Raw genomic sequence first — 131,354 nt, forward strand, 5'->3', positions numbered from 1 at the left:
CCGCCCCCCTACAGTGGTCTTGTCTGAGTTTCCCCTGTATTTAAAGGCAATTTCAAAAGCAGAAAAAACGTTTTTCAAACTACAGATACAATGGATTTTCACTCCAACCTTATCAGGGGTATATGGTTTCTGTTTGCTACTAAATACTACAGGTTCTTTACAAAGACTATGGTTTTCAAAAGATAATAGTAAGCAAAATTTTGCTGTTATTACTACTGATCCACAAAGAAAAAAAGGTATTATCAGAAGGCACAACTTATACAAAATTCCCTTAGAAATCACTGCATTTCTCTTCGTTCAGAATTTTCAATCATAAAACATCTGTGACAAAAACACAAGTTATAAATCCCAAAATTTACATGTAATCTTATTTTAGATATACAACAAAATGCTTTAACAGCCCACAATTTGGGCGTCGGCATTCTAAGAGGTACTGCTTCCTAGTATCACGGCTTCAGGTAAACCACTTAAGAAACTTACACAGCAGGGAAGAATCTTAATTTCCTGCCATTTTAGGTTTCTGACCCCATCTTTCCAGAGTGACTAATATTCAGGTTTTCAGTTACACCTTTTCGGAGTCTTCCCATTTGCAGCAAAGCAAAACAATTTTGCTTTTTGTTTTTAACTGCCTCTTAGCAAAGTTATAAGCACTTTAGAAACTAGTTTCCAAGCAACTTGTTGCTTACAAAGCAACAATTTTACGAGTATTAATTTACCAGAATTAACTAGTATTTTCAATGCCCACAAGCTGTACTGAATCTCCCGAGCTGTGTCTACTAATTTTTTTTCTCCAGACAATTTCCTTCAACCCACATTCTCTACCACCCCCAAACTTTGCATTATAAACTTAACTCAACCTCTCCCCTTTTCCGCCCCCAACCCCCTCCATACCATACCAAGCTGAGCCCTGCCCTCCTCACAACCCCCACCTCTGGGCTCTCACATCTGAATGCCAAGAGTACTTTGAAATCTAACGAAGTAAAATTCAAGCTTAAAATACAGAAAGCAAGATGAATCACAGATTACTGCCCACCCACCATTCCCTTCCGCTGATAACCTGCAGTGCTGGGCCAAAGGCCCCAACTAGACCTGCCCTAATACACAGAATGTGGGCACAACCAATTTGTACCCTCAAGCTTTGAGCACAATGCAATGACCCCCTTAATTTACCAATCTGTCTCAACTAACTGGTCCCTCTGCTTAACCATTAAGAACTTGAACAGCTTTCCCCAAAGCACAGGTTAAATCATCACAAAAATTCCTTGGACCAATGCACAGGCACGTAGGCAGGCAGGAAGGCAGCAGGTGAGTCACTGGGGTTCCATCTACAATGCATCATGCGTTGTGGCATCAACGTTACAATGTCCTACAGCTTTGAATCTTCTTGAACCTTTGTAGCACAGAACAACTAAGTATATGAAGGATGGCTCAATTTAGAAGCAGCGGCATCTGACAACCTCCACCCCCCAGAAAAGAAGGGGTGCCTGCTGACATTGATCCAGGGGTGCCTGGAGGTTGGTCCCCGGGTGAGACATTAAATGCAAACCAACACATCTGCTGAAGGTCGGGGGGGCAAGATGCATCTGCTCTGGATTCTTTTAACAGATTGCCCTTCATAGCTCATCTGAAATTCTTAAATGGCAGCCTCCCGAATACAGGGCTTCCTGAGCCAGGCCTGGAAACACGACACTGGAGAGCTTCCTTCTCCTAAGTTCTGGAAATGGGATCTGCAGGCATCAATTTAGGCGGGCTCTCTCTCCTTCAGGGTCTCCCCTCCTGCTCTGCCAGGACTCAGTAGATACTGGCCAGGGGGGCTCCATTTCTCCTGCTGCCATCTGATCGTCACGGCGGACGCTACAGCAACAAACCATGGTCCATGAGGCATTTTCATAATTTTCATAGCTCTCAGGCCTACCATGGCCACCTTCAATCCCAACCCTCTCCACAGGCAAGCCACATGGGCCTGGAGGGAGGGCCCCCACCCCAGCCCACCCAGAGCCGGGATACCTTTCCTCTTCCATCATTACCAGCACTTCTGATTCCACAAGGGGCTGCAGCTACTTCCCCCGGGCTTACCGGATGACCAGAGGCAAGTTTTTAAAAGAATGGATACCCTCAAGAGAGTTAAAGGGAAGAGGAAGGGCAGGGTGAGCTCACAGAAGAGGACAGCTTCAAACCTAGAGGAAAAAGTCCAAAGGAGAGCACTGCCACCTGGAAAATAAAGCTTCAGTCAATTTTGTCCACACATGCGCACACACCCTGCCTCAGCAGTCCCCGGCTGACCCACGCCTTAAGCGCCATGCCAGTCACCACGGAGGGTGGCACCTCACCTCCTGGATCGCTTTCCACCACCCCTCACCTCCGACCAGGGGCCTCACCTCGCACTCAGACCTAGGTGCCACCGTTCTGTAACCGGAGGCCTATGCAACGTTACATACCACCCTGGGCCAGTGCTGTCGGCCCGCAAGGCTAAGTGCGGTTTCCACCAAGACCAGGCCTCATCCCCACGCGGGGTCAGAACCCCCAGTCTGGAAAGAAAAGGGGCCGCTGGTATCGACCAATTCCAGGACTACCTCCCTGCAGCCCCGCGCCCCACTGCCTGCCTTCCCGCTCCTCTCCAGGGCAGCAACTGCCCAGTTCTACTTGTCCCTTTCCCCTTCATGGGGTGGGGACCCCATGGACCTCCTCCACCTGTCGCTCTGCCTTCCTTCTAGCACTCCAAGCCGGGAACCCCAGGGCCCTCCCAGAGGTCAGGAGCGCCCTCTCCAGTGGCCGGCAGTGCCAGCCTGGCCTGGAGCCCTGTTGTCCTCTCCCCAGGTCCAGTCCCCTCTCCAACCTTCCTTCTCCTTGCATCCCCCAAGCCTCCCCTAACTCTGCTCTCTCCCCCATCGTCAGCTAAGGCCCTCAACTGGCCACTTCCTCCCCACCACTAGACCCAGCGCGGCCCTCCCTGGCGCTAACTCCTGCTGGCCCAGGGCACAACTTTTGCTTTTATAGCCCTGGGCCGCGTCACCCGGGGCATTGCTCCACAGGATGATTCCTCCACAGCCAGAAGAAAAAAAAGTTCCTTACTCCACCCCCACCCACACCCTGACCCCACCCCTGGCAAGGGAGACGACCCGGGGGGGTGGGGGTCCACGGCGACCACCCGTTCAGGTCCCCAAAATTCTCTCCTCTTCCCCTTAGCAGTGTCTCCTGGGATCGAAGACAAATCTCAAGGTCACCTTGGGGGAGGGTGGGGCGCGTTCCAACTGGTGACGGTGGTGATGGCGGCGGGGAGGGTAAGACTGCTCCGTGACAGAGGGGGGTAGTGGGGGAGGCAAGCTGGAGGCCGCGCTCCTGAGGGGGCGAAGGGAGCTGCCGGGTCGCCTCGGGTCACCGCGCCCCACAGGAGCCCGAAAGAAGGGCCGGCGGAGGTCTGGAAAATTCCAGGCGGCAGCGGCGGAGGGATCTCTGCAGAGGGCGCATCACTCCCGGAGGCGGCGGGCGGTGGGGGGGGGGGCGCGGCGCGTGATCGTCGGGCGTCGGCTCGGCCTCGTGAGCGGCCGGTGACGTCAGCGCCAGGGCGCGCGGGGGCGGGGTGGCGCCTGCCGGGCGGGGGAGCCGCGGCGCGCGGCCGGGTCGGGAGTGGGAGTGGGAGTGGGGGTGGGGCGAGGGGTGGAATCCGCGAGGGTCCCGCGCGACCGCACCCACGCAGCCCCTCCAGCGTCGCGCGCCCCCTTGTGCCCTCCGTTTCTCCCATTAAGAAGCCCTGCTGTGATTGTTAAAAAAAAAATCTTTTTAAAAACTATTGGGAGCAAATTGGTGAAACCATTGAACGCCCTGGAGCTGCGTGGTGGCTTCAGGGGCGTTGTCTTGGTTTTGTTATTCTCTGTTACTAGGAGCCTGGAGATTTGAAGTGTCTCATTAGGAAAAAATACCCCTCCTGGGAGATACATGATGAAATGGGTTTATGATGTATTAAGGCGGGGTGGGGGGGTAATTGCAAAATAACTTAAACCAAGGTTATGTCCACAAAACTGTAACTGCGTGGCAACGAGACCGAGAGGCAAGCCTCAGCGGTCACAGCCATCAGTTCTGGTTTTTAGATTTTTTAATCCATTCTAGTTTGGCGTGAGGAGGAGAAAAGGTGACTTTAAAAAAACAACTGCGTTCGTGGAGAGCAGTGTCAGCCGTGGGGTGGAACCCACGGGGCGTTTTAATGGCTTCTGGGGGTGCTTCCCACTGCTTTGCCCCAACCTGGATCTTCCAAAAGCAGAGGCAAACTCGAAACACTCTTGTCCCAGTCACCAGGATCGGGCGGGGCTGCAGCACTTGGTGGAAAACTGGGGATTTTGAAAATCCAAGGGGCCATCTCCCCTACCAGAAGCCCATAGGGGCTGTGACATGGCCTGAGTAAGCAGACTTGGCTAAACTCCCTGCCAGGAAGTTTCCTTCCCAGGGTAACCACCTACACTCAAAACAAAAACACGCGAAGACAACAGGCTCCCCTGACAACTGGGAGGATGCAAGTGAAGCTATTTTTCCTCTGCCCCCATAAATTGGCATCTGCAGGCGGGGCCTGCCCAGCTGCTGCGCCCCACCCTGTGGTTCTCGGAAAGCTGATGACTCCTTCTCATCTGACCCTGGGCAGGCCAGGCTGAGCAGGCAGCAAGCCCAGGCTTGTTTGGGTTGGGGTTGGGGGTGGGGGCTGCTTAGCCCATTTTTCCTGCCAGGGAGAGTCCAGTGGCTCACCCGTACTCCAGGCGTCCAGCCGTGGCCAAGTTTTCCAGGGGAGTGTTGGGGTGGGGAAAGAACCCCGAAAGAACAGTGTGGAAACAAGAAAATGGGCTGGCAGAAAGTTCTAGAAAGCTGGGAGGGGTGTTGCGTCCAGGCAGTGGAGTCAGCTCTCCACCCCCACCCTTTTTTTAAGCATTGGCATCTGATAGGTGAGCACTCAGGACCTCACCCCTGCTTCCTGGGCGCACCTCTTGCTTTTGTGTAAAAATCTCCTTCATTCCCATACATCATTCCCTAGTTCCCCAAACATACCGTCTTACATGTTGTTTTTCAGAAATAAGCGGCATTAGCCACATGCAAAGCACAGGGCCCTTCTTTGTGACCCTGTGTCTGCAGTTGCCCCTGCCCCCTGACTTTTCAAGGGCGAAACTGCTGTTTCACAGGGTCCTTGTTTAGAACCTCTGTTGGCCTCTGCTAGTTTCCCTCCAGAAAGGAGAGGAGAGGAGGTGAGTGTAGAAAACCACACAGAAGCACCTTTGTCCTGCCTTAGGGGGCACAGGCCCCTGCTCACCAATGTTGTGCTAAAAATACTTCCCCCCCTGGCGGGGTGGGGGGGTGGGGGGGGTGGGGGGGTGAGGAGGGCAGGATTGCCCATGTGTCAGCAGATTTCTCTGGATCAAAACAAGCTGTTCCAGAAAACAGCCGATAAAAGAAGCCTTGGATCCCTGGGTGGGGCTGCGTCGTGAGGGGCCCCACCCTGCCCGGCTGGTGACTGTGGCCTGCTCCTTTCTGGGCAGCCAGAGTAGGGGCTGGAGGGGAAGGGAGGACAGGAAGGGGCCCACATCCGATTCTAGGGTCAGAGCCAAGTCTCAAAAACCCTTTCTCACGGAACAGCCAGACAACATATCTTCACTGCTTCCTGCCTGCCGGTCTCTGAAGCCAGCTCAGCTCTGTTGGTTACACACACACACACACACACACACACACACACACACACACACACACACACACACACACACACGCGCCCCCCCCCCACACACACACACCCCTTACAGGTTCAGTTCCAGAGCTGTGGTCTCCAGGGGCACCTTGAGCTCCCCACTCACAGCTCTTTCCTCGGAGCCCGCCAGCCCTCTGCTTGGTCACTGTGCATGGGCCGCCCCCCCACCTCCGTGCAACAAGAGTCCCCTGCACCCCTGCCCCAGCCAGCCCTGAAGGTGGGCTCCAGGCTGACCTGCCTCCACGCCTTGATGGGACACTGGGCAAGTCCTTAACCTCTCCCAGCCCCACTCTCCTCCTTCCTGAAGCCCCAAATGCTTCCTGGTTCTGGGGCGAGCTGCTCTGCCTGGCTGCCTGGCCGCAGCCGCCCTTGCACGCTTCTCCCTCCGCCCTGGGCCCTGGCCCAAGGGTCACCTTCTCCCTGGGGCCCCCCTCGCGGGGGTGGAGGGGGGGACAAGACAGAGGATGTATTGGCCCCTGGGGAGCTCGGGTTATGGGGAAGGGGGAGGTAAACCCCCCACTTCCCTGCCTTTATGTATGTGAGTGTTTGTGTTGTCTGCCTCCCCCACTGGAATATTTTTTTTTAACTATTTTTATTGTAATAATATATATACCAAGTAAAATTTTCCATTTGAACCACTTTCAAATGTGCCAGTTCCGCAGTAGTAATTGCTTAACCCCCCCCTCTTCCCCGGAACCCGAGCTCCCCAGGGGCTGACATGTCCTCTGTCTTGTCCCCCCCTCCATCCCCTGTGCACGTGGCTGACACCGGTAAATGTGTGGTGACTAAATGGTTTGTTTTGTAAAGGTCACTGAGAAGGCGAGGCTCTGGGTAAATGTTTGCGAGCTGACTGCAGGTGGGGAGGGGCCAGTGGCAGTCCCCCCACCCCCTGCAGGAGGACAGCCCGGATCTGCCAGCCGGAGCCCTGGGCACCCAGGTCAGGAGACGGGAAGAAAGGGTGGGGCTAGGGGGCTGCTCCCTGGGTAATGGGACCCAGTGGTTTCCACAGCTTCACCTTCTCGATGAAGCGCTTGGGGTTGCGGCAGAGGGAACCAGGAAAGGTGAAATGTTCACAGAAGACATTCCAGCAAGAGGGCTTCAGAAACTGGAGAGACCCCAGACCAAGTGACAAACCCTTCCTCCCCCACCCCAGCTGTAAAAAAAGCAAAGAAGTAGAGGGACCGGCCTGTTTGTCTTTTTGGTCCAAGTAGGCCAAAAAGCAGGAAGGTGCCCGAGGGAGGAGGGGTTGGGGGTTCTAAGATGGGAGAGGGTCCCTCACATTTGACCCTTATCTCCCCTGGGTGTGTCAAGGGCCGGTGGGGGTCTCAGACCCTGATGCCCTTCCCTACCTGCTCCCAGGGGCAGATGCAGCTGGGGCCACCCTGCTTCTAGGGCCAACAGGTCTGCCCATGCCTCTGGCCTAAGGCCATGTCTCCCAAAAACAACTTTGCAGGAGTCCCCTGTGCTCAGATCTCAGGGCTCCTTGTCACCTTCACCCCCTGCTCTGGAGTATCTGGCCCCTGCCCCTTATCCACTCCCTGGCCCCTCTCTCTCCCCAGCCTCACCCAAGCTGCCCTTCTGCCAATTCCTCCATTGGCTCATGGTCACCTCCCTGGCTCTTGATGGCCTCTGCTCGGGTCACAGCGCTCACCAGCTCTTTGTGTCCCCTCCCCCCTCGCACCCTGCTGAGGGGCTGGACCCTCTCTCCCCAGCCCCTCAGCCGACTGAGTGAGTCTCAGCTTTTGTAGAGCTCACACTGTGGCCTGAGTCCCCCTTTCCAGCCCCGCCCCCAAGCACTTTCCCCACAAGGAATGTTGGCACCAGCTCTTCTGGGCAGGGAGTCTGGCAGGGAGCTCACATCCAGCCCCTAGTTTACACAAGCCCCCCAAGAAACCCTCTCCAGGGCCTGCCAGCGCCCCCCCTCCAAAGGAGGCACCCACTTCCACGCAGGTCCTTGCTGATGGAAATGGCCTCAGCCTGGGTGGGGCTTGCCTTGTCTCACTCTGACCCTTCGGAGCACTAGGGCTGTAAATGCTTGTTGTTCTGTCTTGGGGGGGGGGGGGGGCGGTGGCAAGACAGCCTGTCTTTGAAAAGCCCCTTTTCTGCTCCCCACCCCGAGGGCACCGGAGAGCGAGGCTGTACGTGGTGCCAGGCCTCGGGGGCAGAGCGTGTTCCCCCACCCCCAGTGGATTTATGGGCTCCCGGAGATGTTGACCTTGACGCTGCATGGGGAGTCTGTGCTTTCAGTGGGCCCAGGCTGTCCACGACCTCAGTCATCCCCATCACCAAATGCCAAGGTTAGACGGGCAGAAAGCACAGAAATCCTCATGAAGAGCTGGGACCATGGGTAACTCTCCCTGTTGCAAACTGTACTCATGTCGAATAGTTTAAAAATAACTGGAGGGCTCAGTGCGCGTGAGCAGGGAGGGTGGGCGCAGGGAGGGGGCGGGGACAGCCGGGAAAGGGGAGGGGCCGTTTGGGCAGGGGCCGGGGTCGGTCAGTAAGGGTGGGCTTGGGTGGGGCCGGAGGGCGGGAGCTGCGGCAACCCCACCTCCTGGGTTATTCCAAATGGCCCTAGCTCAGGACATTTGACTCCGCCATCATTATTTGTAAAAATAAATATACCGGCGCAGAGTCTGTTTTCAGGACATGAACCCCATATCTAGTGCTCTGACAGGTCTGGACGCCCCCGTCACGGACCCGGCATCATGAACCAGGGCGCCCGTCTGGCTGGGGGTTGGGGGAGGCATGCAGTGGCAGGCCCCCAGGTCCAGCCCTGGGCACACCCGCAGTCCCGGGCCTGGATTCCTGCGGGGCGGTGCCCGCTCGGCGTCTTGGCCGCGGAGCCGCAGAAGGAAAGGGCGGGCTCAGCTGCCCCCTGCCGGCTGGAGCCGGACCAGCAGCCTGCGGGCCTTCACCTTGACGGTGCTGCTCACCGCAGCCCGCAGGGCCGCGTCAGCCCGGTAGGGGGCAAGAAGAGCGGGGCCCACCGCCCTCTGCTTAAAACTGAAGTCCTGGGTCACAGGCCCAGCCCGCCACCCCTGTTCTGGGTGACATTCAGCAAGCCACTGCCTTTTCCAAATCGTGGGACTGATTCACACAGAAAAGGCACCCCGGCAGCGTCTTCTGGGGCCTGGGAGAAGTCCGTGCAGGGCCAGTGAGGGTCTGTCCTGAGGTCTGTGCTTCTCTTAGCTCAGGGATGTCAGAGTCCATCAGGGTCAAGGTCACAGCCAGAGCAAAGCCTGTGTCCTTTCATCTTGCTCCATTTCTCGCTCTCCTCCTGAGCCTGTCAGGCCCCCTCCTCCAGGAAGCCTTCCTTGATCGCTGTCACCCTTCCCACCTTCCTCTTTTGTTTCAGATTTGTCATGGCCAACCTTTTATCACACATGAGCTTATCTGTCAGGGGGCCTGTGTGTATGCAAGCTGGCTCATTTTCCAGGACATTAGAGCCCATCTCCAGTGTCCCCTGGAAAGGTGATTGGACTCTGAGCTGGCATTCTCCTGGGTAACACATTCACTAATTTTGCAGCCCCTTCAACACATGCTCGCTGACACACACCAGCCCAGGTGCATGCACATGCCCTCCTCTTTCCGAGTTTATCTGATGGTATCCCTTGAGCCTATGTTTTTTCAGACTAAGTGTGATAGTTTCTTCAGGTGTCCTGCTGTGGTTTTCCCAAATCCTTCCTCACATGAGTCTGGGCTGTGGTTGTGGGGGGAGCGGCCTGTGCCCCCTGGCTCAGGCGGGCCAGATGCTGAGGTGGAGGGGTGGGGGGGTGGAGAATGATCCAGAAATGCCCTAGCCCCAGAAGAAACGAAGGGGTCACCTGTGCTGATTGTTCCAGCCACATCTGTTACCCTGAGTTAGGGAGTGTCGGGAACCCTGAACATCACCTTGTCCCTCTGCACTGACCCTGCTGGGTGGTCCTGGGGTGGGGGGTGGCTCTTCTGAGCCAGGCAGTGGGTGCTGGACCGGCAGGGGGGAAGCTGCACCTGCTTCTCCAGGCAACCCAAAGGCAGCTGGTCTCTTAAAACAACAGCTTTTACTGCATTAAAAAGCCCTGAAGTAGACCAAGGCAATACACTGTGAGGCTACATGAGCTTGGCTTCCCGAGGACAGTGGGTAACAAGGAAGAGAGTGAACGAATGAACCCAACATAACCACATCTGTCACCGAGCATCACCCACAACCTGATGAACCAACTTGATGGATGAAGAAAGCGGGGCCCAGGATGCTGACCTCTGACTCCACGGTGGAGGGGGCCTCTCGTCCTCCCCACCACCTCCCCTGCCTCTGGGAGTCCAGGTGCCCACCCCTCCTTTGCAGCCTTGGGGGTGGGAAGAAATCATGACTCTTGAGCCCCACTACGAGCCAGGTTCAGGGGAATTCTCTCTCTCCGAACAACTTGGAAAATTAGGTATTCCTGCTACCACTGCCGTTTTGGAGATGAGGAACAGGAGGCCCAGAGAGGGGATGGAACTTGCACATCAAGGAGGGAGGAGGTTAAACTCACCCCTCCCAGGGATGGTCCAGGAGAGGCGGTGGGGTGTGGGGGAGGGATAAGAACTGCGCCACCAGGTGTGTTGGGAAGCTGAGGGGGCAGCTGAAGAATGGACTGAGTTCCAACAGGCAAAGAAGGGCAGGCCGGGAGAGGAACCTGCTTGAGCAAAGGCCCTGAGACAGGATGTGAGGCAGGGTTTGTTCTAGAAACAAGCTGAGCCAGTACATCTGGTGGGTAGGGGCTCATCCAGGACTTCAGGGGCCTGCAGCTCATATAAATCCTTTTGCTAATTTTATAAAACCCCAGTGACAATGGGAACACATAGTGAGGCCTTCCCAGGGCCTTGGAAGGTGCTGGGCCCTGAGGCTTGAACATCATTACCTTACTGGGTAGGAAAGTGTCTGTGTGAGGAGGGGATGTTAGGGAATGGTGAGGTGGGGTGAGGGGGGCGGGGAGATCTTGGAAGGTCCTGCTGTGGCTGGTTTGGGAGGCCCAGGGAGCTGGGCTGTGTGTGGGGGCCCTTGTCTGCTGAGACTTTGCCAGCTGCTGGGCCTGGAGTTGGGCTTGTGCTGCCTGGCAGGGGTGCTGACCTCAGGGGGCCATGGGAGAGGCAGGAGGAATGCTGGCAGCAGGGTCTGCGAGTGAAGGGTGGGAGATTGTGTGTCATACGTCAGGAAGCCAACTCCAAGAGGCCCTTTCAGCTGCCCCATGGGATCTGGTTCCCAGCCAGGCTCCTCCCCCAGCCCCTTCTTTGGCCATTTCAAGGGTGTCTAGGATTGGGACCATGGGCTCTGGCCCCCTGAGAGGCCCGAGGCCTTTCCAAGGACCCAATCTCGTCCCCTCCACCAGCTGGGTTCCCCCACAGGCCACCATTGTGCATGGGGTCCATTTCCAGGGGTCAGCGGGCCCCCTGCCCAGCTGCACCTGAGCACACAGCAGGCATGTGGCTGAGCAGTGAAGACTGCACCGGCCGCATGGGAACCGGGCAGGGGCATAGCGAGGTGGACTGGGTGGGTGCAGAGTGAGCACAGGGGCCCTTGATGGAAGAGCTGGTGCTGACATGTGGTTGGGGCAGGGGCGAGGACACATTCTCAGGTTATGCTCACGCGACAGCCAGAGAACCTGAGGTGGAGACCCGGCAGCAGTCCCAGTGGGGAGGCTGGGCCCAGGGAGCTGTGAAAGGTTTGGCCTCCAGCAGATCTGGGGGTGTTGGGGTGGGGTCCACCCAAGCTGCTCCTGCTCACCTGGCCGCTGGACCATAGCACCAGGTGCTTAGCCCAGCCACGAGGTGAGTGTGGCCATGTGAGCAGAGATACCATAGGCAGATTAGCTGCCCTCCCGAAGACGTCCACACCCTAATCCCAGAGCCCATGTCTGTGTGGGGTGACATGGCAAAGGAGAGTGAAGTGGCAGATGGAGTTAAGGTTGCTAAGCAGAAAGATTATTCTGGATCATCGGGTGGACCCAACGGGACCACTAGGAGCTTTAAAAATGGAAGAGGGGTAGCAGGAGAGAGTCAGAGAGAGGTGTGACGCATGAGGGTGGAGGATGTGACTTGATGCCACACTCCTTGGCTGGTACTGAAGGTGAAGGGAAGGGCCAGTGGCCAAGGAATGCGGGTGGCCTCTGGAAGATGGAAGAGGCAGGGAACAGAGCAGTTCTCAGGGCCCAGAGAGGAGCGCAGCCCTTAAGTTCAGCCAGTGAGACCTGAGTCAGGCATCTGACCTACGGAAATGTAAGATGATGCATTTGTTGTTTTAAGCTGTGAAATTTGTAGCAGGACACCAGAATGCAAGGCTTGGTGGGACTGGGGCTGGGCGGAGGCAAGGGTTGCAGGCCTGTGAATCCAGACCCCTGGGGCTCCCTCATGCCAGGGGCAGGTGTCTGCGCCATCAGCAGGGCCCAGGCCTCTCAGCTGGACCTGTTCTCCCTCCCATTTCCAGACAGTAATTTTACAGATGGTGAAATAGTTGACATCTATTAAGTGCTTACTGTATGCCAGATATCAAACCACCTCACCAACCCTATGAGGTGGATACTGTAATTATTCCCATTTTACAGGGCCAGCCAAGAAACTGAGGCCCAAGATCCAGGTCAGGAGGTCAGTTAAGTGTCCACAATCACGGCACAGGGCTGCCCCTCCCCAGGCAGTGGGCCCATGCAGGGACAAGGCACGGCTCATCGCCATGGAAGCCCAAGGAGACAGACCCTAGGCCCAGATGACACAGCCACGGGCATGTGGGGCCTGCTCTGGAAGCCGTGGCACTGTGCCTCTCGGCCCCCAAACAGGACTTATCCTTCAGGGCCAGTGCCCTGGGATTAAGTTATCATAGCTGCCTGCCGCTTCCTGCGGGGACTATGGCACTTGGGAATCCGGGTCTGATGTTCCATCCTCCAAACACATTAACAGGATCTGTGGGGAAACCAATTGCCCTCTGCCAGGCCCAAGGCACAAGGAGTCCCTCCTGGGCCTCCTGCCTCAGCCCACGGGGACTGGGCATTGGCCTAGGGGCTGTTGAGGGACCTCAACTGTGACTCCCAGGTGTGAGGAGCCACTAAGCTGCACCCAGCCACTGGCTGCACCCCACTAACAGGCTGGAGTGGGCCTGCATGGGGGTGGCCACAGGCCAGGCACAGGCTCTGGCCTGTGCAGGGCCTGCCATCAGCTCCTGCCTGCCTGGGGAGCTCCCCCTGTGGTCCCCATCAGACCACTCCAAACCCCTCTTGGATCCTTTCATCTTGGGAGTCGACAAAATGCCCAGAACTTCACTCTGGGTTCCCCATTCCAGCTAGGAGAGCCCTGGGGTCTGCCCTCCCCCATGCACACTAAATAAACACCAAATGTGCAGCTGTCATCACACACCCTCGTACCTCTCATGTCATAAACCACCTCCAAGTCTGCTAGAAACAGATTTTATCATTAGTGAATCATGATACAAAAGGATGAGAATATTCAACAGTCGCTTAGTAAAATACTGCTTTGTTTCAAAGGGTAGGCAGAAAATTGAGGCACAGTGGATGATTAGAAAACATAAGAGGCTGAGAAGTGAAAACACAGCATTTGTGTCCACACATACACACAGACACACACAAACACACATACCAGGCCCCTGAATCAAAACAGACAGTGGGGTCGAGATAGCCAGGAGCCACGGGGTGACTGAGCTGGGCAGGGGCACAGACAGGGCGGGGCAGCTCCCAGGGAGGCTGTGACTCCAGGATAGAGCAGACAAGATGTGGCAACTGACACCCACCCCATGGCCAGAACATTCCAGAAGGCTATGGACACTTCCCACACCTCTTTCTCACATGTGTTATGACAAAGGCCCTGCTGCCAGAAGGTGAGCCCACCTCACACCCCGATGTCCCCAAGGGGAAGGTGACACAACTGTCGCCCTGGGGCCTGAGGGCATGCTGGCTCCCACTTCCTCTCCCACGGTTCCTGCCGGGGAGGGAAGACAAAGCAAAGCCCTGTGCTAAGCGGGCCTGGCCTCTCTCCGGAGGGAAGGCCAGGAAGCGGCTGTGAGAGCAGCCATGCCTGTGGTGTGGAATTCCCAAGGTGGGAAAACCCCGCTCGTTCTCCTCTTGCTCATCTGTGGTTAGGAGGGCCAAGCTGAGCACAAGAAAAGCCAAGCACCCATCTTGGAATCTCCTCTCCAGTGTTCCTGCCTGGCTGGGACTTCCCTTCCCGGCTGCCCAGGCCAGCTGGAGAGGTGGGGCGAAGGCCACAGCCATCTCCGAGGAGGAGCCCGAGGCTCCAGGCTCACAGGCTTCAATGACTCAAAGCAGATGAAAAAACAAAACAAAACAAAACAAAACAAAGCCTGTCTTTCCCCCAGAACAAGGCTGGGAGAAGCGGCAGTCTGGGTGGGTTTGCTGAGGGGGCTGCTGGGCCGAGGGGGTTTTCTGGGAGCTTTTTGCTAAGCATGGAGTGTGGGTCGGCAGCCCCCCTCAGCGCAGCGATGTCACCAAAGGCTAAATAAAAAAAGCTGCCTTTCTTTTGGTTGGAGTATCTTGTACCTGCAAGGGGATCTCAGTGAGGAGCCTGGTCTCTGTCCCAGGGCAGAGTGCCTGCTGCTCAGAACAGGACACAGGGACCCTAGTGTGCCTGGGGACACAGTGGCAAGGCCCAGTTCAGCCAGGGAGGATATGGGGTGGGGTCTTGTCCTTCTCTGCTGCTGCTGGGGTTCAATGGAGACCCGCAGCTGCGTCCGGGGAGTGAGAGTCCAGAGTGCTGGCGTGGGGGTGGAATGCCAGCAGGAGGAAAGTGGGGTGTGGCCACCTACACCCACGGGGAAAGCTGAAAGGCTTAAACCAGACCCACAAGCTCTGAGTCCCATTCCTTGGCCCCCTGCCATCGGGGCCGCCCCCAGGTTAGATGAGAGCGAGCAGGGGACACTACCATCTGCCTTGAGAAGGGCACAAGGCCTGTCTCAGGGACCGGAAGGCAGCCTGTCCTGAGTCAGCAGCTGGGCCCAGAGCTCTGGGGAAGGCAGGAGAGGCCACACGAGGGGGTCTGAAGGATGGCCAGCTCTCCACAGCCTGGCGTCATCCCTCCTCCTGGGGCTGGAACACCTGCAGGCCCTGAGCACCTGTGGTGGCCCCTCCAGACTAACTTGGCCCTGGCCCCTCGGGGAGGACATCCCAGGACCCAGGTTGGGGGCGTCCTGTGGGCTCCCCTCCGGCCTGCGGCTGCCGCCCTCAGCCCTGCTCCAAGCTGTCTGTGGGCTGCACGACGCTGTAGCTCCCCTGGCTCACAGACAGCTGCCGGCTGAAGAAGGATGTGGAACGCTTTGGCTTCACCCGCTTGATCTCCTTGCCTGTGAGGAAGATGAGAGGACACGATGAGGGGGGGTGGCTTCCCTCGAGGTGAGCCCAGCCCCTCTGCACCTACTGTGCACGGCCACCACCGTTCAGGGTCCCCGGGCTGCACACGCTGGGCTGACTGCGGGGTCTGACCTGTGCAGGAGTAGACAGACCAAGGAAGCGAGACACCTACCACATATATAACCAAATACAGGCGAGTCCTATACAGGTACAAAGGATTCTTACACGCTAAAAATATCAGGCTGGGCAGTCAAGATCAACGACAACGGTGATGTCCTGTTGAGAGTGTTTGTTTAGCTTGGATAGAGGGTGATGGAAAATGCAAGGTACCTCTGGGGTCTCTTCCCCAAAGCCCAAAAGGCATTTTTTTTTTTACTTTGTGTTTTTTTCCACCTAGCATAATTTAAAAAATTATTAACATTAATAATCAATATTAATTAGAGATGTCATAGGTTTATAGGAAAGTCAGGTAAAAAACACAGCGCAGTGTCCATTGCTGACACTGTGCCTTAAGTGTGGCACCTTTGTTACAACTGATGAAAGAATATCAAAACAGAACTATTAACTATAGTCTGCAATTTACATTAGGTGCATTTTTTTTCCCCAGTCAGCCCCTTCTTACCATGAAAAAAAACATCAGACAAATCCCAATAGAGAAGCATCCTACAGTATACCTGTTTGGTACTCCCCAAAACTGCCAAGGTCATCTAATACTACGGAAGTCTGAGAAACTGCCACAGCCAAGAGACAGCCTAAGGGGACAGACGGCTAAATGTGACCCGGTGTCCTGGATGGGGTCCCGGAACGGAAAAGGGGCGTGTGGTGAAAACCATGGAAATCTGTATAAAGTATGGACTTTAGTTAATAACATATCAATATTGGTTCATTAATTTTAACACATGTGCTCTATTAATACAAGATGTTAATAAAAAAGAATCAAGCTTGGTCTCGATAGCTAAGAGGACAGAGAAGATCTTAAAGAGTGAGCAGTGGAAGAGGAGGCATGAACCCAAATGCAAGGGAAAATTATCCCCCAGATAAAGGCAAAGATGAAAGAAAAGTCCATTGGGAGACCTGGGTTCGGTTCCTGGCCCATGCGTGCGCACGCACGCACACACTCACACATACACTCACACACACAGTCACACACACACAATGAAGGAAAGGGAAGATCAAGAGCTGGGGAGGTGGGGGGGGTCACTAAAAGTCAACTATCTCCTTAGTTATTTTGTACTTTTTTTTATTATTAATTTTTTTTGTACTGCTTTTGAAATAATTTCACTTATGTAATCCTGGGAGATATTACATGCCTCAATGAATAGTTTGACTTATTTATGAAGATGTTTTACTGGTATGTTCTGGCATGATAAGGTTTCCCATAAATAAATATAAATGCTGTTCCTTGTAAAGAAAACAAAAACAAAGATTCAAGCAAAAATAAGCAACAACAAAAATAGGCAAAAGTTAAGAACAGCAATCCATGGAGGAAATACAAATGATCAAGCACAAAAAATGTTACAACTTCACTTGTATTCAAACGCCAACCCAAACAAATTAATTCTCTCTTTGATTCTGTCACACCCTCTGTGCCAGTTTGAAAGGATTCTGCACCCTAGAAAAGCCATGGTTTAATACTGATCTATCATGTGAACACAGTCATTTTCTTTTCGTCTCTGTTCTGCTCTGTAGGTTGGAAAATTGATTAGATTATCTCCACGGAGACATGGTGCATCCAATTGCGGGTATTAACCTTTGATTAGAGGGAGATGTGACTCCATCCATTCCAGGTGACTCTTGATTAGTTTACTGGAATCCTTTAAAGGGGGAAACTTTTTGGAGAAAGCTAGAGAGCCACAAACCATGAGAGCCCATGGAGATAAAGAAGGAAAACACCCCCGGGGGAGCTTCATGAAACAAAAAGCCTGGAGAGAAAGCTAGCAGATGTCGCCATGTTCGCCATGTGCTTTGCCTATTGAGAGAGAAACCCTAAACATCAGCAACCTTTCTTGAGTGATGGTAACCTCTTGTTGATGCCTGAATTTGCACATTTTTATAGACTTGCTTTAACTGGGACATTTCCATGGCCTTAGAACTGTAAGCTTACAACTTAAAGTCCCTCTTTTAAAAGCTGTTCTGCTTCTGATATATCGTATTCTGGCACCTAGCAATCTAGAACACCATCTCTCTGTCTCTCTCTCAGAATGTTATCATTCTGTTATCTTGTGGGGAGTGAGGAAGGCAGGTGCTGCCTCTTCTGTGGGAAGCAGTTTCAAGTTAGGCCTAGCTTCTCTGGAGAGTGGCATGTATCCCAAACCATAAAACCTGCCTGGCCTTTGAGCCGGCAACTCCATTTCCAGGAATTTATCCTGAAGAAACAGTTCCAATCTGAAGCAAGCCTTTAGCTAGAGGTACACTGTTTTGTTTTTAAGGGCTGGAAGTTGGAAATAACCTGTGATGTCCAGTCTCAGGGGTCTGGGTGGAAAAGACTGTGCCACAAGCATGTCATGGAACAAACACTACAGTGATGGTTAAAAATTATGTGGTAGGAAAATTATTTTGTCTCTTTCTGATTCTAAAAATGGCATGCTCACTGTAAAAAAGTGGAATGCTACAAAGTGAAAATGTAAACGTTACCCCAAATGATTGCCACAGTTGGGGTTGCTGTGGATGATTTTTACTGTCGTTACCTGAGTTTTTCCTAATGAGCATTATTTTTGTAGCCATCATGCCATGTAAATGTGGGTCTCTGTTACCACACTTTAAAAAATAGCCTTTGCATTTTGGAATAATTTTAGATTTAAAGAACATTTGCAAAGATATTATAGTACCCCTTGCTCAGCATTCCCTAAGGTTAACATTTTATATTGACTGGTACATTTGTCAAAACTAAGGAATTAACATTGGTACGATTTTAACTGGACCACCGACTTTGGATTTCACAGTTTTTTCCACTAACGTCCTTGTAGAGACCCAGACACCACACTGCCCTGCAGGGATCAGCTTTCACCACTGCACTGAATCCCACAGACTGTGGTTCTGGGAGTTGTTTCCCTGCCTCTATAAACAGATGTTAGCAGTTTCTAGCTTTGCACCATTCTGAGGATGCACAGCAGTGAGAGGGGACAGGAAAGGGCTGTTTACAGCTCCAGGGCCTCCGATCCCATTTCCCAGAGCCCCGAAGAGGCCAGGGCTGGGCTGGGCTGGGCTGGGCTGGGTCCTCTCTCTCTCTCAGCGCATTCTGCAGGTGGAGCTCACTTGCCCTGTGCCTGGGACAGTCTGGCCCTGCCCTTAGGAGCTCGCCCCACGTGCGTGTGAGCATGTATCTGCGTGGGAGGACAAGGGGTCACTCACCGTCGTCCACGTAGTCGATGGTGGAGAGCCGCTGGATGCGGCTGCAGACCACGCTGCCCTGCCTCCGCAGCCGGGGTCGCACAGTGGGAGGGGCAGGGTTGCCAGGCGCCGGCTCCTGGGGGACGGCGGGCTCTGCAGCCTGGCTCAGCTCAATGCAGTACTCTATGAGACTGCTCATCAGTTCGGCCTGGGGAGGGGAGAGGCGGCGTGAGGCCCGCAGCCCGGGGGTCCAGACCCAGTGCTGCTTGGGATGAGCCAAACGCAGCGTCCCTCCCTCGGGTGGGACAGCAGATGTGGACTGGAGGGTGGGAAGGGTGAGCAGGGGTCCCCGGAATTGGGAGAAGGTGTAGGAAAGAAAGAATAATGCCAGTCAGAAAGCAGAGCCTGGGAAGGCTGAGTGCAGAGGACCAGGAGAGGTCAGGTGGGGTGGGGGGCGAGGCCAGCTGGGCAGCTAGGGAGAGAAGGAGGAGGACAGCGGGAAGCAGGGCCCAGGGAGGATGTTCCAGGCTGGTTAAATCCATAGGTGTGCTGGCCGAGGGAAGAGCCAGTGATGTCGGGGGTGGGGAGGGGGTGGCTCCCTTCAGAAGCCATGCCTTCTCAGCAGAGGACTGGATAAATACGGCACAGTGCACAGACACGGTGGAATAGTACTTGGCCATGAAAAGGATGAGGTGCTGATCCACCACACTACATGGATGAGCCGGACGGCATCAAGGTGAGTGAAATAAGTCAGATACAAAAGGACAGATACTGTGTGATTTCATGTGTAAGAAATAACTAGAATACGCAAATGCACACAGACAGAAAGGAGAGTGCAGGTTGCCAGGGTGGGGAGTTAATGCTTAATTGACGCAGAGCTTCTGTTTGGGGCAATGGGAAAGTTTTGGTGATGGCAGGTGGTGATGGCAACGCAAACACTGTGGGTGTAATCAACACCACCGACTGGTACAGCTGAAAGTGGTTAAACTGGGAAGCTTTATGTTGTCTTTTGGCCGGCACAATGACATTAAACAATAATTAATTTTGCTTTACTATATTCATGTCCAAATATAATTTAAGGTACTTGCTGATTTACTTGAACCAATTATTAGGCCACCAACAATGGTTAAATTTATTAACTATGCTGTTAAAACAGCATTATGGGGCAGGTGATGGCGGCACAGTAGTAGAGTACTTGCCTGCCATGCCACAGACCCAGGTTTGATTCCCAGTGCCTGCCCATGCAAAAGAAATAATAAATTAAGAAAAAACACAAAACAGCATTATGTTCAAGGCTTGTCCATTTTACAATTTCATGACATAGAATTTGGTCATTAAAAAATCTGTCCAGGGGCCATGGTGGCTCAGCAGGCAAGAATGCTTGCCTGCTATGCCAGAGGACCCGGGTTCGATTCCCGGTGCCTGCTCATGTTAAAAAAAAAAGCAAGCAAAAAAAAAAATCTGTCCATTGTACATATGCCAAAAAACTGAAAACAGGGACTCAAACAGATACTTTCTAACACCAATGTTCACAGCAGCATTATTCACATTAGCCAAAAGGTGGAAACAACCCAAGTGTCCATCAACAGATAGATGGATAAACAAAATCTTGTATATACTTTAGGCCATAAAAAGGAGTGAAGGTCTGTTATATATAACAACATGGATGAACCGTGAAAACATCACGTTGAATGAAATAAGCCAGACACAGAAGGACAAATTTTGTGTGATCCCACTTAGAAGAAAATGTGTAGAATACATAAATTCATTGGACAGTAGACTAACAGGTTACCAGGGGCTGGGAGGAAGGGGGAGCAGGGTGCAGAGTTTCTGTTTGGGGTGATGACAAGAGTTTTGGTGGTGGATGGCAGTAATGGTAGCACATCGTGAATGTGATTTAATGCCAATGAATTGTACATTTAAAGGTGGTTAAAATGGATTTGGGGTGAAAGTCTCCCTGACAACGTGGGGCATGACTCCTGGGGTTGAGGATGGCCCTGGCACTGTGGGATCGACAACACCCTCCTGACCAAAAGGGAGAAAAGAAGTATAATAAAATAAGGTATCAGTGGCTGAGAGATCAAATTGAGCCAAGAGGCTGTTCTAGAAGCTGGTCTTATGCAAGCTTCAGTTATATAGTGCCAATTGCCAGGGTCTGCCAGCCCTGACCAACATCACTCCTGCTGACTCTTAAGAATACCCAGGGCTTGAATTGAGACTCTTTAAAGGTTTCACGCACTAGGTTTGCTTTCCTGGAACCTATAATTTCCAGAGGATTCCTAGGTCAGATAAATCCTGAAACCCAGAGGGACCAGCCTCTCCAAGATTATCAACAAATTGCATCCCCCTATCCTTTAGTGTCAACACCCCTTCTCAACATGAAAACGTCTGAATGGGCATTGCCTAAAGATCGCTATAGACTGGGAGAAGGATCAAAGGAGAAGGAGGAGGTATAACAGAGAAAAGGGGATTTAACAAATGCTGAATCACTATACTGATATTTCTTCTAGCCTCCAGTGTTTTGGAACAGCTAGAAGGAAATAACTGAAATAGTGGAATGGTAACCCAGAACAAACTCTGAAATCTGTTCTGTAACCAACGTGAAGTACACGTTGAAAGTTATTGCTTTTTTCTTTCTTTTCTTTGTATATGTTATATTTCAAAAAAAAATAATTTAAAAGATAAAATAAAATAAAAATGGTTAAAATGGGAAATTTTGTGCTTACATATGTTACCATAATAAAAATCCCAAATGTTTTTCAAAGAAAAAAAAAAGCTGAGTGAGAAGAAGACAAGTTACTTAAAAGAAAGTACTGCCTTCTCAACAAATTTTCAACCCAAGACATGTTGACATAAGAGGTGAAATGATGATGTCAGTGGGTATGGCTGAGTACCATACAGCTGGCTCGTTGGGCCCTATGGACAGAAAGTTGTTTGGTAGGGGGCAGGGTGTCGCCACTTATTCAGGCAACAAATATTTACTGCTACAGGCACTGGGAGACAGTTTCCAAGAAGGGAACCAACTGGTGGCTGGGTCAGAGGCCAAGGGGGTGGCTGCAGACAGGGCCTGCACAGCCCACGCCTGCCCAGCCACAGGGCAACCCGAGGTCTCTCTGCAGCAACACAACTCACCCTGGGAAGGTGGGAAGGAAGGCAGGAAACCCCACAAGGCACCGAGAGAAGAACCAATGTCTATAGCTGTGTTCTCCACACCTCCTGGCCCGCATGGGGCAATCTACACTCTCCCTCCTTTTCTCACGGAGGGAGTTCTGCCAGGCTGAGAGTGGGCAGTGGACTGGTGGGCAGGAGGGCAGTCAGTGGGGAGCAGTGGATCCCAAGTTCCTAGCTCCCTGGAACAAAACCTCAAATGCATCATTGAGCTTCAAACTTAGATACACTTGACAAAAGTAAACATGAATTCAAGATAAAACTCAACAGACCAGCGATGGAAGGGGACTTCTGCAACCTGAAGGGCAGCTACGAAAAATCCATAGCTAACACACTTATCTACTGAAGAACTAAATGCTTTCCCTCTAAGATCAGGAGCAAGCTAAGGCTGTCTGCTCTCCCGCAACTACCCAACACTGTGCTGGAGGGTCTGAGCCGGTGCTATCAGGCGAGGCAAGTAAAAGGCATATAGATTGGGAAGTTAAGAATACAACTGCCCCTCTTCACAGACAAGATGACTGTCTAGATAGGAAATCCCAAAGAATCTGCAACACTACTAGAATGAGTAAGTGAGTTTAACAAGGTCACAGGACATAAGGTCAATATACAAAACCAACTGTATTTCTATATACCAGCCATAAGCAACTGAAAATTGAACTTAAAAATAGTGCCATTTACAGTAGTACCAAAAAATATGAAATACTTAGGGACAAATCAAATAAAATGTGTACAAGATTTATATGCTGAAAATTATAAATTAGTTTGAGAGAAATCAAAGAAGACAAATTAGAGATATACCACGTTCATGGATTGGAAAACTTGAGATTGTTAAGATGTCAATTCTTTCCAAATTAATCTATAGATTCAATGAGATCTTAAGATTCAGAAGGCTCTTTTGGGTAGGCAGAAATCCAGAAGCTGATTTGGAAATTTTGCAGAAAGCAAAGGAACTGGAATAGCCAAAACAATTAAAAAACAAACAAACAAACAAAATTCTTGGGTAAGGGGTATGGTATGTATAATCTTTTTTTCTCTGTTATCATTTTATTTCTTTTTCTGTTTTCTTTTTATTTCTTTTTCTAAATCGATGCAAATGTTCTAAGAAATGATGAATATGCAACTATGCAATGATATTAAGAATTACTGATTGTATATGTAGAATGGAATATCTTAATGTTTTGTTTGTTAATTTTTTTTAATTAATAAAAAAAAAATTCTTGAAATCATACTACCTGATTTCAAGGCTTACTGTAAAGCTTCAGTACCTATGACAGTGAGGTATCCTAGTGTAAGACAGACATACAGATCAACGACTCAGGACAGAGAACTCAGACATGGTCAACTGATTTTGACAGGGTTGCAAAACGCAATTCAATGGACAGTCTTTGCAGCTAACGATGCTGGGGCAACCGCAATAAATGAGTAAAATATGCTCCCTGACCTACATATTACACTCTGTATAAACATTAACTTGAAATGGATCATTGACCTAAATCTACAAAACTTTTAGGAAAAAAAAACAGAAGAAAATCTGCGTGACCTTAGGTTAGGCAATGATTTCTTAGCTAAGAAACAAAAAGCATAAACCATAGAAGAAAATACTGATAAAATGAATTTCATTAAAATGAAAAACATCTGCTCTTCAAAAGACATTAAGAAAATGAAAAAGAAGTCACAGACTGAAAGGAACATTTGCAAAATACATATCTGATAAAGGACTGGTATTCAAAATATACAATGAACTCTTACAACACAGTAAAAAATAAAATAAAAAATAAACAAAAGATTTGAACAGATTTTCATCAAAGAAAATATATGGATAACAAATAAGCACATCTAAAAGAAGATCAATGCCATTTATCATTAGGGAAACGCAAATTGAAACCTCAGTGACATATCGCTACTATATACCTATTAGTATGAGGGGAAAAATAAAAAGGAAAAAAACTGACAATGTCAAGTGCTGACAAGGGCAGAACAACTGGAATTCTTTACACATTGCCAGTGGGCATGCAAAATAGCTCAGTCACTGTGGAAAATAGTTGGCAGTTTCTAATAAAATTAATCACATGTGAATTATACAAGCCAGCAATCTCACCCTTAGGTATTTACCCAGAGAAATAATGACATATATATCCACACAAAGACTTGTACACAAATGTTTGAGCAGTTTTATTCATAAAAATGAAAAAAACTGGAAATAACCCACATAGTCTTCAATGGGTGAATAAACAGTACTTGGCAATAAAATGAATGAACTGATGAATCTCAAAAATATGATCAATGAAGGAAGCCCGTCTCAGGTTACCTACATTGTATATACTGTAAGGCTGTACCACCAGTTGTTTATTTATCCCCCACTTAAGGGACACTTGAGTGGACTCTAGCTTTTGGGTATTACACGTGAAGATGTTGTGAACATCTGAGTACAAGCCTTTGTGTGAACATGTCTTCATTTATCTTGGGTGAATACCTAGAAGTTGTGAGAGAAATGTATTTATGTGACATTCTAGAAAAGCTAGGGACAGCTAAGAGGAAATGTCAAATAGCAGGTGAACATATGAATGGGAAATCAGAAGAGAAATCTACAAGACAATTTTAGAGACGCAAACCCAGTAGAAATATTGGCAAAAGCCTTAAACAGACCCTTCACCAAAGAGGACATCCAAATGGCAAATAAAACACTAAAAGATGCTCAGCCTCATTAGTGGGGAGGAAAATGCAAAGTCAAACCATAAGGCAATTTCTGAAGTGATGGAACATTCCATAGCGTGACTGTGGTGGTTGGGGGGGGTGTCAAGTTCTCAGCATTCACGGGGGGCCCCTCAGAACTGCTCGGGCTGGCCGCACAGCAGTCCCAAGCCCTGGGCAGGCCCACGGCCAACAGCTGCTCCGCTGCCGCCCCCACCCCCTGGCATGGAATCGCCAGGCCAGGTCTCTCCCTTCCCTCCCAGCTGCCAAGGCCCAGCCGGCCTGGACACTCTTACGGTCGGGGCCCTCGGGTGCCTGAGCCCCCACCCCAGGGCGGGGATGACCTGTGACTCCCACTACCTGCTTGGAGTAGACCTTGAGCAGCTTGTTGACGGGCGTCCCCTCGCTCTCCCCGTCGAACTCCAGCCACAGGATGGGCTCCTCCTCCTCAGGGGAGGTGTGGTCCCATGACAGCTCCTGGAAGCCCAGACCCAGCAGGACGTGCTGCCAGTGGGAGACGAGAGCCAGGCTGGCACAGTCTGGGCAGGGCCTGCTCCCCAGCCCCAGGCCTTCAGGGCACACCGGGCCAGGGTGTTTCCCTCTCAGATTGGTTCTAGATTCACTCATGCATTTCTCTAAGGATGGAGATCCTGGGGTTTCTGAGAACCCCCATCCCATATCATTTCTCACCAGCGGGTCAAGCCTCTTACAGCGTGATGGACAACCAAGTCCCTTCATGCTCATTTGGCCCATTCTCCCTCCCCCAGGTCCTGGGAAAGTCACATGGGGGGAGTGGCAGGTGGGGAGGGGAGGTCTTTTCTATGAGATCAGTGGGGCAGCATCTCAGCAAGGGCTGTAAGCCCTCCCTGGGGACAACCAGGAGTCAGCCAAAACCCTCCTCCTGATTTTAGAGGGGACTGCCTGGCACAGAGAAGCTGCCCCACAGAGCAGGTTGTTAGCACTACCTTCTATGTAGGTGGCCAACACTGAGCTGGCCACCAAATGCTGGGGGAGAAGCAGGACTTGGATGGGCCAAGGGGCTGTGTAGGCCCAGGAGGGTCCCAGAAGAGGGACCTTTCTGGAAAATCACTGGCCGGTCTCTAGCCATTAGCCAGGCCCTACCAGACCCCTCCACTCAGAGTGGGCAGCCCCAGCTGCAGCCTCCCCCTGGGCCTGGCCACCCCCTGCCTGGCATGCTGGGCAGGAAAACAGATCCCAGGGCAGACCTAGGGAGCACTTTCAGGATGACGGCAGGAGCCCCGGGACCTCTATCATGGGGAGCCCCAGAGAAAGACCCCCCCTCAATCCCTTCCTTTCCCGGAAGAGCTGGAGCCAGTACCTTCTCCCTGCTGTCGATGACGTGCACGCCCTCCAGACAGATGGCCACGACCACTGGCCTGCGCCCGCCCCGGTTCAAGAAGCCCTGGGCCGGCTTGTCGATCTCACCGTGGAAGAAGGCACACCTGGGCAGGGAGGCGGGCGTCAGCCGAACCCTCCACGTAGAGGAGAGATGGCCCAGAAAGGTCTGAATTCAGCCCTCCACCACAAATGCCCAGCGGGGAGGCCTGCTCTGGGCCCACCCCAGGGAAGGGGACAACCGAGAAGCAGGGCAGAGAGGGGGAGGCTGTACGGCAGTGGTGGCCTCTGAGCTGGTCATGCAGGACAAGGAAGGGGGACACGCAGCGGGAGGAACTGGATGGAAAAGGGAAGGAAAGGCACTGTGGGGAGAGGGAAGAGTGACACAAAGCCCAGGTGTGGGACAGAGCAAGAGCAAAGGCTGTGCAGAGAGCTGCGAGGAGACCCAGGGCCCGGGGACTCAGATGCTGGGGGTCAGGGGTGAGGCCACGGGAGGTGCCAGGCTCACAGTCCGCAGGGCAAAGGCCCCTCAGCAGGGGCAGTCCAAGGCCAGGCCAGCTTGGGAAACACAAGGAGGAGCGGGGCTGCTCAGGGCAGCGGCTTCAGGGCTTGGAATTGAGAAGGCAAATAGGGGCAGGGGCCCCGGGCACCCCTCCCTGGATCCCACCACCTTTCCTCTGTCCCTTTGTCCTTGCCATGCCCTCTCCCCTCCACAAAACCTGCACTCCAGTCACTGTAGTCATCCCCCCCCCACCACCACTCCCCACTATTTCATTGCACTTGGCTAAGCAGGACCAGAGTCAAATCCAATTCTCGGACCCTGCCTGCACCCTGCAGCTGGCCAGGACTGGAGAAGGGCACACACTACCTTAAACTCATCCTAACCAGCCCCCCACCCTCCGATGGGTCAACAATGACACACGGCATACGTCAATTCTTCATCGCTATTGGATCACCCTCATCAGCATACCCATATGCTGTTATTCTGCCCCTTGTAAAAATATTTCAAAACCTCTCAACCACCTCCCTGCCCCAGGCCCCACCTCTCCACTGAAACTACTCTGTGCTGCTGGAGCCAAGGCCAATCACCAGCCACGAGGAACACAGGTTGAACTTGACCTTGTAGCAGTGGTAGCACGCAACAGCTGGCCACTCCCTGCCCTTGGACACTTTCCCTTGCTGGCTTGTAGGGCGCCTGTCTTCCACCTTGCTGGAGGCCCAGGGCTTGGCCCTCTTCTTTCGTGTCTCCACTCCCCTACCTGGTGGCCTCCTCCGGGGCTGAGGTTTCAAACACCATCCACTGAGGAAGCTGATGGTAATGTACTCTCCAGCCTGGACCTCTCTCCCCAACTCTAGGCTCATAAATCCCAATGCTTACCCGCCATTGCCAGGTGGCCACCTAACCAGCTTCTCAAAATCAGCACATCCAAATCCAAGCTGCTAACCTCCCCACAGGCTAGCTCCACCACGGTCGCCCCCATCCCTGTTGATGGCCTCATGGCCTCCTCTCCTGCACATCCATCCAGCAAATTCTGTTGGCTCCACCCTGAGACACATCCTGAATCTTCCCATGTCTACCACGTGGCCTGGCCTCCGCCAGTGGCTGCACAGCCTCTTCGCTGGGCTCCTGGCTCTGCCCTGGCCTCCTGGGGTCTGCTCTCAACACGGTGGCAAATGGATCCCGGAGAGCCCAGTCCGGTCACGCGCTCCATGCAAATTTCACAAATGGCACCGACCCGGCTCAGAGCCAAGTCCACCCACACGGCCCTCCCCAGGGCTCCCCTGCCTCAGATGCTCTCCCTACTACGTCCTTATCTCTCACTCCCTTCAGCCTTTGCTCAAATATCATCCTCCAGGGATGCCTACCCTGACCACACTATTGAAAAGTATAACCTGAGTCTCCCCCATTGGGCCCAATTTTTTTCCCAAGTGGTCCCCTCTGTTGCCTCCTCTCTCCATTAGACTGTCCTCTGCAAGCACAAGCACAAGCACTTTTGCTCATTAAAGATCTCACATGCCTACAGAGTCCCTGGCATGTGCCCAAGAGTGACTTATGAAGTGTTAATGGCTGATGGTCAGCTACAGGAGGGGCAGCAGGCCCCGTGACCACCGGGTAGAAGGACAGGAGCCGTCCAAGCTGTCAGGGACCATGACAGGTCGAGGGGAGGAGGTGGGGCATCCGGCTTGGGGCCCACAGGTCCTGAGGGGCTGGTGTGAAGGCCGGCCCTGTGCGGTGGTAGAGCTGGGGCACGGGGGCCAAGGACACACGGCTGGGCTGTCAAGGACAGGTCAGAGGTGACCCCAGGGCTGCGGCCACCCAGGATGATGATGGTAGCCAGGGAGCCCCTTCTGTGGAGTTGCTCACCCGTAGAAGGGCAGCTCGTGGCACTTGAGGAGGTAGGTGCGGTAGTGAGCGCTCAGGGAGGCCTCGTGCTCACTGTCGCCCCCACCTGCTTCCTTCACCTGGCGGTAGGCATCCAGCAGGCCCTGCTCTCCTGGGCCGGCCTTGGTCCCTCGGCCCCAGAGGGCAGCAAAGAGGCCATGGCCACGCTTACAGAGGTGGGCGGGGAGGAAGGAGTCCAGCTTCTCCCTGAGGGGGAAGGAAGATGCGTGTTCAGCACGTGGTTGGTGGCCAGAGGGGCCCACGTCCTGGGTTCACAGGACAGGGCAGAGAAACAGGGCAGGTGACGGGGAAGAGGGGCAGAAGAGCTCACTGGGGCCGCCCCCCTGCCCAGGGGGTTCCGGAAGGCCTTCCCCGGCACAGACCGCTGCGCTGTGGTGCCAGCAGCGTGCCTGCTGCGCCTGCTCATGGGCCCACCGCAGCTAGACGCTTAGGGAGCGATGTGGAGTGGGGCCTTGGGGAGCATTTCCCCTAATAAGAGTAGAGGGGCATCGGTGGGGAGCAAGGCTGCCAGGGGAAGGGGAGACGCGAGCTACTTTAAGGCCAGAGCTCAGATGAGGGGCCCAGGAAGGACAGGGGCACCAGACACCTGCAGATCAGATCCCAGCCCGCAGCCAGGGCAGGCTCTGGGGACAGAGTGCCCATCTCTGCCACAACTAGCATACAAGGGGGCAAGGGACTGGGCCTTCCCTTCTCTGTGACAAAGTGGGGATGGCCATGTCCCTACGGCCTGTCCGGGCTGACAGTTAGCATGTGCCTCTACCACAGTATGTTCTTCCAGGATGCTGGAGGCCCAACGAGGACGGCCCCTGCTCACGGCCTGCACACGTACTCCCGCCAGCCTTGCCCTGCAGCCCATGCAGCTTGGGGTCACTGGCCAAATCCGCATCTGCTGCTCCAGACTCCTTATCCTGCACCAGCACCAACCCGTCCCTCAGTCCTCAGCAGACGCGGATCAGAGCCAGAACCAGGCCCCGCTTTGGATTTGCCCACCCTCAGTCAGCCTATGCCAATGGGTCTAACCTCCACCAGCCTGTGGACGTCAAGCAGGCAGCCTCCCTTGGTTGGTCCAGCCTGGGTCCAGCCTACCCTCGGCCAGGCAGCCTAACTTCAACCAGCCCGATCTCGGGCGGCCTAACCTCCGAGCCATCAGACCACGTGGCAGGAGGGCCTCAGAGCAGCGACTTATGTCACTGTGCCAGAAAGGTCTGCATTTCTGATCTAGGGCCATTCTGACAACCAAGAAATGGGGTTAGTGACTTGTAGCCATCGATGTTTTCTTTTGCCGATAAAAGATAAACACACACACACGATCTATCAGCTTAGGTTTCATTATAAAAGGATGATTTAACACTTAAAAACAAAAAAAGTAGAGCAGAATCTCAGAATAATGGGACCATTTTTCCCATTTTAAGAAGCCCAGGGGCAGTGTGGACTGGTCATTCCACGTGACCTGCCTTAGCGCTCTGTCTTTGGGCAGGAGCCAGCCTGCTCTGGGCCTCAGTCTCCCCATGTATAAAATTAGGACACTGATCCCTGCTCACAGGGTGCTAGCACGGCCTGGGTGCGTAGTCAGCGCCCAGATCTCGTGATAGTTGTTGTTGTTGCCAAAGAGGGGAGGGGTCCCTGCCATGGCGTCCCAAGGACCTAACACCTGGGCCCAAGGGAGGGGAGAGGGGAGCCTGTGCTAGCCTGGACGCGCCTGGACATGGGGCATGGGTGGGGGCGGAGGGGTCTCAGCAGCTGCCCCTTCTCAGGACTGCTGGAGTGTCATTTGTCTCCCAGCGTGCATCCTCCCTCTACGACAGCGCTCTACTCACCTGGAAGTCGGGCTGCCCCCTCCTTGTACAGAAAGACGCCCATGGGACCAAGGACCCCCAAGGGGGCCAAGCAGGGCCCTGGCCAGTGTCGCGTGGGTGACCTGAGACCAGGCCATCTGGCCATCAGGCAGAGGCTGATGATGCTGGCCGTGTGAGGGAGAAAGGACTCTCCTCCCACGTGCAGCTGAGGTGGCCCCCTTGAGAGCACAGCACGAGCAAGCCTGGGGGCGCACGGCTGGGTGAGGATGGCAAACGGGGCTCCGGGACCCAGGTGGAACCCTGCCCTGAGCTGAGCCTCAGGCTCCTTGGCTACCCACAGACGTGTCTGTGACGTGAGCTGACAGTCCTCCTGCCTTCAGGCAGCCTCAGCTGGAAAAGCCACATCCATCTGGAGGGCCAGCTCGACAGGGCACTCAGGCTCAACCTCGCACAGCTGTTAGGAGCCCCACTCAGTGTGTCTGTATCTGCACCAGCACCAGCTCTCCCCTGACAACCCCACACTGCAGGGGGCGGCCCCGGTCTGGGGACAGGCTGTGCTGCAAGTTCACCTTCATGGGAATGATTTGCAGACCTCAGGCTCAGCCTTCGTGGAGGACAGACACCAGCCTGATCTGCTTCTGGGGTGTGGACTCAATCTTTGCCATCCCTGAGACTCTGCTTGTTCCCTCCAAGAAGGGTATGGCTTTTCAGGAGAGGGGTGGGAAGTGGAGAGTCGCACGCTGGAGGGTGGCTGGGGCCATGGTCCCTGGAGCTCTTTACTCTGCTGCTCCCGATATTTGGCTGTCACTGGCTATGACAATCCCAGGTCCCTCCTGACCCCAGACCACAGCCTGGGCTCCACCCCCAGCACCTGGGCTACTCGGACTGCAGACAACTCTTGCAGACATCCCTTCACCTAAGTCTCCCCACTGCCTGGGCCCCCCAGCCCAGAGCCGACGAGGTAGAGGGGTCTCAGAGAGGGGGAGGGGCCCGTCGAGGGGCACAGCGAGGGTCAGGGCAGATGGGACCGAGGCCTCCAGACTCCAGGGCTGGGACCTGTCATGCAGCCCGGGGATCCTGGGAGTGCCTTCCACCCCTTACCTCAAGATGCAGGCAGCAGGCTGGCCGGACTGGTAGGGCCCAAGCTTCACGCGACATACCAGGGCACCCAGGGCTTGGCAGTCCTCTGCGTCACATGGGTATCGCACGGCCAGCACGTTGCCCCTGGCCTCCTCGTATAACAGCCGCAGGATCTGCTCGTCCTGGATCTGCGGGCCAGGGGGCAGAGCGGGGGGTGTCTCAGCTGAGTCGGGGAAAGGAGCATGCGTCCAGGGATCTAGGGGTCAGGACTAGCTGGGCATGGGGTGCTGGACCTGGGTGGATGGCACGGGGCACGCGACCTCACCTGTAGCTCCCGCCGCTTGGGGAAGAACACGTTCCGGCGGAACTGCAGGGAGGGCTCATCTGGGGAGAGAGTGGGGTCACTGCTGGTGCCAACCCAGGCTCAGCCAGGCCCTGCCTCCTTCCCGACTGGCCACCCCATTCCCAACCCTCAGTGACATCTGAGAAAACCAAAGGCCATCTAGAAAGTGGGGTGCACCGCCCCTTCCTGGTTCCCCCAGGGACTCCTTCCCCCCAACCCTGGCCAGGAGTGGACGATGGAGCCTGCGGGAGATGCTGGTCCTGCGCCGTCCCCCACCCCGACCCTGGCCAGGGCAGCTCTACCCTGGCTGCAGGGTGCTGGCTGAGGCCTGGCTAGGATGGGGGTCAGTGCACCAGAGCCAGGTATGGGCAGTCTGTTGAGCCTGCCTGATCACTCAGGGCAGCCGCCAGGTGGTAGAGGGGAGGGGATGTTCTAGGTGGGGTGGGGGAGGCGGGGGCAGCAGCACTGACCCATGGCCACGTCATCGTCTGGGGCATCAGTGAAGCGCAGCAACAGTTCTGGCCACTGGCGGCCCAGCTTATAGGGCTGGTGCTTAGGCTTCAGCTGCAACTCTGCAGGATGAGATGGGGAATAGCCCGGGCAGCCTTGGAGTAGGCCCCTTGCAACCAACCACAGCAACAATAACTGTCACGCCAGTGTTAGCTGAGAGGTATTAAGTATCCAGAACCATTTCAGGAGGTTTATATGCATTTACCCTGCAATGATCCATCCCCCTTCCACCCAAAGAGAAACAGAGGCTCAGAGAGGTATGCTGCTCATTCAAAGTCACACAGCAAATAAGGGGCTTTGGCTCACTACAGCCCACTGTGGGCAGGGCTGGAGCTGAGAGGCCGTGGCTGATGAAAAACGAGATGTGGGGGTATAGGGCGTTGGGCATGGCACTGCTACTAGGAAGCAGAAGATAAAGCTGGTAATTGAGGCCCACAGGCCCTCCCCAATCCCTGGTGGAACCCAAGCTTTTCCTTGCAAGGTCCCACTCCCATCTCCTGAGGAACTCCAGCTGGCCCAGACTTTCCATCCTACAGGCTCTTTCAATCCACAATCTACCTAGTACCCTCTGACTGGCTCCCACCTTCTCTCTTCTTCTGCTCTGCTCCTGCCCTCTTCCCAAGGCCTGCACACTCCCAACCTGCTTGTACCTCAGGGCCTTTGCACTTGCTGTTGCTCCTTCCTCAGCCCCTCTTCCCCCAGATTCTCACATGACTGGCTGGGGTCTCAGTTCAAGTGTCACTTTCCCCATTCCCTAACGCAGCCCCTCCTGTCACCTTCTATCACACACCAACCACACCATGTTTTGCTGCCTTTGCAGCATTAACCGCTACCGGACATTATCTCACCATCTTGGGGTTTAGCATCTATACCCTCAGAGACTACAAGTGCCACCCGGGCAGGCGCCCATGCGCACTTGTTCACTGCGGTGCCCCTGGCACCGAGAAGAGCTTCCCCATGCAATGGCCCTCACCACTGACTGGCAGAAGGGCTGAAGGCACCACTCCCGCTCCCTCACACTCTGGGTTGCCCTGGCTGGACACCTGCACTGCCACGACCCAGGACACAAAGCCTCAGGCCAGGAGGGATGAACCATCTCAGCAGCCACCCCTCAACTGGTACAGGCTGCCTGGGCTGTGCCTCTGAGGAGCTGAAGGCCATTTCCAAGCTCTCGTTCTCAGTGATGAATGTGGTTCTCTGCCTTTTTGTCTGCAGTAGGGTGCGGGGGGCAGGAGGGAGGAATGTCACCTGCATTTGTCTTTCTGACCTCATCTCCCCCCCTATATTCCCTCCAGCCCTCCCCATCAGGTGGCTTGAGGACCTCCTCCTGCCAGCCAGATCCCAAGGGTCCTCATGTCTGTTCTCCAGGCTGTCACCTTCCACTTGGACCCTGGACTTAAACCAAAACAGGAGCCACTGCCTCCAGACTGGCACCTGCCTGCAGCCCCTTCCATTCCATCCAGCCTCTTCAGTCAGCTTCTCCAGAACCTGCCCTCGGCCCATCGCTTCTCTGACCCAGGTTTTCCAGCGGCTCTACAGACCCCCCCAGCTGACCCGCGACCTTGGTCACCTCAACCTTAGCGTCCCCAGCAAGAATCCTCAAATATGCTACCTCCCTCAACAGCTGCCTTCCTGCCCCTGCAGCAAGTGTCCCCTCATCACCCCTCCCCCCAATGGATGTGTGCTCTCCATCTGGGGACTCCCAGGACCTGGAGGACATTGAGTGACAGTCCAAAGACCACACGGCTGGTGGCTAGACCAGGAGCCAGATTCGCCCCATACATCTTAGATGCTAAAGTCCCAACCACGCGGTCCTCGGGAATAGGGACAACCCCAGTCTTGCTCCCTGCTGCATCCCCAGCACCTGGAACGCAGTCCAGGAGCAGGGGGGGAGGGTGCTATGGACACACATGGAAAGACACAGATGCCTTACCAGTTGGCCCTCGCTGGACACGTTTGGAGAAAGGGGCGCCCTCCTTCTGCCACAGTCCCAACCCGACCACCTTAACCCCCACCTCCCAGCAGCTCAGGACAGGATGATGCTGACCCCAAGGGCCCGCAGACTTCCGGCCTGGAGGCAGTCACCCACGTGAGACTGGCCATCCCTAGAGCCCTGTTCCATGCAGTGATAGAGTGACAGTGACAGTGGAGAAGCTAAACCCTCCCCAAACAGCCAGCTTAAAGGCAGATGGCACCCCCTGCCCTGCCTCACCCTATGCTCAGAGCCAGGGAGCATCTGTCACTGACTCATCCGGTCAGGGTGGGAGGGCCGAGGGCTCTGCAAGCTAAAGGGGCCTTTCAGCCCCGGCCCTGCATCCAGCCTGGGGACAGAGTGGGTGTTGGCGTCATGCTGAGGCCTCTGGTCACCCTCCTCCTCATGGACAGGGTCCCGGAGTGGCCAGGCTGGGCACACAGGCGCCCCATTCACGCTCTGGTGGTGGGTACAGGAATGTGATGGGGAGGGAGCAGGGGCAGGAAACAGGCTGGGTGGCCAACAGCCCCGGGGTGGGGGTGGGGGTTGGCCACAGGAGGCAGGTCAGTAGGGAGAGGGTGGGCAAGGGCTGCTGGGCGGCAGCTGAGCAGGAATCGCTGACTGCTGGGGACAGGGTGTTCCTTCCCCTACAGCAGGAGACCATCCCTCGGGGGCAGAGGCAGGAACCCCAGTGGCTTTGGAGAGAAGGGGTAACCACTGGTGGCCTCCTGGGGTGGACTGCTGACTCTCCTGCTCACTCTCTCAATGGGACCGGTCACCCCCTCTGGCCCCAGAACTTCTGCCACCGAGAGTTAAGCTCAGAAAACAATCCTGGCACTGGCCCAGTTCACTTCCTGAAATGACGGCGTGGGGTGTGTGCTCCCCGGCCCGCTTCCCACCCACGCCAGCAGGCTCTAGAGGCCTATACACCCAGGGGCCTGTCGGATGAGGGTCTGCAGGGCCTTTGTACCCACGCCTGCTTCTTCCCCACTCGGGATCTCAGCCTCAACCTCTTTCCTGGGCCTGTAAGTTCAGGATATGGGTGGTCACGGAGCTAGAAACCAGGCAGGGCAGGAGGGCCCCTCCGGAAGAGTCAGACCCCCATTCTTCCTGTCCTCCCCTCCCGGGCAAGAGCCATGTTCCCTAGGTGGCTGCTCCCTGGGCCGTGTCTCACCTTCTCCCTGCCCCCAGGAGCAGGGTGCGGTACGGGGAGACCTGCTGCGGGGCCACACAGGCTTGGATCAGACGCCTCACCTCCAAACCTCAATTTTCTCCCCTTCACAAGGTCAGGAGGATGTGGTGAAATTAAGTATGCAGGATGCCAACTCAGGTTATGGCAGGGATCACAGGCTGAGGAGACGTGGGTCCCTTTGCCCCCTACTCTCTCTCAGTCCTGCTCCTCCTGCTGCCCCTGGCTCTCCTGATGGCCCTGACTTCAGCCCCCCTGAAGCTGAGGGACAGGCTCAGCTCCTCCTCTGCCTCCAGCACAAAGAAGAGGGGCCTGAGTTGAAATGAGGAGTCTTTTCCGGGTATCTGGGTCCTCAAAGGTTAGGGTGACTCCAGGACACAGACGAGCCCAGCCATCCCCAGGATCTTGGATCCAGAGGCCCCCAGGGCCCTCCCCACCCCGCAGGCCCCCCCACCTGGGCTCCCGTGGCCAAGCCTTACCCAGCAGAGGGGAGACGAGCCAGAGAGCGAAGGCTTCCAGGGCGACGTCCGGAAGCTGCAGGACCTCACGGACCGCGCGGTGCAGCTCATGGGCACTGAGCGAGGGGAGGTTCTCCACAGCCAGGGGCACCACGGTGTCGTCCGCCAGATACACCAGCACATCGGCTGCTGCAGTAGAGGCCGGACAGAGTCACTGGGGTCCCCCGCCTAGGCTCAGCCAGCCCAACCCACACACCCTCCATCACTCACTTGGGCTGCAAACCCCACTCTATAACCAAGGTCACCACTCCTGAGACAGAATCCACTCTAGACCTTATGCAGAAGGCTGACTGGCGGGACTTAAGCTCCACAGACCACCCTGAAACCCCACAACTCAAGTCCAGGGACCAGACCATACTCCAGGTTCGAATCAAGGCTCCCCACAACTCCCCTGGCAGCCTAAAGGACTCTGCTTGCTCTCTGTCCTGAAGGAAAGCACTCTAAGGTATGGAAACTGAGGCAGAAACAGACTCGAGGTGCTTGATACGTCCATTAGGCTGGGAGGTAGGAAATGTGGTGACTCGCTGGTACCTTAAGGAAGTCGTTGTCTTTCTCTCTCCAGCCCAGGCTAAGATGGGAACAGAGAATTACTAAATTCCTGTTCCCGTCCAAAAGGTAAAGTGAATTCCAGGTCTTGGCTTTCTTTGGACCCTTCAAGACTCAGGACTCAATACTGGAGCCAATCAGGACAGTCTTGAGCAGGCAGGGGAAGCATAAACAAAAGGCGCTGCTGTGTGCAAACCTGCGGGATTCCCATCTGGAGCCCAGAGCCAAAGGGAGACCCTTAGAAGGGCAGCCAGATGCAGATTCCCATCCCTGGAACTATGAAAGAGCAGTGGACTTGAAGGCTCACATATTCGGGTTGAAATCCTGGCCTGGGCAATTCAGTAAGTTGGTTTGAGTGTCAGTGGCTTCATCTGCAATATAGGGGTAGCTAATGCCGTTCCCTCAAAGAATGGCTGTGAACCAAATGAGGTGAGCCTGGGAAAGGCAAGGGCAAGTTATCAATTATAGTTTATCAAATGTCAAGTTTATTGTAAGTTATCATTAATATAAGGGAAGGAGCTTTGTCAACCCCTAGTCAACTCTGCTCCAATAGCTACTTTCTTGAGAGATCACAAAATAATCTCCAGGAGACTGAGACTCAGATCCACTTTGCAGGTGGAGAAAACCGAGGCACTGAAAGGCTCAAATATGTCACCACTCGATAGCCAACCTATAAAACGAAGATGATAACCCCTTCTCTCAAAAGGCTGTTAGGAAGAAAGAAATGAAACAAAGAAAGCAAAAGCATCACTTTTCACTCATTTCATTTGAATTCTACAACTACAAGAGAGGAGCTCATCTTATAAGCAAGAAACAGAGATGCCAGAAGGGTAAGTGGTCAGAGTCAGGGTTCTCTGCCAGAGTTTCGAGTTTTCCACACTGCGACGTACTCATTTGTAAACTGACACAGTGAAAAGGCTGCCAAGCCAGGGCCATTTTCCCAGGGCCAGGGCCCTAGGAGGTGATGGATGCGGGGGTAGGGGGCGTACATGGGGACAGGGACCCACCTCGGGCTCCCACGGAGGACACGCTGCTTCGATGGGACCGCTCAGCGGGGCCGGGCAGCCCGGCGCTGCCTTCTGGCCCGTCCATCTGCCGAGGAAAAGAGGAACAGAAGTTAGTAGGGGTCCAGGCAGGCTGGGATGGGAAGGGGCCTACTGAAGCTCTCAATAACGTAGGGACGGGGGTCCTTGGGCTGCGTCTTCGAGGCTGAACAATGCAGCGCCGGCTGGGGGGATCCCCGGCCGCCCCCGGGTCGGGGCCTGCGGGAGGGGTGAGGGACGGTCAGGGGCTGGGGTGGGAGCTCCGCTCGCCGGGATGCCCGGCAGGGCACGGCGCACCGCCATCCGGGGCGGGTTTCCGGGCCGGCCGTCGCCGCGCTCCTCACCTCGCAGGGACACAGCGCCCGGCGCCTCAGTCCCGGGCCCCCGCCCTGACTCGGGTCCCGCCACCAGCCTGGTCTACGGTTCGCTCGCGGGGCAGCGACGCGGAAACCGCGGCGGGAGGAAACGCAGCTCGCACGGCCCCGCCCCCAGACCGCGGGAGCCAATCGGAGCCCGGGGCCGCCGCGCACGCGCTCTGCCCACCGCCCCGCGCGCTCACTCTCCCCTCCACTCCGCGCGGGTCCGCGCATGCTCGGGTGACACCCCCTCCGCCCCGCCCCTTGCTGTTCTGGTCACGCCCCTGGGATGGTCGCCTAAATGAGCCCCGCACCCACCCGAGTGACCGAGGGCCAGTCGCCCACCCCCCCCACGTCCGGCCGTTGACCTCAACAGGCTGTGGCGAAGACTCAAGGAAATCGGGGTAAGGGGCGCGAGCTCTGCCACTCCCTCGCCGAGTGACTGGGCCGGTCCCGACACCTGGAAAATGGAGATGCTGCCTCGGCCGGGTCAGGGACCCACCCTGTCCGTGGCGCTGGGTGAAGCGGGGACGCAGGCCGCGGCCTGGGGACTGCAGCGCCCCGGGTCATGAGGGATGAGGAGGCCAGGAGACCGGATGTTGGTCCCGACCCATCCAGGACGATCCCTTCCCCTCCGGGCCTCAGCTTCCCCCTCTGTGACATGAGGAGGTTGGGCTAGTGACCTCCAAGGACCTTCCCTGTCGCACATGATACCCACTTGGTTGGAAAGCTGGCCCAGGTGGGGTTTTCCAGGGAGCTGTCACGAGAAGTGTGGCTGTCTTAGTTACACAGCCTGGGAGGCCTTGAGGCGTGGGGCTCTAAAGAGGCAGGGGCGAAACCACCTCTCCCCGGGGTCATGTCACCAACATGTCCTGGCAGCCCCAGAGTGGGTGCGCCTGAGGTGTGGGTCTCAGGGAGAAAAACAGGTTCATGTGCGCCTTCCTGAGCCAGAGGAACCAGAAAATATTCCAAGTGATGACAATGGGCTTGGCCATCACATCCTGGGGTAGTGGGTTTCGTCTGCTCTGATTCCCTGGGACTGGAAGACAGTTCCAGCTCCAGATGCAGGCACAGTTTCCTCTGTATTGAGACAGTTCTTGCCTGCCTGCTCACTCATTCCCACCACCTCATCCCCCGCCCCATACACACACCTGGCCCAAGATTGAGCCCATTACAATGTGGATTACAATCCATCTAGTTTGCCTTAAGGACTCAGAAACTGGGATGTGGGCTAGAGAATGTACGGTGGGTTCTTGGCCATGGAACCCTCAGGCCAGGACACAGTAGCTCCGTTGCCTCCCTAAACCCACTGGAGCAAAGTGGGAACACAGTTCATTGTTGTCTAGTGCTTCCCATGTGCAGGGTCTGGACTAGGACAGGGAATAGAGGTCCGGGAGAGACACAGCCCCTGCCCTCAGGCAGCTTATATCACCGTTTAGTTGGGGAATGGACAGAGAGGGGAGAGCAAAAGAGGTCCAAGAGAAACGCATACTTTAAAACTACGTAAGACAAAAGAATTGCAGAGTAGGTAAGTTAGGTGTCAGAAGGTGATAAATTCAATGGCAGGAAGAAAAGGTAGAGCAGGTCACAGGTGTTAGGAATGCTAGGGTGAGGGGGGCAGATCCCAACATTCAATGAGATGATTAGGTAACGCTTGAGTCAAGGCCTGAAGGAAGTGGGGGGAAGAGTGACCACTGAAGGCAGAAGTGTGTTTGAGGAAGAACAAGGAGGCCGGGGGGCTGGAGTGGAGCAAGCAAGGGGGCAGGCAGCAGGCAGTGAGTCCAGAGGAGGTTGGGGCGGCAGTCAGGAGGGTGGAGGGCTCCTGGATTCTAGAGTGGACTTGGATTTGACCCTGAGCGGGAGGGGACCAGTGCACATTGTGAGCAGAGAAGGGACGTAGTCTGTCCTAGATGTTAACTGCATCTCTCTGGCTGCTGCATGGAGAATAGACCAAAAGGGGGCAACGCTGGAGGCACAGAGGCCAGTTGGGGGGCAGACATCCAAGCAGAGGTGATGGTGGCTTGGCACAGGGCAGTGGCAGAGGAGGTGAGAAGGGGTTGAATGCTGGATTTGTTTTGATGGTAATATTAGCAAGAGTTCCTGATAGAAAGAGAGGAGTCAAGGACAACTGCAAGGGTTGATGCCGGTACTTGGGACTCTCATAGGTGTCTGTGGATCTCGGTGTCCTTAAAGGAAGACCCTGTCCTCACCCCCACCCCTATCCTCCAGGGAGAGAGAGTCAGGCCCCTGCCGGGTTGGTTTAGGTTGTAGTTGTCCAAAGTCTAGACTGTAGCCAGAGCCCAGGCATCCCCAGGCAGATGGACATAGGGCCCTTTATACTATCAAAACCCCCATCCTTCCCCTGGGAAAGAAGCGGCTGCGGAAAACTGTGCTGATGACTCAGTTGCAGGAGATATAAACAAGGAGAACAAACACGCTTCAGGCATCCCCATCCGCATTCCCCCCTCCCTGCTCCCTACCTCCCCCCACGGTGAGTCACTCCAGCCTTTTCCCACTCCAGCAGCTCCCCAGTGCCACAAGCGGCTGCGGCCTGGGCTGCCCCCTGGTGGCCACGCTCCATCTCTGCAGGGCCTCGCTGCCTGTCCTGGGGCGGGCGGGCACCCAGAGGGTGAATGGAAATTTGGGCTGGACAGGCGAGGCCTTGCCCAGAGTGGGCTCACTAAACCTTCTCTGACCGGAGGCAGCCCTGGAGGGGCTCCGAGCAGGAGGCTGGGGCCTGGCTGCCATCCCTGGAAAGGTCCATCGGGTGGCCCATGAGCCCATCACCCCTGCCCGTGGTCTTGGACTCTCATGCCTCCTCCAGTAGGTCAGGGTCACCGACACTGGCTCCTTCCCGTCTCCTGGTCGCCTAGGGTCTGGGCACCCGGCCACTTCTCCCCCCGACTCCCGTGGTTAAACATTAGTGGGAAGTTATCAGTGGGGGTACGGCGCGGGGTGGAAAGGCTGAATTAAACTTTCACTAGTCTCTCCTTCTCTGTGGAGCTTCCAGTTCCCTCCCTGTGCCCCGGACAATGCCTGTGGAGGAATTTGTGGCTGGCTGGATCTCTGGTGAGACATTTTTCTGCCTTCTGCCACATCACCTCCAGTGGCGGGTCACTTCCTGGTGAAGGTGGGTGGAAAGGAAGAGCTTGAGGCCAGAAGCCTGGCTCCCCCCGGGCACCCCAGAGCCAGCTGTCGCTGGCTTCTCCAGGGAGCTGCCGGAGGGGAGAGGGGGGGGAAGGCGCAGATGGGAGGGTGTTGCTTCTGCATTCCAATGCCAAGCTCTCAGACCCCGGCCGAGAGGAGGGGACCGTGGGGAACCAAGACCACTACCTTTCCAGGACACATCTCAGCATCCGCACTATCCAGCCCCTATCCAGACTCCCTTCCCCCACTGTGAGCTCCAGAATGAAGTTCACCTTTGACCTCACCTGCTGTCCTGAGTTTCCCTTTGGGCCTCTGTCCTACCTGGTAATGGGCTGCACTCCTGGGCCCTGAAGCCTGCCATGCTTGCAATCCAGCTGAGCTTGTGGGTTAACACTTCTCCTGGGTGAAATTGAGGGACATTCCACACCTGCTTCTTGGAAATGTGACACCCCGCCACGCCCCCGCCCCCCAATAAAACTCCAGAGCCAACCTCTGCTGTGGAGGGCAGGACCGGGAAGTGGGGAGCTGGCCGGGGGACCAGCTGGACCGCCCAGCTCTGCCCAGTGACTCTCTTGGCCTCTCCCCACTGGGCTCTGGCTCACGGCTGGCCCATGATAACAGCCACATGGTTGGAGGAAGGAAGGAGTAAAGCTGGCAGGGAGGCAGTTGGGAGATCTGTTTCCAGAACCCCACAGTTAGACTCCTGGGCAGTGGCTCCTCCCTCCTATATGGGGGCCCTCTGGGCAAGGCTGTGTGACTCCCCTGTCTCCTACCTCCCTAGCACAGTGCCAGCAGGGAGGAGGGTGCAATGAAGGGGGCTGAGGCTGGGCAGCTGGAGTCTCTTTGGAGTCTGGCAGGACAGTCTGAGTAGCCCAGGCCTCTCCCCTCCTGCCTGAGCCTCTCTTTCCCTTAGCACCGACTTGCTTCCTAGGCCTGGCACAAGGGCCCTCACTCATAGCACCTTCTTGTCATCACAGGAGCTCTGGGTTTGGTCCTGGGACACCCCTTTGACACTATAAAGGTGAGGCTAGGGGAGGCCCCAGAGGAATGAAAGATCCTTCCTGAACTGAACATCTGGGTGCCCCGAAGCCAGGGCCTGGCTGCAGAGGCTCGTTCCTTCCCTGCTGGTCTCCTGCTCAAAGGGGAAGAGAGGAAGAGCTGGTCTGGAGTGGGCCTGGGCCCTGCCGAGCAGCCCACCAGCCCGTGTGCTCTGCCCTCCCTGCCCAGGTGCGGCTGCAGACCCAGACCACGTACCGGGGCATCGTGGACTGTGCCATCAAGATCTACCGCCATGAGTCGGTGGGGGGCTACTTCTTCAGGGTGGGAGGCATCTGGGCTGTCAGTCCCGACTTCCTTCTCCTTCCTGAAAGGCTCTGCCTCTGGAAGAGAGAAGATTCAAGTCTTGCCGCTCTCAGAGTAGGGGAAAGGTGGGAGAATGGCAGCTTCCTGTCCCCAGGGTGGAGCCTCCTTTCTCCCTTACCCTGTCCTGGGGCTTAGGAACAGTTTCCCGCCAGAGAAAGGCTTGCCAGGGCTGGAAAGGGCAAAGGGGCAGCCTCCCCCCCACCATTGCCCCCTGCCCCTCCGGTGTCACCATGTCCCTCTGCAGCTCCTGGGCTTCTTCAAAGGAATGAGTTTCCCCATCGCGAGCATAGCTGTGGTCAACTCTGTCCTGTTTGGGGTCTACAGCAATGCCCTGCTGGCCCTCACGGCCACCTCCCACCACGAGCGGCGGGCCCAGCCTCCCAGCTACACCCACATCTTCGCCGCAGGCTGCGCTGGGGGATTTGTGCAGGTAAGAGGCTGTGCAAAAAGCCTTTCCCTCCCAGCCCCTCTGGCAGCCCCACAGCTGGACAGGCAGGGCTTCCTCAGGGGAGAGCGAGGGGCTGGCTTCACTGGAGGGGAGGAACACGAAAGGGCCAAAAGCAGAGCTGGGAGGAGCCTGGTGCAAAGCAGGACACCAGGGAGAAGCAGCCACGGCCCAGCTCCCTGCTTTAACAGGGTCTTAGAGCAAAAAACATGATGAAATGTGGAGGTAGAGAGGGAGGGTTGGCAAGCATGGACTGACATGACAACCTGTGACATGCACAGAGGTTGCTTTGGCTACAGCCCATCCTGCCAATGGTGTAGCTGTGTCTGGTGCCCCCCGCACCTCCTCCCCAGCCCTGCCAGCCCCCTGCTTTTGGCTTAGCTATTTCTTCAGCCTCAAGGAACCCTAGGGCTCAGGAGGCATTCCCCAGAGTGGCCCTCAGCTCAGCGGGCAATGCTGGGCGATGCCTCGGAGGGTGGCCTGGGGTTCTCCATCTTTCAAGGGAGAGTCCCCAATCCGCTACCCTTCGCACAGGGGAGGAAATAAGCAAAAGGAGACACAGCTTGCCACTCTCTAAAGAGCAGTGCTAGAGCTGGATGGCTGAGCTGGATGGCTCAGCCCTCACTGCCCTCAGCACCTCCAAGGTTGAGAAACTGAGCCCATGCACCTTTCACAAAAAAAGAAAAAGAGAAACACATAAGCCTCCAAAGGATATGCTACCCTCAGCTTGGACCTTAATTCTCATCTAAACTTCAACATTATCTCTTTCTTTTTTTTTTTAATTAATTTTTAAATTAAAAAAAATGACAAGAAAGAAACACATTCTTAACTTATGATCATTCCGTTCTACATACGTAATCAGTAATTCACAATATCATCACATAGTTGCATATTCATCATCATGATCATTTCTTAGAACATTGTATCAATTCAGAAAAAGAAATAAAAAGATAACAGAAAAAGAAATAAAACAAAAACAGAAAAAAAATTATACATACCATACCCCTTACCCCTCCCTTTCATTGATCACTAGCATTTCAAACTAAATTTATTTTAACATTTGTTCCCCCTATTATTTATTTTTATTCCATATGTTCTACTTGTCTGTTGACAAGGTAGATAAAAGGAGCATCAGACACAAGCTTTTCACAATCACACAGTCACACTGTGAAAACTATATCATTATTCACTCATCTTCAAGAAACATGGCTACTGGAACACAGCTCTACATTTTCAGGCAGTTTCCCTCCAGCCTCTCCATTACATCCTGAATAACAAGGTGATATCTATTTCATGAGTAAGAATAACCTCCAGGACAACCTCTCGACTCTGTTTGGAATCTCTCAGCCATTGACACTTTGTCTCATTTCTCTCTTCCCCCTTTTGGTCAGGAAGGTTTTCTCAGTCTTTTGATGCTGAGTCTCAGCTCATTCCAGGGTTTCTGCCCTACTCCCACACCATCTCTTGACCTAGTTGTATCCTGACCCAAATCCTAACCACCCCCAATACCCCAAATCCCTCTCCACACACCCCAGCTCCCACCCTCACCCACGGGCCAGACCCAGTACTATCCTAGATCACTGCCCTGTCTGCCTGGGCCAGGCAGATATGAGGACCCCCCAAATCCCATTCAGCACCCAACTTCCCACACGAAGTCTCCCTGTTGGAATATACTGGTGGGGATGGGGGGGGGGGTGAGAGGTAGGAAGCACTTGCCCTCCTGGGAGTGGGTTGGGGGCGGGGAGAATTTAGGAACCCGAGTCCTCTCTTAGAGGGATAGGATGCAGCGACCTCCCCACCTCTGGGTGGGGTCAGTTCTCCAATGGGCCTCGTGGCCGAGGATGGAATTCCTAGTTGCAGAAGAGCGAGCTGGTCCCTGGCTGGATGGAGACTAGAAACCCGCCCCTACTCCTGGCACAAGAACCGGGGGCTTGTCCCCAAGGGCCGGCTGCGTGAAGGGAGGGCAGTGCCACTTTTGTCCCCTCTGCCCCCCCACCCCACGTCAAGACGCCCTGCTCCATCCCCGGCCGGTATGCAAGAGGCCGAGGCTGGGGCTGGCCGTGGGCCGAGTGAGGGTCCTGCAGAAAGACCGCTGCCCCCTCCTCTTGCTGATGTCAGCCTCAGTGACCACCCAGAGCCCCACCATTTCCTCCCCGACAGTCCTACTTCCTGGCCCCCTTTGACCTCATCAAAGTTCGGCTGCAGAACCAGACAGAACCGAGGGCCGGGCCCGGGGGCCCCCCACCCCGGTACCGCGGGCCCGTGCATTGCGTCACCTCCATCTGCCGGGAGGAGGGGCCCCGGGGGCTCTTTCGAGGGGCCTGGGCCCTGGTGCTGAGGGACACCCCCACGCTGGGGGTCTACTTCCTCACCTACGAGTGGCTCTGTCGCCAGTACACGTCAGACGGCCAGACTCCCAGTAAGTCCAGTGGAGAGTGGGGGGAGAGGAAGGAGGGGAGGGAAGGGGAGGGGCGGGGGTGGGAGGTGGGGAAGACCCTTGGTTCCCAGGATCGACCCTGCCGCCGGCTTCCTCTGCCCCAGGCTCAGCCACGATCCTGGTGGCGGGGGGCTTTGCAGGCATCACCTCCTGGGTGTCGGCCACTCCCTTAGACGTGATCAAGTCCCGGCTGCAGATGGACGGGCTGAAGGAGAGAGCCTACCAGGGGGTGCTGGACTGCATGGCGAGCAGCGTCCGGCGGGAAGGACCGGGGGTCTTCTTCCGGGGACTTACCATCAACAGTGCCCGCGCCTTTCCCGTCAACGCAGTCACCTTCCTGGGCTACGAGTACCTCCTCCAGGCCTGGGGCTGAGCCTGGCTGGGCAATGCCGGCAGCCCCCACCCCCGACCCCGTAGGACCACCGCCCAGCCACTGTTGGGAGGGGAGAGGTGCAAATGCGGGAGGCTCGGCTCTTCCTGAGCTCGGCACCCCCCACGCCGCCCAGGCTGGGGCCCGGAGAGGGCAGTGGGGAGCCTGGACCCAGCGGGCCCCAGTCTCCCAGCAGTGCCCGCCTCCGTTCCTTTGCTTCCCGAGTCCAGGAAGCAGGAAGGACAAGGCACAAACTGACCAGCCAACATGCTGCTGATATTCCAGGCCCCCTTCCCCTTCTTATCAGCCATCTCAGGGAATGGTGCATTGCCCGTGGCCTCGTCCTGGCCGACAGCGAGGCGGGCGATCGTGCCTCCCAGAGCCCTCTTCTGCCTCGCAGCCTGGGCTAGTCACCCTCCTCAGTCACCCTCCTGGTTACAGCGTTCCCTTGCCTCCTGCCACCCCTCCGTTCAGGCCTCTCCCCTGGAGGACTCAAGAGCAACCCTTATGCCTCCCCTCTCTGCCCAGGATCTTTTGATGACTCCATCGCCTGCAGGCAAAGCCTGAATCTCGCCCCTTTCCACTCCCTCGGTGGCCTCGGCCTGTGCACGTGGACCCTGAGTGAGCCGCGCTCTGGGGCGCCCTCTGCCTGCAAGGCTTAGCCCTCCCGGCCACTGTGGGCAGTACCCGGCCTCGGGACCCCATCATCTGGCCTAGTCTCCTTTCCTCCAAGTGCCAGGCCCAGCCGTCTCCTGAGCCCCTGCCTTACCTCCCCACTGCCCCCACCCCGTGCGCCTTGATCGTAGCACTTGACTCTGTTTTATCCAGTCGTGGATTTGCTGGTCAACTTCCCCAGGAGACTGTGCGCTCCTTGAGGGCAGGGATTGTACTTACCTCTTCCCAGCACCAAGCCTGGTGCAGAGACATGACAGGTGTCCAGTAACTGCTCAATCGTGAACTGCTGGCCGCCCCCCTGACCTCTGCCCACTCCCACGGGACCCCGTGAACACCCATCCAGCCTCTCATTCTGCCACATACGCCTCCCCTGAGCCTCCCAGCTCCCAACTGCCTGCCTGGGCCCCGCTTGGGATCGTCTCGAGTGAATCGGGGCCTCAGTCTCAGGGCTGGGACAATGTTGGAAGTTGTGGGTGGGTAGGGGGGTCCTGCCTTTCCCACTCCCATCAGATGGCACTTGTTTTCTATACCTATCTCAGTTGCTAGTGGGAATTAAAAATGGCAAAGGAAGTTCTTTTCATTGGCAATAAATGCATACACACTACCATCTGATCTGGTCTGAGGTCAACCTGGGTCCCCCCCAGTCATTCCAGGAACTCCTGGAATTACTGCTATTTATTGGGGGCTCCAAGAATTATCACAATATTAATTTTTTTAAAAAAATTATCACAGTATACAGAGGAGGAGGCCTTGGTTCAGAGATCTTGGTGGTTTGTCCCAGGTCTCACAGCTTCCAAGGATGTAGACATGTTGCATTGAAGCTTTCAGCGCTGGAGCCCCCGGTAAACAACCGTAATTCCCGGAGTTCCTGGAATGACTGAGGGACTACCCCCACCCACATGGGGACTAACTGTGACCCTCTTTGCCTGTGGGAATCTCCCATGAGCCACCTAAGTTTAAAAATTCATCCAAGCTAGTCCCCACCGATCAGCCCCTATGGGTGCTCTTGTCCACGCCACCTGAACTCCTATTCCCCGGATCGTGTGCCAGAGACAATTGGCAGCCACCCCAAGCCCTTCTCCTCTCCTTCCTTGCCATGGTGTGGCAGTTTGACATGTGGCTGCTGAGCGAGGTTGCATCTCCCAACCTCCATTGCCGGTGGGTGGGGCCACGTCGTGAAGTTCTTGCCAGAAAAATGCTAGCAGAAGTGATGTGTGCAAATTGCCCATCACTTGCTTAAAAGGAAATTCCTCACTATTGGTTGGAAGTGGTGGTGACTGGAACAATCTGGAAGCCATGGCTGGGGATGCAGGAGGCCCCCTGCTAGTCCAGAAGCCTGGTGATTTGGAAGCACAACCCACCTGCCCACTCTGGGCTGTTGCATCCAGAGGTGTCTGTGATGGCAGTTTAGCCTTCACCCTAGCCAATACAATGGGGACACATCTGCAAGCTTCAAGGTCAGGGGTAATCCAGGTGTGGTTCATGGACCAGCAGCATTAGGACCTCCAGGAGCTTGTTAGAAATGCAGGGTCTCACACCCCACCCCAGACCTACCGAATCAGAACCTCTGAGAACGGGTCCCAGGAATCTCTGTTGTAAAAAACCTCTTCTGGAGAATGGTATGGAAGCCCTTGACAAACCCTGGGATCTGTCCTGTAACTATATGTTGAAGAGTGCTTTGAAAACTATCGCTTTTTTAATTTCTTTGCTTTGTATATATGTTATGCCATACAATTAAAAAAGTTAAATATTTTTTTTTAAAAAAAAGGTCCCCTGGTAATCATTATATATGCTAAAGTTTAAGAAAATGATGTTCTGCCTCAAAAAGTTAAGCACAGTGTTCTAGTTTGCTAGCTGCCAGAATGCAATATACCAGAAACAGAATGGCTTTTAAAAAGGGGAATTTAATGAGATGCTAGTTTACAGTTCCAAGGTCGAGAAAATGTCCCAATTAAAACAAGTCTATAGAAATGTACAATCAAAGGCATCTGGAGAAAGATACCTTGTTTCAAGAAGGCCTATGACGTTCAGTATTTCTCTCTCAGCTGGAAGGGCACATGGCGAACATGGCAGCATCTGCTCGTTTTCTCGTGGCTCTACCAAAAAAGGACTCTCTCCAAAATGTTTCCTCTTTTAAAGGATTCCAGCAAGCAACTCCACCTTCAGTGGATGGAGACATACCTCCATGGAAATCATCTAATCAAAAGTTATCTCCCACAATTGGGTGGGCCACATCTTCATGGAATCAAAATGCTCCCACCCAGCAATATTGAATGAGGATCAAAGGGCATGGCTTTTCTGGGGTCCCCCACAGATTCAGACCAGCACACACAGTTACCATTGGTCCTACATCTGCTTTTAGGTATATACCCCAGAGAACTGAACACAGGGACTCGAACGAGCAACTGTCCACCCAAGAGCCATTGTCGGCCCAAATACCCAACAATGAATGGATACACAGCTATGGTCTAGCCAGACAATGGAACAGTATTTGGCCATAAGAAGGAATGAAGTCCTTATACATGCCACAATGTGGATAAACCCCTAATGCTAAGGGAAAGAAGGCAGGATCAAAAGGTCAAGAGTGGCATGATTCCATTTAAAGGCAGTGTCTGGAATATGCGAGGCCTTAGACACAGAAGGCAGACTGCTGGCTGCCAGGGCTGGAAGGGATACGGAGAGCTACTCACTGCTCGCCGGCTCGGGGTCTCCTTTGGGGGTGAGGAAGATGGTTTGGAACTGGATAAAGTATTGGTCACTCTCGCCACGGAAATGTTCACTTTAAAATGGTTAATTTTATGTTCTGCGAATTTCACGTAGAAACAGTGCTCGGGGGAAGGCCCGGTAACAGAGATGTGTTGCCCTGCCGGGCTGACAGTCAGGAGCACATGGCGGCGATGGAAGGCCTGGTCTCAGCAGCCTCTACCCCTGCACGGGTTCAGGAAGTCTGGTTGCAAGGTGTGCAAGCCACGGGGTCTGCCTGAGGCCGGTTCCCAGGTGACTTGAGTTGCGCAGTGCCATGGATTTGGGCTGCACAGAGCAGCAGTAGGGTCACGGGTGTCGGGACGCTGCGGGGGCAGCTGGAGGCTGGAAGAGAGCCAACCGTGTACAAAGGGGGCAGGACGGTGGGGATGTCAGAGTGGTCTCTGTAGGTGGCCATATCTCCCCACATTAGCACTAAGCAAAAAGAGTAAAGACAAAAAAATCCATTTTTTTTTGTTCTCATCCAGTCCTTCCTGGTGCAGTAATTGTGCTTGGGTGTCTGCCTGTGCTGTCCGGCCTCGGGTGCCTCTCTGGTTCTATCTAGAGACATCTCCTGGGGATCCTGGAGCTCTCCTCCACCAAATTCATTTAGAATCAGAAGGAAAAGAGCTCTCACCCAGCCCCGGGTCTCCTGGCCCAAGCCCTTTCCACCAGACCAGGACAAGGGTTACCAGCTGGGCTGGGAGACAGTGAGTCTAGGGTTAAACTTGGAGCGATTAGAGACTGAAAAAAAACTCACTCCTCTTTCACTGAGGTCCTGGGAGGGGATGCCAACAACTTCGGAAAGTAGAGTGGAAAAACAAACATGAAGATCAGGCAGGAAAGGGCTAGAAGTATTTTTTTTAAAGCTAGATGTCTTTTTTTTTTAAACCCTCAGGGTTTGGAAATATGAATGTTAAATTCCTTAAGAAATTTAGCAGATGTTATTAGTGGTCACCATTATTTTTAAGAGCTCATTTAGATAAAAGCAATCCCTCAGGACTAGGAAATAGGAAATGAACTGCTTTGAGATGAAAAAGGAGGGGGCAGGTGTCGGAGGGATTTCACGTAAAGGGCTTGTAATTTGGGCAAACGTTAAATAGCGACTTCGTTGGGTCCGTGTTTGTCCAGCAAGGTATTTTTTATAGAAGTGACCTAGTAGAAGAAAGTTCAGGAATCTAACTTATGCATATAATGACACTAGTACTGCAGGTGCAGGTAAAGGGGAACGTGACATTTAAGTGTGATTCTGTCAACAGTCTTGTCTGAACTCTCTAAGCAGCCAAGTTTCCTGATTCAGTCTTTCAAGCTGCCACTTGAAATATTGGCACCAACGTAGCAGCCACTCCAGTATGTGCATAGGGGTTACTCTGCTCTGTCCAGAATGGGGCTGTATTGGTTAGGGCTCTATGAGGAAGAGAACATGCCTATTTTTCCTCATCCTCAAAACTCCAGTTGGGATAGAGGCACTCAATAAATAGTTGTTGAATAGATGAATAAATGAATGAATGAATGGATGGGTGAAGGAAAAAGGGTCTTCCCAATTTCCCTTCCAGCAGGCTGGTGCTCTGGATGTTATGAAGAGTCCGCCCACTATAAAGCAAGTAGATTTCAGATCAGTTACAACTTAATTTAAAAGCCTCTGCTAACTTTGTGAGAAATAAGGGAACTCTCCATGGATCCTTCGCAACAGGCTAGTGAGTATAAACCAGGGTGCTGGAAGTGGGCTGCCCCTGGGCAAATGCTGATAGCACGACCTTGGAGACTAAAGAACCAGGGAACAGAAGACTAAACCTTGGGTCCACATAAAATGGGGGATCCGAGCCCAAGACGCATAATTTAAGCCAGGATCGTGGAATGGGGCTACACCTCTAAAGAAAGGGTCGGCTAGAAAACTCCACCGACCCTACAAGGAAACCTGCTTCTCTCCTTTGCAGCTCCTGGCTGAAAATATTAAGTATGAACACCGTCTCCCCTGTGAACTAAGAACCCACTGCCTGCTTGCTATGCTACCGATTAAGCCTGGAGCACCGTCCTCTGAGAAATCAGATTTTCATGTTAGTAGCGCCCCCTGGTGTCTAACAGGAGTAACTACACACTCTTCTAAAGATGGGCACCCCAAGTTGGAATCTTCAGGTTTTCTACAGATTAAGTCCAACCATTAAAAAAATTCCCATAATAAAAAGATCACTAAACACACAAGGAAACAAGCCACCATGAGTTAAAGCCTCAATGTAAACAAAGATTCCAGATATTAGATCTACCAGACACAGAATGTGAAATTATCGTGCATGATAAAGAGATAACAATAATTAGCAAAAGAGAAGAAACAAGAGACTATTACAAACCATCATGGGGTATTGTAAAAGAATCCGTAAAAAGGCTCATGGCTGAAGACAACTGGAAGATGGGGAGAAATTACTCAGAGTGAAGTGCAAAGGTAGGGAGGATGGAAAAACTGAGCTTTCGGGATTTCGGCTCTCTGCACCCAGGCCATCACCTTTCAAGTCTAACAACAACCACAAGAGTAATAATAATATCTAACGCTTATATAGCGTTTAACATAGTGCCTGGGAAGTAGGAAACGCTTTATAAATATTAATTCATTTAATCCTCAGAACTGACCTGTGTTAGCGGTACCTGCCCCTTCCCCACTTGAGCTTGTTCACCTTAGAAACCCGGGCTGAGTCTCCTTCTTTGATGTCCCGGACATAGAGGGTGTTCACCAAATAGGTTTGTAGATAAATGGAAATTATAACACATACATTTCTTTGCTTCCCCCTTCCCATGCATGTGGGAGTACCTGCAAAATTGGATAAGTCTACCTGAACTTGATTTAAAAAAAAAAAAAAGGGATCTGTTGGAAATAGCAGACATCATCCTTGCTTCCTCTCTCTCCTTCATACCTGACTTGCCTACCCATGAGGAAGTCCCGTCGAATGCAGTAGATTCCTAACTCATTTGGTCTTGTTTCCACTTTGCTCTCCGCCTTCCTATCTGTTCTTCACGCGCGCCAGTGAGAATTTCACTTTTAAAAATGTAAAACAGATCAATGAACTCCCTTGCCTAAACCTCCAGACTTCCTTTCACACTTAGAATGACAATTGCAAGCCCCTGCCCCCCTCTCTGCCCGCCTCCCCTCCTCCGGGCTCTCTTAGCACCAGTTTTATTGCTTCTGAAACCTATCAAGCCGTTTCTAAATCCTATCAAGCCGTTTCTAACCTTAGATGCAGTCCTTGCACCTCCTGCTTCCCCTGTGGAGAACACTGTCCTTTCGGAAGCTTGGCTATTTCCTTCTTATCATCATGACTCAATTCAAACGCCATCTCCAACCCGTCTCTGTCACTCTATGACACCATTACTTTGTTTTCATCTTGGCCCTTATCATTATGTAAAATGATCTCATTATTTGTCTCTCTGCTGGAATTAAAGTTTCTCTGCTAGAAAATAAGGCCCGGGAGTGCAGAGGTGCTGTCGTGTTGTCAGTTCTAGCTCCAGGGGCCTAGAAGTGGGTCTGCTCCACCAGCCAAGCACGCAGCAATACCGCTTGGTGAGGAAATGAAGTCACCCACACGTAAACAAGCAGGAGACACCACGACGACGCAAGGAAGGAAGAGATTAACTGTGCCTTTAGGAAAAGCTCTGGGAGAGCAGGCAGTAAAACTCTGTGTTCTGTTACTCTAATAGGAGTATGACATCTAAGACCCGAGAACTAATTGGCCCACTCTTTGCTGCTCCGGCCTTTAAAGTCTGTGTAATTTTGGTCTCAACAGTTTTAAAGAGGTGTATCAGAACGGCCACGATTTCACAAAAGAACAATTTAAATGATGGCAGAGTAAGATAAACAGAATCTGGGAGGAAAGGCTAAATGGTCTGGGGTCTGGGGGTAGAAAATGGAAGGCCAGGCAGGCAGTTTTGTGACTATTTAAAAGAGAGTTACGTGGACTGTCACGTGGCTGGGGGGTCAATTAGGACGACGAGCCAAACTGAAGTCTCAATCACACCTTTAGTCAAGAGGCAAAAAGAAAACGGGGGGGGGGGGGGGGGGGCGGCTCCCTGGGCTTCTATTTTTCCCTCCAGTGGTACTGGTGGAGGGTCAGATGACATGCAGTGCAGGTGGGGGAAGTTTTCTCGCTGCCACGGAGCCCTGAGCAAAAGTCCCCAACCTCTACGGTCCCTTGGGTGGGAGGGGGAGCAGCAGGAGTGGAAAGGCCCCGAGTGAAAGTAGAGGGCAGCCAAGGCTGCCCCATGTGGAAGCCTCCGCGGGAGGCAGGACCCGGGCTAGGGATGCAGATAAGCGTGTGAGCCTGGCTGACCCCAGGGGGCCCTGAGTCCTTGACTGTCACTCCCTCCAGAAATTGCAAGGCTCTGGCTGAGCACCCTGCCTAGGGGAGGAAGGGGTGGCAGCAGCAGCTTCCCCACGAGGCCTGCCAGGAGAAGCCCCTTGCCTGTGGCTGGGCCTGAATGATCAAGTTTAGGATGGGGCCTGGAGCCCCTCTCCTCACCAGTCAGAGCCTGGGTGTCCAAAGTCCACGTCCTTTCCAGGTAAAACCGTTCTTTCCCCATCCTGCTCCCACGATCTGGCTCATGGGTCACCCACTCTCACCTTCCCCAGTGTCAGAGATGCAGGCTCCAGGAGTCACGTCTCTGACTCCCCTCCACTGTCTCCGAGTTGTTATTCTAGAACCCCAAGAACCCTTCCCTGCCCTGACAGCAGCCCTTCAGTGTTGTCCACCACTAAGCTTGGTGGCCCAGAGATGCTCCGCACTCCCGTGTACAGGACGCTCGGTGGGACTGCTACCCTCCCCGGCTGCCCTCTGCTCTCCGTGCCCAGTGGTTTCTGCTCCTGCCATTCCCTGGCGCGGAGGACCCTCCCCCCTCCCTCCCAGTCTCCCTTTCCTTCAAGCTGTCCCTCAAAGGTCACCGCCCCTCCACGAGTCTCCCCTGGCCCTCATCACAGCCCCTCCTCTCCCTCCACTGTTCCTGCCTGCGCGATCCTGTCCAGGGGACACCATCTGTGGAAGTCCGTCACACAGAAGACCGAGCTTAAGAGAAGTGACGTGAGCAAATGAATGGAAAAAAATAAAATAAAACAAAAATAGAATGAGTGCCTATCTCGAGTTCTGCCTTCTTCGTTTCCCTGACACGTCCGTGGCCTGACACCATCTTTCCTGCCACGGTCAGCACAAAACCTGAGCGTGAAATTGTCAACAACACAACAGAACGTCCCAGTGCTGAACCCGGGGTCTCCCTGTCCTCAGGCTTCCCTTCTCATTAGGGGAGCCAGCGAGAAGTCCCCTTCCCTGAGAGCCCTTTCTGCCGGGAACTCAGGCAGAAAGAAGGTCCCCTCCTAGTCTCCCAGACAGCAGACAGCTGCATGGCAGTACCTGTCAGCTGTCAACTTAAAAAACCTGGGTTGAAAGCTTTCCCCCTTTTCCCATGAAAATAACACCCTGACCTCTTCTATGAGTAAAAAAACCAAACCGAAACAGAAACTTTATTTCCAGAAGCAGAACTGTTTTTAACACGGGGTTTAAGGGATCGGCCTGTCTGAAAAGCCCACATTCCACCTTCCCCAGCCTCAGCCTCTCTAGACTAACGAAGGCTCTAGAACCTTTGGGTGGGATTTAGGAACTACAAGTCTAGATCCACCGCCTCTGAAGCCCCATTTCTAGGCCCCCCTCTTCTCAGGGCTAGACCAGAGCTTACACTTGGCATCCCAACTTCTCTCCCTTCCACACTTTTCACAAAAGCCGCATTTCCACGGGAAAGAGACCGGCCCCCGCTCTGCGCTCTGCGAGGGTGTTTCCATGGGAAACAGGAGAGGAGGGGGCTCCGGCGGGCAGCGAAGGGCCCTTCACGGGCAGCACAGCCTCTCCACCTCCTGCTCACAGTCGTAGAATTTTTCGAACAGCTCAGGGGAGGTGCCGTGGCACTCAAACCACCTCCGCAGCGTGCTCAGGGCTCGCAGGGCATCGGCTTTGGTGGGCAGGGGCTCGACGATGTCCCGTCTGCCCCCCTCTTCGTCTTTGGGGACTGGTTCCTCCTTGCACACTCCAGGGACGGGCTCCTCACCCTCCAGGTCCACAAAGCGGGCAAACTCCTCTAGGCTCAGCCCGCTGGGCACTGGCGGCAGCTCAGAGGCTTTGTCCGGGCATGGGGGCATCTTGCTGGGAGCCAGCCCTTCCTGAACGAAGCTGCTTAAAATGAGCTGCGGAGGCACCTTGGCCCAGGCCGCCGCTGCCATGTGCAGTGCGTCGAGCACGGTGATGCCTGCCCCAGCCTCGGCCGGAGCGGTGCCAGCCCTCTCGCTCCGAGCAGCAGCCAGCTTGCCCAACAGGCGGTGCCGGTAATGCGCCTTGAAGGCCCGGACCACGGAGCTGGGCAGGGACAGTGTGGGGCTAGTGGCAGCCAGGGGCACGAGCCGCACGTGGCAGAGCCCAGGTAGGCCTGCCAGCTCCTCCACCACGCGGGCAGCCAGCAGCAAGGCCACCTGTCGGCCCTGCCGCCCCATGTCTAGGTCAAACTGTGCCAACCACTCCATCCAGGGAATGCCCAGGTCGGGGTGGTAGGAGGCAGGCAGAGCCGCACTGCTGACCCCAAAGAAGCACCGCGGGGCAGCCTGGAGCCCACCCACCAATACCCGCCGCTTCTCCGTGCCCCTGCTGTTGGCACACAGCAGAACCTGTACTCGGTCACAGGCACCCACTCTGCCAGGCACTGCCCGGTATAGCAAGGGCACTTCGGCACAGCCAAAAACATCCTCGGGGGAGAAGTCTTTAAGGGAAAGAGGCGGCTGGGATCGCGACGTGAGTCCTGGGGGAGGTGGTTCAGGGGGGAACGGAGGTGAGAACACATGGCGGGCCCCGAAGCCTACGTTGTTTCGGCGTTTCCAGCGGACCAGCCAGCCAATGCTAGGCATGAAGTCCTGGCCCATGATGTCAGCCAGCTCCTTGGCTTTGTGGAGCAGCATGGGCCCCGTCACGTCCCAGGCCTTGGCCCGGGCAATGTGGTACCAGCAGAGCAGAGCCTCATCGATCCCGCTGTACTTGGACTCCCGCTTGCGCTTGCGCTCCCGGTTGGCGGTGCCGCTGCACCAGTCCGCCAGCAGCTTCTCCTTATTCTTGCAGATGCGTGAGATCTGGGGCTGGGAGACCTGGAAGCGCCGGGCCACTTCTGACTGGGACATCTTGGACTCGTCCAGCAGTTCCAGCACCTGGATTTTCTCGGCCAGGGAAAGGGCATGAAGTTTCTTCTTGCTGCCCAGCTCCATGGTTTCTCTACAGGACCTGTGGGGCAAGGAAACAGGAGGGTGGGAGAGGAGCCCGAGGAGGAGGAGAAGAGGGCAGGAAACAGGCTGGTGTGTGGGAGACGCTGGGAATGATGGACCAGCTGCGTGAGGGGGAGAGGGTTATGCTGGGCATTGATCCTGAGCAATGCCAGAGCAGAACTGGGAGTGAGGGTGTCTCTCTGGTCAGAGGGATGGGGTGCGGGGATGGCCTGGGCTGGAGTTTAGCCTAACTGGGGCAGGATGAATAGAGCCACAGGGACAGCTGCAGAGATAACAAAGGAGTGGGGTGGGAATGGGGGTTGGGCAGGAGCTGAGTGGGGCAGGTGTAGGGGGATAATAAGCCCCAAGCTGGAAGTCCCTGGGGTGGGGAGGGAGGGGGTGATGGTCTGGGCTGGATTTAGATGATGTTGAGGTGGGGGAAAGTGGACAGAAAGAGTTGAGGTGACAGGTGCACAGACCACAAAGGGGGATGGATGGAGGCTGAAGGAGCCTGTCTAATTTGGTGCTGGGTCCTGAGCGGGTGCGGCTGGGCGCGGGGTCCGGTCTGGACCGGGGGTCGGAGGACAGGGCCGAGAGGGCAGGTGCCGGGGCGACAAAGGGCGACAGGGGCGAGGAGGCCGCGGGGAGGGTGATGGCCTGGGAAGGCAGCAGGGCGCAGGGACGGACACCCGGACCCAGGCAGGCCGGAAGCCGGGGACCCGCGGCCCGGCCTGCCTCTCCCTACTGGGCCGCAGGTCCCTTAGCGGGGAGGACCCAGGCGCCCGCCGCCCGCCCGCCGGCCTCCGCTGCGCACCCACCTCAGGCGCTCGTCCCCTCGGCTCCCGCCCCTGCCAAAGCCCGGCTCGCGAGCCCGGTCCCGCCGCCGCGGGCGAGCTGGGGGCGGGACGGACTCTAAGACTCGGAGGGCGGAGCGGCGGCGGGCGCGCGCACACCAGGGCCCTGAGCGCGCCGCCCACCCGGGCTCTCTCGGGGCTGAGGGACCACGGGGCCGCCCTCACCTCCCACCCGCCGCAGCCCCGCCCCGGTCGGGCCCGATTGGCTCTCAGTCCCGTCCAGTCGCGGCCCTGGCCCAGTCTCATTGGACGGCCGGGTAGTGGAGGTTCGCCGGCGCCCCGGGGGCGGGGCTTCCAGCGGCGGTTGAAGGGGCGGAGCCCGACCCCGGGGGCGGGAATCCCCAAAGCGCCGCGGGCGGCTGGGGACCGGCGCTGGGGACCGGCTCTCCGGGCAGCGCGAGGTCCGAGGGCGGACTCGGCGTCCCCAGGCCTTCCTGGCCGTGGCCCCAGGCAGCCTCGCCTGCCTCAGCTCCCTCGCGGGCGGATGCAAGGAGAGCTGGATGCGCGGTGGCCAGTTACCATGGACAGCGCTGGAAAAAACCTGCTTGCCTGGGGCCAGCTGATTTAGGACGAGTAGGGTCAAATTTATATTCGTTCTGGTACCTGTTGGCGAGGTTCGAGTTCCTCAACTCAAGATCGAATGTCCTCCTCTCGCTCACCTCAGCCCCGCCTGGCCTGACCGTAGGTGACTTCCCCCGCCCTGCGGCCACCCCGCTCCTCACTCAGCCCATGGGAGGCTGAGCCCACATCTACCGGCTCCCCCTCTTCCTTCCCTGTGAAGGAAGCCACGCCCCATTCCACGGACTGACACTGTCCACCCTCCCGAGACCCATCCTAAATCACACCCTCAGAACCCCCCCAATCCTTACTTATGCCCTGCTACAGCTTTCTCCCTTTATCCGTTTCTCTTCTGGCCCTTTGATTCCTCACCCAGGAGTCCCTTGTGCTTCACTCCCTCTACTCTGCCCTGCTTTCATGTCAAAGCAGGACAGAGGCGGCTCTGCTACGGCCGCGGCCCCAACCCCAGCCCCCAGTAGTCACTGGTCCAGCCCAGACGCCAGGATGCCCCAGGAGGTTAACAACAGCGTTCCAATTGTTCTAGAAACCCCTCCGGATACTTAAGGGGGCCCAAAGCTGTTTGATTCAAATCTTTATATACGTATTTAAAAAGTTTAGAATCTCAACACTCCAGTGAAATGTATCACAAAGCCCACTATGTTAAAATGTTCACTTTGGCTGCTGGGAGCCTCACTGTTGTGCCCTAAGCCTCCAGCGAGGAGGGCTGTGGGGCTTGCACCCGGGCCAGCAGCCCAGCTCCGAGTGCCCCGTTCTCATCTAAACCATGCCAGCCTGGCAAGGCCCAGCACCTCTGTCCTCATGCCACACTCATTACTTGTGCAAAAGGTCTTCATGTGTCCTATTCTGTCAGTAGGTCATTAATTTTAGGCACTTTTTATTTTAGATCTTGTTACTTTTTTAACTTTAGGCAAGCTTCTGGATCCATTTAAGTATCTGAGATTGCAAGCTCAACTGTTAGAAACCTGCCACCACTTGGATCTACTTGTCCAAGTCCAGTAGGATTTTTCTCCACTCAAACCAACCAAAACACAGTAATAAGAAAGATGCTAAAGTTGATTTTAACCCAAATTCTGTATTAATCAAAACTTAATTTTTCTTTATAACAAATAATTGTTATTAACTTAAATTAACATAGCAAATTAAAACTAACAAAATAACCAATTTTATATCCATTTTACATACTGGGTTCAAAAAAAGTGACTTGGGGGGTGGGGAGCTAGTCTTTCAAAATGTTTTCAAAACCACTGTCCTAAGGAAGAAAGTTTTAGGATGTAGCAGCCTTGAACTGTGAGTGGGGTCAAGAGATAAAACCATCCAGCAGAGGGATCCATGTAAAAATGTTTATTTGTCCTAACATTTAGAATACAGGAACTTAAAAAAAAAAAGATACTCCAACTCCAAAGCAACAATGGAACAGGGCCTGCCCACAGCCAAGGGGAAGGCCAGTCCAGGGTACCCCGGCATGAACTGTCCCCTCACTGCTTAATGTCAGTGCCACCAGGCAGAAAACTGAGGAATCAGGGTGTGAAGACCTTACCAGCTGCTAGAAAGCGTGCAAGGAAATAAAGGGGCATCTACGTGGTTTCCTGTGACCCAGCAGCCAGACACACAGGGCAGGAGGCAGGAGCTCCCAATTCAGTTAAGGACAGGAGACTGGATGCCCAGGTCCAGGAAGAACAAAAAAGGGATTTTGGAGGTAGGCTTTTATGTTGAGTTAAAAAACAGGCACATTATCCAACATCTCCCTGTGGCCCCCAGCTGCTGACCTGGCCCCCTGATGCTTCTCTTCTCCCCACCAAAACCAAAGGGAATGAAGGGAGGCAAAAGTTAGGAAATTCCAAGGGTGGGGAATGCTTCAGTCGCTAGAGCCCACTTGTGAGAGTGAGCCAGGTGAGTCCAGGGAAGAGCACGGGGAAGGTGCTATTCTCCCTGGGGTGGGTGGGGTGGAGCCAGGAGGGTGACCAAGAGTGTCCAAGCTCGGGCAAAGGATCCTCTGTAGCAGGAACGGAGGGCCATAAAGGGCCACTCTTGGAGGAAGGAGGTGGTGAGGCCAAGCAGCACAAAGGGCATGGAAAGCTCCTTGTAAGCAATGCCTTGGCTTAGTCACTCACACCCAACCACTTCTGGCAAAGATGCCCTGGCCTGGTTCACCTCTGGGGAAGGGAAAACCCTGGAGACCAGAGTGGAGGCAGAGCCGAGAGAGGAGTGAGCTGCTCTCCGGCTCTTTCTCGGAGGTCAGTTTGAACCCTGTGACCACCGGGGCCTGAGCCCAAGGCAAGCAGAGTGAATGCACTTCACGGGGAGCAGTGAGAGCCAGGCCCAGGGGCGCCTTGGGGCAAGGCGCTGCTCCTTTCTCCCTGAGGGCCTAGGGCCAGAGGCAAGAGCCACCACCTCAGCTTGCTGCTGCCAAAGGCAGGTTGGCACATCCACCTCGAGTTCTCTGGACTTGTGAAAGAGGAGGAGGGGTGGGTGGGCATGGAAAACAAGAGAGAAGGAGAGAAACAGCCGTAAATGGGGGGTGGGGGGAAGGCAGGAGGGTGGCCATATCAAGAAGAATTTTGGTTCTGGTAGATGGAAGCTTTCTCCTTCAACAGGTCCAGACACAAGTGGCAGCTCCAACTTCCTGCAGAGAAGCATCTGTGGTTAGGATGAGTCCCCTACATGCTGTCCTGCCCTCCGATCCCTCCACCCCACCTCAAGTAGTAGGATCGGTTACAGGTAGGATGGGAGATGCTCTGGAGTAGCAAAGTACTATTGGAAGCTTCAGCAGGGAGGAACCTCCAGGTCTTCAGAATTATTTGAAGGAATAATCACCTGGAGCACTATTCCCAAGCTCTATGAATTCAGACGCTTTGGGAGCAGAAGGGCCTGGGCAGATATAACTTTTTTAAAGGGTCCCAACTTTAGATTCCTGGTTATAGAAGGACTAGACTCGTTCTCATGGTCCTAAAGGTTAAAGTAAAGACCGTGAATGGAAGCTCTGGAGAAACCATTTTTCATTCCATATACGACAGAGCTTTCTATAAAAGGTGTTAATAATAGGGTGGTATGTGGGAATCTTATATTTTATGCATGATTGTTCTGTAAACTCACATCTTCTCTAATTAAAAAAAAAATAGAGCTTTCTGTGAAAAACACTGAAAGATGAGATAGGATCCCACTGTCACCAGGTTCTGAACAGAGATTAAGAGAACCTGATCGCAGGAAAAGGGGGCTAGGGGTGATAATGAGCCAACTTGTCATGACCTGAGTCTGGTTTCATAGAAAAACAGGAAATAACTGTCCCTTACAAGAAAAATAACTGGCTTAGGCCTTGCTTATTAATATTTACTATGAATGGATTCTTCTATCATTTTCTGTCTTTTTTTTTGGGAAACAAAATTAACCTTTAATGCCCTGGAGCTATAAGCATAATTGTACATACTGCTACTTGTACTTTATTCTGGGGGAAAGATTTTCAGAGATGGTGACTCCAAAAAATATAAGAGGAGAGTCCTTTCTAGCTCAAAGATCAATGAGCAGGGCTTGGCAAGCTTTTTCTGTAAAGGGCCAGAGAGATATATTTTAGGCTTTGTGGACCACATATAGTCTTGGTCACATCTTTCCTTAAAACAAAACAAAACAAAAAAACTTAAAATGTACAAACCATTCTTAGCTAGTGGGTCATATAAAAACTAACCATGGGCTACATGTGGCTCACGAGAAGTAGTCTGCAGACGGCTGACCTAGATCTAGACCACGATGTCTTCTAAGGGGTTGTCCTTCAGCTGTCTCAAGGCCGTGAAGAGGGCACTCAGGTCTGAACCTCTCTGCACCTCAGTGTCCGACAGGTCTCCAGCAGTTAGACCTATGCTACGATCAACTTTTCTCTCGCCTATAATGGTGGCCCACATCCTTTGTGCTCGGTAACAGCTACCACTGGGTGTCCTTCCTCCTGAGTAAGCTTCAGAATTTCTATGAGAAGGGTTTAGGTACAGAAATATGGCTGGAAGGGGACTTGTGAAGAGGCAGCCACTCTTTGGTGCCTCCTGGCTTTGCATATAAAAGCACAGAGCTTTTACAACCTTGGGGCACTAGTAAAGCAAACTACTGGAGAACAGGAGTGATCCACTCAGGCTCCAAGTTCTCCCCCTTTCCAGAATGGACAAGGGAAGGGAGAGGAAATGAGCACTCAAATCTGTCAGGCGAGAGAGCTGACACTAAAGCTTCTTATCAGTCAAACTAAGTAAGCTTCCTAAACTAAAGGAAAACAAATCATTTCTTCAGTGTGACTGTTCTCTACTCAACATCTTATTTTCTCTTGGCTGTCGACTTTGTGTTTATAAATGTATGTGGAGATAACGTGCAAACATTAAACCCTTTAAGATGAAATGCTGGGAAAGCACTCTGAACTGAATCAAGGCAATGTGCCTGCTACCTAATTTGGAAGAATAAATAACTGGTATTAAGAACACAGAACTTAGTATGTACAGTATGGGTGATTTTCCAAGTTACTAATAAAATCACTGTCCTAAGTAAGAGATCTGGTCAACTTACCTTCAGGAGGCTCAGACATGGACGGGGTGAGACAGTACATGTGGTAGCCCCGATCGCAGTCGTCACAGAAGAGCAGCTGGTCCTAGGCAAGGCAAGGTGGAAGAGGAAGGGCAGGGAGGAGAGGGGTCTGAATGACTAATGTGCCACATCTGGGCCACTGGGGGTGGGCAGGAATGAGGTCTTTGGAGACACTACTGCTCCTTCCAACAGGGGCAAGGGAGGTAGAAGGCCAAGTCAGATGAGGGAGTGTCTGGGATTGGAAACCACTTCTGTCCATCTCCACCCCAACCTAAATCATCACCATCTCTCACCTGGACCCTGCAATAGCTCCTTACTGATCCCATGGCTCCCACTCTTGTCCCCTATGACCTAGTCTCCACAGAACAGCCAAAGCTATCTTAAAATGTAAGACAGATCATGTCACTTCCCCGACCAAAGCCCTCCAACAGCTTCTCATTGTGCTTAGAATAAGCTCCAAGGCCCCTGGTGGTGATCTGATGGTGCCCCCTTCCTAATCTTATCTCATGCCACACATTCCTGCACTCAGGAAGGCTCCAGCTGCCCATATTGGCCTTCTCAGCATACCAGGTTTGTCCACCTTAGGGCTTTTGCAATCGCTCTTTTCTTGGGACTGCTTTACCCCCTCGTCTTCTTGGACTGGTTCCTTTGTTATCATATAAATCTCAACACCAAGATCACATCCTCAGAAACACCATCTCTACCAAATCTAAATCAGTTAATCCACTTACTCTTTACCACATTACTGATTTCATTTTCTTCTCTCTTTCTTCATAGCATTTCACAAAAATCTCACGCATTTATCTGCTTATTGCATGTTCCCACAAAAATGCTAGTTCCATGAAAGCAGGGACCTTGTCGTCTTCTTTAGTATCCTTAGTTCCTACACCCATGTCTGACACATAGAAGGTACTCAACAAACCCTTGCCGAACAAATCAGAGTTCAACTGTGATGCTTGGGGGAAGGGGCATGCAGGAGAGACCTGGCTCCCTTTGAACAGGAAATTTTGAGGACAAGTAAAAGCTGAGATAGTGCCAAGCTGTGGAGACCACAGGGTACGTACGTCATTCTCAGAGGTGCCGCAGATGTTGCAGCACTTGCACTCGATGCACTGCCAGCGGTAGGTCTTCACTGCTGCCATCATCACAGGGGTGAACTGAAGGCAAGATGGATGCCCTGTGGGGGGAAAGAGTAAGACAGGCAGCCTGGAAGTGGTGGGGGGTGGGGAGAAGAGAGGAGCCCACTGCCTGTGGCTATATCTTCTCTCAGCCAGCAGTGACATAGAAATGATCGTCTGTCAGTCTCTGGAAAGTGCTGACAAGACCCCTGGGAGACACGGTGCTGGTACTGCCCTCTCCCCGGGATGGAGGTACCTGAGCGGCCACAGTCAGAACAGGATACCAGCTCCTCGGGTTGTCCTGTCTTCTTGTTGATTTTCGAGTCCCCTAGGCAGAAGTCGCAGTAGTTGTTGGGCAGGGCCAATCCATCAGGACCCTTCTTGGCTACAGAGAGAAAGAAGAACTTGGGTGATACTCACAGGAGCCTCTGGGCCTACTTAACATCCCCTCCCAGCAGGCGTTTGCAGGTTTTCATAACCCACCAACTGTTTGCCCACCCCTCTGGCATCTCAGCTTACATTTCTGCTCCTCAGATCTCTGGGAAACAGGGGTGGGTGGCTGGGAATCATCCTTGTCTTCGCCCTCCTCCTCAGCCAAGTGGGAGTGGGCATAGTGGTAACTGAGGCCTGGTCGGTTCTTGTAACGTTTTCCACAAACTGAGTTGGGGAGAAGCAGAAAGAGATGTTCAAATCTGAGAGTGCCACATCATGTTCCACACCTTAACCTACCGGCTGTCTTCTGGGACAAGCTTTCAGTGACAGACCCTGCCTCTCTGCCAGGAACATTTGGCCCTAAGGCTTTCCAGCTTCTGTGGCCCTTCTCCCTCCTAAACTCCAACCCCATGGGTACCACTATTTCTTCCACACTGGCTTTTAAGGAGGCTTAGCCTTTGCCCATAACCACATGTCCTGGGAACAGTCTTGGGTGCTTCAGGTTAAGGAAGGGAAATTCTATAGTTCTGTAATATGGGAGGAAGGGGGAAAGGTTAAGGAAGAAACTCCAAACATCTTTACCCTTCAGTAAATGTCGGAGGCTCATGCTACCCTTTTTGTGCCACAGGGCCCATTTCTGTCAAATATGGATAAAGGAGAAAGTAGGGGGTTGTTCTCTTGGGCATAACTTGTTTACTGTGTCTGCCAGGGCAGCTGGCCCACAGAGAAACTCACACACCCATACTTCACTGCCCTGCCTGGCTCCTGCCAACCAGCAATGAAAGCAGATCCCCATAAGGCATGTCGTAATCTTGAGCAGCAACACCAGGAGGGCAAGGAGACCAGCAGGAAATGGGACAGGGAGAGAAAAGGAGGAAGCAGGGGATGGCGACATGGTGGGAACATTAGCCGATCAACAAGTGTGTTTTAGGGAAGGGGGAGCAAAGGGATCTGTTTGTAACAGGTTCCTTATGATGCTTTGGAAGCCATCCATCCCATGCAGTGGGCTAAGCTGCCCTAGGAGCAAATTTGTGGGAGACAAGCAGTGGTAAAGGCAGCTTCCAGGACTCTGAATAGTGGAACATAACAAATTCCATCACTCCTACCCCCATGCCATTCCAGAGATTTTTTTAAACTCGCACCACAGGAAATGAGAAAGGCAGGAGGAATAAGGGAGAAGGGAAAAAGGGATAGGAAAACCAAAAGTCTGAAAAGTTGAGAGAGCTACCTCTCTGGGGCGCTTTCGAGGTATGCTTTTGTTTGAAACTATCTGAAAGACAGAAAGAAAAGTCATGAGAGGAAGGCCTTGATACACTTGAGACAGGAGCGGCAGTAACAGGAAAGCGGAGCAAACGAGAGAGAAACCCCAGGGGGGATGGTGCTCCCAGGGGGGAGGGACAGAAGTGGGGCAAGCCAGAGAGAAAGGGAGAGAGAGAACAGACACTGAAAAACTCAGTGTTGGACCTCTGGGGCCCTGGCTTGATTGGGGCCAGGAGACCTGGATGCCATCTACCGAAGAGGTCCACGTTGCCTGTTGTGGGTCTCCCCCACCCCCGCACCCACTCTTCCCGAGCATGCGGTCCCACCCACTGTGTGGCAGAGGCCAGGGCCTCCCAGGGGTCTCGGAGGGAACCAATTAGCAGGCAGGACAGAGTCCAGACTTGTCTCACACCCCCCTGGGCAAGAACACAACCTTCCCTTCTCTCACACCCTGAGCAGGAGCTGGGTCCAAGACAAGGACTACCCACCCACTCGCAAAGCACTCACTGTCACAGGCATAGGGCTTGTCCCGATCCTCCAGGATGGAAGCATCCAGCTTCTTACGGGCACTGCTCACACTTTTACCCTGCCAAGAAGAGCAAAAAGATGTCCGTACTAAGGGGCCTAGGCCTGAGGAGTTGTTCTCTCCTGGAGGAGGCTGCTAATCTCACTTGAGAGGAAAAAAGGCAACCACAAAAAATCAAACAGTAGGACTCCCCAGATACCCCTGGCCCAGGTTATAGGCAGCTCCCTGTTGCCTCACCTTAGCTTTACCCTTGCCCCGACGTTTGGGGGTGTCTTCTTCATAGTCCTCATCGTCGAGGTCATCTAGGAAGTCATCCGGCTCTAAGATCCGCTGAGTGGGCGGGAAGGTTAAGATGGGCAGGAATAGTGCACACTGGGAAGCTCTCCCACAGTGGGCTTGGCCAAGGCCCCCTGGAACTTGCTCCAGACTCATTCCTCACCACTATCCTTCAAACCCCTCCCAACCCCATTCCTCATCGCGTCAGTGCTCAGCGCTTTCCTTCCTCTGTGCCTCTCTCTCCATGTTGTTCCCTTAGCCTGGCGCGCCTTTCTCACCATCTTCAAGTGGTCAAACCAAATGCCATGTTTTTGTGAAGCCTTCCTTGACACCCTGAATAGATGTCCCCTCTCCTCTGAACATTACCGATGGCTCCCTTCTGACATCTCATCTCCTAGATTTAAATTACAGCTTTGCTGCTTACTTGTTGTGAGTTTGTGGAAAGTGTGATAACTGCTCTGCTTCAGCCTCCCTCCGTGAAATGAAGACCATAGTACCTACCACATAATAATGTTGAACAAAGGAGAAGATACAGTAAAGCACTCAATACACACAATGCCAGGCATATTTTTAGCTCTTTTTAGTTCTTATTGCTATGCATAGGTTTATCTTCCCCATGAGGAGGGACCAGATCTACTTCACCTATGTAATCCCAAGCACCAAAAAAACTTTTATGTGTAAAAAGGATGAGTGAGAGTCTGTATTTAGGAGGAAAAGAGCCAGAAAGACAGGGTGGTGACGGAGAAGCTGGTCGTATCCAGCCAATTAGGGGAGGAAGGAGAACAGGACCCCAGGCCTGCTTCCTGCCCTACAGCTTCTCCTTCAGCTCTGGTTACCAGGTGGCCCTACTGAAGAGACTGGTTTCCACCAAAGCTTCCTGAGCCACAAGGGTTAATCTTATACCTTCCGTGCCCGACTGTTGGTCACAGGAAACTCGCCTAAGCTGTCATCATCGACTCGGGGATCTGGGGCGCCACGTTTCTCCAGAGGGTCAGTGCGCAGGAGAGCCTCTAAACTGCTGCCATCCTGAGAGATCAGCCCCTCCTTCTTCAGGGTCTGGTCTGTGTCTGCAAACGAAGTCAGGAAGAATTGAGGCACAGAAGGGCTGAAAGCAGATTGCTCTGTATCAATACAGGGCTGGGCCAAACAAAGGCCAATGACTGCCTTCAGTTCTCCGATTGCCCCCAAGGCAAATGGTACCATAATTACTCTGTTTACCTATATGTCTCCCTTACTAGACAGTTCTCTACAGGAAAGAATCACATCTTTTTCATTTTAGCCTCTTCAAGCTCTAGGATTGGGCCTGGTGCATAATACATGATGAGTAGGCCATGACCCTGCTCAGGGCAGGGTATGTCTTACCTGGTTTAATAGATGGAAAGGAAAGTCGTGGATCCTCAGGGGGGTGGGCTCGCCGCTTCTTCCGCCAGCGCCTGGCAGGGTAGGAGTACAGCTGCCCAGAGGCCAATCCTGTGAGAGGAAGAGAGAAGTCAAGTCCTAACCTAGTCCTACAAGATAACACCAAAACACTTTTTAGATGAGTAGCACCTCCCTCCCCCTTCAGTTTCAGAATAGGGGAGGATTACGGACGGCAAGTGCCTGGAGGATGAGGTAGTATGTCATAAGGAAAATTAGATATAAGCTCAAGGGTTTCGGCAAACACACAGCTTTCCAGAAGCCTAATAAAGGCCTATGCAAGGCAGAAAACAAAAATGCTATTACGAAACTGTCTGCCTCTTCTTCTTTGGGCTTCTAAGCATATTCATCAAAAGGTGGAAAGCAGCTGGGAACACCTCCTTAGCTGGCTCATCAGCTAAGTTGAGGAAACATCTTCCTCCTCGTGCTCCTCAGTCCCCTTCCTCCAAGTTTGGAACCTTACCTGGACCCCTGTGCCGCTTTTCCATCCAGATATAACAGTTACTCTGGGCCACTCCAGTCTGTGAGTCCAAGAAAGGCAGGCGCACGCTGCGCTCGGCACAGAGGCGGGCATTGTAATTGTGGCACTGTTCCATAGCATCTTTGTAGTATTGTTCCCCAAGGCTGCAGGAAAGGTAAAAATTGGGGGGCAGGGGTGGGGGTGGGATATCTCAGCACCCCTCCCATGCCATCTGCTTCTCTAGAAGACTCAAGGGGTTGGGAATGTCTCTTCAGTTCTATTTGCCTCCGTCTCTGCCTCATGGGACACCAAGCTGCTTCATCAAGTTATCAAGAAGAACGGCACTGTACAACTAAATTGCAGCCAGGAACTCATGATTTCATCATGTATCTAATAAGACTGAACTCTCATCCACAAAGAGGGACAGAAACTAATGCTCACTCTGTTTCACATGAGTCCTGCCCCATGCTAGCTATGGTGTTATTTCTCTTAACTCCCAATGACTCTTGAGAATCAGAAGTTAGTGCCTTACAACTGAGGAAAAGAGTTCAACAAGGTGTGGAGGACTTATTAAAATACATTTAGCAAATTACAGTATTCACATACAATGAAATTCTAATCAGTCACAACAAAAGGAAGCCCCACCTGTACAAATATTGAACAATCAGATATTGAACAACTGTCAAGATAATTTTGGGGAAAAAAGCAAGGTATAGTGCTAGGAAGTACTACAGGATGCTACCATTTCTATAACAAAGAGGGAGGAAAAGAAACTTCAGGCCTCTAGGGAGAAAAACTGGGTGACTAGATTTTCCCCTATATGCCTCTTAATATCTTTTGGATTGTGAACTAAATATTTAGCCAATTAATTTTCTCTATATATTACATTAACAGTATATGGAAGGCATCTGCAAAGACCCGAACTTTCCTTGAGCCTATTTTTGATCGAGGACTATGCTAATACAAAACCTATGAGCTCTAAGGCCCATCCTAGGTTCCTCAACATTTCCAGACCATCAAATTACATAGGAAAGAATCTTCTCGACTCAAAACGATTAACTTGAAATCCAAATCAAAGGAAAACATTTAAGTGCTTAAAAAGCTAGAAAACTACACAGGACCAGGCATTGTCTGGTTACAAGAAACATGCATGTGGAATCAATTTTGTTCTTCCCTTCCAGGGTTTAATAAGTGCTTTCATATTGGAGCTTAACCTAACTGTAACAATACTTATTTATATTTGATCTACCTTAAAACAAAACAAACTGAGGATTGAGGTGATTTATTTCCCAGTTGTAACCCCAGTACCCATGAAGGTGTCTGGTACATGGTCAGACCTGACTTGAGAGTAAAAAGACCTGGTTTGGCTGCAGGTCACCACATACACATGGCCATTTCGTCAACCTATGTGGACCTCATGTTTCTAGTCTATAGACCAGGGGGTGCGGGGGGTAGACTAGATAAGCTTTGACATATCAGGATCCTGTGAGAGGGGACTCCTAGTATGAGAAGCTAGACAGACCAAGTCTCTATTGCTTATGTCCATAAGTCTAGCTACCCCAGCAAACTCTGTTCTGGAATCTGATGGGGGCTTTCATTGAGTGCAGTGCAACAGGAAAATACAGCACAGCTTAGTGTGTGCCCAGCAGCTGAAAAAGATACATACCACACACACAGACAGCGACCCCAGAAGTACAGCCTGGCTTGATTCAATAAGCTATAATTACCATAATTTGAGGTAGGCACAAACCTTGTGTTGGAGAATGGTGAGAAAGGAGCAGGCTCACATTTGCTTGCCTTTAGGAGGCAGCCACGTCCTCACCACAGAGGGAAATTGGATAAACAAGGCTGAGTGCAGCAGCTCCTTTGTTTCTGCTGATGGGAATTGATACTGACACTTGGAAGCCAAATGGAAGGAAGGGCAGACCGGCTGAGGGCTGCAAAGTCAGAGCAAGGAGGCTAGAAATGGTTTCTGAGGAATGGATGAGAGATGTTCTGTAAAAGCTCTTGTGAGTTAAGTGGTATTTCAAAGGGTGGGGTAAACTGTCAAAGGGGGTATGAGGGCTGAGAATGAAATATTTAAGGGGCAGGGAGGATCTAATGAAGAGCAAGCAAGAAAGGGAGAAAGAGAGCTTCTAAGAACTCAGGGCTCCTGTAGCAAGAAATTCCAAGCAAACAGAATTTCCCAGATTTTGTTACTTAATTCCGTTTCAAAATCTGTCAGCAGCTACAGCTTTTTAATACTATCATTTTATCTTGGCTTCTCTTTGGTAAGATTCCTTAAAGACTGTTTCAATCCTGAGACCATTTAGGATGGACAGAGAATTCACAAATAGGAAAATTCTCTCAAGAATAAGATGCAAGCAAGAAAATACCTGGCTGGATATAACCTCAGGTGTCAAAAGACAGGACACACATGATCAAGAGAAGTGCCAGAAGAGCAACTCTTTGCAGGGTGAGAATGGGACAGGAAGAATGGACACCTACTCTTAAAGAGGAGGTGCCGGGGGAAACGTATTAACTGTGGTCTGCAGCCTTCTGCAGCTAGAACTGAGGAGGGGAAAGTGGGTTTCTTATTATCCATACTCAGGAATCAGTGGCTGGTGACCCTCACAATCTCTACAGGTCTTTAAAGAAAAATGAGAAGTCATGCTCTATTTGCTACTACCTTCTGACAACACAGGAAATAATTGGCAACCCTGTCTCCCTGAAGAAAGTTTTCCAACACAAAGACCCTCATTACCTACAACTCTCAAAACCTAGGCAAGCATGACATTCCTTCGGCACAGCAAGATTTCCAAGGTGGCCGCTTTGACTCTTGGGAAGCGGGAAATCTGTATAACATCTTCCCTTAGAATGGGAGTGGGGGAGTCAACAATGAGAAGGGCAGAGAAACAAAGACAGAACGTCTGAGTCAGGAAGGATAACTATATAAATGGCAGATCAACATTGTCATTGCTAAATTGAGGAAAATGTCAGCCTGAAGAGAGAGCAGGGAAACTAGAGTGGGCAGATCAGAGAGAAAGATAATGTGTTGGGAGGAGGGGTGGCTGAAAGAGGTAGCAGGATAAAGCAGAAAGCAAGTCAAAAAAAAAAAAAAAAAAAAAAAGAACCACAAGAGGAGAAGGCACTTAGCTTAATGGAAGTGGGAAACTCCAGGCAGGGGGGAGAAGAAAAGCTCCAGGCATTGGGGAGAAGCAACATATCCTTTAAAAAGGCTCTTGGGAAATGTGGGGCTTAGCCCATGACAAAGACAGAGAAGCTGTCAGTCCTTTAGAATAGTTCCCAAACCTAAACTTAGAATAGTTCTCAAAATCTAAACGGCTTGCTGGACAGGTGGATGCCTCTCAATTTTCCAACTCCTGCACCAAGCCCAAATTATCCATTAAAAACAGCTTGCCTACCGGCCCACGGGGCATTAAGACATTTCTAACCTCATTCAGAATCCTTTCTTCAGGAAGGAGGTTGGATTAATCAAGCCCCAAAGCATCTTTAACTCACAGGAAGCAACCAACAGGCCATTCTCCATTTCTCTCCCAACCATCAACTTTAATTCTGTTCGAAAACTGACCAGCACAATGGTACAGCATAGGAGAAGACTGGCGACCCAGATGTCCCTTCAGGCTATAAAGTCGTCCTGGACTGCTCCCGTCCAGTTCCCGTTTGTTTGTTTGTTTGTTGATGGCTGGGAATGGCCAGCACAAAGGCCAGCTCCTCTGAAGTTCTTTCATTTCTGCTTTCCAACAAATTCTTCCCACTACCATCTTAAGTCCTGGGTAGCAGACACCCAAGGTACCCCGACGTTATGGGGCTGTTAGAATCAAACAGCCCCACGGCCCTTTTCCCCTTCAGCGGCTCCGGAGCCTGTTGCTCGGGGGCCGGCTGCGGGCAGCGACTGGGAGTCGCGGGGAAGCGGCTCAACTCCAGGGCTCCGGACCGTCGCCTGGGCCGCCCGGGCCTCGGCCCAGCCCCTCCGGACGGAGGCGACCCGGGGAGAGAGCCTCAGCCTGCGGACCTCTCGTAGGCTGCAAGGGCGCCTACGTCAGCCCTGAAGGAGCGCTCAGTCCACACAGCCCCACAGAGACTCCGCCGTAAGGGGCTCCCGTGTGCCCCCCACAGGGCCTCCCAAGTTTCCAAAGAAGCGCAACGTCTTCTCCGGAGTCTTCTGTTGCCCTCCCCCGCCAGGAGTAGCAACATGGCCTTCCCAGGCATATTTCTCTCTCCGCCTCATCCCCTCCCCACACCGCCTCCACTCCCAAGCCCCTTACAAGACCTCCCGATCTAGGGGAGAAAGAAACGACCACTCACAGCTTCACTACATTTTCCACCACAGCCGCCATCTTCCCTGCTCCTCTTCTTCAGGAGGGGAGGCCCGGGAGCCCGCAGCGCGCAGGCGCCGGGCACGCTCGGGGTGGGGGCGAGTTTCTCCGTTCTTTTGCGCAGGCGCTGGCCAGGCGCGCGCGCGCGCCCGAGAACGAGCGAGGGGGAATGAACTTCGCCCAGGCTGGGGAGAAACAGTGTGAGGGAGCCGAAGGGAGCCAACGCGCAGGCGCGACGGGAGACGGGCGCGCGCCCCGCTGCTCCTGCTCCAGCCCAGCCGCGCCTCTTCCATTTAGACCCCTCCCGAGAAAGGGCTGTAGGGAGCACCTACGTCTTTCCCCGAAGCCGACCTTTAACCTCATGTTTAACCCTTTGCCCTAGGTCAGAGCTTGGTGGGCAGCTAACTGAAAATAAGAACATTCACAGTCCGCTCTTGCCCACAAACGTGTGTCCATTTTAGGGAGTTAACATCCAGAGCTGGACATTTGTTTGGCCGGAATATTGGGGTCTGACAAAAGTTACCTCATCTTCCTGCCACCAAACCCTCCCACCGAAAGTCTCTGGTACCCACCTCTTCTCCCCGGTCCTAAGACCAGTCCCTACCTACTCCTCAAAAAACTTTATTCCCTCCAACATAGACTCTGAAGAACTTCCCTCCTGTAATTATCCTTCACTCTTCTGTACCATTCATTTCTGCACTGTGAAACATTCTCCTCCGCGTACAAGCATGGCTCTATGTCCCCTTATTTAAAAAAAAAAAATCAAAAGCTCTTCCTTAAGCCCATGTTTGCTTCCCTTATCACTCCCTTTCTTTTCATCCCTTCAAAGCAAATAATCCCTTATTCCCCCATCTCTGCTGTTTTATTTCCATGGCTCTCTTCTGGCTGGTTTAATGAAAGTTTTGTACCCACCAGGCCCCTGAAACGGCTCTTCACAAAGTCACTGTGACATCCATCGCGACAGATTTGGAGGGCTGTTTCCTGTCCTCATCCACCTAGCAGTCTGGTGTCACCATTGACCATTTCCTCCTTTTTCGAACGCTTCTCCAGTCTGAAACATCACACGCTCACGGCTGTCCGACAGTCCCTTTGGCGTCTTTTGCCAGCTCTGTGGCCCACCTATAACCATCACACTCCCCAGGGCTTGCTCCTTGGTCCCCATTATTTTTCCGATATATCTTATCAATGCCAAGATGCACTTACCACCCCCCACCCCTTTTACTATTTCAGAATCAGGCTGCATTCTGCCATCACTGTGTGTTAAAATGGTACTTGGCCAGATGACAGTGTGAGTTATCATGCTGTTCTCTGCAGCAGCACCAGAATTTGCAGAATGGCTGTCACACCTTGGAAGAAAAACCCCAAGGCAACACCGGTGCACTCTTTTACCTCTGAGATCCAAACGATTGTGGGGACAAGGGGCATCAAAAGTGACTCCAACACAGGAGTCGAAAGTATGCTAGCACTAAAGTTAAACTCACAGCTTCAGCATACCTATGATCCAGCAATTCTATTCCTAGATGTATACACCAAAAGACAAGAATGTTCACAGCAGTAGTCTCCATAATAGCCCCAAACTGGAAACAACCCAAATATCCACCAACAGTAGTAGAATGGATTAAACATCAATGGAAAAGACAAGCTGCTGCTATACAACGTGAGGGAATAGTAAAAACTTAATGTTGAACAAAAGAAGCCAGATTCCAAGAAGACAAACTATATGATTTCATTCACATAGTTACACAAGAAATCAGATAAACTGACTGTGGGGCCAGAAGTCAGAAGAGTGGTTATCTTTGGACAGATGATAACTGGGAAGCGGGTACGAGGTGGCTGTGAGAGGCTGCTAATGTCCTTTTTCTTTACATGGGTTTGTTGACTTTGTAAAAAATCATTGATCTGCACAAGATTTGTGCACTCCTCTCTATGCATATTTCAATTAAAAGTTTAAATTACAAATATGAGTAATAATTAGTAGGCTAGTTCTACATCATGGGAAAGCCGGTTTCTGAGCCCAGCATCAATGACTTTCAGTACTTTTAGGATCCTTTTAAGAAATGTCATATCTCTGAACACAGAATATAGTGCTTCTCCTACAGGCAGAATATGTGGGTATGGGAACCAAAGAGCAGAAGTGGGACTCATCCCCTTGCAGTCTCAACTAATGATCCTTTTGCACAATGTCTGTTTCCTGTTCCTCCAACTTTGGGCTCTGGCTGATTTAGAGTCAGATTTTGACCCAAGGGAGAAATGCTTCCACCAGAGGGTGCAATAACGATTCCACTAACCTAGAAGCTGAGACTGCCGATGGGTCATTCTCAGTGCCACCAGGCAAGAAAGTAAAGAGGGTCCCCACTGATGGCCAGAGTGTTAAAATAGTCGTAGCAAAATGGCAATAACTGGCCAATCTAGATAAAGGTATAGGAATGTTCGTGAATCTATTTTCAATGTTTCAAAACTAAATGTTCTGGGGAAAAGTCAACTCTCTACAGGGAAATCCACCAAGAGCTCAGATTACTTCAAAATGAAGTTCGGAGACACATCGCTGGTAAAGGACCCTGACGGCCAAGATGCTGATGGAGGATAAAGAGTTCGTGGACTGGGTGGCTACAGCTTTGTGGTAGAAAAAGTCCATAACTTGTACATGTATTTCTTCTCTTGATGCAACAAGTATTTTATTTAAACATATTCTAATTCCAGATTTTTTCTCCCTTTCCCCCACTTTGTCTTGGTATTAATTCATCTTACAATGTAGTTTCATAATTTGCAAGATATTGAGATGGGCTGATAAGGGACGAGTGAAGGAAGAAGGCATATTGCCTAGAAATCCTGGACTTGGAAGGGGCTGTGATAATTGACCAGACTTTGAGTTTCTCCCTTTGGAAAAAGAACGAATGTATTTTAAAAACGAATTTTATTTACACACATTCCATATCCAACAAACAAACGAGTGACAGTGTTTTTACGGAGATAGGGATAACTGCATTATATTAGGTAGGCTAGATATGTTATTTCTCTTTTTGAAGGGTAACTCGAATAAGGACATGTTGAACATTCAGAACAGTGGATTGTAGGGACATTTCTCTTTTTTTGGCTTTCCAACGACATCTTCTCTTCTTAGTTCTGAAATCCGTTTTTGTGTGTATTTGTGGAACATGGTACCTGAACCCTATGAGATATGCTGAAGAGGGAAGGCTGTTTTTCCTCCCTCTCCCTGGCTCCCTTGATATAAGCAAACATCCTTTCAGTGCATCAGCTGCTGCAGGTCCCTTACCTTTCTCCACCCTGATAGGGCAGCCCCAAGGGGTTCCCCAGGGTTGCTGCTGCCTGATGCAGGGTGGGTGGGGAGAGGTCCCAGGGAATCCAGGGCAAGCATGCCCCTTGCTTCCACGACTACTCTGGCTCAGGTCCAGGGTAAGGTGCTGCCATCCAGCTGGGTGAAGACCTTAGGACAATGTCCTTTTTTCTTGTCTTCCTCTCCCAAGACAGAAGAGGACACATTGAATTGTGTCTCCCAAAAAGTTATGTTGAGGTCCTATCCCCTCAGTACCTGTGAATGTGACCTTATTTGGAAATAAGGTCCACACAGCTTTTTCTGGAGGCCAGAAAGGCTGGGGTGGGTGGGTGGGGGACTGGGATTTGCAGGGTCACAGGATGGAGAGAACGGCCTGAGAATAGAAAGGGTCCAGTGGAGACCTGCCCTGGCCTCCGAACACCAAGCCGCGCCTTAGCACCCCTCCCTTCCCCACGGCCCAGCCCAGCCGGCTTGCAACGATTTCCTCCTCTCTCATCTTTGGGCCTGTGTGGGTCTGATCGTGTGTCTTTCTTGCTTAAAGTCCTTCTGCAGTTCCCCAGTACCTCAGCTTTAGCCTTACAAGCTGTACTCCTATAAGTTGATGCAAACCTGTTTCTCCAGCTTCAAAGTCCTGCCTTTCCACCCCCAAACCATTTTTGAAGACCTTTCATGTGGCAATTAATAGACATCATTTGTACTCTTCCCACCAACCCTGTGAAGTGGATATCATGGACTCCATTTTACAGATGGGGAAACTGAGACTCACAGCCTGGGCCAGATTCCAGGTGACATCCAGAGGCCCAGGCATGCTCTTTTCACCCCATGACAGCTCTTCTGCCCTTCATCCCGGTGCCTTTGTCTATCCTGGAGCCTAAGCCAACCAGTCACCCTCGGGGCTCACCCCAAATCACCTCCCATCCTTAATGTGCCAGCACCATCTTCAGCCTTTCTGATCACAGGGCTTCCTCCATGGTGGTCCCTCTTGTTGAAAATCACCTCTCTTGTTGACAAAGTTATTCTCCTTCTGCCCCACTCGAGTGTGAGCCTCGAGTGGACTGGGTCTGTCTTGAGTCCCCAGCACCTGGAGCCACACCAAGGATGCTGTGGCCACTCACTAGGCAGCTGCTGATGAGCTGGCACCTCCGATCAGCCATCAGACCCGCAGCCCTGCAGCCCCTCCTGCACTACCCAGGTCCTTTGAGCTGGAGAAGCCCTTAAACCCCTGCACAAAGCCTGGGGCATACTTTTGTTACCCTTGGGTCTCCCCCAATCGATCCCCACCACCTGCCTGGCATGGGGATGGACCAGGTGTCTTCCAGAGCCTGCCCACCTTATCCCCAAGGCTCACCTGCTAATTGGATCAATGTTGGAATAGCCACAATTGGGCACATGAGTCGTTCCTGCTTCATTCTCTGGAGCTCGGACTCAGGAACAATCGGACTCAGGAACAGTCTTCCTAAGGGCAGGGCCTGCCCCTGCAGAGCCCTCTGGGCCGGGTCTCCCCCTGGGTAAGCCCACAGCCTGCGGAACTTGGCCTAGTTTCAGGAGGACGCTGGGATAAGGGCGCGGCGAGCACAGCCACCAGCAGCAGCAAGTTTTATTGCAACCAGAATCCCCAGACAGGTGGGAAGGGATCGAGGATACCCCACACAGTGCTACAGCCACAGTCCAGGACAGGACGCCAAAGGTCCAGAGCAACCTGCTCAGTCCCTAAGCTCCCTGGCCAGCTGTACCGTGCCTCTCCCCTCACCGCCCCCCCCCGCCGACCCCAGTCAGGATGGGGGTAGAAGGGAGGGGAAAAGGGGAGGCCATTTCAGCAGATCCTTCATCCAAGGGATCTGAAGGAAGGAGGAGTAGCAGGTGGTGTGGTCCAGGGTCCCCCTAGATGCTCAGGCCACTTGGGCCGACCCTTCCTTCATGTGTCCTTCGTGGCTTGTTAAGGGGGAACAATGGGGTGCCCTCTGCCCACGGGGTGAGGATGGCAGGGAGGACAACCAAGGCTCAACATGAGAAACCGCCGGCAGCAGCCACACGGGGGAGACCCTGGGATCCTGACCCCCAGGCCAGGGCTGCGTCCACACACTACTTCTGGCATTCACCCCGGCCTGGAGCCCAGCCCGGCCAGCCGTGGATTCTATGTGGGGATCTGCACACGAGCCACGTCCTGGTCCATGATCTGCAGGACGTCGTCCAGGATGGAAGGCCCCAGATCCACGTGCAGGGAGAGCAGGGAGCTGGCATGGGACAGGAAGGGCTCCTCGGCTTCCGACTCGGGGCTCAGCCCGTTAGGGGCCAAGGCAGGCTCTGGAGTCCTCCAGTTGTCTTCACTCTCTGCCTCCTGTGGGGAGGGCTGCGGGGTCTCCAGGTGCAGGCGAGGGGGCTTGGGTGGGGCCTGGGCTGCGGGCAGGGTCAGGGCCTGGGGTCCCCCAATGACAGGGAGGGAGATGGCATTCTTGAGCAGAGGGGACGGCCCGTCGGGGAGCTCCCGGCCACACAGAGTGGCCGTGCGGGTGAACTCGAAGGGGAGCTCGAAGGCGCCATCCCCCTCGGGCCCCTGTCCCGCTGTCCCCGGCAGTAGATGGAACTTGCCCTGCAGGAAGGAGATGTCGCCAAACATGTCGCTGCCGCCGCCGGTGCCGATGTGAATGGTGTGGCGGAAGTCGCCGAGCGGCGGGCTGATCATGTCCGAGGACAGCAGGTCCCGCAGCTTCTCCTTCTTGCCCTGGCGGCTGCCGCGCTTCAGATAGATGGGCACCTTGGTGGACATGGCGACCTCAGCACCCAGGCTGCGTCCTCGCACCCCCTCGCCAGCAACACCAGCTGCAGAGGGGGAGGTGCAGGCTCCAGAACTTAGTAAAGGGCTGAAGATTAGGGTGTAGGACAGGACTACAGTCTTCTCCCGTTTAAAGATCAACAAGGAAGTCAGAGGGTGGAGATAACAAAAGTCACTTATTTTCCGAAGGGTTGAAAACGTGTTTCTGCAAACAGCAGGGTGGGGATCTTGCAGGAGCCACGTTCTTTGGTCTTGACCTCACCGAGTTTCTCCCCAGGCAGGGGCCGGCTGGCTGCCGTATTCTGCAAACACAAAGGATCAGAGTCAGGGACAGAAAGACAAAAGTTTGGAAGGCTCTGTCTCATTTCTGGGCCCCCTGTCAATCCAGGTGGGGCCATGAGCCTGTGGCTAAATTATGTCTCCCTCACTCCTAGTTTCAGTGCATCAGAGAGCCGGGCCCACCAGCACCAGCCTTTACATTTGGGGAAACTGAGGCCAGGGACTCCGAGCGCCAGGCCCAAAGTTACACGCAAAGTCCAGGCTCCGGTTGCCGGCCCCGGTCCAGGGCTCCCCCTGACCCTGACCTCCAATGCACAGCAACTGACCTGGACTGAGGACAGAGATCTGGGACTCTTCCTCCCGCTGCGCCTGGCACAGGCTAGACCCACAACAGGCGCTGGGTAAACGGAGCTGAATGATGACACCTCCTGCTGGGCCCAATCACATCCCACCTGGAAGGGAGACTCATTTTCTCAGCGGTTCCCTTTTCTCCTCCTCCAGGCTACGAATTCCTGACAGGCAGGGCTGAATCTAATCCTGCTTCTATCCCTCTTCCCTACCCTAGCTCCCCAAGGGAAGGTGAAGTGGGGGCGCTGCTCTGGGCGTGACACTTTGCTTGAGCTCTTTGCAGACCCCTGTCATTTAATCATCCTAGTCATCCCCATTTAAACGGCAGAGCTCGAAGGTGGGGTGTAGATTGATGCAGCCATGTTCATGACCTGGTGTGTCCTCAAAAAGTTAAATACAGAATTCTACATGACTCTGCAATTTCCCTCCTAGGTCTATACCCCAGAAAACTGAAAACAGGGATGCAAACAGATATAGGGACATTGTAGGTTCAGCAGCAATATTCCCAATAGCTAAAAGGTGGAAATGGCCCATGTGTCAGTCAATGGATGACCGGATCTCCAAATTGTGGCATAGCCATACCATAAAAAGGAATGAAGTCAGCCACAAATGGTCGCATATTATATGATGCCACTTATAGGAAATATCTAGACTAGATAAATCCGTAGAGACAGCATGCAGATTGGTGGTAGAAGGGTGCTTGGGGGAGAAGAGAACAGGGAGAAGCTGCTTAATAGGGAAGGGGTTTGCTTCAGAGTGATGGAAATATTTTAAAACTAAACGTAAGTGTTGGTTGCACACATTGTGAATTCACTATGTAACCCAGAACTGTTCACTTTAAAAGTTAATTTTGTGTTAGTTATTAAAAAAAAAGGACTGATAAGAAATTTTGGAGGAATACTCAAAAGATATTGTAGTTGGAGAGAGGCAAAGTTTAAAACCATAGCAATGATCCCACTTACTTAAATCATTGATCAACTACCTCACCCTCCTTCCCTGAATGTGCCTGGGTTTTCACAAATGCACAAGGATATATACAGGGGTGCACAGAAGACTGGGCCGGAGGGCAGGGATGGAGCATGGGATCTGGATAAAAATCACCTGTAATATTTGGTTCCATTACTATAAAATGGTATATAAACATAAATGTGAAAGGACAGCTGATAGAGGTTGTCTCAAGTGATAACTTCTACTTTCTCATTCATATTTTTGTTCATATTGTTTCTATGCAGCTATTAGTTATGCAATTGGTAAAAAAAAAATCAGGCTACTTTCGATGTGGAAAAAGTAAAACACGGAGGGATGTAATACTGGTTTGATAGAAAAGGCAAACAAATCAAGGACTCCTAGCAGTTAGAGGGTGGGGGTGGGTGGGTAAGGGGTGCCTTGAAGGGTATGCTGGCCCCAAACATGTGAGCCCAGATGCAGAATCAGAGCACATTTAGAAAAAAAAAAAAAGGCAGAGAAAGAAGCTTCCTTGTGTAAGGCCACCCAGTGAGCAAGGACTGGACAAGGCTGAGCAGGTGGGAATTGGCCCAGGAGAGGCTTCCACAGTGAGCATCACGGCCAGGGTGAGGGTGAGAATGAGGCACCCAAGGGAAGGGGGGCCTGGAGATTGAGGCAAGAGGAGCAGGAAGTAGGAAGCAGGAGGCAGGAGGTGCAGAGTCCCCCCCACCCCATTGCCCCACCCCTGCTCCTCCAGCTCAGGCCTTTATCAGGAAACCTCGCCCCAGGACCGGACACCCGAAGTCAGTGACGCTGAGCTGCAAAGGCCACATTATGCCCCTCCCAGAGCACCTGCAGCTTAACAGGAAACAAAGGAATGACTCTCCAGGGGCGAATTCCAGCTCACTTTAGGAAGGAGCCCGGGGAGGGGGGAAGGAGGCAGGGGTTGCCCCAGGGCCTTGGAATCCCATCCTGCAGCCAAGTCACAGGCAGTCACCTGTGTCCACCTGCCAGGCCTGGGGACCTGCTGACAATTATCAATCCTGTCCCCTTGTCAGGTGAGACATGTACCAGTGGTGGGGTGGTAGGGGTGGTAGCAGTGGCTTTTTCTGCCTTTTCACTGGTGGGGAGCGGAGCTGATTGGTGGGATTTGCCCAGGAGCTTGGGCCAGGCCCTGTCAGGCAGGGGCGCCAAGACAGGCTGGGAGCTTCCACAACAATCCCTGTGTCCCTCCCTGGACAGCTGTCTCACTTAGAGCCAATGTACCCACCCAATTCCAGATGTGGGGAGAATGGAGGCTGATGTGTATGAGTGAGGCTGGGGTGGGGGCTGGGGGCGAGGCCAGCGTCCACCCCCCAGGGAGAGCTGGGTGGTGTAATCACCAAGCTCCAAGCATGCAGATTTGGCAACCACAACCTCCCAGGCTCGGGGACTGGCCAGTGCACGGACACTTCCCATTCTAATACTCATGGCAGAAAAAGGAGCCTTAGAGACATTAAGTAACTTTGCGGAGGTCACCCAGCTAGTACGGAGAGGATCGGGCATTGGCACCCAGTCCAGTCCCTGGGGCTCAACTTCCTTAACCTGGTTGTGGAGCAGGAGGACGCAGACTTCCAGCTGAGTTGCAGAGACCCTGTCTGCTTTCCGCAGCCCCCCTACTTGTAAATGTCTGGAGACAGGAGAAGGAACTCTCCATCAGGACAGGGGAAGGGGTGGGTTATGGCAGTGCCTCCCTGCAGCGAGCAGTTCCCAGCACCCCACCTCTCTGGGACTGCCTTGGACAGGAACTTGGGCCTCTGTCAGAAAAAAAAAATGACTTCCTGATGGCAGAGCCCCTCTTTCCAGAAGTAATGTTAGGCCAACACCTAACAGGAGTGTACCAGAAGCAGCCCTTAGATCCTGAATCCAGCCCCATCTGGGACTCAGTCTGTGATCTCGGGCAAGACAACCTGTCCCGACTTGGCCTCACCTTCCCCATCTATAAAATGGGGTTGATGGTAAAGCCACCGCCAGAGCTGGCGACCCCCCCACCCTGGCCATATGGCAAGTGAGCGCCAGTGTGGAAGGCCAGGGGGCCAGCGAGTCACTGCTTGCCCTGCCATTCGTTCAACAGAAGTCTGTAGGCCGTGCCTCAAGCACTGTGGTTCTCCGGGGAGAGTGCCCCGAACAAGACCGAAAACAAACGGCCCCAGGCGCCAGGGGTCCGGCCTCCTCCCACCCGCCCCGACGTCACCCACGCGAGTGCTCCTCGCCCACGGCGGGGTCTCGCAGGGTCCCCGGGTGGTGCCGCGCGGGGCTCCGCGGTCGCTAGGGGGCGCGCGCTCCCGCCATCGCCGCGCGTCCGGGAGGCGACCGAGCGCGCACGGGGGTCCCCAGCGCGCCTCGCCTCCACCAGACGCCCCCGAGGTGCTGCGCGTTCGAGTGCCAGATGTGTATTCTCGCGGGCTCTTCTTCTCTTGGGGGTGGGTGGGGTGGGAAGGTCCTGGTCTCGCAATCAGGGGGGTACAGGAGGCGGTTGGGGGTCCCTGCCCCTCTCCCAGCTCTGGGAGGAGCCTCCCCCGCGCTTTCCCGCCTGGGTGAGGTCCGAGTGTCCGCTCGGCGCAGGGCCAGAGCTCGGGTGTGGGGTCCCCGCCCCTCCCTCGGGTCCTCAGTCCCGGTCTGGGTTCCGGCGCCCACCCTTCCTCGCCCCTGCCCGGGCGCCGCCCGGCCCCAGCCCCGATCCGAGTCAGGGCACTCGGCGGCGCGGCTAAAGATAGGAGGACACCTCAGCCGTCGGCTAAAAATACGTCCCCACCCGGGCGGGGACGCTGGGCGGCGGGAGGGCGCTGCGGGGCCCCGGCGGTGGGGGCCCCGGCGGTGGGGGACCGGGCTCGGGAAGACCCGCCGGGGGAACGCGGACGGGAAAGCCCGCGAAGCCAGCTCCAGGCGCCCGCGAAAGGACTCCGGCGGCGGGGAGGCAGGGACCCGAGCGCGGCGCGACGGGGATGGGCCCCGCGGGGGCCCGCCCGGACTCACCCGGAGGCGCGCAGGCGGCGGCGGCGGCTGCGGGGCTGGACGGCTGGGCTGCGGGACCAGACCCGGCTGCGAACTTACCCTCGGCGCCCCGCCCCCAGCCCGCGGAGCCAGTGTCGGCGCCGCCCCGCCCAGGCTCCGCCCCGCCCCGCCCGGGGCAGTACCCAGGGCTCCCCCTCCGCGGAGGCCCGGGTCCGGGGCTCCGACGGCCGCGCGCGTCCTGGGTTCCCTGCCTGGCCCCCGAGGCTGCGCGCCGGGTGGCATGGGGTACACGGGCCCCGAGACTCCACCGGATCCCTGCTGTGCCCGTCGGGGCCAAGACCCTCGGTACTAGAAGCGGGAGGTAGCGGCGGCCAGAAGAGCGAATTCCTTGGAATCCGCAGAGAGAAACCTTGGACTTGTTTCCCCTCCCGGGAGGGCCGGGTCCGGGGGAGGCGCCCGCAAACGTGTATTCAGTGATGACTAAATGAATGAATGAGGGCTTGAAGGCGCCTACGTTAAAATATTACACATTTCCGAGTACCTTGAAGAGTTGTCAGTCCCCTAGAAAAGAGGGCAGCGTGGCCCAGGCAGCCCAGTCTTTGCTGTGGGGCTAAAGGGCTTCCAGAGCGGGGATGGGCCCCAGATTTAGACTCGTCCATCTGTTCTTTTCTTCCTTCCTTCACTAGAGAAACATTTACTAAAAGCCTGCTCTGACCGACAGACTGTGTGGTGCTGGAGACAGACTCGGGAAACTGTCTTGGCCCCATTCATTGATTCAACTGCTATTTGTTGAGCACCTAGTAGGTGCCAGGTGCTGTCCTTGTCGCTGGGGATTCAGGCTCTTCTGGATTGAGACCTACAGTCCAATAAAGGGAGATGGAGGGCACGCAATCCCCACCTCCACCTGTGACGCCGTTCCAGGTGGCTGAGTGCTAGCTAGAGTTAGGCAGAGGAAGAGTTGGAAGGAGTGGTGCTGGGGCACTCGCTCTCCAGACTGATGGCAGTGACAGTACTGTGTGACCAGGGTGGTGGCAGATGGTAAAGGTTTCCATGCTGGGGAGGAAGAGCAGGAAGGCTTCCCAAACCAACTGGACAGGAAGGATGCTGGGGGAGGGGGACGACCGAGCCAGGAGGGAGGGGATGATGGGAGGAGAGAAATGTGGTGGGCAAAATAATGCCCCCCCCAGCCCCAACAGATGCCCACATCTTAATCTCTAGCGCCTGTGAATATGTTCCATTGCATGGCAAACTTGCCAGTCAGCTGACCTTAAAAATGAGGAAATCATCCTGAATTTCCTCAATGGAATCACAAGGGACCTTAAAAATAGAAGAGGGAGGCAGAAGGAGAGAGAAGGAGAGATCGGATTGATGATGGAAGAATGGCTAGAGAGGTGCTAAGAGGCTGGCTTTGAAGACGGAAGAAGAGGCTACAAGCCAAGGAATGCCAGCAGGCCCCAAGAAGCTGGAAAAAGGCCAGGAAAGGGGCAGCAGCCTCCTGAAGGCGCTGCAGCCACATTGGCGCTTCGATTTTTGCCCAGTGAGACTCGCATCTGACTTCATTTTACAGACTTTGAGATAATAGGTTTGTGCTGTTTTAAGCCACCGAGTTTGTGTGGTTGTTTGTTACAGCTATTATAAAAACTAATACCGGGAGGTTTCGGGTTTTAATCCGGAGAACCCCCCAGGCCTGCCCCACCCCTCCCTCAACTACCCAGGGTGGAGGGTGGGCCAACTCTGCCTGATAGGCCTAGTAGCTTGGAGGCAAATTGAGGCCTGGGGCAGGTTGTGTGTGTGTATGTGTGCTTGTGAGTGTGTGTGATGGACAGTACCTGCCCAGTACGTGCCCCGGGCAAAGCTGTGTAGCACGCCTGAGCACCCACCCACCCAGGCCCAGATGTGCCTTTTATCAAGTGCCTCCTGCCCCTGAGCCCCTTCAGTCCTCCCGAGAGCTGGGGGAAGTGGCATAGCCGCCATTTTTTTTTCATTATTTTTTAATTTATTAATCAAAAAAATGAACAACAAACAAAAACACCAACGTATTATTCCATTCTACATATACAATCAGTAATTCTTAATATCATCACATAGTTGCATATTCATCATTTCTTAGAACATTTGCATCGATTTAGAAAAAGAAATAAAAAGACAACAGAAAAAGAAATAAAACGATAACAGAAAAAAAAAGATTATCCATACCATACCCCTTACCTCTCGCTTTCATTGATCACTAGCATTTCAAACTAAATTTATTTTAATATTTGTTCCCCCTATTATTTATTTTTATTCCATATGTTCTACTCGTCTGTTGATATGGTAGATAAAAGGAGCATCAGACACAAGGTTTTCACATTCACAGAGTCTCATTGTGAAAGCTATATCATTGTTCAATCATCATCAAGAAACATGGCTACTGGAACACAGCTCTACATTTTCAGGCAGTTCCCTCCAGCCTCTCCACTACATCTTGAACAACAAGACGATATCTACTTAATGCGTAAGAATAACCTCCAGGATAACCTCTCAACTCTGTTTGGAATCTCTCAGCCATTGACACTTAGTCTCATTTCACTCTTCCCCCTTTTGGTCGAGAAGGTTTTCTCAATCCCTTGATGTTAATTCTCAGCTCATTCTAGGGTTTTTCTCAATCCCTTGATGCTGAGTCTCAGCTCATTCCAGGATCTCTGTCCCACATTGCCAGGAAGGTCCACACCCCTGGGAGTCATTTCCCACGCAGAGAGGGGGAGGGTGGTGAGACTGCTCGTCAGGTTGGCTGGAGAGAGAGGCCACATCTGAGCAACAAAAGAGGCTCTCTTGGGGGTGACTCTTAGGCCTAAATTTTAAGTAGACTTGACCTATCCTTTGTGGGGTTAAGTTTCATTTGAACAAACCCCAAGACTGGGGGCTCAGCCTATAGCTTTGGTTGTCCACACTGCTTGTGAGAATATCAAGAATTCGACTTGGGGAAGTTGAATTTCTCCCAGTTCTCACCATTCCCCGAAGGGGGCTTTGCAAATACTTTTCCACTCACTGATCGTATCACTCTGGGATTCATCGGGGCATCACTCTGGACAAACCAACAAAATCTCATGTCCTACCTGAGATTCCAAGTACTTATGGTGTTCAATCAAACTATCTACATAAGTTATATTAGGAAATGCACTAGTCAAAATATAAATTTTGTAACAAATAAACATTTTTTGCTTTAGTCTCACACATAAGGTGACATTTTAAAATATTAATTGCCATCTATTTTCAGCACCCTGCAGTAATGACATTCCTTTGTTCTTCCTCATGCAAAAACATTTTTAAAATTTGTACATTGTACATTTCACTATTATTATACACTCTAGGCATTCCTAGATTATACCGTCTCAATCTTTAACATCTATCTTTCTTTCTGATTTCATTTATGTCCCCAGCCCTTCTCCCTCTGTCATTCTCACATGCAGCTTCATTCAGTGTTTTAACATAATTGTATTACAGTTAGGTATATTGTGCTGTCCATTTCTGAGTTTTTATATTCAGTCCTGTTGCACAGTCTGTATCCCTTCAGCTCCAATTGCCCAATATCTTACCCTATTTCTATCTCCTGATGGTCTCTGTTACCAATGAAATATTCCAAGTTTATTCACTAATGTCAGTTCATGTCAGTGAGACCATACAGTATTTGTCCCTTTGTTTTTGGCTAGTCTCACTCAGCATAATGTTCTCAAGGTCCTTCCATGTTGTTACATACTTCATAAGTTTATTCTTTTTTTTTTTTTTAACCAAATATGCCTTTATTTTTTAAGTCTTCAAACAGTAAACTGCTGTCTTCTTTTCCCAAGATAAACATGAATAACGTACAAAAATTGGCATTTACAATGCATTTTCAAAACACTTCCCTTTAACAGGAAACTTAGCTTTGTAAACTCTAAACAGTGAAAAGGTAAAATAAATTTCCATTTTGCTGCCATTATGAACGAAACAGAATCAAGTATCAGTCAAGGAAATCCATTCAGACTTCAGGTCCTTCTCCTCCAGGAACCAGCATTGTTATATTATTTCCATTTAGCAAAATCTGATCTAATTTTGTAATTCTCCTTCCTTCTGGTGTGATTTCAAACTCAGTGACGTCTTCCAGCACCATATTAACAAAGTCGTCAAATCCTAAAAGTGTGCCAACAATTTCTTTATCACTTTTCATCACAATGTGAATTCTTGATCCTATACATTTGTCCACCAGCTCTAGCGGCAGGAGCTGTGACGGATTGGTGGTAGCGTTTGCCGCCATGACCACGCCGGACTCATAAGTTTATCCTGTCTTAAAGCTGCATAATATTCCATCGTATGTATATACCACAGTTTGTTTAGCCACTCCTCTGTTGATGGACATTTTGGCTGTTTCCATCTCTTTGCAATTGTAAATAACACTGCTATAAACATTGGTGTGCAAATGTCCATTTGTGTCTTTGCCCTTAAGTCCTTTGAGTAGATACCTAGCAATGGTATTGCTGGGTCATATGGCAATTCTATATTCAGCTTTTTGAGGAACCGCCAAACTGCCTTCCACAGTGGTTGCACCATTTGACATTCCCACCAACAGTGGATAAGTGTGCCTCTCTCTCCGCATCCTCTCCAGCACTTGTCATTTTCTGTTTTGTTGATAATGGCCATTCTGGTGGGTGTGAGATGACACCTCATTGTGGTTTTGATTTGCATTTCTCTAATGGCCAGGGATGTTGAGCCTCTCTCATGTGCCTTTTGGCCATTTGTATTTCCTCTTCTGACAAGTGTCTGTTCAAGTCTTTTCATAGCCGCCATTCTTATCCCCATATGACAGAGCTGGAAATAGAAGTGGGAATGGGGGGGGGTGTGTCACTGAGGGTATTTGGCTCAGCCTGGAAGTGGCAGGTTGTGGGAGCTTTGGGCCCTCCCGCCTTCCTTCAGGCTCCTCACCGGAAGTTGTCACCCCACAGGACAGCCCTGGGAGGGAGGGGACAGCTCCCTGCTGGGTCCTGAGCACAGCTGAGTTTCGGAGCTGGTTCTGCTACTGACGGCTCTGTGGCCACAGGCAAAGGACAGTCCCATTCTGAGTCTCCTTTCTGTGTGCATTACATCACATTGTTGTGCTACCATCACCCAAACAAGACAAGGGCCTTGTGTTTTGTTAACGGGAACACAGAGCCCCACAGGCGCCCGAGAGCTTCATGGGAATGTTACAGCAGGGGCTGGCCTGGCCACCTGGGCCTACTCGGGGCACAGTTCTCAGCTCACCTCCCATCAGCCAGAGCACGGGGCTCTAACAAAGCCGGCATGATGGGGTCTGCACTTGACAAGGCCAGGCTCACTTCATCCTCAGGTGCGCTGGGGCAGTGCAACCCCCACTCACAGGTGACGTCATGCCCTTTGGCAGGGGAGGCCATGTGGACACCAGGGAGGCCTGGGGGGTGGGGCGCAGGCGCGCTGCTGGCTCCTACTGGGTCTCCCCATCTATGCCTCACCTTGCCGTGGGAGCCCTGCAATTATCAAACAGGATCTCATTTACTAAAGTTGGCTATTTTTTTTATTATGGTAACACACACATATAAAATTTTCCATTTTAACTTTTTAAAGAATTTTTTTTTTAAATTTTATTGTAGTAACATATGTACAACATATTTCCCATCATAATGGCTTTCAATATACAACTCAGCTGTGCATGACATCACAATGCTGTGCTCCCATCACTACCAGCTAGTACTAAAACTTTGTCATGTCCCCCAAGAGAAACTCTGTTTCTGTTAGCCCTAAGCATACAACGCCCTGAAATTGGCTTTTTAAAAAGGCAACTTCTCAGGCAGTGTGCGAGGCCTGGGGTCCCAGCCGCGGAAATGGCCAGCGTGTCCTGCATTTCTGGTGGTGTCACTTCCTTTGCCCAGCCGAACCCAGAGACACCTCTCCCTGCCGCCCCCGCCATGTGCAGGGTCCGGGGTCCCCGCTGGAAGGGCTCCTGGGCACCCCGGTGGTTGAGGGGCGGGAGTGGGAAGGGCCCTTAGAAAGGGTTTGGGGGAGGGCAGGCAGTGAAGGAGAAACACCCGGAGTGGGAGATTTGGCCTCCTTCTCAGCCTGGAGCTCTCCCCAGCCCCGACAGGGGCCCACTCGGCCCCCTCCCACCCCACGTCTGTTCTCCCCCACCATAATCATGCACGCCGACTGACTCAGCCCTTCCTTCCGCTCCTAGCTTCTTCCTGGAAATCGCCCGGTCAGTTGTCCCAGCCCCCACAGGCCCCGGGGGATGGAGTTGGAAGCCCCCTTTCCCAGGGCTGGCGGGGAGGAGGGAAGGACCAGTGGGAAAGTAACCCACACTGCAACCCCCCTCTCTACAGCCTCGCCCACCTTGGGAAGCAGGTGGGATAAGGGGTGGGGGCAGGTCTGGGGGCTGAGAGTCCCAGGGAAGGGCTGTGATGCTTTGGGGTGGGGGTGGGGCATCCAAGGGAGGATCAGAGAGGAGACCAGTTCTTGGGAGACACCCCAGCTGCTCCCTCTCCGGGCCCCAGCGTGGCAGGGAGCAGGGAAGGAGCTCTGTCCACCCCTAGGAAGCCTCCTAGGTCCAGCCTGGCCCCACCTTCCAGGGCCCCATGGGTTGCATTTTTCCTTGATTGTTTCTTGTTTCCTTCCTCTCCTGGGCTCCTGCCAACTCCAGCCCTGCTTGCCTTGCTCTTCACCCTCCTTCACTCACAGGCATGGGCTGAGACTTCAGGTGAGAAGTCAAGCTTGAAGTTACCTCCAGCTAATGCCCCTGCCTTTTGGGCTTTGGGGTGACAGCAGCTTGCTGGGGGTACTTTCCTTTAGGGCAGGATTTTGGCCCCAGGTCTGGATTTCGGGGGTTTCCAGAATGGTGACAGCCCTGTCCTAGCAGGGTCAGTCCCAGCCACTTCCTCCTAGAGGCCTCTGGGAACATGCAAGCCCCACAGTAGTCATTTGGCCAAGGGAACGAATTGTATTCAGCAGAGCCTGTCTTCATCATTTCCCACCCCTTCAAGGCACCCTGTCATCCATTACTCATTCTGAAAACCCATCTTTGCGTTCATCCTGTGCTTAAGGCTGTGCTGGACTAGAGAAGACACAGATGACCAGGATTGGGCCTTAGGCCTCAGAGCTCATCAAATCCCAAAGGAGACAGACAGACAACTGACTCTAAAACAGCGTAATCAATGCTCTTATGGAGGTGTTTGAGGGCAGAGACCAGCTCTGGCTCACTGATTTCTACCAGGACCAGCATAGGGGAGCCTCCTTCGGGGGCTGTTTACTAAACTAAGAACCAAAGAGAACCAAAGTGAGGGGGATTCATTCTACTGGAGGTAGGAAAACTAGAGGGAAAGTTGGGAAGGCTTCCAGGAAGAGGTGATATTTGAACAGGGTATTGATGGTTGAGTAGGAGTTTGCTGTACACAGAATGAAAAGGACACACTAGAGAGAATAGAGGCTGGGCAAAGGCCAAAGTCAGGAAGCGTGAGAACAGTAGCATGTGTGTGACCAGAAAACAAGAGATATCCAGTATGTCCAGGCATAGGAGAGGAGGAAGGTCCAAGAGGGCAGCAGATGACCACTGTTTCCCCTGCCAACATCCATCCTTATTCTGCTGACAGCCCCTTAATTTTCCAGTCTCCAGTGTGACTGACCTCACACCCCAGAAGTGGAAGTGGGTCTGAGACCCAGGCCTAGCCAATATAGGTCACAGGGTTAGGCATATGATGCCAATAAGCCTCAGCCCAGGGACTTGCTGGGTCTGCTAGGTTTACAAATGCTAGGATCCAGCCCAGGTTTCCCCGACAACCAGCTCTGCAACTCGGGGAAGAGCTAGCCTAAAAATAAAGCCAACACAGAGAAAATGAGTGTCAAGAGAGTGAATCTCAGTGACATTTCTTATGCTCCTAGATCCAGCCATACCTGAAGCAGACCCCCATTACAGGCACCCAACCAGTTTCTACTTAATCCAGTTGGGGTTGAGTTTCTGTCACTTGCCATCAAGAATCTTGCCCATTAAAGAATTGTAGGCAGGAAGTGGCCCATGATAGTTTGCTAAATGCAGTGGGAAGGGAATCGAGACTCTCTAGGGGTAAAATATGGCCAAAATGGATTTTTTTGTTGCTGTTGTCTAAATTACTTTTTTGATTGAGGCAATACTTTCATGTGGCTCAAAATTTAAAAATGACAAGAGGTAAAGTCTCTCTCATGCCTCTGTCCCCAGGCATCCAATTATCCTCCCCCTAGACAACCAGTTATCAGTTTCTTATAAACACTTCCAGAGATATTCTTTGCATATATAAGCAAAACCCTTCCTGTTTTCACAAATGGCGATATTTAGATAAGTACAGCACCAAAGCACTGGGGACCCCGGTGGTGGTGGTGGGGCTGTCCCCATCGCCAGGCAGTGGGGGCAACTCAGCAGGGACTCCAAGAAACCCCCTCTGTTGAGCCGATTCACGCTGCTCTGCACCTCGCTTTTGTCAGTTAACTTTTTATCTTGGAGAACAGCCCATGTCAATAGCTGAGCCAGTCCTTGCTTTCCCTCTTTTTTTTTTTTTTTTTTTACTGACATCATATAAGTACTTTAAGTCCACGTAAAAGAAAAATCATGGGCAATTGCTGGATATGTTTAAAGTGTATAAAGTTAAATAACAAAAAGTACAGCAGGTCATTCTCAAGACATCCCTTTGCTTTCCCTCTTTTAGGAACCCAGCTCAAGGGTGTAGTAGAAGATTCCCCTAAGCAGGTCTCAGCTGATGGATCCTCAGGTTGTTTCCAGCCTTTCCCTATGACAGGCAGGGCCGCTGGGGAGCCACTGTGTACAAACGCCTTTTCCACGTGCGTGGGCACAGCTGTGGAAGAGATTCCTAGATACGGCCCTGGGGGTCATTTTGTCGGCTCTTGTCATCTTGCCCTTCTCAGGTGTGCCACGTACCAGCCCCCACATGCACGATAGGTACATTTCTCCTTGGCCTCCCTGGTCCCTGGTTCTGCATTCTTTTTTTGGGTGGTGGTGGTGCATGGTCTGGGAATCAAACCCAGGTCTCCTGCATGGAAGGCGAGAATTCTACCACTGAACCACCCGTGCGCCCTCTCCATCCTTTTGACTTCTGTTAGTCTGAAAGGTGAAGCTTGGTGACATTCTAGTTTGCCCTTCTCATGTGGTAAGTGAGGTTGGCCATCTTGCCACAAGCTTGAGAGCCATGCATATTTCCTTTTCGGTGAATCACCTGCAGACTGCCCAGGAAGGTCGCTCTGGCAACTTTGAAGAGTGGGGGACTGTAGGAAGACCAGACTGGAGGCCGGGGCCACATTGGGGACAATCGGTTCAAGAGAGAGACACAATGTGGCCCTGAGCTGCAGCGGCAGGAGTGGCCTGGAGAGCTGGAGGTTAGATGAGGTTGAAAGTTTGGGGTTTGTGATGGTTGGTCCCCAAGGCCTGCGGGGATGGGGATGGAGCAGTCAGGACCAGCTCCAGGCTTATGACTTGGGTGACTGGGAGGATGATGGGAGCACCGAGCGAGATGGAGGATTTGGGGGGTGTCACCCCCAGTGCCCACCTCACCAATCCTCCACGCCACTCAGTGAACCGTGGAAAACGCCAATCTGATGGCGACAGGCCCCTGCTCATGAGTTTCCGGGGCCACAGGGCCTGGGCAGGGCTTCTGCTGGCTTCTCCAGCCCCAGGCCACCTCTTGGCTCCCTCTGCTCCAAACCCAGCCCTTCAGTTTCCCGACCCACAGGCAATTCCAGGTCCCCCTGTAACACCCTCTCTCTTCTCTGTCCAGGAGTCATGTGATTCATTGCCTCCCTGGAATGTGTGTCACCCATTCATTCATTCATACTGATGAATGAATGAATGAACGAGCCAATGGTAGGGGACAGCATGAAGGGGGCTTTTAGGAGAGCGGGGAGCTGATGACCTCTGTGACACACAGAGCAGCCCTTCCCAGCCTCCCTGGAGCCCCCTCTCCCTTTGGACTGCTTGGTCCTATCCACAGCATTTGTCTTCACCTGATTTTCTAGAGCGTTCACTTGTGTACGGGTTGTTTTGTCTGTCTCTGCACTGGAGTGGAAGCTCCAGAAGGCAGCAGGGTTTTTGTCTCTCTCATTCCTCTCTAAATCCCCGTGCTGAGAACAGGTCCCCACCCAGGCCTGGGAGCTGAGGGGCTCTGGGGCTTGGTGACCATATCCCAGAGAAGGATGGTTCGTGATTCCTCAGTGTAATCCAACTAGGTGCCAGCCCTCCAAAGGGACTGGAGAGACAACAATGGACAGGACAGGTCCCTGCCCTTAAGGACAACCTGGAGACACCCTCACAGGGCAGTGGAGATTAGAAACATTTACTGGCTAAGGGTGCTGCTGCTTATTGCATACAAGGGCTGGCAAGGCAGAAGGGAAAGTTGTCTATATGTCTATATATGCATATTTTTTTCCTTTCTTATGAAGTAATCTCTGCACACAGTAAAAAAATTCAAGCAGGATATGTGGGTAGACAATATAGGATTCTCTTAAGTCCTGTTCTTGACCGCACAAGGCCTTCCATACTCATCCCCAGAGGCAGCTGCTGTTACCAGAAATATTCTAAGGAGCAGAAAATTGGAGGAGGACGTGCGTCTTCAGGGGACGGGGGACTTGGGAACTGGGGGATCACGCTGGGGCCTCCGACATCCCGAGGCCTCCCCAGCCCCTCTCTGTGGTGGGGGAGGCCGGTGGCAGGGGGCGGGGGGCGGGAAAGGATCTCCCAGCTTCCAAAGCGAGCAGGGTCCAGCATTGATGGGGGCAAGAGTGATTGCAGACTCCATGAACAGTGCTCCTCCTATTCGTCAGATGAGGCGTTGGTCCCTGCTCGGTGGGAGAGCTGCTTCCTCTGACAGCTGCAAGGGGCTGCCTTGACCCATCCTGTTTCTCCCTTCCAGGCTCCTCATGGGCCCAGAACAGGGCGAGGCCTGCTGACTCAGCCCTGGAGGTCTCCAGTTCTTTCTGAGCACGTGATGCTTCAGATCCTGGGAAGATCTGGGAGCAAGGCAGCCGGGTGCAGGGATCAGGGCCAGCAGGGTCACGGGGAAGTAGCTGCCCCTGAGACCTCCGAGGGGCCCCTTGGCCTAGGCAGCTGCAGGGCTCAGCTGTCAGGCAGATGCCAGGGTAGGGATTTGCTGGGAGCTTAGAGCCTGAGCAGGGTGGGTGGGTCTAGGTGGGGAAATCTGGAGCCTGGCCAAGCTGGTCTGAGGGCAGGCCAGCTCCTAGGCCCCTGGGACCCTTCCAGGATAGACCCAGACAGAGCAGAGACACATTTGGCCATTGAGGCCCAGAAAACCGAGAATGACCAAGGACAGGGGTGACACAGCCTCCTAAATGCCTGGGTGTTGCTGATTGGTTCCCACACGCAGTGGGTATCAGCTCTACCTCTGGTCTCCCTGGCATCTCCCTGCCACCACTTTCTCCCTCCTCCCTCCTCCCTTATCACCCAAGCCAGCCAGTCCCACCCAACACTCTGCTTATTCTGCTCTGGAATATCTTTGAGCTTTAAGCACAAGTACTGCCTGAAGTTTTCTCCATGACCCATGTCTTGCCCGCCCCCTTCTCTCCTTCACCAGCCTCTCGCCCCCTCCCAGTTCTGCAGCGTTGATGGTAGTGAGCTGTAAGCTGGTGGCTCTCAGATCAACCTCTCTCCATCCCTGCATCTTACTTGGGTTCTGCTCCGCTCCTGTCTTCCCAATGGCCTATGGAGGGAGAACCCACTTGGGTGCCACCCCGAATCCCAACCTGCCCCAGCAGATCCTGCTCCCTTGCTTAGCCGGTGCCCTGGGACCCCTGGAGCCTGTGGACAGGGCGCATCAGGAAGTTAGATGTGACCTCACGTGCCAAAGTGCACACGGCTGGTCTCAGAAATTTCCTTTCCTTCCTACCTGAGCTGTGTCTCAGCCCAACGCTGCTGTCCTGCTTCAGGCCCTTACCATTTTGGTTGCAGATGGCAGAAAAGTCAGCTCAAACTGGTTTAAGGGGGAAAAAAAAAGATAAACGTGGCTCCAGGTTCAGGTGGGAGGGTAGCTTCAGGCCAGCTTGATGCAGGAGCTCGGACAACATGGCATGGCGCTGGCTTCTCCCCCTCCGTCCCCTGGCTCTGTGTCCTCTTGTTTAGCTTCATACTCAGGACCGTCGAGGCCCTGCAAGTCTGATCCGGAGGGCGAGGCCCGTGTGCCTGCAACTGTGACCGGCTCTCAGGCGGCATGGTCACGAGGTCAGGGAAAAGGAAATTTGTACCAAATAAAGAAATGAAAAAGTCAGTCCAAATGGTCTGTCCCAGCTCCAGGGGAAGTGACAGGGCCAGGCCGGGCTGGGCCGGGCTGGGTTGACCCTAGGGGAAGGTCAAGGGAGAGGAAACGCCAAGCCCAAAGTGGCTGCAGAAGGCTGAGCAGGATGGAGAGGCTGGAGTCTGACGTCACAGCACTGCCCCTGCCCCCGGGGTACCCCTCGCTTCGCTCATTCCCCAGCTCTGTTCTTGGCACCCCTGGGGTTGCCACCCACAGGAGCTATGAGCGGCTTTTGTTCCCCTGGGCAGCTCTCCTCTGATGTTCTCAGAGCCGAAGCTTGAATCCTAAAGAGCAGCCATGCCAGGGATGAACTGAAGGGTGGCTGCCGGCTCCGTCAGGGAGCGAGGAAGAAGCTGTGGCAGGGTGGAGGCGCCAGGGGTGGAAGGCAGGGCTTGGGTAAGAGCACAGGGACGTTTCCTCCAGAACCACCTATCTAGCCCTCAGGTTCGCATCTCAAGGGCCTGAGGCAGGTGGAGCCCGCAAGTCCAGGTCCAGCCCAGCCTCGTCAGCATCTATCCCCTTCTATCACCAAGAACCTCAATTCAAAGTACGTGACCCCACTGCAGTCAGGAGCAAGAGGGGTGATGCTTCAGGAAATGGGGGGCACAGCTCAAGGAAGGGGCCTAGATCAGTCAGCAGTAGTGGCTTGGCACTGGTCTCCTGACAAGAGCAGAAGGGAACAGCCTGGTGACAGCGAGGCATGTGTCTGCAGGAGCTGCCTGCTCCCCGGGTTCGCCTCACATCCTGCTTTCACTTGGTTGGAGTGTTAAAGGCCTGCCCTGGGCCTCCAGGATCATTTTCAAGTCACATGACTTGTATCCGGGCAACGGGGCTCTCGCTCACGTTCACACCCAGCTCAGGGCAGCTCCTGGTCAGCGGGGGCAGGGGGGAGGGGTAAGACATCCGTCCACACTCCAGGCCTTGCACCCCAACATGGAATCCTCCTTCCCTGTCACCGATACCCATCCCACCCAGCCTCCAGATCTTTCCACGTCTGATGGAGGGGAAAGGGGGATCTGTGCCTTGCCAAGAGGGCCCAAGACATTACCGTTCCCCACGAGGCTTCTCTGGAAGCAACATGAAACTAATTGCCAAGGGCCATGGCTCCCCCAAAGAGCCATGTGTGGGCCCCACGATAAGAGCTGGGATCTGTGGCGCGCGTCCACATTTGCTAATCTTCTTGGCTCGGGTCCTCCAAGGCGGGAAGGGGCTAGTTTCTAGCTGATATTTAGTTTGGTATATTTTTGAACTGGATCAATAATATCAGCCGTGGGAGAGGGGTCTGGACCTAAAAATGCTACCTCCGGAGGCTGACAGGCCTGGAAGGAAAATCCACCGCCCATGTTGGGGCTTGTTTCTAATTCTTGTCTTGATAAGGAAGTGTCTATAAAACGGACGAAACAAAACAACTCCTTATGTGTTTCAGTGGAGACCAGTTTTAGCTGACTGTGGTCTGATCTGTTTGTCTGATTCCACTTCAGTGTCAAAGAGCTGGAGGGGGAGGCAAAGCCTGGCATCTGTTAGCTCACCTATTTATCTGAGTCAAGACACAACTATGAACAACTCGCCCCACCTTGTGCCAACAGCTGACGTTTTTTGGTCTTGGTCTGGCATGTGTGACAGGACAGCCTGCCAGCCTAAGGCAGAGACCCCCTCCACATTTCACCTGTGACAGCTTATCCCCAAGATGCCAGGACACATAGGTAGGACATCTTGGGACCCTGAAAGGCCGGTCCTTGTCCAAGTGTTCTGGGTTAAGGGCAAGCCCCATGCTGCTGAGCAACTTGGTGGAGTGGACGTGACTGGGGAACCTGGTTTCAGAAGAGCTCCAAGAGGCTGCCCCTCCAGATGGAGAGGAAAGCTGGAACCCAGCACGCATGAAGGGGCCACCGGGGAAGGTCGGCCCCACAGGCAGCTGATTACCCTGCAGCCTGAGCTTTAGGGTGTGAGTGCCAAGCACACCTCCTCATAGAAACACTATTGGGGCCAGGGAGATAGCTTTAGGAGTGGGGCCAGGGGGATAGCTGTGGGAGTCGGGCCAGCGGGATAGCTGTAGGGAGTTGTGAGGGGCTGGGCAGAAACACAGTGGGACTGATGTGCTGTATTCTCATGAAATATTTTTTGTCCACGACCAGGAAAAATAAAAAGAAGGAAGATTAAGCTTAGAAGTTACACTTAGAATTTCTTTTTATTCCTCCAAAAGCTGTTTTTGTATTTGATTCAGGTATAAAATCTGGTCTTTTCTGAGCACGCGGTGTCCATGGCCAGTTCACTTCTGCATGCCATGCATTCATTAAAAAACCATTACTTTCTTCCAGGGAGAAACTCAACTTAGCATCTAAGCCCAGCTGCGCATGCTCTTCTCTGTTCAGCGTCTCAGCAGCCCTCCTTTACCAGCTGGCTGCCTCCCTCTCCTTCAGAGATCTTGTCTAAGGCTGACCACTCCTGTGCCCTTAGACATCTGTGAGGGCCCAGCCCAATGGGGGACGAGAAAGGACAGAACCTTCAGATCCTGACCACCTGGGCGGCCACACATGGACTCCGCCTCCCCTCCCCGTCCATAGTCAGCCTCCGGAGGTAGAGACGGCTAAAGGTGCCTCCCACCTGCCCTTTGGTGAGGCGCCCGGGGTTCACGCAGACACAGCCAAGGATGTCCTGGGAAAGGAAAGGAGCAGACTATGGGTTTGGAAAGGCCCTAAATTAACCGTACTGATTTCCCTACAAGAAAAACCCAGAATCATTTAACAGTTGGACCTCAAAGAGGGCTTTCTAAAATGGAAACAAAAGCAACCAAACACACTTTATGTCAAATATGCCAACGTGAGTTTCTGAAACAGAATAAAGAACGAGGTGATCTGGCGGGGTGATGATCAGCTCCGAGACTTGGAGACAAACCTGAGCTAGCTGTTTATTTTTCCAAATGGAAAAAAATCGTCCCTGAGGTTGAATAGACTCTGGTTCCATAAGAAGGGGAAGGACTGGACAGAACCACCCCCCATCCCAAGGCAGTCAGGGCCTCAGAGCAGAGGCAGGAGGCAGAAAGAGTGGAACAACCTGAGAGCTTCTTAAAGTATTCCCAGTTGAGCCTGCCTGAGGTCCCGTCAGATTCCGGGTGGGAGTGGGCAGGCACACATGGGCAGTGTCAAGGGCCTCCCTATCTGCTGGAGCTGACCCAGCGCCGTGTTCAGGGAAGGGGGAGGAGGGGAGAGGATACCGAATGCTCATGCATTTTACTGGCAGATTTTTTTTCTAAGTTTCACCACCTTCCCAAAAGACACGAGGTCCCAGTGCTGGGTTGCAGAGCCCACCACCCCATCAGCAGACCCGCAAAGAATGAATGCCAGGTGATTTAGAAGGGGAAGTTCTGGAGCTTCTAGGAAAAATGGAAATAGTTCGAGTTTACCTTCACAAAATATCTCAGTTCTGATGGGATTATGAAGACATCTGGGGTGACCGGCAGCTGGGCATAGGTATAGAAATTCTCATAGTCGATGGCCATGTCTTCTTGGGGAGGGTAGAGCGGGTAATAGCTATGGAGAAGGAGAGAAGCAGTGAGCAGCAGCACCCCATGCCACCCCGTCACTTGTTTAGTCAGCAGCAGCACCCCATCCCACGCCGTCACTTGTTTTCATGCTGCCTGCAGTCACAGACTTTTTCCTTCTTCTTCCTGTATTTTGGGACAGGGTGGAGCTCCCTGGGAATAGCCTCGAGAAGGCTCTCACAGCCAAGTCTGTCAAAGCCCTGGGACCCCAATGGACTCTCTTCACGATTCCAGAAGGTGAGCTCACCTCCTCTGGGTCAGGATGTGCTTGAGTACTCGGCTGAATCTGTCTGAAGTTCCGGAAGAACTGGAGAAGGGAGAAAAGCAAGATAAAAACAGACCCTTCTTTTCCAGCTCTTGCTTCTCTCCAGGGAAGACTCAAGGATTTAATAAACTGGAGAGAAGCTAAAGCCAAGGTACAGTGACAAGAGAATACCGGAAGACACAAGCAGCTGTCCACTCCCACATGAGAAAGGAAGCAAGACACTGGGCTAAGATCAAAGGAGGCCACCAATCAGTTCTGTATTACGCAAGAGATGCAAAGTCTGCACCATCAGGAAGCAAATGTGCAGTTGGGGTGACCCTGCATCGCAAACCTTTGCCCACAAGCACGCCCCATCACACTGAACAAATGGATGGCTGCCAACACTCCTTCCCAGCAATGATGGGCTGGAGGAACTGAACTGCCGCGTATTCCATCCGGCATGGCCGGGTCTGATTCTATAAATGCTCTTGTCAAGGAAAAAAATCCCTTCAAAGCAAAGTCACACTTTATCTTCCCACCAACAGGGACATGCACAGTTGTCTAGGTCACAAATTTGAGAGGTAAAGAAAAGTTAGATAGCAGAAAATGCAGGTGAACTTCTATGACTATAAATTAAGTGCAAAGGTAGAACAGAAATGGTTTTCTTTGGGTCTCAAACACTGTAGACCAGTGGAAACAGAAACGAATACAGCCAGCCACTCTCCACAGGCAAAGGGAAACTCAGATGGCTAAAGGGTTTGGTAGAAAAAGCCTCTGAGGACTTGCTGGTCAAGACTCTGTCAAGCAGTCCCTTGATCTTCTTGCCTGAGGAAAGAACCGGGATACAATAGAAATTGCTAGCTGGACTGAGACATGCTTCTTACCTACTGATCTCCTCGGCCCCCATGTGGAAGAGCAGATCCGTGGACGTCAAGCCAAAGATCACTCCGTTTATGGAGAGGGTACAGGGCTCTGACACGAACTGAACTCGCTAATATGAGGGGTTGAAAGAAACATCTGCCATGGATCTGGCCATTCCCAGGGAGCTCCACCCTGTCAACAAACCCAGACACTTCTTCCCCATGAAATTGGGGGCTCTCCCCAATTCAGGGCTGGGGAGGACCACTGGAAGGGGAGACCAAACCAATGTACAGTAACACACAATGTGCAGGAATGCATTTGTTAAAACAGGTTAGATCCAGGCTCTATGCATGTCCCAAAAAAGGCAGCTCCACCCTCTACAGCAGGGACCCTGCTGGATCACCTGGGGCACATTCTGACTCTGGGTGCCTGCTGGCTAAGGAGGGGGTGTGTGGTACCTCTTTGTCCTCTCGAGACAGATCAGGGTGGCTGAAAGGCGGCTGGGGATACACAGGCTGGTGGTGCACATCTCTCAGCGAGGGGACAAATACAAGGTGGGAGCCAGAGCTAGTCGTCAAAAAATAAACAAAGGGGTAGAAAAATGAGTGCCGTTGGGTTAGGACAGCTGGGCAACAGATTTAAAATGTCAAGAGTTTCACAAAACAGGACCCGCCTTCCAGGGGAAAATTCCAGGATTGAACTAGTTTGTGAAGAGAGATGCTGTCTCCCATGGGACACAGAGAATGAAATAATTTGTTCTTTCACATCCATCTTGATGAGGCTCAGATTGCCTGAGACACACTTTCTCATTGCTCCATGTGGCACTGCCCTAGGGGAGAGCATGGGGACTACTTTTCTTGTTTGGTCAACTAAGGGGAGAAGAAAATGAGATACGAAGAGGGATTTGATTCAAAAAATCATTGTCTCAGAGTCAGATCTGAAACCCAAGTTCTGCCTCTTTACACTGTCTAAAGAGATAGAGTTTATCGGCATTATTAAGTCTCCCCGTCAATGACCGAAAGCGAGAGGAATCTGGGGACTCCCTTCCGGGGAGAAATCAGGCGTACCAATCGGACCCTGACATTGCTTTAGTTTCTAGAAGACCAAACTGGAGCCTGCTGGATAAACAAATACCAGGCTGGAGCTGCTGGACAATGAAGACACGAGCATTTTCAGAGGAATGGGGAAAAATGCCATCAGCGTCTCCAGAGCTAACACGCCCTGCCCTGCTCATGGAGGGAACTAAGACCTCAGTTCTTATTTTGCAGCAGACCATCTTGTGAAAATGAAAGAAATATTTAACAGCAATAGTAGAAGCATAGAGGACAGCAGATGTTTCCTTTGATGGAGGCAGAGGGAAAATCTTTAGGGTTACGTCATATAAGTGAAGAAAAAAGCTGTAACTTTTTTTCTTCTAGGGGCCAACTGCTTATCTCCCCCAGCAACACAAAAAAAGGAAAGGAAAAAAATGTCCTTTCCTTGGTTCCCTTCGCTGTCTTTGGCGGAGGGGCCTATTACAAATCAAACAGGCATAAAGTATACTTTGGGGGCGTGATTAAAATCCACTAATAATTCTCACTTCCAGTTCCCTCTCCTGCTTAAAATGCTGCAGTCTGTCCAGACTAAGTACATAGCTGCTTTTCATAGCTGAGAAGGATATTGGGATTGTCATCACGCTTATTCACTCATTTATTATGCCGGCTCAAAGTGTGACCCGAGACTTCTGCAACAGAAAATCAGAATTTTGAGACCAAAGGGACTTTGCATATTAGTCATAATTGCTGTGACAGTGAAAAGTTCACCATCATTATCCAACTCCATCAGTTCGGGTGTTAGGCAGAGTCTGGAAAACAGTCTGGGGGACTTGTATGGGGCAGTCAGGGCTCCAGATCTCCTGGGCTCACAGTTTGTGATGGATGCAGAGGGCTGAGGTGCAGTCGGGCACTCTTGAGGGACCTAATGATCTGTTCCAGCATAGGTGCTGGGAGATCAATAGTTAAGGAGGAAACAGCCTTTCTGCTTGTGGTTATAAACTGGCTGTAGGGGGAGAGATCAGAAAGAAAATTCCAACTATGCTGCAGCATTGCACAATTTCACATATCATGGTGGGAGGGGCTGCTCCCTCCAGCGGGATGAGAACTCCCAGGCTTGGCTAGGCTCCTTGTGGGAGGAGAAGCTGCCTCCCTGGTTCTGACTTTCACTGATAAATCAGCTCGTGTGCTGTATTTCTGACCTCCCAGAAATAAAAATAAATTCTCCAACCGAGGACCGTTCCTGTGCTTTTTTGGGAAGGGTGGGGCAGCCCGCCTCCACTGAGGCGCCCACTGGCTGCAGATTAAAGTGCCTGGCGGTGCTGGGCCCTCACCCCTAGTGTAACAATGTCTGGTTTGTTCTTTGTTTGTATCACTGCTGTCAATAGCACATGGGGTGAGGAACCAAAACACCAAACCCAACCTCTCAGTGAAAGCGGCACAGTCCCTGCCTATCCCCAAGGAGACTAGAAGGCTGACAAAATGGGGACACCAACCCTGCCCATTTCCCAAGGGGTATTCTCCTGAAGAGCTCTAGGTACTGTACTCAGGGTTGCATCCAATCTGGGAGGCAAGAGGGGAGGCCTGATCTTCATTTGAGGACAGGTGGGAGGCAAGAGGGGGCAGACTGGCCACAGTCGGTCAGGGCACGACCACAACTCGAGTCCCCTGACTCTTCCCTCACATGGAGGTGGCCACCACGCTGGGCCACGCTGCCAGGACAAGAAGGCAGTATTACAACTGATCAGTGCTAGGACTGGTTCTCACAGTCAAAGAGTGGAAGAGTACAGGCTGTTTTAAAAACCACCTTTGTGACAGACTTGCTTTTAAAGCTTTGTCTCAGGAGTGTTTGTTTTTATGAGCTTAGCCTTAGGCAAGCAAATTCCACGAGATAAATATCTATACCTATACCAGTTTATTTCAAACTGTGGTAGTGGAGGAAAAGGGACAGGAATTGAGGGTATTGGCTTCCTGAATAACTTTCTACTTCAAGCTTTAGGCTCTTCTGGAATAGAGGCTCGCCCCTCAAATTAGAGCTGCATGTCACTTTCATCACTGATGTGACCTTTGCCAGTTCCTTCCGCTTGGTTCATGGCAAGGACTCAAGGACCCTTGCCCTGACTGAGACTGTTGACCACTGCTTGCTCGGGGTCATCAGGGACACCCCATGCTGCATAGTGACGTGCTGGCTAAGGGAACACGCTTGGGCTGACGTCCAAATTTGTACAAGATGTTTAGGTCCTGGCAGGACTTGGTGTGTAAGTACTGAAACGCTTCTCAGATTCACCCTGGGAACATTCCCATGGACTATGAGTTTATATAAAAGAAAGCGAGAAGAGGAAGGAAGTAAAGAAGCGAAAGAAAGAGCAAGTGAAACAAGAGAAAGCACCTGTCCCTTTTAAGTATGTTTATCACTGTGTTGTACAAGGCTGCCTCTTAACCTGGTGTCCGTGAACTTGAAGTTCAAAAGTTCTCTCTGCTTTCTGTAGTTCAAAAGGATGAAAAGGACAGTAAATAGCATGACTTTTGGACTGTTTTAGTTTCCTAATGGAAAGCTCTGGGAAAACCAACAAAGCTTAAGGTTCTGTCCAGAATTTTAAATTCTGACCTTTTTGTCCCTTCAATAATTGTTCGTAGACATTGCTTGAAGATATCATCAAATGGACTTGTTAGTAGACAGTTCTGCAAGAAACGAAAGGAGATGTATTCAGAGGGCAGACCTTCAGCATTTATCCAGTTGTTTAATATTTGTTAAATGGCTTTGAGGTGCTTGCGGCTGAGCTGGAGCTAAAGGAGATGCACGGATGAAAAAGATGAGGTCTCTGACCTCAAGCAGCTGGGTCTCGAAGGGCAGGAGATGAAAAAGAATTAATCATCTTGAATGTAAGCTGAGAGAGAGACTACAAGGAAGAGTGCTTTTAAATCTACTCTGCGGGAATTAAAATATTGTCAGGCAAAGGATAGGAGAACCAACTGTCTGCCCTGGAGATATCCAATGAAGGGCCATTTGTGCCTTACGCAGCAAAGGACAGCAAGATGTGAGTTATTTTATTGGCGCCTAGGGTAACAGCCAAGAAAGACACTTCACAAGGGCAGACCCACAACCCACACACACCTATGTCATTGCCGGTGCTCCTGTTAGCCCTAAGCATCACAAAGATACATCGGGACTGACACATTTATATTTGCCCCCCCACCCCCAGCTTCCAAACAGCTATGTATTCCGGTGAAATGTGCCCCTCTCCCAGCATTAAAAAAAATGCTGCGAGAGCTCAACTGAATTCAAGTATGGAGCAGCTTACCCCCACCCTACCCGTTCAACTAAGTCACTTACCTCAACCTGTTCATGCTTAGCATCTAGGAAAGGTCCAAACTGCAAATAAGATCAAGGGGAGAAACAAAGGTCCAAAAACCAAAACAAAACCTCAGAATCACACACGTCCTTGAACATCTTCAGATACCCTGTAGTTTTCTGCACAGGGCTCACCTGCCCCCCAGGCTACCTGCAACTGATATTTAAGGCAGACGCATGCAAACCCGGATGGAGGGGGTCACCAGGGTCCCACAAGTATGGCGATTGCCCCCTACAACACTGGGCCTTTTCCTGACTTTCTAAACCTAGCAAGGGATATCTGCCACCATGCTAACAGTTATATTTTGAACTTTAAAAAAATGAGAGATCAGGTCAGAAGTCGTGGCGTAATGGACACTGTAAAATTTCAGGTGGCAAAAAAAAAATATCAGGCTTTTAGATTTAGCGATGGCCTGTAAACCAGTGGTACCTCTCCAAAGATGCAGGCTAAGAACTGAAAAATATTTTTAAAAAGGAGGAGAGACCAACATCCTGAAACTTCAGAACTACATTAGACTTTTCTCTAAGGCAGATTCTTCAGTTCTTTCTGGGGTTTCCCTGAGTGTTGCTTTTCCGGGGGGACCTCCTACCAGAATGCAGACATCCGGCCGATCGCGGTTGATAACAGCAATGAGGTCAAGCAGGGGGTCATATGCGATGCTGTCAGAGGTGGTATACGGCCCGCAGGCTGCCAGGACCATCTGTTGTTCAAAATCTGAGACAGAGAGGAATCTAAGGGGTTGATTAGAAGTTACTGATATTGGGATGACGGGAGGAGAAAGGACAGTTAGGAAAAATGCCATTGAAAGTCAATTTATTGAGAACCCTCTGTGTGTCTAACTCTGGGAATCTAAGATGAGTAAGAGCTACCCTCAAAGAAGACTCCACCAGGCGGCAGGCACAGCAGATATGCCAATAACTGTCACGTGTTATGGATTTTACTAGCATATACACGAAGTGGTTTGAGGAAAGTGATAGGCAGGAAAGAATTTGCCAAGTGAGGTTTGCTTCTCCCTTTTGCATCGAACCTTCCAGGAGCGAGGGGAAGGCAGGCTCAGGAATGGGACAGGAGGGCACCGAGTCTGAGTGTGCTCGGGGATAGGAAATGTCTGGTGGTCCAGTGCAGCTGCAGGATGTGCTGTTTTGGACATTCCAGAGAGTCAGGCTGGGATGAAGGCTGTACACAGGAGACTGCTGGGTGACTGGGTGGGGGGACATTTGTTGCTTCCTGTCCACCCAGAAAACCACTGCCCTTTTCCTGGCAGCATTCTGCTTTCCTCTCTCCATATGGCAATCTAGGTAGGAATGTCAATTAGGTGCTATCCTTCCCAGCCAAGGGTCAGGCCTACCACCCAGTTTAGGCCATTCAGATTCTCCCCCCTGGGACCTGGAATCTTGAGGTAAACCATCCAAAGACAGCAAAAGGTTGGAGGTGACCTATTCCAGCAGAGTTGCTGGATGGGACACCCAGGGAATTTCTACTGTCTGGACACCTAAGTGGCGAGGTACCTATCCTGGTTCCAAGCCTGGATTTCCAGCTGCCTGTCAGTCTGTGAGCTACTTGAATTTTTCCCAACAAATTCCCTTTTTCTTAAGTAGATTCTGTAGCTTACAACAATGACAGAAAAACCAAATATCCCTAATTGACATCGTGACAACACAAGGCTGTATTAGTTTCCTATTGCTGCTATAACAAACTTCGTGGCTTAAAACAAAACATACCTATCACCATACAGTTTCGGAGGTCAGAAGACCTAAAATCAAGGGGCTGGCAGGGCTGCATTCCTTCTGGAGGCTCTAGGGGAGAATCTGTTTTCCAGCTTCTAGAAGCAGCCCGCATTCCTTGGCTCATTCATGGCCCCACCTTCCATCCTGAAAGCCAGGAGCTGGTAGCACTCTCTCCCTGACTCTGACTCTCCTGCTTCCCTCTTATGAGGATACTTGTGATTACACTGGACCCACCTGGATAATCCTAGATGATGCTTAACTTAATGATGTCTGCAAAGTCCCTTTTGCCATATAAGACACATAATCACAGTTTGTTACAATATAACACCATTAACTGAGATTGAGATCTCAAGGGGAAGGGTGGTTTCATGAGGAAGTGGGGCAGGGGACAAAGATATATATGGTTTGAGGTCATTCCAGGTGTTCTCCCCATGATAAATACTAAGCACTTGGAGGGAAAGTGCTTAGTCCTTGTCTTATTCCGAATCTCCGCGAGTGCCTAGTTAATACCTTGTACACAAAATGTTAACTTATGAAACTGCCTACCAAAGCTTCCCCGGCTCAGGGCACAGGCTCTTGGCATCTCAGTCATGTCAATTTCTTTTCATTACTAGAAGTTAATCAAAAACGTCCATATTGCTTTTGTCTCCATAAACACTTATTTTCTAACATGCAACACCATAAACTCCTACATTTCATTCCCAGTTCTAAGTCATCTCTCAGAATGCTTTCACACACTATTAATGCATTTGTGTTGCTGACAAATGCTCTTGTCGGCCTAATCCTTAGCAATGGTCTACTCTGCTTACAAAAATGCGTTGAAATCATTTGAAGCAAAGATTGTTAAAATTTCTCTTTGTCTTTTTCCTGTCTAAATTAGCTATTAAATAACTCGAGGTGTTGTTAGAAATTCCTCATCTTTTAGAATCAACTTTTATTTTGAAAAAACTTAGAGGTTCTTGGATACCCATTGCTGGTTCCCCTCAATGTAGCATCTTTAATGACCACGGCACACTGATCAAAATGAAGAAATGAACACTGGTAATATACTGCTAATGAAATCCCACTTTTCCCCATTACTGTCCTTTTTCTCTTCTAGGAGCCAATCTAGTATACCATGTTGCACTTAAGAGAAATTATTTTTTAAACTGCATATACTTTCCCGGTCAAAGCGATCTTTAACTATCTGTGAAACGTTTGCTCTCAAATAGCTTTTGCAGCTTCCTTTGGTACCCAGGAGCCATATTCCTAGGCCCTTGCCCACCACCATCAATGCTGGCAAAACAAGTTTTGAACCAATGCTCACCTTCGTCCTCTTCAGTGGGGTGATGAAACGGAAGGGGCACCCCCTTAAAAACAGGAGAAAAGTCAAACTAAGGTCAGGCTCCACATGCTGCCTTGGTAAGGAGATGGGCAGGCACTTGAAGGAAATGTGTTTGCAGGTGTGCGGTGAGAGGATGCTGGAGAAGGGCGTGGGATCGAGAGGGAAGAAAGCAGTGTCTGTCTTGTTACTCGGAGCTAAAAGCCTACAAGGTGGACGGTACCTGCCACTTTTCTATACTGCTCAGGGCAGCAAAGAAACACAGGTCATGGGAGGTTACAGCTATTTGCTTATAAAACAAGGTGCCTAAAGGATCAGTAGACAGCCAGGCAAGGATGGGAGAGAAGGGTATCTGCTACTTTTCCTTGTACTCTATGAAAATCTGTGGATTATTGCCTAGAGCAGGGTTAGGCAGACTACAGCCCACAGGCCAAATGTGGCTACAGCCTGTTTTCGTAAATAAAGTTTTACTGACACATACTTGTTGCTGGGTTGTCTCTAGGTTTTGCACTACAAAGGTAGAAATTGTATGGCCTACAAAGTCTAAAATATTAACTGTCTGGCCCTTTACAGAAAAAGTTTACTAACTTCGGGCCTAGAGGTAAAGTCATACCTGGTTCCTACCCTACAGACAGAGAATTGGCCAGTTTAAGAACGATCAGTTTTGAGGATGGGCAGGACTGCACACACCGTGTCTGAAGCAAATCTGGGGGAAAGGTGGGAAGGCCAGTGTGGTACCTCATAGAGTTTGGTGGCAACAAGTTTTCTGCCAGTGGTGTTGATTCCTTCCATAATTACGACCTAAAAGACAAGAAGCAAAACAGGATTGCTAAAGAGAAGAGAGAAACAAGAGGTCTGGAATAAATTATTCTGATGTAGTTATAAGAACGGTCCAACTATTCTCATTTCATAATAGTAACTGTGGGAGCATATTTCTAGAAAACAAATTAAAGGGGTTACATTAATAATAATCATGCCCTACGCGAATGACCTAATTTTCACAACGATCCTATGAGGTAAGAATTATTAGCCTCATTTTGTAGAGGAGGACGCAGTGGCTTAGAGGGGTTAAATAACTTGCTCACAAGCACACAGCTTATAGGGAGGAGCTGGGATTTAACCCAGGGCAGGTTCAGGGCCTACAGGGGAAAAGGTGAATCTGGCCATAATGCCCGCTCTTGGGCTTGTGCTCCAGCTGCTCGAGCCGCCCCATCCTACCACACTGCACAGCAAGACCAAGGCGCATACCTAGCGGTGAAACACTTCTTCCTAGCACTGTGCCACACCACAAGTGCTATGAATGTAAATAGCCAGCCTGTATCCCAGTGGAGACACCGTGCATCTCACCTGGCCAGGAAACAGAGAGTATTCTTTGAGCTCAGATAAATCCACTGGAATTTGAGCACCTGAGGAATGTTCTCGGTCTCCTTCAAGAATCACTGACTTGCTATTCAGCTTCCCGTTACTATCACAGCCAATCTGGCCCAGCAGTGCGACAGGCTCCTAGCGAAGGAAGGGTGTAACATAAGAGCGGTGGCCTTTGAAAAAAGAGCTCAATATCTGAAGCCAACAGGGTCAACAGCAAAACAAACCCAAAACCATAAACCCTTTTGGGGCACTGTTTTGGTCATGAGATGGCCATGAATAATCTCACCAACTCTCAGGGTTGAAGGGATGCTTAAAGGGCATCAGGTACTCCCACCGAATACTGGAGGTTCCTTCTCTGTGGCCACTGAAATGTTAGCATCTCTAGTGGAATGGGAACCTAACCCCCCTCCCTGAGGCAGCCCGCTGCATGTCTTTGGATAGCCATGACTGTTGCTAGTAGCTAACATTTTTTTTTGAGCTAAGTACCAGGTACTGTTCTAAATGCTGTATTAACTCAGGCCTCACAAGACCCCTGAAGCGGACACTATTATTGTGCCCATGTTACAGAGGAGAAAAACGCCCAGCAGAGAGGGTAGAGAGTTTCGCCAAGGTCAAACAGTAGGGGAAGCCTGGGTTTGCAGTCCTCAAGTTTGACTCCAGAGCCACACCCTTAACCACATACTATATTGCCTCCCAACAGGAAGTTTGTTGTTAAATTGAGCCAAATCTCTCTCCTCACGGCTTCCTCTATCCTGTCTCCACTCTTGGGGCAAACCGAGGAAGTCTAATCTTCTCCCACATGACCGGTATCCCTGCCCTTCCCTCGCCTGCTTCCTCCAATGACATGGTTTTGCATGTCTTCCCCAAATGGTCATTCTTCTCTGAATGCAGACATACAACAGAAGTACCTTAAAGAATCTTCTGGAACTCATCTCCTATTGCTTTAAAAAATGTCCCAGGGAGAAAGCACTGGGATGCATGCCAGATTAAGCCATGATATAAAGACTACTGGCAGCAGGTAGTTTGCAATGAGAAAGACCTAATTTGGGGAGAGAGTTGAGTCTCTAAGTAACAAGCCTGGAAATCCTGTCCTTGCTGTTGTCCTCGGACCCTGATCATTGAAAGCTTCTTTGTGGGAAGTCTCCAGGCAACCAGCTGCCATGCCACAGGGAACGAAGCCTTCAGTCTTTGCTATGTGTAAGACCCTAGTCCAAGTGTTACCAAACCAGAGAGCACTCACTCATCTTTCTTCAGAAGGACCCATTTCACCAAATCCAATAAAGAAAGATGTTCTAACTAGAAGGTACACCAGAAATAAAAAAAGAAGCAAGAAGGATGCCTTTTTACCACCATCGATTCAAAAATACAATATCAATGAGCAAGAACTCTTAGAACAACTCTTACTTGGGTTGGGACTAAAACAGGAGTGAAGGCCTCAATCTTGTAGTGTTCCTTGAGTTCACTCCCAAGTTCTTCTATCTTACAGGTCAGAACTGAAAAATCCCAAAGGTTAAAAAAAAAAAGTATTGTTTAAGACGTGTAGCTTGCCAAGAAGAGAAAATATAGCATATTGTAAAATATTCAAGTTCACCTTACAGTAGCAGGAAGGGTGCCTTGATCTTTGGGTCAATTTTAACCTTCTAAAGATCTATTCTACTTTTCAATAAATAACTGATCACTGAATCTGGCCTTCCATTTGGCCACAGGAGACCATGTGGCACCATCCCAGAGAATCAGCAAGGACTCCCTTTCCCCGCAAACCCCATCCTTGCCACCACCCCAAACTCCCAAACTCCATCCTTGCCACCACGTCAGAGCCTTCCCTTCACTCAGGTCTCACTGAGGTTTAAGGGAAGTCAAGCTCAACCTGGAGAAGGGCTTCTATTCTTCACAAGGAAGAAATCATAAATGTCCTTAACTTCAAATTGGCCCATTTACATAGTTCATGTTTTTGTTATCGGGAAATGGCTATATGCATTTTTTTTTTACCAACATATTGCAAAATGATGCGACTTGGAGGTATTACTCATAGTATCACTTCACTCTCCATAGCAACGGGGACATCTACCAACTCATATATTCAAGGGTAACCCTGACAACTTATTCTACCAAGAGAGTTAAAGCTTTGTTATTCTACCCCGCTAGGTGGCTTCATATCCACCAGAATTTTCAAGAGGAAAAACAATCACCTTCTCGGATATCGGGGAGTTTCTGAAACATAGATTTGTAGCTCCCAGTTAGTGGCTCTGGACACCCCAAGACTTTCATGCTGACATTACTGGCTCCTCCTTTCCCTGACCAAGACACTCCCTGGGATGAGCCAAAGGAGGTAACCACTTCTCCTCGGTTATTCCTCAAGTTGTATTTTTGAGAAGGAGTAGCACTATTTGGAAACAAATCATATGAATGTTACTGTGTTCATATCTAAAGGGAAGAGGAATAAAATGAGGTTACATTTTAGAAATGGAGACTGGAGAAAAGTCAACTTTGCATCACATTTTATAAATCTATCAGCTTAACAGGGTCAGACATACCCAGTCCTTAAAGGAATTTCAGGAATGAGAGCCAAAGAAATAAGGAATACCAAGCTAAGGAATACCAAACGTGTTTAGAGAGACAGGAACATATTTTAAAAAGTTATTGTTAAAAAAACAAAGAAAAAAAGATAAGTTGTCCTTCCCCTGGCATTAAAACAACACAAAGTAAAATAAAACCCAAACTTTCTGAATTGATTAAAAAGCAAGTTTTAAGTATCATTCTCTTTTCTTTCTACTTACAATTTTTTTTGCATCTAAGAGAACATCACCTGAGACCTGAGCTGAATATAAGCCAAAAGTTTCTGAGCATATATAAAACTACACGATATGTTCAGGGTAGAAACAATAAAAAAATAAAGTTAAATGAAACTGCTCAACATTCCCCAGTATCTGTGTAGGTGGAGATGCAATGAAGTAACAGTCTGCTGGTAAGCACAAATATGAGAATTTCTATTCTCATACTTCCACTGGCTGACTGGTAAATTATCCCGCCAAGAACACATGGATGCTGCCAAGCTGCTTATGTCACAACACAGCTCTAGCACTAAGATCTTCTAATCCTCTGGTTGTGAACATAACTTACAGAGAGGTCTATTTAAAACAGGCTTCATTAAATGCATCGAAACTCTCCAGGAACCAGTTTTATGGAGGGCATCACTGCACTTGGGGCCATCACTCCTCTTTCCACAAATAGGCTGCAGGAAATGAACTCAATTAATTCTCTGTCTTTTCAGCGTTGCCTCTACCTGAATAATTTAGGAGTTACTTTCATAAACTACAAAATCAGTTTCTGATGTCAGCTTTAATAGCAGCGTGCTTTTAAAAAAAGACTAGGCAGCATATCACTAACTTCTTTGGGCTCCTCCTTGTGAAGCTTCACAGGTCTCAAAGGCAATGAAATGGTCATACAAGGTCACGTGTAAAAAGATGCACAGGTGTCAAAGGCTTGCAGGTATGGAGAATGTAGCTGCTGTAATGGGGCTGCCACACCCATGAAAATGATCCCTATACACCGGATTTCAAAGACATCGTTCTAAGTCTAGAAAGTTCACTTCTGAAAAGCTTTAGAGCTCCCCAAAGCAGGAGTGGACAAGAGTAAAGTCCAGTTGTCCTTCCAAACGTAATGCCCACAAGGGAAGCAGTTCCCAGGACCCAGGTGGGGTACAAGGTGATAATGGTATCATCCTTTCTGGGACCACAGCAGGCTTTGATAATTGCTGCCTGGTTGAAAAAAATATTTAGAGATCATCCCATTCCACAATATGAGGTGAATCCATGGACTACAGAGATTTTATATCACCTTTCAGAATGCAGGAAGGCCCAGGAAAAGGATGTCTCCCTGGTAAAAGAGGACTCGAAACAAAAAGCAGAAAGCAAGCAAATGAATCAGAAGCCAAGTATCTTCAAGACCTTCTAATAGAGGGTGTGAGTTTCCCCCTCACCAATTTCTCTAGCACTTGTTCCTGATCTCTGAATGCTTTGGTTGATGTGCAATGGCTCTTGAACAAAGGACAACTCATTAGCTAGATATCCCTGCAGAGAATGGTTTAACCTCTGATCTTTTTTTGTACCAAATCCCAAAATGAAGAGACCAAGCTTGAACTGACAAAACTTGGGAAAAAAACTAATTGCAACTTTCTTGTTAGAAAATTTCTACTAGAGGACCTCAAGAAGGCAAAGCTGCAACTTTCTATGGAAAGCACCAAAGCTGAGAAGTGTTTTTAGAACATGGACTTCCAAAAAGTGAAATCAGAGGTACTGAGATTTGGAATCAAAGCTGCAGAGGAGCACCTCTCAGTCAGAAGCATGGATGCCTCTATCTTATCAGTCACAGTGAGAGAAACTGCAGAACCAAACGACACACTGTAGCTTTGAAGAAAAAAATTGGAGTCCTATTTAGACTGAATGCTGAATTCATCTCTCTCGCACAAGTGACAAATGAAGAAGCAAGAACTGGATACCAACGAAGCTGAACTTACAAAGAAAGTGGATATAATGGACTATGAACAGAGCCAAATAAATGTTGTCTTTCCTAACAAGAGTAAATTGAATAGGGCTTTAAAGAATGTCTTTCTCCCTGAACTTTCCTTAATGACTTAATTTGTGTTTTTAGTTGAGATAGTATCATTACTGGTTACTGCATTTTTGTACCCAAATATAATCTTTGCATTAAAAAAAATCTGAATGTCACTTGTATATCAGTGTACATAGCAGAATTATTCATAATAGCCAAAGGTGGAAACAACCTAACGTCCATCGACAGATGACTGGATAAATGTGGTATTCTCAGACAATGGAATATTACTCAATCATAAAAAGGAATAAAGTTCCAATTCATGCTACAAAGGGATGAATCTGAAGACATCATGCTGAGTGGGATAAGTCAGAAACAAAAGGAAAAACAGTTTTATTTCACTTAAACAAAAACTAGAGAATAGGCAAAGTAGAAAGTAGTTTAGAAGAAACCAGGTAGTAAGAGGAGGGAGACAGGGGCGTGATTGTTTAATGAGCAGTTTCTGTTTTGAGTGATGAAAAAGTTCTGGTAATGGATGGTAGGTAAGGTAGCACAATGATATAAATGCAATTAACATCACTGAATTGTATGGTTAAAACAGCAAAAGTTATGTTATATACATGTTACCAAAGTTTAATAAATGACAAAATAACAGCCACTGACTACTTATCTTGAATGACTGCAGAGTTCCGACTCCTGCTTTCTAAAGTAGTGACGCTGAAAAATCTTAAGCTCTAGTTAGTCTAAGGGAAGTGATCAAAGTGGAGGTTGCGAGCCCCTGGCAGTTACTATTTCCCTAAATGGTTAATGTTACTGCTTTATAGGATCATCTTTGGCAGCACCCCAAAACCCTCCTTCCACTCAGCAGAACACTCATCTATGGGATTCTCTGATATAACACATGTTATTTATGGATTTCAAAAAATCACATGGGATCTTTGTGGATTTAAGTGCAGCAGGGATAAAATACCAGTTAAGTAAGTATGGGTTCGCGGTGACAAGAAAACTCTCAGAAACTAGCTGTAGCCTGAGCGAGGAAACAATAGGTTATGCAACATTAACAAAGATATGTCCTTGCTTTTCTTTTTAAAAAAAATAAAAACTCTAGTTTAAAAAATAAATAAAGAAAAACCCAACAGCACACAAATAAACAGAAGCAGGGGCCAGCCTATTTGCCTCTCTTGAAAAGACTGGTAAGACTCCTAGGCTTATATGAGTAGACAGGTTGTTTTCAACAGAAGATATCAGTTCCTGATCTAGGAAATGAGCCCGAGAGAAGTGGGTGGAAAGTGAGTTTCCTTAATTACTGTAAGAAACAGTAATTTTCCACAAAGGAAGAGAAAGCAGGGAAGGCAGAACGCAATAGGCTGTGCAAGCAATTCAGTGCAGAGGTTCGCATCCACCTACATTTAATAAGTGACTCTGTAGAGTCAGCCTCCATCAGATTAGAGAAAAGAATAGGGAAGGACTTTTTGGTAGCTGAATTAATCATGATCGATACCTTGGAGAGAAGCTCGATGGTGAGAGGAGTAGATGGGGGCTCCGAGCAGCCACACTCCTTTTTGTTAGGGGGGTTTCTGGGGTGGCGATGGCTCGTTTCTGAGAACCCTAGGAACAAAACAGAAAACAAAATCATAGTCACCCTAGACTCACGTTGCAAATTCAGTGTTCAGTTCCCTCGGAGGAAAAGGAAGAATGGTACTTAAACGAAAGGCAGGGGATAGGGCTGGGCTGGTTCTTGTAAGGCCCTGTCTTTCGATCCCACTTAGAAATCTTCGCTGACTGTAACCCAATATTTATCAGAACACCATCTGCATTTTGAAGACAATCAAGAAAAAGTACAAACAGTTCTCAACAGGGACTGCCCAGCAGTCAACCTGTCTGTAGAATCTCTCATGCATTCACCTTCTTTCCCTGCCTCTCTTGGCTTTGGAAATACCGGACTTTTGCAACACAGATGGTTTTCACCTTACACACATTTTCCTGAGAAGGGATGGGACCATGTTATTCATTTCGGCAAAGTCCACCACACCTTTTCAGAATTAAAGAAGGCAGATAACATGGTTGAGCTCATACTTGGTAGAGTATTTTCAGCAAATACCTCACTGATTCTGCTTTTTGTTTGTATTTTGCTCATCAACACAAATCCAAACATATGCTCAGAATGGAAGTTGAAATCCACAGTCCAGAGATGCATTGTTCCAAAGAATGGAGCTGCTGTGACAGAGGAAAGACAAAATCCTTGCCTAGACTAGGACCAGGACAGCCTGTCTGCAGAGCCTTTTCCTGCCCGTGGGCTCCTCCTGGCTGCTTATTTAAGCATGCCCACAAGCTGCCTACTCACGTCAACTGCAGGACAGACTGGAGAATGGATTACAAACCATCATTAAGTTGCTGGAATGGAAACAAGATTTTTAAAAACACCCCTAGAGAACTGGATATCAATAGCCAAAAGAATGAAGAGAACACCTACTTTACACCCTATTAAAAAATTAATTCAAAATAGATTAAAGACCTAAATGTAAGAGCCTGTTCTGTAGAACTTGTAGAAGAAAATGTACGGAAATATTTTCAAGATCTAGTAATAGGAGGTAGCATCTTAAACTTTACACCTAAAACACAGGCAGCAAAAGAAAAAATAGATAAATGGAACCTCTTTAAGACCAAAGGACTTTGTCAAAAAGGTGACAAGGCAGTCAACTCAGTGAGAGAAAATATTTGGAAACCACATATCGAAAAAGGCTTGACATCCTGTGTACACAAATCATACAGCTCAATAACAAAAGAACAAGGGCAGAGGATATGAATAGATAACTTATCTGAAGAGCAAATATAGATGGCTAAAAAGCACATGAAGAGATGCCCATTTTCATTAGCTATAAGAGAAACGCAAAACAAGATAATGAGGTATCACCTTACATCTGTAAGAACAGCTGCTATTAAACAGAAAACTACAAATGCTGGGGAGGATGTAGAGAAATTGGAATACTTATTCACTTTGTGGGTATATATAATGGTGTATTCACTGCGGAAAACAGTTTAGTGATTCCTCAGAAAACTATACCCAGAAAAGCTGAAAGGAGTGACAGGAACAGACATTTGCACACTAATGGTCATAGTGGCACTATTCACAATTGCCAAAAATGGAAACAATCCAAGTGACCATCAACAGATGAGTGGATAAACAAAATGTGGTATGTAATATGATGGAATATTATGCAGCAGTAAGATGAAATGAAGTTCTAAAGCATATGACAACAGAAATGCACCTTGAGGACAAAATGCTGAGTGAAATAAGTCAGACCCAAAAGGATGGATATCGTATGATTTTTGCTGTTATGACTCTGGTAAAGAAAAACTCAGAGGTTACATTGTTTTGAATTTAACAGACCTTGAGGTACACAAAAGCTGGAGATGGGGGAAAGGCAACCCAATGACAGTGAACCTAAATGCAAGGGGACAGATAGACGTGAAGGCAACTAATTAGCGGGGTTATAAGTAACATTACATTTTGAGGGTGAATATGGGCTGACAAGGGATGCACAGCGCCATGTAAACCACTGACAAAATCTATAATTATAAATAAGTTCTCACATGAACTATTTCAAAAGTTCAATTGTGGACAAAGAGTCAATAGTAGTGGGGGAATGGGGGAGAACTAAAAATGCATATTATGACTGATAGTTAAAAGGAAGACATCAATAGCATCATAGCACTACAAGAGGCAATTAATTATGTGTGAGGGACAAGTGATAAGGGGTAGTTTTGATTTGATAGTTGGTGATGTTGTGTTTGTTGGTTCTTTGTGGCTATGGCCCAGTGAAAATGGTCTAAAACTGAGAGTGCTGCTGATGGTACAACCAAGTGAGGACACTGTAAGACGTGGTTTGTGTATTTTGGACATCATCCATAATGCCCCATTGATGGAGAGAGCCAAAGAGTACAATGACTGAGAAGCAGAACAATGAACTGTGATACATTTATGATAGAATATAAACAGCTACAAAAAGGAAGGATGTCAAGAGGCATGCAATGAACTAAATAAACCCTGGGGACAACGTGTTCTGCAAAATAAGCCAGGAACAAAAGAACACACATGCTAGGTGTCTTTCAGAGAATACTCATAAGAAAACTGTAGCCTAGGTTGTAAACCCTTACAGCAGGGTTTGTAAACCCTTAAGTATAAGTCTGAAGCTGTAAATGTATTTCTAGATTCTGAGACACTGAGCACATGTATATCAGTTGCTATTTCCCTGCACTCCAAATAACCCTGTGACACTTAAGGTCTAGAAATGGAGTGCTACTGCCCCAAAAGTTAGCAAAGCTGTATAACAGTTAAAGTAACTGGGAAAAAAAAAAGACATTAGGTCTCGGTTAGAGTTAAAAATGAAGCTAATCTGGCTAGGTCTAAGGTAAATCAGACTACAGGGTAAAAGATAATAGTGTATGTTCTCTAGATCTTCATCTACTATATGAGACCAAAGGTAGAGAGGTTTATTATTTCTAGAACCTAAATTTTCAGTAGCACATAGTCTAAATCAACCTATTTGGATAGCTCATTTAAACAACCCAAACTCCTGGAGTCCAGAACGGGAATGAGGCCTTGTAATTCTGTATGGCTTAATGTAATACCAGGATACATCTCAGACTACGGTGGGCTGATAATTAAAAAATATTGGTAGTCTTCCTTGAGGGTCCAAAGGGGGGAATGTATATATATATATATTATATATATATATATATATATATATATATATGTAACAATTAAACTCTCCCATCTGGGAAAGGATACCCTGAATACCCTCTCAACCACTGGGGACTCCCAAGAAAATAGGTCAAGTCCTTGATTTTGAGGCTTGCCTTATGAAACAGAATTCTGTAGGGGAGAAGCTAAGACTACCCATAATGAAGTCTAAGAATTGCTTCTACAAATGTTAAAATAAAATTAGTTTGAAATGCTAGTGATCAATGAAAGGGAGGGATAAGGGGTATGGTATGTATAATCTTTTTTCTTCTTTCTGTTTTCATTTTATTTCTTTTTCTGAATTGATGCAAATGTTCTAAGAAATGATCGTGATGATGAATATGCAACTATGTGATGATGTGAATTACTGATTATATATGTAGAATGGAATGATCATATGTTAAGAATGTTTTTGTTAGTTTGTTGTTGTTGTTTTTAATTAATAAAAAAAAAGAATTGCTTCTATGAAACTTCTTTTGTCGCTCAGATGTGGCCTCTCTCTCTCTCTCTAGGCCCAACTCGGTATGGAAAATCATTACCCGCTCCCCACCTCTGACATTCAGGGGTAAAAATCTCCCTGACAACATGGGGCGTGACTTCTGGGAATGAGTATGGCCCTGGTACTGTGGGATGAACAATGCCTTCCTGATCAAAAGGGGGAAAATAAGTGTAATAAAAGAAGGCATCAGTGGCCAAGAGAGATCAAGTAGAGTCAAGAGACTATTCTGGAGGCTGCTCTTATGCAAGCTTCAGTTAGATAGTGCTAATTGCCATGGTTTGCTAAACCCCAACTAATATCACTCCTGTTGACTCTTAAGAACGCCTAGGGCTCAAGAGAGTCTATAAAGGTTTCACGCACTATGTTTGCTTTCTTGGAACCTATAATTTCTGGAGGATTCCTAAGTCAGATAAATACTGAAACCCAGAGGGAACAGCCTCTCAAAGATGATCAATTGATTACACCCTCCTATCCTTTAGTGCTGACACACCTCCTCAACATGAAAAAGTCAGAACGGGCATTGCCTAAAGATCCCTACAGACTGGGAGAGGGATTAGAGGAGAAGGAGGAGGTATAACAGAGAAAATAGGATTTAACAAATTAGTGTGGCTGCTGAATCACTATATTAATATTCCTTCTAGCCTCTGGTGTTTTGTAGAGCTAGAAGGAAAATCTGATAGTGGAATGGTAGCCCATGACAAATTCTGGGATTTGTTTTATAACTACTTGATGAAGTGTGCTCTGAAAAGTATTGTTTTTTCTTTACTTCCTTTGTATATATATTTTACAATTAAAAAGGTTTAAACAACAAAACATCCCTAATGCTACCACCTCATATAATAACCTTTTTTGAATATTCTTTTCTAGTATTTTAATATTTTCCTAATTTTAAAAATATATGAATTACCATAGTTATAATCTTAGCTTAAAATATTTTCTACACTGATTTTTCCACTCTATAAAGTGTGAGCATTTTCCCATATCATTACATTCTATCTCTTTTTAGTAGATACCTTATTTGTTTGAGTTGATACATAACGCCTTACAGAACTACTTCTCTATAACTGGATGTATGGGTTTCTTGTCATTTTTGGTGGTTATAAATATTGCTGAGACATGCATCTTCAAACCTCTAGTTTTTTCCACTCTTTGGATTATTTTCTTAAGAGAGATGATTCTCAGTCAGAGGAATGACTGGGTCAAAGGATAGAAAAGATGAATGGTTTTGACACATTTTCTCAAACTATTTTCCCCAAAGAGTCTTCCTACAATATAATGGGCTATAACACTTTAAAGGAAAACAACAACAACAAAAAAAGCTAAGGCCAATGTTGTGTTACAGGGCTGCTTCAAGAGAAAGACAGTCTGTCTTCCAGGACACGGCAGGACAATGGCACTTCGGTAAACATAACGGGCTGGTGGTTCTCATCCTCGTCCTCACTGGGGAAACCTGCTTTGTCAACATGCCAGCTCTGGCTGCTGTTCTCAGACATGTGCTCACTTGAGGCTCAAGAAGAGCCCTTGTTATGGGCAGTACAGTCCCCAAAGACACCATACTCTCATATCCCAGGGTAAGCAAATTCTCACAACACAGAGAAAATCAAATTATAACCAAGGATGCCAGTTCATTAATTAACTAGAAATATAATTTGCTGAGGGTATAGTAACTTCAAATCCTCAGGTTAACATATTCTCTCCCTTTAGACAGCACATGTAGAAAGCCAAATGTTTACCAAAAGACCTGCAGTGAGCACAGATGCAGAAGAAAGACTGTCAAGTGTAGAGTCAAATATTTAAAGGCTAAGACCGCTGACACATTCACCTCTACAGCAGAGGGGCATCTGTCTGTAGGACCTGACAGGGGCCAGGGCAACCCTACCCTGGTACCGTTTGAATGGGAAAGGCCAACACTTGACACAGGGACTCTAACCAAGCCGCCATGGATGCATGGCACTGAGTGTGCTTCCCCTGAGCTTCAGGCACATATTTTAAGTAGTTTGCTAAGCATATTCACACAACTCACTTAGCTCTGGCACCATGGTCACAAATTTTGATTCACAATTTTGCCTCCTCAGTACTTTCATAGCAGGAATAGGATGTCCTAAATACTGTATTTCAGTCATTGGAAGCATATATACCTCAACAGTAAATTAAATAAATTTGCCTCTGGCTTCTGTACCAGTTTACTGAGATCTGGGTTAGCAGGAGTCAGTCCCCAAGAATATCATCAACTCTGGATACACAGACAAACCAGATTAGAACTTTCTGGTTCTGTGAAGCTGCCATAAGATCAAAATTGCGGAAGCCCCCATGGGTATTACAGTTCTGTGAGATTTACCAAGATAGACAACCAACCTCCCTTATTCAGGTCTGCCTTTCAACAACTGTTTATTTATTTATTTATTTTTAAACATAACATACAAAAGCGAACATTCTTACCACATGATAATTCCATTCTTGGTATATAATCAATAACTCACAATATCATCACATAGTTGTATATTCATCACCATGACCATTTCTTAGAACATTTGCATCAATTCAGGAAGAGAAATATAAAGAAAAAAGATAAAAAAAAACCCTCATATATACCATACCCCTTACCTCTCCCTCTCACTGATTGCTAGATTTCTACCTACCCAGTATATTTTAGCCTTTGTTTCCCCTATCTTTTCTATACCCCTTATCACTCCCTTTCATTGATTACTAGCGTTTCAATCTACTAAATTTATTTTAACATTTGTTCACCCTATTATTATTTTTATTTTTATTTTTAAAATTTTATTTATTAAACATACCAACATACAAACACAAACATTGTTATAATATAATCTTTCCATTCTTCATATATAATCAGTAACTCGCAATATCATCACATAGTTGTATATTCATCATCATGATCATTTCTTAAAACATTTGCATCAATTCAGAAAAATAAATAAAAAGAAAACAAAAAAATTCATATATACTATACCCGTTACCCCTACCTTTCATTGATCACTAGCATTTCAATATACTAAATTTATTTTAACATTTGTTCCCCCTATTATTTATTTTTAATCCATGTTTTACTTGTCTGTTGATTAGGTAGAAAAAATGAGCATCAGACACAAAATTTTCACAATCACATAGTCACACTGCAAAAGCTGTATCATTAAACAATCATCTTTAAGAAACATGGCTACTGGAATACAGCTCCACATTTTCAGGCACTTCCCTCCAGCCTCTCCAATACACCTTAACTAAAAAGGTGATCTCTATATAATGCATAAGAATAACCTCTAGGATACTCTCTCCACTCTCTTTGAAATCTCTCAGTCATTGACACTTTGTCTCATTTCTCTCTTCCCCCTTCTGGTCTAGAAGGTTTGCTTAATTCCTTGATGCTGAGTTCCAACTCAATCTAGGATTTCTGTTCCACACTGCCGGGAAGGTTTATACCCCTGGGAGTCATGTACCACACAGAGATGGGGAAGGCAGTGAGTTTGCTTGTTGTATTGGCTGAGAGAGAGAGGCCACATCTGAGCAACAAAAGAGGTTCTCTAGGGGGCGACTCTTAGACCTAATTTTAAGTAGGCTTAGTCTATCCTTTGTGGGGATAACTTTCATATGAACAAACCCCCAAGACTGAGGGCTCGGCCTATTGCTTTGGTTTCAACAACTATTAATGAATGCTCTTACATGCCAGGCACTGGAAAAACAGCATCAAATTAAACTTGAGGAGTTTCCATTCTAATGGAACACTAAACACAAAGAAGTAAATATATAATACACCTGTGGTAATAAATCCTGTGAAGGAGAGTAAAGTAAGAAAATAAAATAAAGGAGGAGATGAGTAGGGATTTTTAAAATATCAAATCTGCTATTTTAAGTGGACGTGTTTCCTCTGACAAGGGGACTTACCGGGGAATGAAGGAAGTGAGGGCGTAAGCCATGCAGACATCTTGGGGTAGAGTGTTCTGGACGGAGGAAACAGTAAGGGCAAAGGCACTGAGCTGGATGCACGTTTGGTGAGAAGAACAGCCCCAAAACCAATGTGGCAGAAGCAGAGTAAATGATGGGGATAAGAATAAGAGACGAAGACAGAGAGAGAGCAGGGAGTCAGCTCATACAGAATCTTACACACTATAATCAAAATTTTGACTATTACTGGGCAAGATGGAAAACCAGTAGAGAGCTGTGAAAGGGGAAAACAGGATCTGACTTTCACCTGAAAGAACCACTCTGCCAGCTGTGGAGAGAATCGCTGGAGGTGCATAAGGCAGAAGGAAGTAGGGGGATCAGGTAAGAGGTTACCAGAGCCATTCAGAAAGAGACAATTGGGCCATGGATCTGGTGGTGGCAGTGGAAACGGTGAGAGGCGGTCAGACCCTGAAGGAGGACTGCACGCACTGGCACAGAAGTTGGATGTGAGGTGCGAAACAAAGAGGAGGTTTGAGGAGGTCTCCGAAGTTCTTGGTCTCAGCAAATGGAAGGACTGAGGCGCCCTTGACTGAGAAGCAGAACTCTAGGAGAAGAACATCTTTAGGGAGAAAATCAAGAGCTAAGTGATCGTTTTCCCAACTTAAATTCCAAATCTCATCTTTCCTTTAATGGTACTAGATGCACTTGATTTTGTTAGCAGCTTCACTGGGGGCATTTTTTGCTTTCTTTCTCTCCATAGGCCTATCTAAACAACTTAGAAAAATTAAGGCTTGCCCCATGTTTACGGATTTCCACAAATGTATTTAGTATAAAGAGTAACTACTAGTACTGAACACTTCACTTTGGGTCTGGTACTTATTTATTTTATCCTTGAGCCCTGTAAGAGGGATAGTATCCCCTGGTTATGAGCTTCTTGAGGGCAGAGCCCATCCATACCTGTTTCATTCACACTGATCTATCCAGTGTCTAGTATAGTCCCTAGCTCACAGGAGCTCCTCAGTGGATGAATGAATGAATCCTGGCTGATAGGTGAGGAAACTGTACTAGCTCAGCCAGATAAAATCACATATGCAAGGTCACCCAAGTCTTCTGACTCAGACTTGGAAGGCAATGCTTTTCCACTACCCTACTCTCCCTCGCACACTGGGGTCCAATTCCACAGAACTGGATTACTCAGTTATAGTGCCTCCACTTGATTCTAAACTGGGCAGCCATAAAAAGGACAATTATGGGAAAATTATATTTATAGACATGATCATGATATACTAACTGAAAAAAATGGGAGAGCTGTGTTCACAAGGACTGTTATTATGTCAAAACATCTACGCATATGATCAGAAAGGAAAATGGAAATCTAGCAGCAGCTGTCAGAGAGGTTCATTCTCTCCCTCAGACTTTCAAATGTTGTGATAATGCTTTCAGGATAAAGAAAAAAAATTCTACTTGTAAAATGCAATTTCCTAACAGTGCATACTCACCTTAGAGGGTGTGGTGTAAGAGTTCAAGAGCGTCTCCTCTTCTTCCTCCACTTCAATTCTAAAGACACTGGCTAAGGAAAATGTGGTAGCTTGAACGAGGTACCCCAGAAAAAGACATGTTCTTAATTTTAATCCACTCCTGTGGGAGTGGAACCATTGTAAATAGGACCTTTTGATGATGTTTTATAGTTGAAGTGTGCTGAACTGAATGCAATGAAATTCAGCGGTAGTGAGGGAAAGCCATAGGGAAGAGAAGCTGGAAGTCAATGGAACCTGGAGGAGAAAAGGAAAATACATTACCATCGCCATGTGTTGGAAACGTCAAGGACCAAGGATCACCAGCAGCCAGCCCCAGAAAACCACAGTCTTCAGGAGAAAGCATTGCCTTGCCACCTTGATTTTGGACTTCTCCCAGTCTCAAAACTGTGAGCCAATACATTTCCATTGTTTAAACCAACCCACTGAATGGTATTTGTCTTAGCAGCTGGGAAACAAATACAGAAAATGATAAACATCCACCCAAAATCTAAGACAAGGACTAATTAAATAAGAAATTGGATATTAGGTAATTTTTATTATTTATTTTAAAATTACATGTGCAACTGCAGACAGATTATAAAGTAAAACGTGTAGCTGGATGCAAAGTTTTTCAGTAGGAAAGGATACAGTTCTTGAATGGAAACAATGTCTCTAGTTCCTGCATGCCCACTGTCCTTGGATGTACTGTGCCGGGCTTTGGACAATCTCTTGCTCAGAAACTGAGGAATAAAAGATAGTGAATATATTATTCCAAAGTAAAATAATAGGAGAGATATTTTTCATAGCCTTGAGATAATAAGAGGTATTTAAAAAATAATCAAAGATACAAAATTCCTCAAACTAAGAATTAAGTTCTTAAGAAGATGTAGGACAGACTAGAAATACTTACTTACCCATTGACTATTTCTCTGTAATACACAACCTTTCTAATAATAACATCGATAACTTGTTGACAACCTCCCATCTGCTGAACACAATTTTAGGTGGTTTATATTTAGTCTCATTTAATCCTTAAGACAACCATAAAAAATAAGGATTATTAGCACCATTTGACCAAATAGGAAAATTTGAGGCTCGGATACAGTAAGTAGCTTGCCCACGTAGACACTGGATTGAAATTCAGGTCTATTTGATTGCAAAGCCCAGCTCTTCTCAATATATCCCATTGCCTTTCCTACAGAGTAGAAATGGAGAATTACAGTATTAGTTTGCTAACATTTTGTTCTTACCTCATGCTCAAAAGAGGTCAGGATCTCTTCAGTAAGGGAAACTTTGCGTGTGCTCGTGCAGAAAGCTATTAGCTCACCTGCCATCTCCTCCTCGTTCTGTCCATACAGAAGGCAGAGTTCTACCACTGCAGGAAGGAAAAGTAGACAAATAAGAACGAAGTTCATTTCTTGCAGCCTTCACCTGGAAAAGTGAAAAACAATCCTCCATTTATTCAATCAATAGTTATTCAGCACTTACTAGTACCAGGCGCTGAGAATACAGCAGTGAACAAAACAGAGAAGTACCCCAGTTCTCACTTAGTTTATGTTGGGGTGGGGATGGGGAGACAGAAAACAAGCGAGTAAGGAGAACACAGGACACTAGATGGTCAAATGTGCTACGTAGAAAAACGAGGTGAGTGTGGGTGGGGTGAGGAGTGGGTGGTGGTGGTGGTAAGGTACTTGGGTGGAGGAGTTGGCAATTCTAAATATAATGATTAGGGAAGGACTCACGGAGAAGGTGACATTTGAGTAAAGAGTTGAGACAGGTGAAGGAGTGAGCCCTGCAGTCTTTAGGGGAAGGGGTTTCAAGCAGAGGGAACTGCAAGAGCAAAGGTCCTGAGGTGGGAGCGGAATCAGGGAGACCACTGTGTTGGGATGCAGTGAGCACATAGGAGACAGGACATAAGGGTGAAAAGGGAAAAGGGGAAACAGATCAAGTAGAACTTATTGGCTACTGTAATTGGTTACAGTACTGGTTAGCACTCTGAGCAAGTTGGTAAATCATTAGAGGGTTCTGAATAGAAGAATGACATGATCTGCTTCCATTTAACAGGATTACTTTGTCTGCTGTATTTAAGCACAGCCTGAAGGGAGCAAGGGCAGAATTAGGGGGACCAAATGGGAGAACTGTGGCAAAGTCCAACTGAGGAATGATGGTGGCTTGGCTCAGGGTGGTGGCAGTGGAAGTAGGTGAAGTATGGATAGGACATACTCTGAATTATCAGTGGGATTTGCTGGCTGATTGGATGTGGGGTGTGAGAGGAGTCAAGAATAAGGCTAATATATGATCTTCCAACCCTGTTGCTAGGTATATACCTGGAAGAACTGAGAGTGGGTACACGAATGGACATTTGCACACTGGTGTTAATGGTGGCAGCATTTGAGGGATCTAAGGGTACAGTGTCTGAGGAACGGAAGGGGGAACTGTGGTATTTACATACAACAGACTACTGAGAGACTGCAAGAAAGAATGAAGTTGTGAGGTACGCAACTAGGGGAATGAACTTTAAGGACAGCAGGTTGAATAAAATGTCAGAAACAAAAAGACAAATATTATCATGCCCCACTCATATGGATTAACTATAATATACAAATTCAGAGAACTGAAGTTGAGGGCATGGGTTATCCGGGTGGGGCCTACTATAAAGCTTCCTAGATTGTAAGCTCTTACAGCAGTCACATGTATTTAGGAGTTGTAACTCATATTTCTAAATTCTGAGATACTGAGCTATTTGTATATAACCTGGCCATTCCCTGAAACTTTGGGTATTTATGTGATACCTCAGACTCCGAGTTAGAGCACTGAAACTATGAAATCAGCATCATCCATTCAGCAACTGTCAAAAAAGCTGAAAAAGTGATCAGATTTCATCTTAAGATATGAATGAAGTTGATCTGGATAGGACTAAGGTAAATCAGGATACAGGGTGAAGGATGATAAGACCCATATTTTCAAACTCCAACTTCTGTGCAAGACCAAAGGGAGAAATGTTTATTTGATGCAAACTTTATATTTTAGGTAGCACATTATCTAATTTAACTTGTGTGGTCAATTTACTTGAACACCATAATTACATGGAATCTTGAATAGGGTGTGAGATCCTGTTGATCTATACAGGCTAGTGTGATACCCTGATATACCCCAGAGTAATCTGAGCAGAGAACAAAAAAAACATTTGCAAAGTCCCTTTGGGGGACTGGGGAGAAAGGAGGAAATGTTCAATTTCCTCATTTGGGGAATTTCTGATATTCTTGCAAGCAGTGGGAACAACCAATTCAAAAGGCTGAGCCCTCAATCTTGGGGCTCACCCCTAGGAAGTTTATGTCTGCAAAGGAGAAGCTAAGCCTACTTAAAATTATGCCTAAGAGTCACCCCCAGAGAACCTCTTTTGTTGCTCAGATGTGGCCTCTAAGACAACTTGACAGGTGAACTCATTGCCCAGCCCCTACATGGGACATGACTCCCAGGGGTATAAATCTCTCTGACAATGTGGGACCTGACTTCTGGGGATGAGCGGGACCCAGCACCATGGGAATGAGAAAGCCTTCTTGATTAAAAGGGGGAAGAGAGAAATGAGACAAAATAAAGTATCAGTGGCTGAGAGATTTCAAATAGAGTTGAGAGGTTATCCTTACGCATTATACAGACATACCTTTTCAGTTTATGGTGCATTGGAGTGGCTAGAGGGAAGTACCTGAAACTGTTGAACTGTGTTCCAATAGTCTTGATTCTTGAAGAAGACTGCGTAACTATATAGCTTTTATAATGTGACCGTGTGATTGTGAAAACCTTGTGTCTGATGCTTCTTTTATCCAGGGTATGGACAGATGAGTTAAAAAAAAAAGGATAAAAAAATAAATAATAGGGGGAGAAAAAGGTTAAAATTGGGTAGATTGAAATACTGTGAGTCAATGAGAGGGAGAGTAAGGGGTATAGGATGTATGAGTTCTTTTTTTTTTTCCTGGAGTGATGCAAATGTAAAAAATGATCATGGTGATGAGTGCACAACTACGTGATGATATTTGTGAGCCAATGATTGTATAATATGGTTGGATTGTATGTGTGTGGATATTTCTCAGTAAAAATACATTTTTCAAAGTATATAGGCTATTAAATATAAAAAAAGAATAAGGCTAATATGTTTAAGCCTGAGCAACTGGAAGGATGGAGTCACCATTAACTGAGATGTGGAAGATGGCTGGAGGAATTACTGTGGAGTGGGAGGAGATATCAGGAACTTAGTTTTTTTTTTTTTACATGGGCAGGCACCGGAAAGACATGAATTTTGAGATGACAATTAGACAACTGGAGACATCAAACAGGCAGCTGGAGAGACCACTCACACAGTTAAGTGAGGTCCAGGCTGCTATATAAATTTGGGAGTCATCAGCAATTACAAGTCATATAAAGCTGGGAGACCAGGGGCAATCACTGAGCAGTGAGTGTATCTAGAAATGAGAAGTGGTCCAAGATGTGGGGTGCTCCAGTGTCATGAGGATGAATCTGCAAAGAGTGAGAACAAGCCAGGTACGAGGAAAACTAGGAGCAGAATCTGAAAAGTTAAGAGAAAAAGTGTTTTAAAGAAGAAATGACAAATGGCATCCAATGCTGCTGACAGTTCAGAAAGAGGACTGAGACTCCATCACTGGCTTTAGCAAAGTGTAGGTCACAGGTAACCTTGACAAAGCAGTTTTAGTTAATTGGCAGGGGTGAAAAAGCTTACTGAAATAGATTTAAGAGAGTGGGATAAGAAAAACCTGAAGATAAGGAGACTAGACAACCATCTTGAGGATTTTTGCTGTAGTTGGGAAGGAGAGAACTGGGCAACAGTTGGCAAGAGGGGTCAAGAGAGTGTTTTAAGAGATGGAAGTAAGAACCATGTTTTCAAGCTAATAGTGAAGCAGGATAAAATAGGGCAACTGTAAGTCCCTGGTTTCCTATTCAGCTCTGAAAGAGTTAAGAGACAACCGCAAGTCCCTTGTTTCTTATCTAGCTCCAAAGGAATGAATACAAAGTTCCAAATTTTAGCTGCGAAGTTCCTGGGACAAAAATTTTCCTAAAGTCTCCAAACCTCCCCAAACCATAAAAGACTGCAAAATTCTGGGAATGATAGAAAGCACAGGGTCATAAAGATTGTTAACTATTTGCTCAAAGACAAATTTTAAGTATGTGACAGCAAACCAGGACCTAGCTATCTCCTCCTCTATCTCCTCCTAAAACTTCCTAAAAGAAAGAAAACACCTGACTGGCGCTCAAAGGCCACCAAAGGAATCTGCCTCAAGAAGACACCTGGTGCTCAAAGATTACTATGGAAAGCTGCTACCAACAAAGCTTTCCTATAAAACAAGCTAGCCCATTCCACTCAGTGCGTGTCCCTCCCTTGGGCACATCTGTGCTAACCTCTTTAATGCGTACTCGCTCTCTTTTTTTTTTTTCTTTTTCATGGGCAAGCACCAGGAATCGAACCCCGGTCTCTGGCATGGCAGGTGAGAATTCTGCCACTCTCTTCTTCTCTTTAATAAACTTTATACCTATACCTACTGGCCCTTTTGTCTCTAAATTCTTTTAATTTCAAGACTAACAAATTTGGATCGGGGCTCAGCTGGCCCCATTGCCAGCAGGGCAATGGTTACAATAGGAAAAAAATCTTGTGGAGAGAAAAAGACAAAATAGGTAAGAGGGGTGAATTATGGAGTAATATCCTTGCATGAGAGGGAATGAGATTTAGGACTCAGGGGAGTGTTTGGCTTCTGTTAGGAATACGGAGAGTATATTGTGAGAGGACCAAAGCCTAGATATATGGCACAGAGGCAAGTGAGTGGGAGGAAGTGAAGGTGGTGGCTTATGGAAGTTTTCTAATTGCTTCCATTTTCTCAGCAAAACAGGAAGTGAATTCATCAGCTGAGAGTGAGGACTGGGGAAGAGGTTGTTTAAGGAGAAGGTGGAAAAGAGTCACCCAGAGTGAACTGACTGGGGGAAATATGGTATGATTGTCAGGCAACCTCAAAGCCTCCCCTTGAAGATAATGATTATGAAATCAAAGATGCCACCGCCAAGGTTTTGGGCTGAAGTCTTTACATATTTGGTTCACATAACTAATTTCTCGTTTTGATTTCATGTTCATCAAATAAACTTCTGGCTATGATTGGGTTTCTCATATAAGTCTCCTTTCAGGAAGAGAATACTCTGGGCTTAAGAACTTGGGAAAATTCTAGTCTCTGCGAAAGGAATTTCTCCTAAATTAATATATTTGAGTTCTGGTTTTAAATACAGACAAAGAAGTTTAAAGTGTTGACAACCGGTTGAGGCAGGTGCACACTGGTCCTGATTCTGAGACTGAGAATTTTCACATCTCCTGAGATTTTTATGTCTGCTTCAAACAACTCCTTACACTGCTCTAGAGCAGAATATGATGGAATGAGCCCTGGACAGGACTGCGGGAAGCCCGGGTTCACTGACCAGCTCATGTACTTAACTTTCCCAGCCTATTTCTCCATCTATAAACAAAAGCAGCTGACAGTTCCTTCAAAGTCCCTTCCAAAGCTAAAATTCAATTTTAGGAACAATCTCCATCCACCCCCACCCCCAAAAGGGGAGGCATATTTGCACAGACCACCAGCAGCCTCGATGAGGGAAACAATACATCAGCAGAAGTTTAAAGTATAGGATGGAAAGAGAGGAGCCAGGAATAGCAAGCTCCACTTCAAAAATCCCCTATCTGCTCTGTTATGAGGGATGTCACTGGGGCCTAGTCTGAGCCTAGTGCGACCCAATTCCATCAATCTGTAACTGCACTGAGTTAAAACCGTGCCTCATATTCTTATTTTGGGGGACTCAAGCAGTACCCCGTCAGCATTTCAAGGTGTCCACATCCTTTACCTCAAACCACTGTTTAATTTTGCATCTCACAACCACCGAGAATTCGGGTTAGGGGGAGGTGAAGTTGGAAGCGCTGCCCTGTATGTTCCAGGTGACTTGGGGACCTGGGGGAGAGGAAGGCCCACGGCGGGGGCCCGCGGAGGGGGGTGAGTACTCACATCTTCCCATCAGAGCTTCCTCGCAGTCGAGGCCGAACATCTGCAACTCCTCCGCCAGGTTCTGGGCGGACACTGACATGGTGACCCAGGAGCTTGGCCGGCCAGCCGAGCCCACCCAGCTTCCACCTCCGAGCCCAAGCAACTCGCGGGCGTGGGAGACCGTCGAACCGGGTAAGGTGCCTCTTACCCTGTCGCCCTCCGGGGGATCGAAACGCAAGGTGACCAGAGGGCCCCAAACCTCAGGGAGGCAGGAGGCCCGAGCCGTCAGTCACAGGAAAGCACTTCTGAAGATGTGTGGGGAGCTTCCGAGCATCCCAAAGGGAGCGAGCAGTAAACGGGAAGAAGTTTGCTTTCCTGGGGAGCTCGTCTCGCTTCCTAAAAGATCCCACTGAACCCCCGAGGGACGCGGGCAGAAACGAACAGCCGGCAAAATCCCGCCAAATGGGTCGTGCGGCGTGCGCATGCGCGAAGTCGGGTTCAACCCCGCCCCTTCTCCTCCACTCACCCCCCCACCCCTCAAGGCCGGGCCGCCGCGCGCGCACGCGCGTTGGAGAGCGCGTGCGTACAAACGCCAACACGTCGGCTCGCGCGCCCCCGCGTGGCGGCCAACCAGCCCTACGGCGGCTGCGCAGTTTGTCTCTCTTCCGGCGCAAGAGCCGAGGTTCGAGGGGGCAACGCGCCGGGACCGCCAGCCCCGGGGCTGCGTTTTCGCGGCAGCCGCTGATGTTTTCCGGAACTTCTGCTCGGCCAAGGTCAGCACCCTTTTGACTTCTGCCTGGGTGCGCAGGCGCTGTGATGAACATGAGTTCCAGTGCGTTTCGGCCCCTGCAGTACATTTTTACCTCCTCTGCTCCCTTGTCACCTCTGTCCTCGTTGTGCCCTTGCTCTATCTTGAAAGGGTGGCTTCGGTGGGCAGTCTGGTTGCCATGGTTACCACCGTGGGCCTCTACCACAGCGGTCGTTCTGTTTTCTGGATCTGGGACGGTGACAGAAATTATTCCATTTGGGACACGTTGGGTTTGAGATGCCATTTGGGATTTCCAGTTGGAGGGTTCCAGCAGGGGGAGTGGAGCTGGGCATGCGGACCTGATAACTGTCCAAGGAAAACTTTACT

The 131,354-nt window shown here is 50.6% G+C and overlaps 7 protein-coding genes, 1 long non-coding RNA gene and 1 pseudogene across 18 annotated transcripts in view; 2 read left to right on the forward strand and 7 right to left on the reverse strand.

The window, feature by feature from the left end:
• The window catches only part of LOC143646617 (uncharacterized), a 4,009-nt gene extending 515 nt beyond the window's left edge, over window positions 1–3,494 (reverse strand). Inside the window, exons 1-2 of the long non-coding RNA XR_013157554.1 lie at window positions 2,928–3,494; window positions 1–2,528 (exon numbers count right to left, since the gene is read on the reverse strand). The exon at window positions 1–2,528 is cut by the window's left edge and continues 515 nt beyond it. This is a non-coding gene — a long non-coding RNA (uncharacterized LOC143646617). The remainder of the gene's footprint in view (window positions 2,529–2,927) is intronic.
• An 8,359-nt stretch (window positions 3,495–11,853) lies between these two features.
• Window positions 11,854–37,472, reverse strand: FRMD8 (FERM domain containing 8). The gene is made up of 11 exons (XM_077115738.1): window positions 37,339–37,472; window positions 36,959–37,043; window positions 35,367–35,534; window positions 31,687–31,788; window positions 31,199–31,257; window positions 30,895–31,061; window positions 27,959–28,183; window positions 25,577–25,700; window positions 24,598–24,741; window positions 18,400–18,586; window positions 11,854–15,041 (listed from the first exon to the last, which is right to left on the reverse strand). Exons 2-11 carry the CDS (start codon window positions 37,041–37,043, stop codon window positions 14,923–14,925), a joined length of 1,380 nt encoding a protein of 459 aa, XP_076971853.1. The 5' UTR covers window positions 37,339–37,472; the 3' UTR covers window positions 11,854–14,922.
• A 128-nt stretch (window positions 37,473–37,600) lies between these two features.
• SLC25A45 (solute carrier family 25 member 45) lies at window positions 37,601–46,554 on the forward strand. 10 transcript variants are annotated; one of them, XM_077115741.1, is made up of 7 exons: window positions 37,601–37,754; window positions 40,354–40,419; window positions 41,475–41,518; window positions 41,725–41,796; window positions 42,104–42,289; window positions 44,465–44,723; window positions 44,882–46,552. In XM_077115741.1, the coding sequence occupies exons 2-7, from the start codon at window positions 40,383–40,385 to the stop codon at window positions 45,112–45,114; spliced, it is 831 nt and encodes a 276-aa protein (XP_076971856.1). In that variant the 5' UTR covers window positions 37,601–37,754; window positions 40,354–40,382; the 3' UTR covers window positions 45,115–46,552. The 10 variants fall into 10 exon arrangements, with proteins under 10 accessions (XP_076971856.1, XP_076971855.1, XP_076971854.1 ...); XM_077115740.1 differs by having other exon boundaries at window positions 40,361–40,419; window positions 44,846–46,552; XM_077115739.1 differs by having other exon boundaries at window positions 44,846–46,551.
• Window positions 46,555–53,641: 7,087 nt separating this feature from the next.
• TIGD3 (tigger transposable element derived 3) lies at window positions 53,642–56,690 on the reverse strand. The gene is made up of 2 exons (XM_077114960.1): window positions 56,617–56,690; window positions 53,642–55,817 (listed from the first exon to the last, which is right to left on the reverse strand). Exon 2 carries the CDS (start codon window positions 55,799–55,801, stop codon window positions 54,386–54,388), a length of 1,416 nt encoding a protein of 471 aa, XP_076971075.1. The 5' UTR covers window positions 55,802–55,817; window positions 56,617–56,690; the 3' UTR covers window positions 53,642–54,385.
• Window positions 56,691–58,557: 1,867 nt separating this feature from the next.
• Window positions 58,558–71,707, reverse strand: DPF2 (double PHD fingers 2). Of its 2 annotated transcripts, XM_077115750.1 has the most exons (12): window positions 71,582–71,707; window positions 67,277–67,437; window positions 66,760–66,867; window positions 66,301–66,464; window positions 65,359–65,451; window positions 65,103–65,181; window positions 64,564–64,605; window positions 63,423–63,560; window positions 63,160–63,288; window positions 62,850–62,962; window positions 61,768–61,849; window positions 58,558–59,854 (listed from the first exon to the last, which is right to left on the reverse strand). In XM_077115750.1, the coding sequence occupies exons 1-12, from the start codon at window positions 71,611–71,613 to the stop codon at window positions 59,778–59,780; spliced, it is 1,218 nt and encodes a 405-aa protein (XP_076971865.1). In that variant the 5' UTR covers window positions 71,614–71,707; the 3' UTR covers window positions 58,558–59,777. The 2 variants fall into 2 exon arrangements, with proteins under 2 accessions (XP_076971865.1, XP_076971866.1); XM_077115751.1 differs by lacking the exon at window positions 64,564–64,605.
• A 3,506-nt stretch (window positions 71,708–75,213) lies between these two features.
• Window positions 75,214–82,327, reverse strand: LOC143646621 (cdc42 effector protein 2). The gene is made up of 2 exons (XM_077115752.1): window positions 82,248–82,327; window positions 75,214–77,962 (listed from the first exon to the last, which is right to left on the reverse strand). Exon 2 carries the CDS (start codon window positions 77,652–77,654, stop codon window positions 77,022–77,024), a length of 633 nt encoding a protein of 210 aa, XP_076971867.1. The 5' UTR covers window positions 77,655–77,962; window positions 82,248–82,327; the 3' UTR covers window positions 75,214–77,021.
• Window positions 82,328–85,960: 3,633 nt separating this feature from the next.
• On the reverse strand, window positions 85,961–86,532 carry LOC143645853 (U6 snRNA-associated Sm-like protein LSm5). Its single transcript, XM_077114961.1, has one exon. It carries the CDS (start codon window positions 86,497–86,499, stop codon window positions 86,224–86,226), a length of 276 nt encoding a protein of 91 aa, XP_076971076.1. The 5' UTR covers window positions 86,500–86,532; the 3' UTR covers window positions 85,961–86,223.
• A 10,161-nt stretch (window positions 86,533–96,693) lies between these two features.
• On the reverse strand, window positions 96,694–130,717 carry POLA2 (DNA polymerase alpha 2, accessory subunit). Its single transcript, XM_077115754.1, has 18 exons — window positions 130,241–130,717; window positions 124,442–124,566; window positions 123,840–123,931; window positions 123,174–123,231; window positions 114,030–114,136; window positions 110,167–110,360; window positions 109,382–109,470; window positions 107,957–108,112; window positions 107,348–107,410; window positions 106,595–106,637; window positions 104,151–104,275; window positions 103,543–103,581; window positions 102,817–102,890; window positions 99,636–99,744; window positions 99,201–99,307; window positions 98,320–98,379; window positions 97,935–98,061; window positions 96,694–97,186 (listed from the first exon to the last, which is right to left on the reverse strand). The coding sequence occupies exons 1-18, from the start codon at window positions 130,317–130,319 to the stop codon at window positions 97,037–97,039; spliced, it is 1,797 nt and encodes a 598-aa protein (XP_076971869.1). The 5' UTR covers window positions 130,320–130,717; the 3' UTR covers window positions 96,694–97,036.
• On the forward strand, window positions 111,600–112,614 carry LOC143646306 (HAUS augmin-like complex subunit 1 pseudogene; annotated as a pseudogene).
• Window positions 130,718–131,354: the final 637 nt, after the last annotated feature.

The sequence above is a fragment of the Tamandua tetradactyla genome, chromosome 9 (genome assembly GCF_023851605.1).
Source record: "Tamandua tetradactyla isolate mTamTet1 chromosome 9, mTamTet1.pri, whole genome shotgun sequence".
In the NCBI taxonomy this organism is placed as follows: domain Eukaryota; kingdom Metazoa; phylum Chordata; class Mammalia; order Pilosa; family Myrmecophagidae; genus Tamandua; species Tamandua tetradactyla.

Bases quoted from the DNA above. Each gene is read 5' to 3' on its own strand.
- FRMD8 (XM_077115738.1), bottom strand. From the start codon at position 37,043: ATGGACGGGCCAGAAGGCAGCGCCGGGCTGCCCGGCCCCGCTGAGCGG. The intron at 18,587-24,597 runs GTAGTGGGAGTC...TCCCCTCCCCAG, and splicing joins TCAAGGTCTACTCCAAGCAG to GCCGAACTGATGAGCAGTCT. The intron at 15,042-18,399 runs GTGAGTGACCCC...TCTTCCTCACAG, and splicing joins CATCGACTACGTGGACGACG to GCAAGGAGATCAAGCGGGTG.
- SLC25A45 (XM_077115740.1), top strand. From the start codon at position 40,383: ATGCCTGTGGAGGAATTTGTGGCTGGCTGGATCTCTG. The intron at 41,519-41,724 runs GTGAGGCTAGGG...CTCCCTGCCCAG, and splicing joins ACCCCTTTGACACTATAAAG to GTGCGGCTGCAGACCCAGAC. The intron at 42,290-44,464 runs GTAAGAGGCTGT...CCTCCCCGACAG, and splicing joins GCGCTGGGGGATTTGTGCAG to TCCTACTTCCTGGCCCCCTT.
- TIGD3 (XM_077114960.1), bottom strand. From the start codon at position 55,801: ATGGAGCTGGGCAGCAAGAAGAAACTTCATGCCCTTTCCCTGGCCGAG.
- DPF2 (XM_077115750.1), bottom strand. From the start codon at position 71,613: ATGGCGGCTGTGGTGGAAAATGTAGTGAAGCT. The intron at 65,182-65,358 runs GTGAGGCAACAG...TCTTCTTGGCAG, and splicing joins GGGGCAAGGGTAAAGCTAAG to GGTAAAAGTGTGAGCAGTGC. The intron at 64,606-65,102 runs GTGAGTGCTTTG...TCTGTCTTTCAG, and splicing joins CAAGCCCTATGCCTGTGACA to ATAGTTTCAAACAAAAGCAT.
- LOC143646621 (XM_077115752.1), bottom strand. From the start codon at position 77,654: ATGTCCACCAAGGTGCCCATCTATCTGAAGCGCGGCAGCCGCCAGGGC.
- LOC143645853 (XM_077114961.1), bottom strand. From the start codon at position 86,499: ATGGCGGCAAACGCTACCACCAATCCGTCACAGCTCCTGCCGCTAGAG.
- POLA2 (XM_077115754.1), bottom strand. From the start codon at position 130,319: ATGTCAGTGTCCGCCCAGAACCTGGCGGAGGAGTTGCAGATGTTCGGC. The intron at 110,361-114,029 runs GTATCGATCATG...GTTTCCAAATAG, and splicing joins CCATCGAGCTTCTCTCCAAG to TGCTACTCCTTCTCAAAAAT. The intron at 109,471-110,166 runs GTGATTGTTTTT...GGGATTTTTCAG, and splicing joins ACTCCCCGATATCCGAGAAG to TTCTGACCTGTAAGATAGAA.